Raw genomic sequence first — 124284 nt, forward strand, 5'->3', positions numbered from 1 at the left:
TATCTATTTCAGATGCACCAGCAGAAGAACGAAGAAGACATGTACGTGAAGAGAAATAATTGATGATTATCATACACTTTTGTTGTTAATAAATATATTGTTATTTGGTATATGCATGTTTTGTAGAATATTATTTGGCCTATAATAAATAATTCATGAAAATCGGTTTTAGGGCACAAAATGGTTCCGGATATATATGTATATGAAATCTTATTAATTGCCATCTTATTACCCAAAACTGTTTATCATCTTCTTGTGAAAACTAATATTTCGTCAAAAAAAGTGACCGGCCTACCGACCAGAAAACGAGTCCAATGGCCATCCTCTTTCCAACATATTTTCATGTACAGCGTATACATATAGTTGTGAATATAAATTGCATTTTTTTCATTTGACGTTTAAATGCCTAAAAAGTGTGTTGAGAGAAAACCATTGAAAATTATCTGCTATTCGATGTTTCACCATACTTTGATAATTAGATATGCAGATCAACTGGAATCCAAAGGAAAGAAGACTGAGTTTAGCTATGGTACAACATATTAATTTTCATGTTATTCCATGGTATTGGTAACACCACTATTCATCTATATATATATAGTTAAGTTGGTAAAGGAGTTGAAATATCAATTTCAAATACTAGTAGTCTTACTAACATGTTTAACCCCGCCACATTATTTAAGTATGTGCCTGTCCCAAGTCAAGAGCCTGTAATTCAGTGGTTGTCGTTTGTTTATGTGTTACATATTTGTGTTTTTTCTTTTATTTTTTTTACATGAATAAGGCCGTTAGTTTTCTCCTTTGAATTGTTTTACATTGTCTTATCGGGGCCTTTTATAGCTGACTATGCGGTATGGGCTTTGCTCATTATTGAAGGCCGTACGGTGACCTAGAGTTGTTAATGTCTGTGTCATTTTGGTATTTTGTGGATAGTTGTCTCATTGACAATCATACCACATCTTCTTTTTTATATTACAACCAGATGCTCCGCAGGGCGTAGCTTTATACGTCCGCAGAGGTTGAACCCTGAACGGTTGGGGCAAGTATGGACATAACATTCAAGCTGGATTCAGCTCTAAATTTGGATTGTGATGAAATAGTTGACACAGCATAGGTTTCTGACACAGAATGAATGTGTTCTAATGAAATTAAAATTTTTGTTTTCTCTTAGAGCAATTCACTATGCTGTTGAATTTTATTCCTTTCAAAAAAATGTTTGAAGAAATTTTCTTTTTATTTATGAAATTTCAAATGAGAAAATTGAACCCAATTTTTTTAATCACATCCCCCTTTCCCTTATTCCAAAACTAATCTCAATTAAAATTTCTAATGGAGTTTGCAACAATTACTACTCATTTAAATACATCATAAAATATTAAGATGTAAAAAAAACTGCTTGTTATCACTGAATGGTAAAGATTATTTTAATTTATCAGTTGGTAGTAAAAAGTGAATATACATTGTATATTGTATATATAACAAAGATTTAAGTTGATTCTGGACAAAGAAAGATAACTCCAAATAAAAAAAATCTTACAATTAGATATTTCTTGCTTACTATTCTGGGCAAAGAAAGATAACTCTAATTAAAAACAAAATTGCTATTTCACAATATTTTGCAATAAGATATTTCTTGACATTGCGCAATACTGTGCAATTGAAAAGACTTGCTATTGCACAAAACTTAATATAATAATTTTAGATCCTGATTTGGACCAACTTGAAAACTGAGCCCATAATCAAAAATCTAAGTACATGTTTGGATTCAGCATATCAAAGAACCTTAAGATTTCAATTTTTGTTAAAATCAAACTAAGTTTAATTTCGGACCCTTTGGACTTTAATGTAGACCAATTTGAAAACAAGACCAAAAATGAGGAATCTACATACACAGTTAGATTTGGCATATCAAAGAACCCCATTTATTCAATTTTTGATGAAATCAAACAAAGTTTAATTTTGGACCCCGATTTGGACCAACTTGAAAACTGGGCTGATAATCAAGAATCTAAGTACATTTTTAGATTCAGCATATCAAAGAACCCAACCGATTAATTTTTTGTCAAAATCAAACGAAGTTTAATTTTGGACCCTTTGGACCTTAATGTAGACCAATTTGAAAACGGGACCAAAAGTTAAAAATCTACATACACAGTTAGATTCGGCATATCAAAGAACCCCAATTATTCAATTTTGATGAAATCAAACAAAGTTTAATTTTGGACCCTTTGGGCCCCTTATTCCTAAACTGTTGGGACCAAAACTCCCAAAATCATTACCAACCTTCCTTTTATGGTCATAAACCTTGTGTTTAAATTTCATAGATTTCTATTTACTTATACTAAAGTTATGGTGCGAAAACCAAGAAAAATGCTTATTTGGGTCCCTTTTTGGCCCCTAATTCCTAAACTGTTGGGACCTAAATCCCCCAAAATCAATACCAACCTTCCTTTTGTGGTCATAAACATTGTGATTAAATTTCATTATTTTCTATTTACTTAAACTAAAGTTATTGTGTGAAAACCAAGAATAATGCTTATTTGGGCCCTTTTTTGGCCCCTAATTCCTACACTGTTGAAACCAAAACTCCCAAAATCAATCCCAACCTTTCTTTTGTGGTCATAAACCTTGTGTCAAAATTTCATAGATTTCTATTAACTTAAACTAAAGTTATAGTGCGAAAACCAAGAAAATGCTTATTTGGGCCCTTTTTGGCCCCTAATTCCTAAAATGTTGGGACCAAAACTCCCAAAATCAATACCAACCTTCCTTTTGTGGTCATAAACCTTGTTATAAAATTTTATAGATTTATATTCATTTTTACTAAAGTTAGAGTGCGAAAACTAAAAGTATTCGGACGACGACGACGACGACGACGACGACGACGACGACAACGACGACGACGACGACGCAGACGACGACGCCAACGTGATAGCAATATACGACGAAAATTTTGAAAAAATTTGCGGTCGTATAAAAAGTAATAACTTAACCCACAGATTCTTTAATCATGGAATTGAGTTGTGTAAACTCTTTCCCATATGCTAAAAAGATTGCATTATGTTTTATTTAACAATGATTTGGGTTTGAATAATCTATAATATATGATTTATTACATCATACACAGTGGCAAATATTACACTTTAAAATATATTCCACAAAAACTTCATGATGACTGGATAATTTTAAACATCGTTATGGTCAAATCTGATGTAAGTTTGTTTCTTTTAATATACTAAGATGCGATCTGGAAAAAAGTCCTCTCATTCAAGCTGTAGAATGATGGGAATCAACTGTTGAACCAACTTATGTTTTATACTTGCATACCCTCACATACCAAGAATGAAATATGTCAAAATTATAAAAATATGTCCGTTAATAATTAGAGTCGTACAACTACTGTCGCTAAATAGATCGAGTTAACCTTCAATCAACGAGTTGCATAGTTGATGTATTTTTATGTGGTTGTGTCCAATGCATAATGGAATGTCAATTGTCACAGAACCTTTGAGAACGTTTCCGCATTCAACTTACAATCATTATGTACTTAAACGTCAATCCGTGTATAAAAAAACTGAAGCTATCAGTTGTTTTCTTTATAGTTTTAAACATGGGATGTATATGTAAATGACACTCAAAATATACTAAGTCGTAAGTGGGACATGTGGAGCTGAATCGTACATATCCTTGTTTTGGGGGACAACACTGTTCACTCATTTTCTCAGTCCCTGCGACACAATGGTAACATGTCAATCCAAATGTTCGTCTCGAAAGTTATTATTTTTATTTTTTTTTCGTTTCTACACGAATTAGTAAAATAATGACTGGTTATGAAATACCTATTAAGATTTTTTTGCATTATTTTACAGCACCTTTATTCATGCAAATAACGCATATTTCCAACATGCGATTGTTAAGTGGGTAAACGAGTTAAACTTTTAATAGTTGTTCAAATAAAGAATACCAAAAAATGTCTCACAAAAAAACCTAAAAGAGTAATGCCGTTTATCCTTCTCGCTTCCTTTAGAATTTAACATCCATTTATAAAGATGGGATTCATATGCAAATACCACACAAGTTTAACAATGTATTCATTTGGAACCGCGGAGCTGAATCGTACATTTCCTTGTTTGAGGAGACAACGCTTTCTACGCATTTATACTTAGCAAAATCAGTCATTGTAACACATTGGCAAATAAACGCATCATATATAGATACCAGGATTGAAATTTTGTAATTACACCAGACGGCGGCGTTTCGTTTATATATATACAAAAGACTCATCAGTGACGCTCGAATTCAAAAAAGTTAAAAGGGCCAAATGAAGTACGAAGTTGAATAGCATTGAAGACCAAAAAATCTTAAAAGTGTTGCCAAATATACAGCTAAGGTAATCTATTCCTGACGTAGAAAAGTCTATAGTATTTCAAAAATTAAAAGTCTTGTAAACAGTTTATTCATATTGATCACCATATCAACGATTATAAACTCATGTCAACACAGAAATGTTGACTACTTGGCTGATGATACTCTCAGGGAATAAACACTCCACCAGCAGTATCGACCCAGTGGTTGTAAATAAACTCATCATATATACTAGGATAGAAATTTTGTAATTGCGCCAGCCCGCGTTTCCAAACGACTCATCACGGTGACGCTCGAATCCAAATAAGTTAAAAGGGCCAAATAAAATACGTCTACGAAGATGAAGAGGACCAAAAAAGTCCCAAAAGTGTTGCCAAATACAGATAAGGTAATCTATTGCTGAGTTAGAAAAGCCTTAGTATTTCAAAAATCACACATCAATCCTAAATCATTTAATGTTCCTTCCCAAAATGCTTAAAACAAGATTGTATTTGGTTATACTTAACATTGAACTAGCTTTGCAGAATCTGAAAAATAAATGATTGATTGTATTATGCACAGTGGCAAATGTTACACGTTAAAATATATTTCACGGCTACATCGGAAAACATCGTAATGGTCATATCTTGCGTAAGTCTGTTTCAGTTAATAAACAAAGAAAGATGCGATATGAAAATAAAACCTCTCATATTGAAGTAGAATAATGATGAGAATCAACTGTAAGTAAACTTATATATTTATACTTGCATACACTCACATACCAAGAATAAAATATCTAAATATTATAAAAATGTTGTCTGTTTAGAATAAGAATCCGACGAGAGAAAAGGGCTCCTTGAAACCACTAATTAAGAAGAACATAGTCGAACATTTTAGTCATTCTCATTATATTTTCATGGAAATATGAACGAATTTTTGGATGTTAACTTAAGTTTACAGCTTTCACCTACCTATTAGCATATCTGTCATTTGTAGGCGACACAAAATGTAAAATTCTGGGGAAAACAAGTCATTTCTTGACTTTTGTTGTTGAATACTATCAGAATTCGGATGGTGAGGAACCGGTCGTTTATTTGCATGCTTAGATATTTATTTTTATTGTTCATCTTTTCCCGCATATTATTAGGGCGTTACAAAAAACTACTTTTTTTGTGAATTGAAATTTCTTTTAAAACCATCACGTGACGGTGGTGACATCTTAAAAGTTTAAATTTAAATGTAAGTACGCTTTAGTTCAAAGTGGAAAATTTAAATGCCATCCTTAATAAGAGAATTACGAAGAAATCATATCTGTACTTCACAATTTCAGTCAAGGGGAACATCCAATATTTGGTAATATAGATTGTTCATATATGATCCCGAACATACCTGTATAACAGGTTTAAAACCTGCATTTTAAAAAGAATGCGGGTAGTTTAAAATAGAAGGTATGTATTGTATAAATATGAATATACACGACAAAACCGATAATGTAATTTTTAAATCTAATAATTGGCAATACACAACTTTTTTTACGCAGTAATACGTATGGTGACCATACAATCAATTTAAACGAATTATTATGTTTATCAACTGTGAAATAATAATGGACACGAGAGTAACCGTAAGTGTTTATTTTATTTACTTTATTTAGGTTTCACTAAATTTAAACATTGTATTCTGAAATTTGGATCAATTAAAACGTTTTACTATCCAGTCAAATTAGAACCGAAACATCCAATTGAATAAAACTGTATTGTGTCTAATCAGCCAAACCAGCCAATCCTGCATCCCGTGTACAATAGAGTCCATGATAATCATTTGATATAAATAAATAATACAACTGCCTAACTTTCAATACCCTTATATGATATAAGTTAACCCCCCCCCCCCCCCCAAACCAAAACATCATATCCGATGATAAAGATCACTTGACTCAAAGTATTCAATTGATATCGTTAGGCATCACAAGTCCAATAGCCAGTATTGGCATCAGAGACATATGTCTCTTCTGGCATAAACATACGGATATTATTTTGTTTGAAATTTGCTGTTATAATATTATGGTAATTTTTTAAAACTAAGGACTAAGGAAATTGTCTCCCTCATATTAAGTTCTGATTCCTCGTCCGGATATAAAATATATTAGGTCCAGCGTTTTAACGTTTGTATAAGGCTATGGTTTTTTAAGTAGTGAACCTCAAGTTTAACTTGAGAGACATTAATTGTAAAAATACGAATCTTGTGCAGGAAAATAAAATATAGTCATCAGGAAAGAATTGGTTAATTTGTTTTTTGAGTGTTTATTTTACTATGTTTTTTTCTTAATTTTCCAGGAATAATAAACATGGCGTCAGTATCAAGATCTTGGTCGTTTTGCGAAAAACATGAGTCAGAGGAAGTAAGATTCTATTGTAATGACTGCAAGAGTTTGATCTGTGATGATTGTATAGTTGGTGTGCATAAAACTCACAAATTTATGAAATCTAAAGAATATGGTAGTTCACGACGCGAACAAATTCTAAAATATCCGTCGGTTGCAGGAAACACAACGATTCCAAAAATTCAGAAAATAATAACCGAGGCTTCAGAGAGTAAAAGCAAATATAGTGACACCATAATGGACGAAACTGAATCTATCAAATCAAAACGGAAGTTGATTGATACGACACTGGACGTTTTACAAAAAGAACTAGTTGATAACCTTAATAAGACCGACCAAGAGACAAGGCAGCTATATGATATATTTATCAAGAACCAAGAATTTAAAGTAGAAAGAATACAAAAACTCGTTGAAGAAATCAAATCAAAAGGAAGTGACATACCAGACACAGATATTGCTAAATATGACGTAGCTCTTGAGAATCTCATCAAACTTGATCCTCATAAAGACACAATGCCAAGCCCAAAACCACCTCAATACATTTTTACCGACGAAAATGTCAAGAAGGAAAAACTTCAAAAACTTATCGGCTATATCGAACATGTCGAAAGTAGTCAATATGAGGAACTTCCACATGATTTACCACTAAGACCTCCCGAAAAACCAAAGCCAAAAATACCTGAAGATTACAGGGGATATTTAAAGCCAAAGACTTTGCCCGTAACAGAGTCATACGATGAAGTGAAACTAAAACAAGAGTTCAAAGTGCTAAGGTCATTTGAAACGAAAAACAAAATATCGTATATTGTTCCTAAAGGACAGGGACTTGAAGCTTGGGTGATTTTGGGAGACAGTGTCACAGAGGTTGATTGCACTGAACAAAATACAGAGATTATTCCAACACCAGTAAAAACGTTAGATCAAAACCCGATTTTACCGTGTATAAACAAAAATAACGAGCTATTGATTGGATTTCAGAACAAATCGTCTATAAAACAATTACAGATCACACAGAAGTCAAAACGAAAATCTTACAGCTTTAATACTGGAATTAACATTAGTTCTAGCAAAAGTGTGCTTGCTTGCTTTTGTACGTCAGCAATAGCTGACGAAGAACAAATCGCATGCTTCCAAGACAAAGCTGCTACCGAAAATCATATACTTCGCTGGTACTTGAAGGGAAAGCAAAAGAAACAAGAAATATATCTTACATCTGACATTGAACTGGAAAATCCGATACAAATGTGCCAGAACACAGATGGCGAAATTTTCATTTTATGTCGACCTGAAGGAAAACAATCATGGATAATAATTCTAAATAAAAGTTATGAAAAGAAACTCAAATATCCATCGAAGACATCAGCTAAAAACATTGACTTTGTTGGATTTGGGTTAATAAAGACCCATGTGACTATTTCAGATCGGGGTAACTCTGAACAACTTTTGATAGACATGCATGGACTGGTCATTCAAAGAGACAAACACGACGTACTTCCAGTATGTTGTGTTGTAGATCGGTCATCAAATGTGTGGGTTGGCTTTGATGACGGAAGGGTTAAAGTGATTAACTATCAGACAGAAAACGAGTATGCCGTGGCACATAGTGCTACGAAATTCTGATATTTAAGCAATACATCATTTTATTACCAGTAACATCCTTTGGCATAGAGCTTAAAATCCGGTAGCAAATGATTTTGAGGAAAGATGTCATTACCATTAACATTTATGCAATTTTCACCATACATAAGATGTTTATCGCCTGTCATAATTTTGGACGATTCTCTCATATGTTTAATTCAAGATATTCATAAATAAAATATATCCATAGTTATCAACGGTACCAGGATTATAATTTAGTACGCCAGACGCACGTTTCGTCTACATAAGACTCATCAGTGATGCTCAAATCGAAATTTTTATAAAGTCAAACAGGTACAAAGTTAAAGAGCATTGAGGATCCAAAATTCCAAAAAGTAGTGCCAAATACGGTTATAGAATTTAATATACTTACAATCAGATGTGGTTCGGGAGTGTGGTACTGTAGTATAATATATTAAAAATTAGACTTTGTTGTGGCTAAATACTGCTTAAGGGGGCTTGCGGGTATAAATCATTTTTTTTTTCTAATATAGGATTTCCCTATATTTTTCTATAAATGAACTTTATTTTATACTTAATAGAAAAATAATATAAAAAAAATGGGGTCACCGTTCATTTAAGCTCACTATCAGCCATCAAAAGAAGTATACATTTTGTTAAATTCTCTTTTTTTTCTTCTGTTGAACTAATAGGAGAAATAAAGGTAATATCGAAATATAAAAAAACTAAATTACAGAAGTAACCCAAATATTGAAAATATTTTCCCAGTTGCATATTCCCCCTTATGAAATAAACTCATCAAAGATACCAGGATTTAAATTTTATATTTACGCCAGACCAAAGGGCCTATTTTTCTTTGTAAAATCTCACATCTAAAACAACTTAACAGTCATTTGAACAATGCATGTGTTTTAAAACTTGAACATAAAACGAAGTCTTTTCCAATTTTTACTCAAATGTTCATCTTTATACTGGGTTAGCAAGTGAGACACTTGGTCACAACATTCTGAATTAAGACTTTTAAAAGTAATATCAGTGAAAAATGGAGAAAAAAAAATCGCAAAAATACCAAACTCCAAGGAAAATTCAAAAACAGAAAGTTATTTATCAAATGGCAAAATCAAAAGTTCAAAAACAATAAAGAAAGGAAAACAAACAAAAGGGTCAGAAACATATTTTGTTTTAGAGGTTGTTATCGGTATACACAAAAATCGTTTTGTTCAAACACAAGGCCAATGTAATGGTAATTATGTCCATTGAGACGATGAAGGTATCTGTTGATTTCAAGGTCACTTGGTCAAAGTTAAAACTATAGCAGCTATTGACGAACCTACACTCCACTATGTAGCAAATGTAGTATAACAAAGTCAAAGCAAGACTTTCTTTGAGATATTATTGTCTGGGAGACACAGACGATGCTTACACAGATTTATTTTAAAATGCACAAAATATAACATGGTAGCACATAGGTTAATGGTTCACTGTAGGAGGAATTATCAGGAATGCAATGCACACCTTCTGCAAGTATACACTCCAAAAATTACTAAGTTGAACTATCTCCCAAAATAGCAAATATCAATAAATATCAAAACCCTGACCTCATGCACATCTTTCATACATGTACAGAGCCAGCAAATAGAAAACTTTCTAGCATCCAAAACTATAGGTGCAGTTATCCAGAAAGTCTGTGTACCTTTTTTGCCATTAAATACTCCAAAAAATTACAAAATTCAAATATCCCACAAAAGAGCAAATATTGATCAAAATCAATCCCTGACCAAACACACAACTTAAATATATTTACAAACAGCCAGCAAAATGAAAACTTTCTAACATGCAAACTGTAGGACGAGTTATCTGGAATAACTATATACCCATAATGGACAGACAGAGGAACTGATACAGGTAAAACAATATGCCCCCAACTTTTAGTTGCAGAGGCATAGAAAGTCTAATAACAACAAGTTTTCTCAAAATTTCTCAAGCATATGATCATATATTAAAAATTGCAATGTCAATGGACCATAATAGTATGAGTTGGTGCAGGTAGATCCATCTTTATTGCATGATAAGGGACAAGTGAAAAAAATGGCACTACATAACAAATACCACGGAACTTTCACAAGTCATCCTGTCAATCAAAAACTTTAAAACAAAACTCCAGCTTCCAAAGTCAGTAAAGTAAGTGCTTACTATAAATTAGGAATTTATAATTTATTTTTTATATAAATTACTCCATCAGAAACTGGAAAAATACCTTTCCTATAAACATAACCAAGATAGCATTTGCTGTGCAATTGATTGCTGAATCAAAACGAGGCTTTGTAGTCCACTGAAGATGCCAGATAATCTAACAAAACTATTCATGGTTTTCATTTATTTTTATTTTCTGCTAGAGTTGCCATACATATTTGAAAGAAAGATAATGTACATGATGAATAATAGAATGATTGCATTGCAGAATAAATTATGCAGAATAAATAAATAAAGTAGGTCATGTAGTTACATAACATTTAAAAAATTCTCAAACAAATGTTTCAAAGTTTAAATGTTAACTCAGATAATCATTACAAATATAAAACGTTTAAGAAAAATTCACAATAGATGATATTGATCAAGGATAATAATTTAAACTTCCTGGTTCAGCCAACCTTGATATTATTACACAATGTAATTTGAGTCAATGAGTAGGTTATATATAGCTTTAATATTATCTTGGAGATGGAATAAAAAAGATAGAATAATATGTAAATTAACATATTGTCTCAGACATGTAATAAATATTAGATATACAAACAAAATATTGCTCAAGCATAAGATAATTTATTGACTTAGCACAACAAAATGATAACACAATATTACTTGTACAGCAAAATTATATGAGAAATAAATATCAGAAGATAAATACATAGTGTATTGTAAAACCAATAAAGATAATAATGCTATACAACAAAAATAAATTACAGAAATGAACCTATATGGCAAGAACATTCTACATTAAGGTATTTCCATATAAAAAAAAAACATTTCAAGATAATGTTCATTTTATGTATTCTTCAATGCTAACAATGATAAAGCCATGTTAAACAACTCTTTCATCAATGAAAACATGGAGTATGATTTGGTCCCTTATGCATATGTATTATGCTTGTGTTTCTCATGAAAAAGATGAAATTGGCACAATGAGTTCTGATTGTTATACATGTATAACAAAAGTCTGTTTTAACAAAATACTGAAATTACTTGAGCTTTTGAAATACTTATATTACCTCACATTTTTAATTTCTGTTAAAAATTAAGTGCATTTAGAAAATAACCAAATGTTTTATATGGAAACATTAGACATGCTTTTCTTGTTTGTTCAAGTTTTTTTTCTTTAAACAATTCTTTTTTTGTGTGCTCATTCCCTTTAAATCTGTTAAAATTTCTTCTTCATCCACTTTGCTGTCTTTCTAATGTCAGCAAATTAGAAAAAGTAATATTCATTTTCAAAATTGGATTTTGTGGACTGTTGTTTAGGCATACGAAATATACATACAGTACTCATAAAAAATGTGTATACATTTTCTAAATAAGGTTTTATGTCTGTGATGTAGCCTTTATATTTGTCACACTTGCCTAAAAATTTCAGAATTACCCCAGCTGAAATCGACTTGAGATCATTTGAGCCAACTGTCATTTTAAAGATATCATTTGCACCAAATTTTCTTTTTCAAAGGTATAATTTGCGCCATTATTCAATATTCATTTGTGCAAGCTAGTGGCACAAAGTTACCTTTTTGAAAATGACACATTTTTGGTATAACAGATTTCTTCCCTGAATTCATTCTTGTTAAGGGGAGATAATTCATTATTTCTTCACAGTCTCACAATCTGTATGTTACGAAATAATTAGAAGAAAAATAAAAGGGATGGAACAAAACTGTAGGAATAAATCAAGGACAAAACAAGCAAAATATAAACCAGAACATACGGTTGATTGAGATCTCATTGTCTCCCACTGATTTTTAAACATATACAACTTCAAACAAAAAGTCAAATATGTAGAACATGTTCTGCAACTGACCCAATAGTTAATATTTCAACATTAACTAAATTACTAGTGAAAACATGAGGTAATATAAGAAAACTTTTTTAAGTAATTGGACAATTTATGGCTTATTTACCAATGAAAAAACTGTTTATTACAAAATATGATGAGTTTCAATACTGTGTATACAAAAACAATATACAAAAATATTTTGATTTGAATAGCTTATTTTGTTTTCATTTGGCACAATATTAATTGATGTAACAACATTACGTGAAGGAAGACAGGATATATGTACAGAAATGACAATGTTTGTCAATCATATATATTGCAAAAATATCGTCCATCAGTACCTATACAACTATACAATGTCATCAGCACTGGGGAACAATGTAGCACACTAATAAGACATGCGAACAAATAACTTACAAATATAATATCAAATCATAACAAAGTATAATACCAGTGAAAGAAGACATATCTTTTCTTATACAGTTCAATTCCTAAAACTATTTTTTAACAACTACTGCTAATTCAGAAATTGTTGCAGGTTTTTATTAATGTGAATAATGAGACTTGGTGAGTATTGTAACAGTAAGAACTCACATGATGAAATCTGATACATATATCTTTAAGCAGTTTTTTCAGAAGTGGCAAAAATAAGTCTCATATATTTGTCTATTCCTTAAAAAAACCCAGCAATTATAAATGCACACAATAATTTCTGAATTAACAGTATATAACATATTAACGTTCAGTAAGTAAAGTTATGTTTCTTCTCGTAAATTATTATTAGTCTTATCAATTCAAGGGAGACAACTTCAAGCAATGATGAAATATAGAGATTACATGGAGATCATAAACATGCTTGTCATGAAATTCTCGCAGTCTGTAACAATTTGATGTCAATTAGAGTCCCACACTTCAACTTGCTAGTACTTTTTACATAACAATATTTATTGGAACATCCTCTTGTCATTTTATGTTAGGTAATATCAATAATATCACTGTAATAATAAGTAGTTTGTTTGATCAATTAATAGTCAAAACTAGTATCTCTATATTGTGTGTATAGGTGTCACCGGGAGGAGAAGTTGTCAATGCTCGATTCTATATCGTCAACATCTATATTCACATTTTTTAGTAGGTTTTCTTTCTCCTGTTGAAACTCTGGAACTTTTTCAAAATTTGTTCTTGCTTTTGCCATCACCTTCGTTGTCCTTTTCACTACAATAAAAAAGAAAATTATAAAAAGGCACCAATGACTTCTCAACGTTATCCTTATTCAATCTGAGGAATACTTGAGATTCCAGTTTCCATTCTTTGTTGACCTATGATCACTTTAGAAATATATGACATTGTGAACTATAAATATTGACTTTTCTTACCTCAATTTTTTTCTGGTAAAAAGTATCAAACGGAAAATTATGTAAAAAGATAGATTTGCAATTTACTAAATCTTTGTTAATTTGATTAAAACATAACTTTCTTGATACTTTTTCATAAATAAACACACAAAGCAGTAAATTTTTTGTACATAAAAAAATTGAGTATAAATTCTAAATTATGGTAGATTTTTCTTGGATCAATTTCCTTAATACATCTTTTTTTAAATTATTAAATCTATCTAAAGTATTGTTTATTCAAGCAAATGGAAAAACAGTTAAATATTAGAAAGAAGACACACAGAAGAGTAAATCAGATTCATATTAATGTTAAAATCACGCTTTTTCATTACAGCAAAGCCAGTCATAAAGTTTCCAAAATGTATTTCAGGTGAAGTCTATAAAAAATCAAAAAAATAAACAACTTTGGCCTTTGATTAAAAGGGGACACAAGGGTACACAGTTTTAAATCTCAGCTGTTATAAATGAATAAATGTAAAAATACACTTTATTAAGAAAAACAGAAGCTTTAAGCATGACTATTTGATTCTCTTATTTAACTTTGACATGATCTTGTTCAAATTAGAAATAATAGCATTAAAAAAAATAATAACTTATGATTGAAAAAAGAGAACATTATAGATTTTTGTTTTCTTTTGAACTGCTTGGTAAGAGTTAATTCTTTAATTTAATTTCCAAATTTAATTTTGAACTCAAAGTCATTAAACTTTACCAATATCTATTCTAAAACTATAATATTTAAAAAAAAATTATCATAAGCACTTCCTTTATTTGGATAAAGCTTAAGGTTTTGAATTAGCATTAACTATCTATCTCATAGGAAACTATAGATAACTTTTGTAATCTAAGTATATAAATATATATGAGAGTAAGACTGAAAATCTATCAAGCAACTTCATGTTTCAATTTATGTGTATGAGCAAACTAAAAATTCTCACATCAATGTTAGAAATAATAGATTTCAGCAAGTGAAAACAACTTACACTGTGTGATAAACTGAAATAAAGTGTTTATGTTATAGATTTTTCAGAGAAGAGATAGAAAAGGTAAGTGTACATTTAGAAAAAGATTTCTTGGAGAGTGATTTTTCAAGTTTTTATTGTGGATCAACCAACCATGCAAACATATTGTTGTACTGTCCACTAACAATCAGACCATTTAGTATTTTGTCATCTGGAAAGGAACATTCCATCAATAAAATTTTTCATTGATACATTCAACAGACAGAACATGCATAATTATTCAAATTACAGAAAAAAATGTTTTAAATACAATGCATAATATACCAACTTTAAAAAATGCAATATTTCAAAATGAATGTTGCAAAATTTTAATTATAACTATTCCTGACATCTAAAGTTGAAAGGAAAATCTATCTTCTTTTTAATTTTTTTCTTTCTTTCTAAAAGTAAGGTTTCTATAAATGTGTCTTGGTTTTTCTTACATTGTTTATATATTATATCCTCCATCGTCTGTTTCTGTCTATTGGAGGTAAGGTTTCTATAAATGTGACTTTGTTTTACTTACATTGTTTATATATTATATCCTCCATTGTCTGTTTCTGTCTATTGGAGGCATGAAGTCTTTCTTCAGCATCATGGACAAGCTTGGACATCAGCTCATATTTGGTCCTTGTAGCATACAATTCATTTCTTAAGGCATCATTCTATAAAGATAAAATAAAGATAAAAAAATGTTTCTCAAACAATAGTTGACTTACTGACATAATTCAAGTACTGAAATGTAAAGGTTGAACAAATAATCCCTATTTCTAATGTTTTACTTTTAAAAACAACCAGAACTTTGCAAAATCTGATACCTCAATTCATCCAAAGCTAGGATTAAGTTCAAAATTATGAGGTTTACTTGATAACTATCTATCTTGAAAGTGACGTTAAATTCGTCATCAAATATCTCCTATATATAATGCATGTACTGAGCAATTTTGTGAACTGGCACAATGTATATAAACTCATAGATACCAGGGATAAATTTAGTATTAATACGTCAGAAGCGCATTTCGTCTACAAAAGGCTCATCAGTAACGCTCGAATCCAAAAAAGTTAAAAAGACTAAATAAAGTACAAAGTTGAAAAGCATTGAGGATCAAAATTCCTAAAAGTTTTGCCAAATACAGCTAAGGTAATCTATGCAACCTGAGAAAACCGTCTTACTCAAGTAAAAAACTAGATAAACATTGCGACTTATACTTTGTGTTACAATCTGATAAAAATCATTAGCAAATACTGTTATTAGAACTAACTTTGGTGGACCCTAGGCATGTGAAAAATTTAGAGATTGCAAGTACCTCAGTCATGAGCTTCTGTCCTGATGTATCCCCTTTTGGTAATGTAGTGGTCCAGAAACATGTTATCAATGACTTCTCCTCATTCAAACAAATCTTCATGTTCTCTACACTTAGTGACAATTCCTTAAGGGTACTGTATTCTATACTCTGAAAAAATTAAAATAACAGTTAAGTTTTGTACAAGATATACTATTTTTATAACAACCTTCCCTGAATACTATACAGTATACATGTATTATTATTAGCAAAATATCTAAGCAAAGATCAAGGTGGTATTTTAAGGTCATTGTTTACCTCAAATAAGGCAAAATTCTATATGAATCAATTTACAAGATGATAGTGGTATTATAAGATATAGGTAGGTTTTCTTGTGCAGTTCATCATTTATGAAGATGAGGACACTCCAACAGTTTCCATACTCGTAGCCAGGGGGGTTCGGAACGACCCCCCCTTGAAACCAAATAAGCACTGTTAAAGTCAACGTTCTGTTCAAATTATGACTGTTAAAGTCGAGTTCATGAGTCTAAAAATCCCGCCCTTGGAAATTCCTGGCTACGGGCCTGGTTTCAGTATGTTTGGAAACATTTAATCTTTATCTTTTGTCAAATATGAAACCTTCATTTTGTGTTTGTTCAAATTTAGTATTACATTGCTATTTTTTATTTCAGAACTTAATAGCAGTATCCTAACACTAATATAGACAATATATTTTTCCTTACCGGTAGAAAGACAACTGCATTTATTCATGTCATTTTAAAATTCTTATAAAATATTTCTTTACACTGATAGGTTATATTCATTTCAATATTCCACCAAAAAGAGTACAAAATGAAAAAATATATGTCAGAGCATAAACTAGCACTTCTATTGATCCAGCAGTAAAATCATGTATAATACTTAATGCACCATGTATATATATAGTTTAACATGTACATCCACCAATCATGCTACATAGGTACATGTTAATAACATTATATAATACCATTATATTCATATCATGCATTTACAGTTACTACTATCAGTTCATAATTTTACAGGCCATTCTAAAGTAGTTATGTACTAAAGGATTTTTATCCAACTTAAAATCCAAACATTCTTGTTTTTTTAGTTTCTTAGGAAATTTAATTTAGAGTTTTCTCAGGAGGCAAATCTCATCCAACATGCAAACTTTCATTCAAGGTCTCACAAATAAGGTTGAAATAGATTTCCTTTAATATAGCCATGTGAGCATGATACTGTTTTATATATCATTTTAAAATCACTTGCTAAAATCTTTTTAAATTTTTTGTAAAAAAAACCAATTTACTTTGTATCATTTCATAATCCATTAAAAAAAAGAAAAAAAATCAGCTATAAAATTATTTCATTTTTACAGTTTTTATAGAAATATGATGGGCTATTCCAGCAAAAAAACTATTGGGGGTTTTGAGTAGCCTTTAGAAGATAATTATTTTTCTTAACTTTGATCTTTCATACATGTATTCTTATTACAGATATCAAACAAAAATTTAAAATCTAAATTTTTATAAATAAAAAAAATGTGTTTAGAACAATTTGAAATTAGAAATACATTGTACTTAAATTTGGGGTGATAGATTGAAATATTATTTTTTCTTATTCTTCAGTTAAGAATAAAGGAATCTGATGTACAGTAGTTGTCATTTGTTTATGTAATATATACGTGTTTCTCGTTTCTTGTTTTGTTTATATAGATTAGACTGTTGGTTTTCCCGTTTGAATGGTTTTACACTAGTAATTTTGGGGCCCTTTATAGCTTGTTGTTCGGTGTAAGCCAAGGCTCCGTGTTGAAGGCCGTACTTTAACCTATAATGGTTTACTTTTTAAATTGTTACTTGGATGGAGAGTTGTCTCACTGGCACTCACACCACATCTTCCTATATCTATTATTTTGAAATTAAGAAGACAGGCCATTGCCAGAACACACGAGGTATCCCGTTCCCAAATCTACAGAAGATCTCAATCCTAATACCTAGTGTGAAGAATATTTTCTGGTCTTCCCCAAAGTGGATATAATGCCTACCGGTACGAACAACTAAGTTATTCTGACAAGTCCTTTCATTAAATTTCACTTTAATGAAATGTACAGACTTACAGGAGGAACCAAAATATACCATACATGACCGTTTACCAAAATATAAGACTCTTACAACATCATGCAAGGAAGCAAGTACCATACTGACAATTATTATCTTAATGTAAAGACATTAACATGCAAATATATACATAATTCTACCTTTATAATCTGCAAATTAAACATAGTAATATTTTATAATGATTAGAAGTTTTCTATGATGCACTATTTTATTGAAAAAGCATGATTATGTCATGAATCGTAATTTGACTCATTATTGTCATGTTTTCTATAATATATTACGAGAACAATTTTTAATGATGTCATAATATACTTTTTCAAAATTCAAAATATGATTTCCAGTGAAACTGGAAAAATATTAATTACTTATTTTTTTTCTATGCCACTTTGAAATAATAAACTGTTTTCACAGAGATATGTGTAAGAATTAAGATTTTTTGAATTTCTTGGCATCTGCTTTTTTTAAATATCAATTAAACTGTCATAATACGGTCTCAAGAATATGCTATACCTCTGATACAGGAGCAGTTTTAAACATCTTTAATCTTTCTTGAATTCTTGCTTCAACACCATTGAGCACTATTAAACTCTCATAATTTTCTTTCTTCAGTTTTTCATAATCATCAAGCTTGCCTACGGCAAACAGATTTCTCAAATCAGAGTCGACTGTTTGCTGGAAAGTGAAATCTGAAAGTAAAGATAAACGGTTGGAATATTACAAAATGACAATTTGTTTTCGATGATGTAAAAATGTTGTTATTTATGTTAGTTCACAAAAAAAAATCCATTTTTCTTATCTACTTAAAAAAAATTGACATAAAATCAAACACATGAAATACATCTTTCATAAATGTGTTCTAAACGTTAGCTTGGAAAAATCCAGTTAATAAAAAAACTCCTACAATAGTAAGACTACACCTTTAGCACATCTCCCTCAAAAATTATTAATGTGAAAAAGAGATTAGAAAAACAACTACTCTATCCGGTTTTTGAATTACTAATGAATAACGAAAAATAACCCTGTCAATGTGACTTTGATTCAACTGCACTACTTTACCTGCTAATTTACTAGGAGGGTCATCAACATAATATGACAGGTTCCCTTCTGGTTTCCTATCCTTGTGTATTATTTCAGTGAGTGACCTATGTAAAGGACCTACAGGCAGGGAATGAGTTGATGTGATGGTATCATGTTTTCTGTCAAATGATGTACCTGGCCATGTGTGGATGTCAATACTTTGTGCAGCTGTTGGTTAAATCACACAATTATACAAAACTATTAAAGCAAAATGTTTGTTAGGTTGATCTCTTTTTGCCTTAATATCAAGATACTCTTACTACATTTTTTTCTCATGAAATTTGCATTAATTAAATTCCAATACATCCAATCACTATTTTTACGCCATTACTGGACATTAGGTTCCTGTAACATTTTGACATCACTTTGGTAAATGTCTGATGCAACAATGGAAAAGTTATTGTTGTATATTGTCAAAAGTTCGAGAGCCACAGATTCTCCGCTCAAGTAGGACAGATTCTCCGCTCAAGTGGCACAAATTCTCTGCTCAAGTGGCACAGATTCTCCGCTCAAGTGGCACAAATTCTCCACTCAAGAGGCACAGATTCTCGGCTCAAGTGGCACAGATTTCCAAATAGTGATTAGGTCTATAGGACATTTACCATTTCATATTTGATGTCAAAGCCAACAAAGATCAACCATACAATATAATCAGCTTGGTCATAGAGCACACACTTTTATAAATTACAAGATTAAGTTTTTTAAAGTTAGATTTAGAGAAGAAACCACCATTATGTGCAATATTATCAGTGCATTTTTCTTATGGTTCACACTTATGAAGTTATAAATAAAAAAAACTGAAGCAAATGTTAAAATAAAGCAATGATTTTACAAAGAAAAATGTTATATTATACAAAATGTTATATAAAAAAATGTTCCTCCTTACCAAAATGATCGTCACTAACACTAGAGCTCTGTGAGAGACTGGCAACACTACTTAGTTGACTGCTCTGAGAGTTTTCATGGTGAACTCTTGGTTTCTCAGGACTGGGCTGACCATCAGTTGCATCAGTTCCAGTGGTAGTACCTATTAAATATCAATCAGAATTGCATTCAAAAACTTTATAAATATATATAGTAATTGGAGAGAAAAAGTTTTATACATTTTAATATCACAGCACCATCTTTAAAATTCATTATTCAAACAGTACAACCTGTTTTGTAGAGTATATAAATGGTGTTTATTTAAAGTCTAGCCATTGCTATATAATAAAGTCATAATACATAAGAGTCAGTTAGGAACATCTACAATTCAGTCTGCACAGTTAGCCACTAGTCCGATGCCCCAGACTAGTAAAATTTCATTCGGACTATTAAGTTTTTGTAAAACTTTTGTTTGGACCAATAATAAAAATTTCAGAATATTGGTCTTCGGACTAGTAGTTGAAAAAGTTGTTGGTGCAGACTGCTACATGAATGAAATACCACTTATTTCCAGACAGACCCCAACCTCTACAACCATTTTTTAAATTTTCGTTTGAAAGAAAAATCCTCATTTTCAATAGAAGTTTTATGTGGCAGATGGATATAATCTATACATTTAGACAAACCTACCTGATCTTGCAGGACTCTGACTTTTATCTTTATTTGGATGTGACCTTGGACTATGTTGATGTAATAAGTGTTCCTCCAGTTTCTGTCTGAGAGCATTGTTGGTCTCGATACATCTCTCTAATTGTACTCTCAAATGTCTTATTTCTGTCAACAAATCTCTAATGTCAAATCCACCCATAGTATCATAATCACCTTCTAGAAATCAAAGAAAAACTTTGTTACAACAAGAATGTGTCCCCAGTACACAAATGCCCCACTTGAACTTTCAATTTCTATGTTCAATGGACCGTGAAATTGGGGAAAAACTCTAATTTGGTTTAAAATTAGAAAGATCATATCATAGGGAATATGTGTGCAAAGTTTGAAGTTGATTGGACTTACTTCATCAAAAACTACCTTGACCAAAAACTTTAACCTGAAGCGGGACAGACGGAGGGATGGACGAACAAACGGACACACAGACTAGAAAACATAATGCCCTTCTACTATCTTAGATGGGGCATGAAAAGTAAAATCACAAAAATACTGAACTCTGAAGAAAATTCAAAATGGAAAGTCCCTAATCAAATGTCAAAATCAAAAGCTCAAACGAATGGTTAACAACAGTGAACTGTCATATTTCTGACTTGGTACAGGCATTTTCTAATTAAAAAAATGGCGGTTTAAACCTGGTTTTATAGCTAGCAAAACCTCTCACTTGTAAGACAGTCGAGTCAATAGGTAAATATATCTTCAAACTTGGATTCTTATAATAATTGGTCAAATGAAATTTAGATTTACCAATATTCTTTATAAATGAGGAACTTTTTAAGTTGTTAGGTGTTCTTTTTTATCTCTTTGTAGCATTGGCCTATTGTACTGAACATGCATACAACATTCACCACTGGAAGTTAGGTACTCAATGAAGAATTATCAATCAACTATTCCCTTCATCTCCATTAATTTTGATGCAGTACATAAAATCTGGTCAGGTGACTACATAACAAGAATGTGTCCATAGTACACGGATGCCCCACTCGAACTATCATTTTCCATGTTTAGTGGACTGTGAAATTCGAATAAATTCTCTAATTTGGCATTAAAAGTAGAATGATCTTATCAAAGGGAACATGTATACTAAGTTACAAGTTGATTGGACTTTTACTTTATCAAAAACTACCTTGACCAAAAACTTTAACCTGAAATTTGCACTATCATTTTCTATGTTCAGTGAACCGTAAAATTGGGGTCAAAACTCTAATTTGGCATCAAAATTAGAAAAATCATATCATAGGGCACATGTATACTAAGTTTTAAGTTGATTGAACTTCAACTTCATCAAAAACTACCTTGACCAAAAACTTTAACCTGAAGCGGGACAGACAGACGAACGAACGGACAAACGAACAGACGAACGGACGAACAGACCAGAAAACATAATGCCCCTCTACTATCGTAGGTGGGGCATAAAAATGAATTCCAGTTTACCTTGTTTTTCTAATTTTTCATACACACTCAGCTCTAATTTCATTGTTTGATTCAGGTCTTTATTTTCCTGGACTTGTTCCTGTAGAGTCTTTACTTCTGTGTTCAGTCTACAAAAAGAAAATCAGTGTTCAGAATATTGATACATTCATAATTTAATTATAACATGGAAGTATTATATTGACAGGAACTACAACGATTAATTAGCATTTATTTATAACCCGAGTAGCCCTGTAGAAAAGATATGGAAACTGTCTAATTAGTACGCTGTCGTTAATTTCTTTTGTGACTATCTGCCATGCCGCGGTCATAAATTGGCCAGAGATACTTCTTATCAATCACGTGGTTTTATCGAGACAGCTTAACAATATTACCTGTCGGAAAACAACTTTACTTATTTCAATCGCGTCGGTAGACCTTTATTCGTGAACAACTTATTTAAACAAATCGACTGATGCATAAAAAATGAAAATCGGCCCAGAATTAATTATTCTACAACGATTTGAAATAGTGAGTGACATTATTTTATTAGTTTGTGGATGAAGTTAAAATCGCGATTAAGGTGTGTTCCCGTTTTACAATTAATATATTTGATAAATATTAAAACTGTAAAGTTTAGAGTAATATATATGGTTAAGTTACTGGATAATCCTGGAAAGTAGAAATTTCCAGTTTACAATACGAAAATTAATCGAGCAAGTACTAATCAACAAAATACAGCAGAAGAAAACAGAGATCTAACTACGTTATATAGATATTTATATAACACATTTCTGTCCCCTAAAATATGTTATCACTATCCGACCAAATGATACTGGTAAATATTATTGAACAGTCGCAGAAGCATTTGTATAATGTCACTATACAAATCCTTGAGTCGCAGTACTAAAAAAAAATCAACACATCGGGGTTCAGCTGAACATTCGTATATACCAACCAATGATCTTACCCTGGATTAAGAGCGAAGCTTAATAATTCCTACATTTATTTAAAATCTCTTTGATCTTTTGTTTTTATCAGAACGATCATTTACAATCGTCTTAAATATGCAGGAAATGTGTGCCACTCAATGGAGTAATATAATCACTCCTTGCGATATGTATAAAATATAGTGCAATTTCTACCGAAAAAAAAATCAATAAAAATGGGGCATTTATTCAAATTGGTACAAATTTCCATAGTCATTTTTTTTCAATAGAATTAATTATGACTCGTATTAATCCATCAATCACACAATCGGCACAGTTAGGTTACGGAATCTGCCGAGGTTTGCCGATTGCTGTTTCCTAAGAATTTATCACAACTTTCGATTTCTTCGTTTATTTCCGTAATCCCGACAGCAACCGAGAATGACAATATCATAGGGCACCACACGCTGGTTTGTAAATAATGTGCCATGTTTCAAACTAATTAACATGTCATTAAATTGGGCGCGGCATCGCAGATGAAACTTTTGAAGTCGGGTCGTAGTAGTTCCTGTCAATATAATACTTCCATGATTATACTGTATATTGAAAATGTTCATAAAACAATTGTATTCCCTTTAAGTCATGTTAATTTTTCCTTTATAATGTTTTTGATGTAAATCTGATTGAAATACTTTAAATGGACATTTTTATAACAATTGTATTGCAAAAGTTAAATCCTATTTTTTTTTTGTATTCTTTCATAGTAGTATTATCTTAAATCTGTATAGAAAGGGGCCAGGACATTTTTTTTGGTCACAGGCTCCTGTGTTTTTCAGCTCCGGATTTCAGGATTGACCCTTTCGGGACCCGGGATTTCCCTTTTTTTGAATTTCGTGATGTCAGGATTTAATTTGTTTTAAATTCCGGACCTCAGGATTTTATATTTTTAAGCCCAGGATTTCAGGATCAGAATCCATTGGACCCCACCTCTGTATAGGATGTGTGGACTACTGTTGTTATCATTAAATACCACAAAAACTTCTAATACCTTTTTATTTCTCTAGCAGCTTTCCTAAGATTCAATTCATTTTTCTTGGATTTTTCTATTTCAGTTTTTCTTTGTTCTTCATGAATTTTCAGTTTATCCTCTCTCTGTTGACAAATTTCCTCTCGTTTGCGACTTGAAGTTTCTAGAGACTGCCTTTCATCTTCTACAGACCTTATTGTATGTTCCAGCTGTTTAATCTTTTCTTCTCTCCTTTATTAAAAATAAAATAAAATATGTGTCATTCTTTAACCTTCAGTAAATTAAGAATTTTTTGCAATGGTTCATAATTACCATAGGACAGGTTTTGCAAACATAAAAACATGCATTTGTAAAAAACTTTTTTTATGTCACCGACTTTCGACTCCAGAGATTATATTTTTTAGACTTATAACCTTCCCTCTGGTTGGACATCCTGTTACTGTCAACCAAGAGCAATGTAAAGAAGAACAAGAATATGTCCAAAGAACACAGATGCCCCACTCGCACTAAAATTTTCCATGTTCAATGGACCATAAAATTGGGTAAAAAATCTAATTTGCCATTAAATTTAGAAAGATCCTATCATAAGGAACATGTGTACTAAGTTTCAAGATGATAGGACTTCAGCTTCATCAAAAACTACCTTGATCAAAAACTTTAACCTGAAGCGGGACAGACAGATGAACGGACGCACAGACAGGAAAACATAATGTCCCTCTGCTATCATAGGTGGGGCATAAAAATAAATCTTTTAATCATTTTTGGGAGGAAAAGTTTTCAATATACAACAAAATAATAAGAAAACAGTAAACTTTCCCCCCAAAGTGCAGAGATTTTGTGTTTGATTTACTTTTTTGGTTGCTCTTACTTGTCCAAGTACCAGGATGTATAACCATATATTAGGTAACCTGTCCAAATACAATCTGGAGTAAAAAAATCTATTTGATAGCATTGTTTCCTATAATCATCTTAATTTTAATCCTTCGTTCAACAATTACCATAAAAATGCACACAACAATTTTTAAAATTACAGTATAAAATTTTCAAAATGTTTTTTTCTTTTTATTTATTCTTTGTTCTTTAATATTTGTTTCCCTCTCCCTCTCTCTCTCTCTATTTTTGACTAAAATCTCAAGGGCGTTTTAAAAATTCATTATGAAATCAATTAAAATAAGTTTCTCAATCTGGATGTCTTTAAAGTAAAACATGGAGGATTTCTATTCAAAATACATACAGTAAACTAACTGTTCCAAATGTGATTCTTCCGATTGGAAAAAAAAAAGGATTTTAAAAGCAATTTTATAAAAAAGTTTCTTTATATCTACATCTGTATCTATAATAACAGTACCTGGTGATAGCAATCTCATACTGTTTGATTTGCTCATCTCTCTGTTGTAAAGCATCAATATACTGTCTGTTCTGATCATCCTGTTGTTTGATGATATCATATTGCTCCTTTAACTTCTGTTCTTGTTGATGCAGACTTTGTTCCTGGAGGTCAAGTTTCTTCTTAATTTGATTCATCGACTTATCAAAGTCATCAATTTTCCTTTGCTGAAGTACCAATGTTTTTTTATTTTCAACAGATTGTTCATCTTTCTCACGAATAGTCACAACTTTCTCCTCGATAATTCTTTCTGTTTCTTTTATAACTGTCAACTTTTCTTTAATCACTTTCTCCTTTTCGAGGATACATTTTTCTAAGGTTTGAACCAGCATATGATGATCTTTTGACTTTTTATCAGCTGCTGTTTCAGCCTGAGAAAGTCTTTGTTCTAATTTGTGAATCACAGATTCTTTTTCCTTATTACAATGACACATTTGTTGCATGTCATTTTCATGTTTGTTTACTGATTTATTTAATTCAGTAACTTTTTCTTCTCTTTCCCTTAACAACTGTTTCAATTTTTCTACAGTTTGTGTCATGTCATGAGAATGTGCTGATTCAGCAAAATTTGACCTGTTATGAGATCCCATATTTTCTCTCTCAGCTCGGAGATGCACACTGTTGATCAGGTCATCTTTGTCTGCTAGTTCTTGTTCCAATCTCTGTATAGTAAACTGTAACTCTCTGACAACTGACTGATGCTGACTATATAGATACACATCTGAAGAAAACCCTGTTTCAGCATCATCTTTCTTCATGTCCCTCTCAAGTGCCTCTCTAAGTCTGTCACTATCTTCTAATGACCTTTCTAGTTTTGTACGCAGGGCCCGTATTTCTTGTAAATGTTCAAGTAGAAGGTCTTTATCAAGATCCCCTGAAGCCTTACTAGGTGATTTCCTTGGTGATATTTGTGTCCCCATAGATGTGCACATCTTTTCATACAGATTTACCTCATCTTTTAAAGTCCTATTCAGATCTTCCAATGCATTAAGACGGGTGGTCAAAACACTGACATTGTTTACAGGGCTTTCCCGTCCTGTCACATCAGAAAACGTGACATGTCGTGAATTTTCATTTTCTCTGTGAGAGTTTTCAAAATGAAGACTAGGAAAAGTGACATCATTCCCATTGTGTAGATAAGAAGGTGTATGAGATGCATCATAAAAGTCATGACGATTGTCCATCATCCGTTCCTCAGAACCCAGCATACTTGTACATGTGTAATCAGAAACACCATTATGATGACTTTTTAGGAATGACCTTGAAGTACTATCTTGGGTCCCAGCAGATCTCATACTCGAGTCCATAGTTTCTGCTGTAAGATTCACATCATTAACTGAATGCCCAAATGGTGCAGTACTTCCATCAGATGTTCCCGTTGCATGACGTAGCCTTTCTGTGGATTTTTCATTTTGATTAAAATTTGACATGTCGCTGAATCTTCTTGTGTCAGATATCGTTGATGTTGGTGATCTTATTGGTGAGACAGTGCTCTTTGAATGACTGGTCCCCATATAATCTGAAGTTCTACTATGTCCATTTGTAGTTACTGAACCCTGACTACCTTGTACCAGTAACAGTTTATTTTGGGTAACCAGTAAACTTTGATCTAATTGACTTATTCTGGAGTTTTTTCTGATGACCTCTTCAGTCAATTTTTCAACTTCCAAATTCTTTTTGCTTAATTCCTCTGTTAAACTGCAAAAACATAAGCATAACTGTCATGATTACAGAATAATTAATTCTACACATTTGTTCAACAAAACATATTGAACATAATTCTGTGCCCATGGGAAAAGTGCTACACCACCAAATTTAGCCTACTATTTAAAAGATAAAACATTTATCATACTAGAGGGGATCCCTGTATCAAAATTATTGTTTGTATCATATGTATATAAGCTTAATCTTGATTATACAACTTCCTTCCCTGTACCTTTAATTCAAATAATTCTTGATGAGTTCAGAAGAGAAAATAATTTTGAGATTTTAACTGCTTCACATCAAAATACCTTACATTGAAAATACACTGTCATCAATGAACCATGAAATTTAGGTCATACCATCTATGAGACATATATTCTCATCTGATATCCTCTAAACAATTATAAGCTTGCTTTACATCAAGATTATTCTTTGTCTAATAGACATCATCAGTTGGCAACATTTTACTTGTTGAAATGTAGAAAAGTGTCATAAATACAAAATTCAAAACTGCACAACACTCATCTTATATAGTAATACTAATTTCAATGGAATAATTGAAGATTGAAATTAAAGAACAAATAACATTGTTGAAGGCTGTACGGTGACCTATAGTTGTTAATGGTTGTGTCATTTTGGTCTTTTGTGGATAGTTGTCTCATTGGCAATCATACCACATCTTCTGTTTATAACATCTTGATCAATTAGTACAGAAGTGTCTTGTTATCTATTTATTAATTTTGTGTTTTTAACGTCACTTTTAATAAAATTGAGAATGGAAATGGGGAATGTGCCAAAGAGACAACAACCCGATCATAGAACAGACAACAGCAGAAGGTCACCAACAGGTCTTCAATGCAGCAAGAAATTTCCGAAACCCTGAGGCGTCATTCAGCTGGCCCCTAAACAAGTATACTAGTTCAGTGATAATGAACGCCACATTTGAAACTCCAAATTGTACACAAGAAACTAAAATTAAAAATAGTACAAGACTAACAAAGGCCAGAGGCTCCTGACTTGGGACAGGTGCAAAAAAAAGCGGTGGGGTTAAACATGTTTGTGAGATCTCAACCCTCCCCCTATACCTCTAGCCAATGCAGAAAAGTAAATGCATAACAATACACACATTAAAATTCAGTTCAAAAGAAGTCCAAGTCTGATGTCCGAAGATGTAACTAAAGAAAACAAACAAATGACAATAATACATAAATAACAACAGACTCCTAGCAGTTAACTGACATGCCAGCTCCAGACTTCAATTAAACTGATTGAAAGATTATGATTTCATCATATGAATATCAGGCACAATCCTTCCTGTTAAGCAGGTTTCGAACTCACAACCTCACTGATGACTGGTTAGTGATTATAGTAGTAACTACTTAGACCACTCGGCCACCAAGGCCCCCATAAGTATATTGTAATTTTCAAATGGTGAAATGATTTTTTTACCTCTAACCATTACTAACTGTAGATATACTTACGTTTGAATGTTTTGTCTGATGCTATCATTGCCATTAAAAAAAGTGCTGTCCTCATTCACTGAAAATGAAGCCTCTGTGAAATCTTGTTCTGGAAAAGTTTAAAATATTGTACATCAGTAAATCAGTTAATGAAAACTTTGATAAAATAAAAATATTCATTATATACATGTACATTCATTGACATTTGTATTTGTAAGGTTAGGTTTACCTTGTATTGCTGTTGACAATATAACTTCTGTTTTTTTCTATCACTTAGGATGTCAAGTTTTAAAATATTAAAGACCTGAGGTTAAAATGGTAATCAAATCCTGTTTTCATCTTTTTTTTTATATCAGTAAAAAAAAAATCAAGCAAGACTGAAAATCTGTTTTTCTATAAATACATCACACAGAACATGTTTTGCTCTTTCAAAAGTTGCTAACTCTAACAATACTTTAAGTCTCTAAAACACATTTTAAAACAAACTATGGTCAATCCCTATCTGTATGTGTAAACAAACAAAAAGTTATATTTACTTTTGATAAGGAAGTTAAAAAAAGACATACCTAACAAAGTTGATGACATAGACTGAATCATATGACGTGATTTGTCTACTTTCTGTTTAATTCCTCTCATGTTACCATGGCTACCATCTTCATCAATGTACATTAATTCACTTAAAAATTCACTTAACTCATTCAGCCATCCTTCTAATTGAACACATGAATTCTGAGTTTCGGCTAATTTTTTGCGTAGGAAAACAATTTCAGTTTTGTGTGTTTCAATGATCTGTTTTGTGGGTGATCCCTGTGAAATATTATGACCATCTAATTGATCTTGATTTTGATATCTCTTCAATTCTAATTTCAAATCAGATATGTTTTTTTCAAATCCTGATATTTTCTGTCTTAGGTAGAGGTTATTTTCTTCTGAGGCAGACAGTTTACACTGTAAGTCTCGCAAAGACTGACGAGGGATAAATGTGTCATCCATATCATGATGTGTTTGTGTTGACATTCCACCCATACTTGTGTCTCTCTGACCCATACTTGCGTCTCTCTGAAATAATATATTTCATATAGATTTGGTCAACACTTTTGCTATTGTTTTTTTTCTGAAGTAATAGTCCAGTCAAACTAAGATTTAACCTCAAAATAATTGCAACAGAAAATGTGTTAGTTCCAATCTAAAGCACTATACCCTTTGAATACACAGAAAAAAGTCCCGTAAAATCTAACTTGAGGAAAACTCAAGTTCAGCATTCTTTTATACCCTATGGAAATTAACATTGGAAGGGGAGATAATCCTTGCAAAAACGAGACTTTTTTGGTCAGTTTTTGGTTGTTTTTCTTGAAATTTATGTAAAGTATGATACTTTGATGGAGTTATAAGTTTGTATTTGACTGAATTATATAATCTTCTGCTCATGAAATGTTCAAAATCGAAGTGTAATGGGTAGTTTTATTTTTTCGTGCATTTTTCATTAAAGAAATTGCAAATTTGAAGCTTTGTAACCATTTTGAAATTTGGTATTGTTTACATCTGTATATTATATTTTTTTCAGCAACTTTCTTATCTAAAGAAACTTCAAACCACAAAAAGAAGAATACATGCTTAATTATTTTTTTAAAATTGAAGATTCTTTACCTTGACATGTTGAAAAATTCAATAAATGGTCAACTAATGAATTACGAAATCAAGATTATAGCTGGATAAAATATATGAAAACACCTTTAGAATTGTTTGTTATACTCTAAAGACCGCTACAAAATCAAGAATCAATACATTCTGATGAATAGAAGCGGTAAAGTTATAATTTTGTATAATTTTTTTTTGGATATTTCTGTCTTTTTGCAAGAATTATCTCCCTTTTCAATGCAAATCTCCACAAGAATGTTAAATGGTGATTTTTTTCAGACTTTTTTCAGTGTATATTTGGGGTATAATGCTTAAGATTAAAACTTACAAATCTTCTGTTGCAATTACTTTCAGGTTAGGGTCAAATTTGTGCTAGATTGACTGGACTATAAGTATACCTGACATCAAATCGGATAATTGTTGGTGAAGATCTTTTATTAACAATGTCTTTTAGTTTGAATATCTAATTTAATTCAATGCATCATTCTCATACTTTAAAAGTATTAAGACTGAAAATATAATCAAAACAGTTTTGTTCCTCTTGCAAGCAAACCGGTAAATATGCACAATGATAATTAAGATACTAAAAACAATGTTGAAAATTTACAGCTACAAATATCTTGACATTGTTTTAACCATTTACCACTTTGTCTCTCAACCACTCAAAAGTATCTTCAGAATCCTGTTTTCTTTACAATTTATGTAAGATTCAAAAGTATTTATGAAGTCATTTTTACCAAAACCTAAATAAAAAAGTAACCCAGTTCAAGGCATATTACTCTTTTAAATTTTTTTATCTGAATCTACTTTTTTTTCTAGAAACGTAAATCTTTTAAACATATGGTCCGAGAACACAATTAATTCGTAGTGCATTTCTTTTAGAACATAAATGAAAATTAAAAAATCCCACCTGCGCTTTCTCAATGAAATTTTTACAGTGTCTTGAACTACTTTTGGGACAAATTATATCAAAATTATAGAAAACTTCATCGCCTCTAACTTAAAATATGGACAATTTTGTGTTTAGGGTGTCTTGAAATCTTTTGACAGCTTCCGAAGTGCTAATTTTTAACCTTTTTCAGCTGGACCAAATCACTACTTTCTTGTAAAATTCTGGACCCAAACTTTCTTACAATGTAATTTCACCCCCCTTCTTACAATTTGAGGCATTAAACATGGAGAAATAAATTTGGAAGGGGTATAAAAATTATTGGCAAGTAACCCACTGTTAACACTAGGGACTATATTCGTGAACAACGAAAATCAAGGGACGACAATTGTGGTCTCGGACCATATACAACTAGAAATTGAAAAAACTCTTGGCACAGTGCCATTGACATATCTTTTTTTTAAATACAAGGACTTTATAAATAGTTGTACCTGTGACATATGTGATTTTATTACAGCTTTATATTTTTCCATGGCTATCTTCAATTGTCTGACCTGGTCCTTCAACTCAGAAACATTATTTGTATTTCCGTAACTTTTGTATTTTTCTGAGAAATCGGACTCTGAAGATTCTGTCTGTGAGTCCACCAGTAATTCAGGAATGTTATCGTAAGAAAGAGTCCGGTTATTCTTACACAAGTTTCTACCTCCAAGAGCCATGACAATGTTTGATTCACTGTTTGAGCGACTTCCTAGAGGACTCTTAAAAACAAGTCCATTTTCTTCTAATAAGTTACGATAATATTTCATCTTTTTGGTCTGAAGTCTAACAGTGCCCTCAGTAGCTTCTAGTTTGCCCTCTAAGGCTTGCAATCTGCCTCTAGCTTCCATCAAAAGACTTTTGAGAATATCTGGACTATCTCTATCAGAAGAGTTAGTTCTCATTGGTGCAGGCTTTTGTATTTGCGGAATTTTAGAATTCCTCTTCTGACTTTTGTTTTCAATCTGACCATTTGTTATAATTGCATCACTCCAGGGTGCAGTTTGGCACGAAACATTGGATTTGTCATGTCTTGCACCTACATTGTCCAACTGTGTCTTAAGATTTCTAATTTCATTTGCCATTTGCACTATAAGCTCAGGATTAAAACCTTCAGAGTTAGCACTTTGTGAATTTAAAGCAATCTGCTTTTTAAGAAGCATATTTAATTCTTCAAGATTACCAAGTTGTACTTTCAATTTTAAGTTTTCATTTTGTAAATCTGTTAAATTTGGTACATCACTCAAGTCCATAGTATCTACAGCAAAGCCTATGCTTGATTTAAGTTTCCTGATCTCTTCATTCTTAACACTTAATTCCTGTGTCAGTCTTTCTATTTCCAAATGCATTATGGGTAAACTACTTACATCACTATCATTTCTACCTGGAATCTCTCGACTATCAAAACCATCTACTTTACGGCGTAATTCATCATTTTCTTTCCCAGCTTTGTCAAACTGATTTTTCATTTGACGAATAAACTTTCTCAACATAGGTGCAGACATTTCTGACAAGCTCTGACGATTCAAAGGAATATCAGAATCTGTTGATGAAGGCGACCAGGTTTTCAGAAGCTGTGGCTTTTTATTTTGGACCAATGGCCAAGAGTAGGAATGTTGTGGAACTTCAATATCTTGATTACGTGGAGTGGTGTCACTTGACCGTCTGGAGTCAGAAGTATTAGCAGTATCACTGGACTGGTCACTGAATCTTCTTTCCATGTCAAAATGGTCATCCTGTGAACTATCCTTGGATCCTGAAATCATTGAAACAGAGAATAATCTTATTTTTCCATAAAATAAATTAAAAAAAAAAAAAATCTGTTCTACTTATGTATTCATAAAAAATTTCACAGAAGAACGAACATCATTAATTTGGTCTACTGTTTCCATAATGCAAACTAGAAAAAAACAAACAATTATATTCCTCTGAAGTCTTCATAAAAATTTCATAGAAGAATATAATAGCAAGCAAAAATATAGTAATATGAACCGTAACCATATCAACGGTGACATCCTGTTTCTTCCACTTTTTTAACCAACATCAAATGCAATTAAATTTCAGTCCTCAATATAATAAATCAACTCGACAATAACAAAAAAAATAATATCTGTATAACTTGTCAATGAAAATATCTCAAAACCACATATTTTACAATCCAGAAACGTATGAGAAGGGAAGAGTTACCTTTCCTTGGTGACCTGGATTTCTGTTGTTCCAATTGCTGCTGTAGTTTATTATTCCTCTGAATTCCAGCTTCTAATTCTCTTTTCAGTGTCTGTATTGCAGCTAATTCAGCCTCTAGATTGTGGGATTTCTCACTGAAAAATAATACATTTCTCTAAAAATGTATAACAGCTGTTGAAAACATTTGTCAATAAGAAATGTTTGGATTATCAAAATATTTATTTCCTAGTTTTCAAGATTTTATTCATAACCTCAGACACAATCAGGTGGACATGCATGAGAAAAATTGGAACAAATCTATTGACCAATGGACAGTTAACCACATATTTGGCTTAATATCATATTTAGATTTCCCTTATTTATAAATCATTATGGGTTTCAGAAGGGTTCTAAGAATTATTCACTATAGAATATAAAATTGCTGCTTTAAAATCTACACAAGTTTTCATTTTTGATTCTTTTTAATGAATAATTTTCCTGCATTGATGCATTTAAAAACTATTTTAGCATAATAATTTATTTTCCTAAATAGACAAATTATCTTTCCCTTTAAGTTTGTCAGGTCTACCCCCTCTATAACAGTTAAATTATTGTGATACAGTTTTTATTTTGATTGTAAAATTTAATTAAACCAGTTAATTAATTTCTCACACTAGTGAATTGACTACTACAAAGCTGAATTCATTTTTAATTAAAATATTTTATATTTGAATTCAAATTATGATTTAAATGAAAATATTCCATTAAATATCAACATTATTAATCCCCTTTAAATGTACTGTGTGTGGAATATTTGTTCCTTTAGACAAACAGTAATCTTGTTTTACTTTTTTATTGACATTGAGAATTAAGAATTATAATATTAAATATTGTCAAAAACATATTATTTTCTATTTGAAAGTTAATTAACTTTTAGGAATAAAATCAGTTTTTTATCAGTTGTTTGTCTTGGGAATATGGAATTCAAAATTTTCTCCTTCAAAAAGAATACGTTTGACTTACATGGGCTCTATATGTAACAATTACATTATAGAGGGGTCTGAAAGCAATAAAAATAATAAAGTACTCACAACATTGATTTTTCCTTTAGATCCAACAGAATTTGTTTCTCAGCTTCCTGAATCCTGTGCAACTCATTCAATTCTCTTTGTATGAAGTCCTGGTACTGTGAAAAGAAAACACATATCAACCTTGATCAACCTAATTTTTTTTTATAATTTAGTTCAACCATACTTAATATTTCAAGGAGAGTTGATTAAGAATTTCATTATTTTTTTATATAAAAACACATTGAATATTTTGACATCCTGGATAATTTCTTTAATCTTCTACCAAATTTAAACTTAATACATAAATGTTTATTATAAAGATCTATTCAGTGAATAAATAAATACATATTCCAAGGGAGATAATTCTAACCTGGTCAGAATGTCCATTTCCATCAGAGTTGTCTCTCATGTAGTACACTTGTTTTTCAGTTGTGTGTACTTCTTTCATACTCTGGTGAGCCGATTCAAGTTGCTTTCGTAAAGAATTCTATAAAATTGGAAACAAAATGAAAGATAACATACTTTTTGCTAATAAAATTAAAAGTGATCTTGATACTGTTATAAAGACATACATTTGTGACTTGAGAACTGTAAAAGTCCCTACATCCAAATTTGAACTGTGTTTTATAAAATTTATGGGAATTAGCATTGTGTATAATTTCCTAGCATTTGGTAAAGGCAAACTTAAGTAAGTGAACAAAAACTTATTTTGGGACGTCCTGACATAAATACAACAGACAATGGTTACACTAAATGCCCCATCTGTCAAAAATTAAAGCTTCACATAGGTTTAACAAAGTTTTTCACTCCAACTTACAATTTGTTCCCTGAAGTCTTCTTCTGTTTGTTTAGCAGCTTTAAGAGCCTCTGTTTTAACTGCCAATTGAAGTTTCAGTTCCTCTAAGGCTACATGAAATCCTGCTTTGGGACTCCTTGATCCATCTCTGTCTAACTGAAGCTTTAATTCGCTAATTTCATCTGTGAAATGATAGTATTTGATTAAGTTACTTCCAATGATAACATTTAATGGCAAGTCTTTCAACTGTTAAACATTCTATTTCATTTTTATGGTAAAAATTATCAATGATCTCCATAAAATAAATCTAACTTTAAAATGTGATATGATTATATATATATAACAATGAGACAGCAATCAAAATGATGAAGATAAAAAAAATTATAAGTCTCTGTTCAACCTTCAACAATGAGGAAAACCCATACCTTATAGGCAGTTATGAAAGTCCTATAATAGGACATTTTTAATTTAGTTTTTCTTTTAAACCCCCACTAAGACTAAAATTATATTGTGAATACCTTTTTTCTTAGCTAACTGATTCCTAAGTTCATCAGCCTCATCTCTAAGCCTGTTATTATCCATTATAGTTCCACGTGAAGCTGCATGTACCTGTTGTAATCTTTGGATTAGTTTGTCTTTTTCCTGTCCACTTTCTACCAAGGTCTACATAAAACATATAAGATCTAGTTATTTTTTTTTCATTTTATACGATTGCCTGTGAAATTACTATCATCTTTCCTTATCTTTTTTGGCATAAATTGACATGCAACACATATTAAAATCATACACTCTCTATGTTAATAGTCACATAGATTTTTTTTCCTTAGCCAACACTGAAATATTAACATATCCAGGACATGTTCAAGAATTTAGATATAGCCATTATTGAAATACACAACCCCTATATTTTCAGCAATTTTCAAAAAAATAAACTGGTATGGTATACTATCGATGCATATTGAAACTTTTAATCATCAAGCCAATTCAGTTCAAATCAGTGTTTCAGAAAACTTGTTTGTGACTCAGATCAAAATGAGACAACTATGGGTATCAACAAATAACAGAAATGAAAATGACTTATGAACTTCCAATTGTTTAAACAATTTTAAAAAGCTTGGTTACATTCTCCCTCTTACCTCAATAGTTTTGTCCTTATCCTTTAGTGCTCCAGCAAGTCTGTCTATGCCCTGTCTGTGATCCTGTTCAATATCAATAAGTTGGTCTTCTGAACTCTAAATAAAACAAAATCAGTGTTAAGTTTTCGATAAATTTGATATTTTATTAGTACAAGACTTATTAGCTAATATTTCTATATAATCATTAGATATAAATCTGAGTTGCTATAATAGTTTTTTTTTTTTACAATTCAGTCATCCTTTAAAAGTATCTATATCATATGCCTGGCTCAAAATCAACCAGACTCCATAATATGTGAATAAATTTAGAAGATTTTGACAATTCTGCCATTTGACGATAACAAATTCTTTAAAAAAAGAATTTTCTCAGACCTAAACAAAACTATGAAATGCCTTTGGACTGTTATATATTGACAAACAGTTGAAAAAACTTATTAATAATTCATGAAAACTTGACCTACCTTTGAACTTAGTTGTTTTCTATTAAGTTCTGCTTGTAACTGTTGAAGTTTGTTATGGAGATCTGACATTTCTTTATTAGATCTCTCCATCAACTCTCGTATGTCCTCGTCCTTAGACTTCAGTTTCTTCAGTAGATTATTCAGAGCCTCTGCATTGGCTGCTGTTGCCTTAGACTGCTCAGACATCACATCCTGTAGGTGAAAATAAGGACCCTTTCAACTAACTTTCTGGGTAACACTTCAGGAAACTTACAAAACATTCACCACAATATTCTATCCAGGAATAAATATTTTTAATAGCACAATTTTGGAAAACTTTATCTGCTTGTTCTCATACCCTAAGATTTTTTTAGTTAAAAATTAATTTTATTGTGGCCATCTTGACAGTTGAATTGTGTGTGGTTAAATTTCTACTGAAAAACAAAGCTTTTGGTAGTCCTGAGGTAACATGCACTCAAGAGCATGACTGCTGTTGGGCAAATATCATTGAAGAGCTTTATCTATTCGGTATTAGATAATTTACCTTTAAGAATGCAAAATTAATGAGGAAGAGTAAAGACTGTAGTCAATTTGAAGTCAAAATAGTCAGTTTTCCTGATAACTTGACATGTGTCAATGCTGACTGTATCCTTAGATCTCGCTTTAATATTAAGACTCAGGGAGTAGATCTTGTAGGAAATAGAACGAAATAAATGGCAAGTAGAACTAGTACAATGGAGGAAATAGAATGAAATAAATAGCAAGTAGAACTAGTACAATGGAGGAAATAGAACGAAATAAATGGCAAGTAGAACTAGTACAATGGAGGAAATAGAATGAAATAAATAGCAAGTAGAACTAGTACAATGGAGGAAATAGAATGAAATAAATAGCAAGTAGAACTAGTACAATGGAGGAAATAGAATGAAATAAATAGCAAGTAGAACTAGTACAATGGAGGAAATAGAATGAAATAAATAGCAAGTAGAACTAGTACAATGGAGGAAATAGAATGAAATAAATAGCAAGTAGAACTAGTACAATGGAGGAAATAGAATGAAATAAATGATTTTTCAGTAAAAAATAAATATAGTCCAATCTGATTGATCTAACAACTTTACACCATAATGGCAATAATTTGAGTATAACTACTGTACCTGCAATAAATCATCTTTCTCCTTCAACTGTTTCTTTAATCTATTTAACTCTTCATTACTGGAATTGCCACTCCACTGTGAAGTCTAGTTAAAAAACAAGTTACACTGTGTATGTTAATATTTTATTCAATGGTCTGCAAGATTTGTAATAAATTGAATAACAATAAATTACAGACATGATTGTTTATAAATGATGAAATACTTGGTAAACATAATATTGAAATTAATAAATAACTTAACCCTCTCCTCCATAATGACGCCTTTTGACGCCACCCCCTTTACTCCATAATGACGCCTTTTGACGCCTGTGTAGTACCTCAGTTGAAACACTTCCACTACAAAGTGTCTGCAGTTGACTTAATAAAGTTTGTATCCAATATGAAAAGGAATATCATAGGAATATCTGACTTAAATTTATTTGATGAAATAGTTGTTTTTCACAATGCTTTAATACTTCAAATCATAAGTTCAGCATCTTATCAAAAAAATCCTATGTGAATCAAGTATGCAAAAAAAAAAAAATTCAATGGAGGAAAGGGTTAAATGAGTGAATTTGAATATATGAAAAAAAAACTTACAGGGAATATTAAATCAATTTTGAACTTGTTTTTAGCCAAATCATTTTTTCTTACTATTCATGGCATGGCATATAAACAATTACCTCAAGATTTCTCTCTTTCTCTGCCAAACTAGTTTGAAGTCTTTTAATCATGCTGTCTTTCTCCCTCAGAACCCTGGCATGGTTGTCTAAAGCATCCTGCATATGAAACAATATTAATTCACATTTTTGTTCAAATATGAAATTTATCAGTATTCACATTTTGCTCAAATATAGAAATGTACCACTATTCACATTTTTGCTCAAATATTGGAATATATTATTAATTTTTATATTTAAACAAATTTGATTCGTTTAGGGAAAGTCAGATGTTAAACAATATTTTCGAAGGTACAGAGAAAACGGGGGATAGCAAAAAGCATATTGCACAGCAAAAAGCATATTGCACGGTTATTTTTAGAATATCTAAAAACCGATATACTTTGTGACATCATGTCATGAATTTCAGGATATTGTTGAAACAAATGATATCTGTGATTGATCATTTGACAAAAAAAAAATCTTCAAATGCATTAGATGTCAAACAAACAAAACAAGTTAATGAAATAACAACTAATATTTTGTTATTGTCAAGGAGACAATATGATATCTATAAAATTCCAATAAAATCAAATTACGATTTTGATCCAAATATGGTCGGAAATTAATAATATAACAATTATAGCCTTTGTATGAGGTCAATACAGGATATATCGACCCAAAGAAGTATATCGACCCCGGACTTCATCCTCAGTCAATATACTTCTTTGAGGTCAATATATCCTTGAATCCACCTCATACAAAGGCTATATTTGTATAGTAACAGTATTCACATTTTAGCTAAAATATTGCAATGTACAGATTCTTTTATTTTAAATATAAAAGGCGCATGTATAAAATTTCGCATGAACTGCAAAAATCGCTCTAATATTAAACTGACAATAAGGACACTAACTGGTGTAATCTGACACTGAATGTAAACTATCAATGATCAACAATTACCAAATCAATGAATCTGTTTGTCCTTTGGACAACACTAAATAAATTTACTCATTTTTATTAAAAAAAAAGCAAAACAGATAATTGAGTAGTGAAATAAATACCTCAAATGACCTCTGAGCTGATTTCAGGGAGGTTACAAGCTGTTTCATGTTGAGTTCTTTATCACTACATTCTTGTTCTAGACCCTTTAATATAGAAAAATAAATAAATAAGTTAACAATATGCATAAGTTGTTTAATGTTTCATTGCTAAAGTTTTCTTACTATGAGTATGAGATTTCAATTATGGAGTCATTAGGATTTGAGATAAACTATCTCTTTTCTTGCTTATATTCTGAAATATTACTTGGTAGTTTTGACAATAACAATAAAGAAAACTCAAATGTTTTGCAGAATAAGCTGATTAACTTTCCATTGCTTTTTACAAAATATGGAATCGTTATTTTCATTGTTATTTATTTTAAAGATAAGAGTGGAAAATTTCTAAGATACTAAGATTCATCATTTGCTCCTATAATATATATTAACTAAAGATATTTGTTCTATAAAATAATCCTTTAACATACATCAATTGTCTCTTCTGTACTTATCAATGTCTGGTTTGCCTTCTCCAAATCACGCTCCTTCTCTCTGATCTGTTGTTTAAGCTTTCTAATCTCTCCATCTTTTTCGTCCAAAATTCTATACTTTTCTCCAGTAGCATCCTTAAAAGAAAACAAAATTGAATATTATCATTTTTTTGTTTTTACCCCTATACTACGATCAGATGTTAAACCCTTTGACAGGTATAATTTAAGAAATGTGCAACTGGCAAAACAAAATTTAATCATGGTATCTATGATGAGTTTATTTAAACTAAAAATCAAATTAAACTTCTTTGATGTTAGCTATTTACAATTGTTATAAGTTTGATTTTTTGTATCATAAAGTTGTTTCATTGTCTAAAACATGCAACTTATGTTGTTGGCCAAAGAAAAAATAAAATCCCTATCAAGACATGGGAAGGCAACATTGAACAATTAATAGAAACAAGCAATCTGTGAGTACTGCATAGTAATACATAGTCCCCTACTGGTTGAAAATTCATTTCTTTTGAAACAAAATTCTGACTTGATCTATAAATTGTCATGGTGTAAACTATATATACAAATATCAAGTCAATATCTTCAATCATGACGAAAAAAAATAATTGAAAAATGATTATTTAAATAAGTTTTTTCAGTCCAAGTACCATTACTCTGCACAAAAAAATCAGACCAAATCAAATTCAAAATTGATCTAAAAGTTGTCACGATAAAACTATATACCAAGTTTCAAATCAATACCTTTAAGCATTTCCAAATTAAGTGCGGAAAACAGATTGTAAGATTTAATTTTCCTAGTTCAAGGACCATAACTCTGCACATAATCATCAGATCATCATGAACAAAATTCAAACTTGAACTGTAACTTAGCTTGATAAAACTTTATTCCAATTATCAAATCTTTATCTTTAGGCATAAAGGAATTAAGAGTGGAAAACTGATTTGCCAGACTGACGGACAAACAAACAGACAGAGTGCAAACCTAAAGTGACCTTCCACTTCTTTGGTTTGGGAAATAAAAAAATAACTTTTTTGGCCTTAATCAAAGATCTTTTGAACATGTTCCATTCATATTAAATTGGTAATAAGTACCAATCAGGAAACAGTGGTGTTTTAGAACAAAAAAAATATATTTTACATGGCCTGAGTAACACTGATATTCATTTGAGTATATACATTTTTAAAATGGACTTGACAATTCTTTATATATATCAATATGAAGTAGATAAAGTTGACACAATAGTTATCAAAGGTACCAGAATTATAATTTAATATGTCAGATGCGCCTTTAGTCTACATAATACTCATCAGTGACACTCGGATCAAAATAGTTATAAAGCCAAACAAGTACAAAGTTGAAGAGCATTGAGGTCCCAAAATTCCAAAAAGTTGTGCTAAATACGGCCAAGGTAATCTATTCCTGGGATAAGAAATCAAAATCATTAGTTTTTCAAAAAATTCAAAGTTTTGTAACAGGAAATTTGTTAAAATTACCATAAAATTGATATTTATGTTAACACCAAAGTGCTGACTTCTGCGAGGGTGACACCAGTTTGTCAACTTGAACTTGAATACTAGTATTATTCAGAGTGTGAAATATTGTCAAATATATACAAGCATTACATAAACTTCTAAATAGGATAATCAATTGACGTCATAATTTGTGTTAATTCAATTATAAAAGCTTAATATATCTTGTAAGTAGCAGACATTATTAAATACAGGTCATATATAATCAGTTGCAAGCATATACATTTAAAAAATAGAATTATGAAAATAGTCCACTTTGAGCTTTGAACTTTAAAAATAGTAAATCTGGATTAAAGAAATGTTTTTTAATAGAGTATAAGTGTACTTAGAACCTTTAATATAGTAAATCTGGATTAAAGAAAGAACAACAACAGCATAAAGAATAGACTAGGAAATGGGCTATAAATTAGGCCATTAGTTTTCTCTTTTGAATTGTTTTACATTTGTCATTTTGGGGCCTATTATAGCTGATTATAAGGTGTGGGCTTTGATCATTGTTGAAGGCTGTATAGTGACCTATAGTTGTTTATTTCTGTGTCATTTGGTCTCTTGTGGAGAGTTGTCTGATTGGTAATTATACCACATCCTTTTCTTATATATGTGATATATGCAAGAGATTATGGTAAAATTTGAATATAATTTTGGCCTGTTTATAAATAACCTAAAAAAATCATGGATTAATCGCTTTTATTTTCTGAAATATTTCTCGTTAATTAAAAACAGGTGACTATTTGTAAAAAGAGGAAATAAAATCGGTGAAAACTTAGCTAAATTTGTCTGAATGTTATCAAATTTCAAGTTAGAAGGGAACCATTTAATATAATAATCCCTTGTAGGACATACAAATACCCTTGCAATAATACATTATACATGTAAAAGATTTACAAAAAGAAAAATAGGAGTCACCAGGCAAATTTTTTCAAGGCGTTCAAATAGATAAAACCAGAGGATTCTGAAAATCTGACAAAAAATCTAAAACATGACAAGCCAGCTTCCTTAAGGTGTCTCTACATTGTAGATTAAAGATTAAGCTCCAACACAAACATTATAATTCATATTATTTTCCATGGCAATTTGGATTTCCCACCCTTTGTCGCATTTTACAGAGCTTACCCAAGAGATACATTGTTTAATTTGTTTCGCCCTGAATATTTTTGAAAATTTGCAAATAACCTTTGAGAATACAACAAACACTCAATCTAGAAAGTTCGGTTAAAACTGACCCTACCAAAGATTTCTAAGAAATACGATAGCAATAGACAGATTTAGGGAAATATTTGTATCAAATAAAACGCATGACATGAGCACATACAAGACATACCTCCAATGCTTTATTCTTCTCCCTTAATTTGTCTTGTAAGTCTTTCATCCAACCATCCATTGATTTCTTGGAATTCTCTTCTTCCTAAAACAAGAGTGCACACACTGAAATGTCTTGCCTTCTATACTAATCATTGATATTATGTTGATATTCCTAAGTATAAAGCTTTATTACAAATGCCCCATAAACTTAACATTGACCAAGATAACTAAACAAAGACCAATAAACCATGAAAATGAGGTCAAGGTCAGATGAACCATGCCAGACAGACATGTACAGCTAACAATGCTTTCATACAACCAATATAGTTGACCTATTACTTATAGTTTAAGAAAAACAGACCAAAACACAGACTTAACACTGTGCAATGAACCGTGAAATTGAGGTCATGGTCAAATAAAACCTGAAAAAAAAATTTGTAAGTAAATAGGCTTTGGGAATAGATTTTTTTGAAAGGTCTCAAATTTTGCTATAGTAGGCATTGTATAAAGTTTAAGTGAATTATGAAACAAATACATCACTGCTAAAATGTCCATCAATACCTTTATGTAATTTGTTTTAATCATAAGTCAGAAACAACCACTCTAATATCAAAAGGATATAAATGAGAAAATTCTTAAGTGGCATACATTACTATGATATCTGTGCACCTCGTACCTTAGTTGGTCTGAATATTTCCATACAATACTGGATCTGTCTATCTTTATCCTGTAAACTTTCAGTCAGATTTTTCACCAACTGATCTTTTCCTTCAACTTGTTTTTGAGCATCTTCAAAAAGGGTCTACAAAACAAAAGTAACAAATACACATGTTTGTGTGCCAGAACATAGTTGTAGTGTGCAAAACAATTAATGCAAGGGTTTTTGAAATAATGAAAATCGATTTCTGTGGAGAGATTTATTTTTCATAGCTACCAATTTTAGTGGACTAACGAAAATTATATCTACATGAATATTAGATTTTCATTTTTTTTAAGTCGGCTTACAATCTTTTGAAATAATTGCACTTTGTTGAAGATATAAATTTCTTGTTTACCTAGCTGTACCAAGGAAATTAAAGATAATTGGTATCCAAAAAAATAATAAAAATAAATCCACTGTAATAATAGATTTTTTTATTTTTTTTTATTAGTATTGAAAGGTCCTCTCTCCACAAAATTAAAATGATAATTAAGAACATTTTACATGATTTGATTAAAAAAATCCAGTGTTTGATATAATGCACAAAAAATTATACTAATCATGATTATAATGCTATGCAAGTATTTTAAACACCTTCAGGTTGGTATCTTAAAATTTTAAAACTTTGGCAGTCATCTCAATAAATGTGTATTAAATAACATTGTATATGCATAAACACTTAGGGTCAACTTGCAATTTAAATTAAAAAAAAATATGTTAAAAAAGGTAACTGGGGTTAATTTCAGTCCATCAAAGAGTCTTTACTAACCTCAGTTCATGTATATAAATTTCCTTCCAAACACTCTCCAAATTTTGAAACAGTATAAATGCTTAATCACTGACCAAATATATTAAAAATATTAACTGACCAAATTTCTGTATGACATGATTATAACTACCTATTGTTCTTGATGTACTTTAAAATATTAGGCCAAGAAAAATAATTTAAACCCCAAAACCATAAAATTCAACATTCCTCTCAACTAGAGAAATAAATATTAAAAACATACTTTTAAACAATTAAATTAAAAATCCTAAAAAATATTTTCCAATAAATTGAATGTTATCACAAATATGTAAATTTTTGGATTAAGAATATTAAAATAGTTTATCATCTGTATTTGTCACAAGTATCATGCTTTACTAATATGACAATAGAAAATTTAAAACAAAAAAGACTTTATCTCGGCCTAAATGACAATAGTTAGCCATCATTTAATAGTGACGGCAATAATTAAATACCAAGATAACAATCTTCAGGTATCAAGTTGTCAATTCAAGGGTGACTTGCATATAAGTACCAAAATTTGATCTTTGTATAAACCTAGGTCCTACTTATAAAGCTATCGGAAACATCATTAAGATGTGTAAAAACCATACTCAAGCCAAGAACAAATTGTCAATGGACCAATCAACCATGTATTATTGATAGAGGTGTATCTTATATCTAATACAAATATTCTAACAGGATTTACTCTGCAAATATTAGATGAACCAATTGGGCTAGATATTTTTCAAGCTTGATATTACAGAACAGTTTCCTTAAATATTTTCAAGTTCTTCATATCTTTTAAACAATATGCTTATTTGATCAGATGTTGATACTGTCATGACTGTAAATTCAGAAATTATTGACTGCATTTATTATGGAGAATTTGTCAGTTCAGATTAAATTGTGATTTAAATTTTTGGGATATTGAAGAAAAATCTTTTCATTTATATAACAAATTTCAAAATGTGAGTTTAAATTATTGCAATTATAACCATTGCATTTTTTCGCAATACATTCTGAATTTACAGTACTAATACAATTCTTTTTTCCAGAGGCTTTAGTTTATCCAAACTTTTTATTACCTGATAGTGTCTAGTATGACTATCCAGTCCAGATTCTTTTCTTAACTGTTTCTGTAATCCCTGAAAAATAAATTTATCTTTCAGTGACTGTTATCCTGTTGAAAGTCAATAACAGAAAGATATAATGCACTCTTAGTCTCAAACAACTTACAATTTTCAGATTCATAATTGAATGAATGCTTGTTGAAACCTAAACAAAAAGCTAAAACAAAACAAATATGTTATTTACTTTTCGATTCCCGCCCACTCCTAATTTTCAAATTATTATGCATTTTAAGTTAAAGTTAAATGCTTGACATGTTAATCATTAATCCTTCTTCATAACGTTAAAACTAATATAAAAAAAAGCTACAGTGATATTACTCCTAAAATAGAGGCTTAAATTGGAGATAATAAGGTGTGGTATGATTGCCAAAACAGACCAAATGACACAGAAATCAACAATTATAGGTTACTGTACAGCCTTCAACAATGAGCAATGCCCAAAACCGCCTAGTCAGCTATAAAAGGCTGCATTGCTGACCTAGTAGTAACCGTCAATTTAATTATGTTTTTCTTTCAGAGCCAGGACACGCAGGATTAATAACGCTATTTCAACTGAAAATATCAGGAAGAAAGAAATCTTTTAAAAATCTTTCAGACCCCACCACCTTAATTAAATGAGTAATTGTCTCAAGATAAAGTTTTCTGAATACAGAATTTTCATGCTGAAGCAAATTTTTCTTTTCATTAACTCATTGCACTTGTTTAATCTATGATCTTTTTGTCATGTTGGTCTAATTTTTTATATTAAAAAAAACACATTTAGGTATGTTATCTTTCATTTGAAATATTAATAAGTATTTATATCATGATTATCCTTTATAGAATATCTTTTGGTCAAGAAGGAGAACCATGAGCGCAATGTCTATTGTAAGCCCCTTATGTTTTATGATAGATAAGCAGTTTACACCTTGTGTTATGAGATAAGGAATTGTTTGTGTTATGAGATAAGTAGTTGTTTACAAACAGGTTTTGTTTTCAGATTAACTATATCAAAAGGTGTAAACCGAGTCAGAGGTTTTAAATAAAATTAATTGAATTAATAAGTAATAAACAGACTGTTCTTTTTTTTTTTTAACATTTACAATGAAATTCAAGCAGTTCCAATGTCCTCGGATCACTCTATCACAAAACAAGAAATAATTATAAAGAATTTATAAGATCTCAGGCAAAATGGAGGTAGTTGACAGAAAGGGAACTTAAATTTGATCCTCTAGATTTAAGAATTTATATGCTCAGTTCTTCAGTGAAAATGATCTGGTATTAAGCCCTGGTTACAAAACACAATAAAAAGCATATTTATTTAGGGATAAAAGCACACTCCATAAAAATGAAGCTCTTGAATTAGTAATTGCAAGGCATACATGGAAGGCAATACTTGTCATACTTAATGTTTGGAATTAAATACAATATGACATGTGCATACTCGTGCACACATATGGCAAAAAAACATATTTAACACACAAATAGCCAAAAACATTGCTTTCAGCTCTGAAATGACCTTGTTCTTAACTTCTGTTTTACTTAATCTAAGTCTTTGTTTACTCCTTGGTTTTGATTGTTAATGTCTTCTTAGATTGAAAAAAAAATGCATTTTCATAGATAGTTACCAAAGGTACCAGTATTATAATTTAATATGCCAGACCAACATTTCTTCTACATTAGACTCATTAGTGACACTCAGATCAAATAGTTATAAAGCCAAACAAGTACAACGTTGAAGAGCATTGAGGGCCAAAATGTCCAAAAAAGTTGTGCCAAACATGGCTAAGGTAATCTATTCCTTGGATAAGAAAATCCTTAGATATTTTATTTGTTTGTTTTTGCGAATGTCTGCTTACCATTCTAAAGAATATTTGAACTTCGTTGAACATCGAAATTTATGGTTAACTTATACCCACAAATTTTGGTACTGTGGATTCATTATTTTCAATTGGATACTAATTTTCATGGATTTGGTAAAGGTGAACCACAAATTTAAATGTCTATTAAAATTACAAATTTTCCACAGACATAAGCATAGCCATAAAAATAAATATCCACAAAAGTCTAAGCTATCCTCAACCTACGAAAATTGGTACCCACTAAAATAAATGAACCCACAGAATCCCATTAACTATAGTGAATCTAAAGTATGTATAAATACAATAACTCACATCTACAGCATCTTCGCTCTGTATAAGGGCATTCTCTGCTTTCGTCAGAAGATCTTTAAAGCTTTCTAATTCTCCTTCCTTCTTCCCGAGAGTTCTCATCAGTTTCTGTGGATACATATCATAACAGTTAAAATCATTTCTATATGATACAGAAGAAGATGTACCATTGCAGCTGTAACTGTTTATATTGGAATGCAAATTAAATGTATCACTGTCAAAGCTTCGTAAAACTTTAGCTTCTTCTTCCAACGAATTATTCCAAAAAGATTCCATGAAGTCAATAATTTTTCAGCTAAATTTTTTTTTTTTTTTATTTGGTGCAAAATGTGTACTATATCAAGTACATGAATCTAAAAAGACTTTTGACAGAATGCACAGCTGATAATCATATATAACCTTGTTGTTTCAAACTTGACAAATATGAGTAATAGTAAGTTTTGAACCTGCTTTCATACAAAATTTCAAGGCTACAGTTCTCACAATTAATTATGCACAAGGACAGAAATACGTTATGTATCAGCACATTTGACTGCCTGGTCTACTATTGAACTAATAATCCATTTAAGAACTCTTGAGCTGTAATCCCTGCTTTTAATACAACCTTAATTGCAATTTGTAACTACTTGATTCGATTAAAATCATTTAAGTCCAGTTTTTGTGACTCCTGTCCATTTATTTAACTACCATAAAATAAACTACCAACAACAGATTTCACAAAAAGCCAGTCAACATGCAATATTTTCATAAAACTATGAGAAATGTTAATATTTGTCCATTCCAAACTTTTCCATCTTTACAATTAAAACTGAAAGCTTGCCTAAAGACTACTTCATTAAAAAAAATTAAATTAAAAAAAGTAAACATAGATGAAAATAAAATTATAGGGGGATTAGTAATTTGTATAGACACCTAAAACAAAGTAATCCCCCTGGATTAAACGGGATCAGTCTTCTTTGTTAATTTACAAACAAAACTCGTCAAAATTTAATGATAAAACTCTTTAACAAACATATCATAGTGAATTATTTCTCAGTACTTCATGCTTATTCTGTAGATATTGTAATAATTTATCTTCCATTTGTTGATCTAGATTAAGCTTAAGTAAATTATAAATGGACACCTGTACAAATTATTTTACACAAGAAAGACTGTCTATAAACAGGTTTTCAGATCTTATATTTTCACTGACATACACCAAAAGGAAATGAATGTTTGGGGGGATATTTATTTAATATTTGTACATATTTGGAAACAAATTTTCTATTTATGATTGGCAAATGATTGAAAGCTAGACGTTCCCTTTTCTTGGAGCCTGTGTGTTCCAACCAACGACATCTGTGAATGATTGTCAAATGTTTAAATCATAGTTAAAAGGACCAATGAGAAGTTGAAATGTCATTAAAATACAGAAAAATAACTCTGAAACTAAATAATGTAAAAAAATAGACACGGGCATCGAAACACTCATACTATTCCATCTGCTCTGAAAACAAGATCTTTAAACCAATTAAAAGAGTTTAGATTAAAAGTATCTTTGGTTTAGGGAAGAAGAAACAAGTTCAGAATTATTTTTTTCTTCATAAAAAAATAATTAATACATACCTCCAATTCAGTTTCTTGTTGTTGCAAATATGCTTGTGTAGATAATTCTTTCTCTTCTAAATAATTAAGTTCTTCATGCTTTTGTTCTAACGCCTAAATAAACACAATCAAAACAACACACACATAAGAACTGAGAGCTGTTTAAAGGCATGCACTTCTGTGTAATCTAACAAAACTATAATCATTCATTGCACAAATCATGCTGCCAGCCCAGCGGTCAAATAAATTTGTTTTTGAAAAGAGATACAAACCCCGGTATGAAAAAGTAATTGGTTCAAGTCTGTAAAACTTAACTTAAGACAAACATTATAGAACCTTAATATACTAGAGCAAGCCTATAATACAAACAATTTCTAGAAACTGTTATCTTGACCTGTTGACATTAGATGCATAAAGTTAATAATCACTTATACTTATAATATATATCAATTTACAATGTTTAGTTTTATTCAATTGCAGTTTCTATGACCGATAAATTGGCAAAAATATATATACTGTTGCTGTCGAAGCATGGGGAATACAAAAAATCCTAATGATTTTCTGCATTAACCATTTAGAGAAAATTTGGCATTAATAATCAGTCAGTACAAAAGCACTGAGACATAATTTGTAAATATTTACTGAAAGAATTTAAGATGTTTCAATTAATCAGTAGATATCTCTTAAAAAAATCAAAATAAATCAAACTGGGAAAAAAGTTAAAATAATTGTCAGAAATCTAAAGCAAAGAATTTTTATGTTACCTTTTACATAAAATAAATGAGTGCATCCGTTCTTTATTCCAAAGTTATCAAAACCATTTAACCCACTTATTACCTATACATTTTATAAGATAATTCTTTTTAAATTTATTAAAAATTTGTAATTGTAGTGTCTCTAATCAAATTCCTAAGATAAACATTTGTTTATCTACTATAAGGACAGCTCTCTATTCTTATAAAACTCATGCATTAATATTTATTAGAATTCATGAAGTTTAAAATGATATTTCATAAAGTATTAGTAACATTAAAGAACAAACAAAATATAATCAAACTATTCTATTCTAAAACAAATTTTAATGTGTCGTTTTATTTAACTTTAAAATTTGTCAACACAAATTCATTATGAATAAGTAACAAGTGTTTTGTAAACAAATAAAAAGACTAGAAGGTTTCATAATCCTATAGAATACATAAATATTTAGTTTGACAGCCACTAAGTATATTTGTTTATTAATAGTTAATGGTCATTCTAACTAATCTAAAATAATCCATCAAAATGATTATATCTTCTTTTAGATTAGATTGACTATTTTTTTCCCCCAATGTTATAAACTAATGAATTGCAATAAAGATCTTTCTTAACCTTAACATATTTTTCATTTCAAATTATGATTAACAGGTTGGGAAGGTTCCTTGGTAAATAGGTGCTAAATCCATTTATGGGTATTATTCTCAAAACAGGCATTAGTTTACAGTGATAAAATATCAATTTTTGGATTCCTATATATTTCTCACTGACTAAATCAAGCGGAAGTATATAAAGGTAACATCAGTAAAATGGGGACAATAAACAATTATTGGCAATTGCTCATTTGAATGAGATGAAAATAATAAATGCAAAACAGATTGACCCAAAGCAGAAAATTCCATGTTTTACAAAAGAGGAACTATAAAAAAAAGTGCTGTTTAAATACTACAAAAGTTTTCTGTATATTTTTAAGCTTAATGCAAAATTGACATTTAAATAAAACAAAATAATGCACTGCTCTTTGGCTCAAGTAAAATCAAATCTATAAAAGGCAATTTGATGTAAAAAAAAATTGGGACCGTGCGAGGGCTGTATAGCCAGTCAAGGTCGTTAAACACTTCCTTTTGTTGTAGAAATGGGGACAGCAACATGGCAACATGTACTTGAGAACTCGCTAGGATTGCCACGTACATGAGTACAAGTTTAGTACTCCCATACTCATTTACTTTTTATAAATCTTGAGATTTTTCTTCTTACAGTGTCCCTCAATTTACCTTACTTTGAAACATCTTTCAAATATTAACAAATTGGTATCTATTCCGAATGTTTAGCCTTAAACTACAATGTTTAATAATTTGAAAGTCTCAGGATTATCTAAGACTATTATAATAGAGCCAGTATCATGACCAATTACTCCAGTATTAAATTTCTAATCTTTTGACATCCCTTAATTGAGACCAGTCTGACTTTAAACTTGTTTTAACCTTTTAATTAGATGATGCAGTTAAAAGTTGATTTTATTAACCTCATTAAAACAGTTTAAGACTTAAGTTTGTTTAAACCCATTTAATGAAAGAATAAAACAATTGGTTAACTATCTTATTTACAGTAGTCTGCCTATAAAAATAAGGTCAAGGTCAGATAAATCACGTAAGAACTTGTAGTAAATACTTTTCCTGAAAACCTGGTAGTAAATTATAAATATTTGAATAAATGTAAGGTAAATTATTATTTCATATTTTTATACAAAAAATGTTCTGATCTTATATCTACAATATATTACAGAAAATTACCAGTTGACTCTGATTACAGGGAAATGATATTTCGGATTTTGGAAAAAAGGCTGACACATTTCTTTGTTTTGGCTTACCGGGACTTGCCAACCAATAAGATCATGAAGATTGAAGAAAGCTTTGATAAACTAATAGCAGATGATTCATCTGACAATAAATGCATGAAATTTGCAGATTGCATACTGGAATTTTATATAGATGGCAATTCAAGATTTCCACCAACCCATGGTACTGAGTCTTCCATGCCCACTTTAGCAAGCAGTTTTAAGCTAGCCATCAGTAACTATTTTGTCTTATTTGATGTAATATTCAAACTGCAAACAACATCATTGTTAAGATGGAAGCACCCTTTCAAAATTATGAAAAGGATAAGATGGACTTCCTTGTTAAACAAAACACAAAACTTGTAAACGGTGAATGTACTATGGTTGCATTTGTACGACATGTTGGCTACAAATTTTGAAAATAACTTTGCTTTTAATTAACAGGTATTCTTTAATTATTTTCCTGGATTTTTTTATTTCTTCTTTTTTTAGGAATCGTAACTATTTCCCAGCAAAAGTAAGTTATTTCTTTCCAGAAACATGAAGTAATGCAAATTTCTGGAAATGTAAAACACTGATAGTAAGGCCAAGGAAAATTAATTGTGTCAGTTTCCCCTAACATGGTAAAAATTTTAAGACCCGGCATACATAATTTTATATCTTTATGTTTTATTTCTACAGTGGAACTTTAATCTTGCATATTTCCAACACTTTTTGTTGTCTCTGCATGAATGCAAAAAAAACACCATTTTCCTCAGAAAAATTAAATGACTCGGCGGTAAAACAATGACCCATTCGGGTTAGGGGAAACCATGAATTATTTTTCCATGGCTTAAGTTGACCTTTTACTAAAAGAAACAGATTTAATAACAAACAAGAATGTGTCCCCAGTACATGGATGCCCCACTCGCACCATCATTTTCCATGTTCAGTGGATCGTGGAATTGGGGTCAAAACTTTAGAAAGATCATATCATAAGGAACATGTGTACTAAGTTTCAAGTTGATTGGACTTCAATTTCATCAAAAACTTTAAACTGAAGCAGGATGAACAGTCAACTACTATCGTAGGTGGGGCATAATGGGGGAGTTAGCTGAAATAACTGCAGCCATTAAACAAAAGTGAGTTATGTGCTATGTATTTCAACCAAATTCACTTTTGTCCTATGACTGTATATACCCATAATATAAGGAAAGATGGAGTTAAAGGGGTAAAACAATAAATATGCCCCCACACTTCAAGTTATAAGGGCATACAATTTCTATTGGATATGTACATGTACATATTATGTCCTTATTCTATATAAAATTTCACAAAATTCTGTCGAGTGGTTTAAGAGGAGCTCAGCTGCAATAACAAACTGTTGCAGTGGTATATTTTTGTTTTATTTTTAAAGTGGCTTTACAACTCCTAAATATACAAAATCTGAGTAAAATTTCAGGTACATAGTATGTTCTCATTACCTAGACAGTTTCATGAAAATCTGTTCTGTTTTTTCAGAGAGGTCGTGGTGACAAACTGTTGCAATAGTATATTTATGCCCAAATTCTTAGTTCAAAGGAGCCTAACTTGTAGAAAAAAATTGAATCATAATTTCCATTTGTGTAAACCTAAATATTTAGATTTTAGAGTTTAAAAAGCATTCCTATTAAAAAAGTTTTTCAAGGGTAACAAATTTAAATCATTGGGGTGTATGAATGTTAATTTCAGAATGACTTGAGATAAATATTAGCCAATCAAAACAATGCATTTTAAAGAAACATACATCTAATGAGCTGCGTCTGACAGAAATCAACCTTATGCAATACTTCTGTTCACCTATTTTGGGTTGAAACAATTTCTACAGAAGGTCTGTTATTGTTCCAAAGGTAGGTTTTCATAAGAAGACAACCCTTTAAAATGGACCAAAATGCATCTTTTATATCTGAATTATTCCAAAATTGATCAAAGTCTTATATACACGTATCTGTGTATATGCACTTGCATAAGGTCGATCTATATCCGACGCAGCTCTAATGTAATTATTAAATGAACCATACATGTAGGTGTTGCTAAACTATTGACACTTTTATTATTGACGCAAAATGGAATGAAACATCACAACACACAATATATTACATTTAAAACTTAAATTGAGTCAAAAATGAAGTTAAATGAATAAAAATCATTAAAACTCACTGCAAATCATAATACTACAAAAATCGTGCAATTTGACAGTAAAAAAACTTACTTTGCTCTTTCCTAACTTCATATCTTGATATTCCTTCTGTAATGCTTTCAGTTCTCCCTCTTTATCCTCCAGCTTTTTAGTGAAGTCTTCTGCCTGTAAAATATAATTCATAAGTCAATATTAGTCTTCTCAAATTTGGCCTGAACAGAAGGCCAGTGAACAACAAGTGAAATAGTAAGGCCAAACTTTTTTTATTATCTGTTTAACGAGAAAATTTGTAAAAAAATAGGGTCGAGGGGACGAAAAAAATAAAATAAATAAAAGTGCAAAATTGGTCCAGTCGACACTAAAAATAAAAATAAAACCAATCTAAGTGACCCTTTTTTTTTTTTTTTTGAAATCGGGCAATGTGGAGTCGGTGGATCTCGTTAAACAGATAATAAAACTAGAGGCTCTAAAGAGCCTGTGTCGCTCACCTTGGTCTATGTGCATATTAAACAAAGGACACAAATGGATTCATGACAAAATTGTATTTTGGTGATGGTGATGTGTTTGAAGTTCTTACTTTACTGAACGATTTTGCTTCTTACAATTATATCTATCATGAACTTTGCCCATTAGTAACAGAGAACTATATTTGGTAAAAATTTACATAAATTTACCAAATTAATGAAAATTGTTAAAAATTGACTATAAAGGGCAATAACTCCTTAAGGGGTCAATTGACCATTTAGGTCATGTTGACTTATTTGTAGATCTTACTTTGCTGAACAATATTGCTGTTTACAGTTTATCGCTATCTATAATAGTATTCAAGATAACCAAAAACGGCAAAATTTCTTTAAAAATTACCAATTGGAGGGCAGCAACCCAACAACCAGTTGTCCAATTCATCTGAAAAATTCAGGGCAGATAGATATTGACTTGATTAACAATTTAACTTCTTGTCAGATTTGCTCTAGATGCTTTGGTTTCATAGTTATAAGCAAAAAACTGCATTTTACCCCTATGTTCTATTTTTAGCTGTGGCGGCCATCTTGGTTGAATGGCCAGGTCATCGGACACATTTTTCAAACTAGATACCCCAAAGATGATTGTGGCCTAGTAGTTTCAGTGGAGATTTTGTAAAAGATTACTTAGATTTATGAAAAATGGTTAAAGATTGACTATAAAGGGCAATAACTCCTAAAGGGGTCAACTGACCATTTTGGTCATGTTGACTTATTTGTAGATCTTACTTTGCTGAACATTATTGCTGTTTACAATTTATCTCTATCCATAATAATATTCAAGATAATAACCAAAAACAGCAAAATTTCCTCAAAATTACCAATTCAGGGGCAGCAACCCAACAACCGATTGACCAATTCATCTGAAAATTTCAGGGCAGATAGTTCTTGACCTGATAAACATTTTTATCCCATGTCAGATTTCCTCAAAATGCTTTGGTTTTTGAGTTATAAGCCAAAAACTGCATTTTACCCCTATGTTCTATTTTTAGCGGTGGCGGCCATCTTGGTTGGTTGACCAGGTCACGCCACACATTTTTTAAACTAGATACCCCAAAGATGATTGTGGCCAAGTTTGGATTAATTTGGCCCAGTAGTTTCAGAGGAGAAGATTTTTGTAAAAGATTACTTTAATTTACGAAAAATGGTTAAAAATTGACTATAAAGGGCAATAACTCCTAAACGGGTCAACTGACCATTTTGATCATGTTGACTTATTTGTAGATCTTACTTTGCTGAACATTATTGCTGTTTACAGTTTATCTCTATCTATAATAATATTCAAGATAATAACCAAAAACAGCAAAATTTCCTCAAAATTACCAATTCAGGGGCAGCAACCCAACAACCGATAGACCGATTCATCTGAAAATTTCAGGGCAGATAGATCTTGACCTGATAAACATTTTTATCCCATATCAGATTTCCTCAAAATGCTTTGGTTTTTGAGTTATAAGCCAAAAACTGCATTTTACCCCTTTGTTCTATTTTTAGCTGTGGCGGCCATCTTGGTTGGTTGACCAGGTCACGCCACACATTTTTTAAACTAGATACCCCAAAGATGATTGTGGCCAAGTTTGGATTAATTTGGCCAAGTAGTTTCAGAGGAGAAGATTTTTGTAAAAGATTACTCTAATTAACGAAAAATGGTTAAAAATTGACTATAAAGGGCAATAACTCCTAAACGGGTCAACTGACCATTTTGGTCATGTTGACTTATTTGTAGATCTTACTTTGCTGAACATTATTGCTGTTTACAGTTTATCTCTAACTATAATAATATTCAAGATAATAACCAAAAACAGCAAAATTTCTTCAAAATTACCAATTCAGGGGCAGCAACCCAACAACCAATTGACCGATTCATCTGAAAATTTTAGGGCAGATAGATCTTGACCTGATAAACATTTTTACCCCATGTCAGATTTGCTCTAAATGCTTTGGTTTTTGAGTTATAAGCCAAAAACTGCATTTTACCCCTATGTTCTATTTTTAGCCGTGGCGGCCATCTTGGTTGGTTGACCGGGTCACGCCACACATTTTTTAAACTAGATACCCCAATGATGATTGTGGCCAAGTTTGGTTTGATTTGGCCGAGTAGTTTCAGAGGAGAAGATTTTTGTAAAAGTTAACGACGACGGACGACGACGACGACGGACGACGGACGACGACGGACGACGACGGACGACGGACGACGGACGCCAAGTGATGAGAAAAGCTCACTTGGCCCTTCGGGCCAGGTGAGCTAAAAAGTCTGGCCTTAGCTACTGCTCACTGATGATACCTCTGCCCAAATACTTGAAGGTAAACAGGAAATTGTTGAGGGGGAATCTTGAAACACATCAAATGGCTAGGATAAAAAGTTTTGTCTTGGATTTCTTTTTAGTTGCAATATCTGTTACTGCCTTTAATTTTTCACTCTATTATTTTAGGTCCTGTCTTATTTTAAATTAGTTTATTCTGACTTTTTTTTTAACATAAATTGTCATCCTGCCTTTATTTTACTCAAAACTTCTGTCCTGCCCCCTCTTATAAAAATCTATCCCTCCAACCTCCACCATAAAAGTCAAATGGTAGCTCCCTTACAGGTTTTCATCAAGCCTAAAGTAGGTGAGTAACAAAACAGAACTAATATTTACCTCCTTGGTTTTCTCCACTATCAGAGTTCTCATTCCCATTACAGCTTTATCTCTTTTCTGGATGCTTTTCTGCTTTTCATCCAGGACAGACTCAAGTTCTTTCACTTTGTTTTCTAAGTCCTTAAATTACAAAGATACAACATATAAAACAAATCCAGAATTTAATAGAGATGGCATAACAGGACAATTTTCTTGCTAAACAGTCACATGAAAAGACAGGTATAGGAGTCGTACTTACTAATTACTCTAAATATCTGTCATCAATAATGAACGATTTTCACCTCAAATTTTATCATTATTTATCACTTCTTAGTTTAAACATTATATATATATTCATCCTTTCTAAGTTTTGAAAACATTTTGTTTAATTTCATCTTATTTAAAAGTTTTAACATTTTGCTTAAGTTCATCCTTTCTAGTTCATGCATTTAATAACTAGATGCCCCGCAGGGCGCAGCTTTATATGACCACAGTGGTCAAACCCTGAACAGTTGGGGCAAGTATGGACACAACATTCAAGCTTGATACAGCTTTAAATTTGGATTGTGATCAAGTAGTTGACACATCATAGGTTTCTGACACAGAATGAATGTGGTCTACATAGATGCCAACCTCCTTTTGACACAATCAGTAACAATCTTTCAAATTTTCCGTAATTTTGAAAAGTTTTCAGTAATCATTCAAAAAAAGTGCATTTACCAAAAAATTACTGACGAGTTGTTGCAAAGTGATGTACCCTAACATGTTTTGTTAAACATGTTATCTGTAGTATGTATTCCATTCATTAATTGATCAGACGTTCTCGACTCGTACATTTTCATTTTATCAAGGAGAAATAGAGAAAGGGGGAAAGCTACTTCATAATGCAAGTTTGCCTCTTCAAAGGCAGTTAGTTACCAAAGGATTGGTCCAGAACTCCTGAGAAACTGAAAGCATTACATTGGTGTTTTCTAAATACCAGACCATCTCGGAAAAGCAATGATAAAAATCTGTTTTTTACAAATTTGAACAGCAATGACTGGGAATCCGTAACTATATGTCTTTGACCGTAATAGCGTTGTTTTGATCGGAAAAATTGTAATGGTTTGCATCTATGGGTCTAATGAACTTAAAAATTATTTGTTTTTGCAATTGAGCAATACATTATGCAATACAATACAATACAAAGTTTTTTATTGTCAATTATGACGCCCAATAATTTGAGCAGTACAATTAAGTTCAATTTCATACAAGTGATTACATATTGATTACATTGATTATTTAACAATTAAACAAAGTCAAGTTTTTTTCACCTAAATAATATCTGCAAAATAGATGAATATATATATATATATATAGTTTTACAATATAATATAGATGGACAAACTACCGGTGACTAAACTGTATCTAGAATTGATTTTCTCTCTTTGAATAAAGTACACAATAATAAACTTACTTTTTTAATTATAACATTATCCTCAGATGACATTAACCATATTAATTTTGATTTATTTGGGAGGCTTTTAAAGTTTTTGTTAACCTTATTTAAGTAATCTATATATTCAGATCTTTTATTTTCTAAAACAGGACACTGAAGAAGAAAATGAATTTCATCTTCAACTTCAGTGTTACATAATTTACATATTCTATCCTCCACTCGAAGCCCCACATATCTGCCTCTTTCAATTTCTAATTTATGTGCACTGACTCTAAACTTAGTGAGCAGTCGCCTTTCATCCTCATTTAAAATTAATAAGTATTTTTCCATATAAATATTTTCTTTAAATAATCTGTAAGTTCTTAGTTTATTTCCATGCTGTTTATTTTGTCTATCATTATAAAGTTCAGATTTCCAAATACAAGAATATTTCTGTTTTAATTTCCGGTAAATTAGTGATTTTAAATCCATCTTTGAATTTTTAATAAGTTTAAGATCTATATCAAGAATAGCAATACAACTATACCAACTATTTTTGTTTAAACTATTTAGTGATCTAGAGACATTCAGGGCTTCAGAGAGAAGGATATCATCAGACTTTAATATATATTTATAATATCTAAACATATTTAAAATTACCTCAAGAAATAAGGGAAATCTTCCATATGCTGTTGAATATTAAGGTGGCACCTAACACTACAGGGAAATAACTCTATAAAATCAACTTAACGTTTTCATTACATTGTGTATCCCCTAAAAAAAATATTTGTAGAAAAATTCTTTTTAATTTCTGAAATCTGAAATGAGAAAAATTTTACACCCCTACCCCAACATTTTCCCCCCTTTTCCTTATTAAAAAAAATCTCAATCAAAATTTCTAAAGGAGTTTGCAAAAATAACTACTCATTTAACTACATCATAAAATATTATAATATAAAATGACAGTCATGGTTAAAATTAATATTTATAAACAGTAACTACTAAAAATAAATTGACAGCTACAGGTCTCAAGCATCATTTCTTAATACATAATTTTCAAGCAGTGTAAGGGAGGTAACCAAGTTATCAAACATATATATAACAGTGTTCTTCAAATTTTAATTGGATTACCTCCCCTTCACTGCTTTATTTTCTTAATTGTCCTTTAACCCGAAAAAACCCGTTTTCCACCTTTTTTGTGTCTAGTTGCTGGATGATTTGAACCATACCCCCCTCCCAAAACACTAAATTAAACACAAGTTATTGACTGAAACTAATGATGCATAATTTGGCCCATTTTTTAGTCCCAAATTCCTACACATTTCGGACCATAACCCCCAAAATCAATCAAAACCTTCTACCTCTGGTATTAAACATTGATGGTACAATTTCAGAGCAATTGAAATGCTTATACACAAGTTGATTAATGCTTGTTTTGGGTCCCTTTTGGGCCCCTAATTCCAAAATGATGGGGACCATCATCCCCAAAATCAATCCCAACCTTCCTTTAGAGGTTTAAAACCTTTTTATAAAATTTCAGAGAGATCCATTCACTTAAAACTAAAGTTATTTTCCTGACACTAAATGTGTCTTTGGATGACGACGCATACCATTAAATAAACGCAAAAAAATTTGCGGTCATATAGAAATTGTTTGTATAATTTCAAATGTGGTTTTCCCTGCTTGCATATATAAATGGACATCTTTTACATTCTTACAGAATTGCTATTTTTAAAAAAATAAACTTTTAAGAAGTATACTTGCGTAGAAAACACATGATATTACATATATCACAAATCTGAAAATCTAAACACAGGGGTATTCCTGGCCTGTTGACAGCAATATACAGTCTGTTTTAAAATCAATACCTCAGTAACCCCAGAAACAAGTGCATAAATTCAATTCACTTCAATGTGCCTCTTTATTCTATTCTAAAAACTGAACTACTTTCAATAATGTAAAGTTTTGGGATTCATGTATCAAAAGTGAAAATCAAAACTCACCGCCTGATATGTAATGAGAAAAATCTATGATGAAAAAGGATAAATTAAACATTGGTAAGACACCTTCTTAGAACTGCTTTTAGGAAAGTTATATTCATTTTAGGGGAAATTTATCAAATTTATGCTTTATAATGTGATTTAAAACAGCTGCACCAAGAGCACTCTTATTATGCACTCTTATTATGCATATTGAAAGTGCTACGAGAATAAAATGGGATATTTAGAAGGCATTTAATCAAAAGATGGTAAAATGGCTTTGTAAAAATATGTGTCAGGATATTTTTTTTCCAAATGTACCAAAAGCACTTGTATTTCAAATATAACAATTACTTATATATCACAGATACAATGAATGTAATGTTCAAGAATTAATAGGAAAATAATAGATATAGGGTATCCATCCGTGACACAAAATCAGTCCATTCATTTCTTATTGTAAGGAATTTTACCTTTTTGTCCTGTGCTGCTGTTTTCATTAAATCCTCTAATTTCTGAAATTAAAATGATGAAAGATGTATTTGTTTCATTTTAATGTTTTTATAATACTTGACAAAAGAGAAAAGTGGCTTTGATATAAAGTATGGACATTATTTAAAAATTATGTGAAGTTGTAACTAGACTTCTGACAAGTATACAGATGCGATGCATTCTTCACAACTTTTTCTAAAAATTCACTAGCAAAAGTACAATAATACAAAAATTTACTTATATTCTATTGGCCTGCATAGATGATTTTTACATGCCTGGGGCTTTCTTAATAAAACAATCATATACTGATATGTTCATTACTTAAGGTAGATAACTGTGTACCACCCTCTTGGACATGTAAAATAGCAGTACACAAACAGTCTAGTACAGTATACAAATCTGGAAACTTAGAGACATGTTGACAATTTTAAGTGTGAGACAGTTTATTTGAATAAAGAAAAATAAGTGTTTATTTGCATTGTATATGTAGATAAACTCATCATAGATACCAGGACTAAATTTTGTATATACGCCAGACATGCATTTCGTCTACAAAAGACTCATCAGTGACGCTCGAATCCAAAAAAGTTTAAAAGGCGAAATAAAGTACAAAGTTGAAGACCATTGAGGACCAAAATTCATAAAATTTATACTGTTTTAAAAAAAAAAAATCTCTATTTAGCATATTTGAACTGTTATAATTCATGTATATATGTAATATTGAATATGTACATGTAAGAATATATACCCCAATCATTCTGTTCTTTTGTGTGAGCTCTTGTTTATATCTGTCATTCTCTAGTTTCACTTTCTTTAAAGTCTCAGTCTGATCGTCTACAACATCCTATAAATAGATACTGAACTGATGAAATAAATGTTTATAATCAATAAATACAAATCTTCTCCTGCTGATACAGAAATCATGTTGCTTCCACAATATATTAATTATTAAATATGAATTTGACCTTTCCTGGTAAAAAAACGTGTTTATATATAATATTTTTGATATGATTCCTCAGACTGCAAAAGAAATTCTGCAAACATAAAATATGAGCTATAAAACTTATATTAAAGTAAACTTTTAAAAATCTTTAAGATTGCAAATTTCTTGAAACATTTCAGCTTAACCTGCTAGACATTATAAAATTATGATTATACTAAAACCATCACCAATTTAAAATTGTAATAGGAAATAAAAGGTTTAATAGAATGGTATATATAACTAATGATGAAACAGTGGTTAATAAATATACTGTAATGAGGCTAGTTTTCACTTATTTCCCTCATTAAGATGAAATTTTGAAAATAAGCCCTTTTATAAATTTGATATTAAGGAAGATCAAAATTTAGAACACGATAAACATGAGGAAAAAACTACACATAAAAGTTTGCTTATCAAAATCATCAACTTAAATTTACCTCTCGACTGAATAAATTGTAATGAAGATGAAATCTATTGCAAATTCAGAAATTAATCTTCATTTGACCAATACTAATTATTAAGATTGGGCAACTTGTAAACATGTTTCAATTTTTAAACACTATTATTGCAATATCTATGCTGGTGCATTTAATTAAAATATTAAAGGCTTCACATCAATTTTCTTAATTTACACTTGTATTATTATATAAAAGAAAGTTAATTATACCATCAATAGAAGTATAAAGGACTAAGTAGTTTAGACATTAAGGCATATTCTTGGTCCATGAGAATTATCTTTTTAAGAACTACTTCAAATTTGCAGATATCACAGTAAAATCATTAAATAAAGAAATATGTATATATTATGAGGCTATTCACAAAAACTATGTGTATTTCCATTGTGGAAACATTGTAGACAGATAAGAAACATAAATGGTGAATGTGTCCATGGGACAGATGATGCCCCTGCTTGCATATAACATTTATATAAAGGGGCATTATTCAAGAACAGTAAAGTGAAACTACCCAAATTTGTACTTGATCTGAGTTTTGTGATAATAATCATTGTATATACATTCCATTTGGTTAAGACAAACTTCAGTTAGGGAACAGGTACAAAAATTCAGCAAATTTTATATTTGTAAAGGGGCATACTCTAGAAAGAAAGGAAAAAGTGACACTACCCATTATCTATGTTTTGTGGAAGTAAACATTGTGCGTAAGTTTCATAACCTTTGGTTGGGACAAACTAAAGTTAGCTATTAACAGAATCCAATTTGGGACTTACAGACATACCATGTAGACAGATAATGGTACATTTGTAAAACATGCCATATTAGAGAATTTATTCCAATTTCACGGTCCAGTAAACATAGAAAATGATAGTGGGAGTGGGGCATCCGTGTACTGTGGACACATTCTTGTTACCTTTTGTGTATATTTTGGATGGTAAAAGTATGTTCAGGTCCAAGAAACATCTTGTATTTAGTTTAAGGGAAGGTAAAAAGATATTTAGAAAGTCTAATAAAATTATTTTGTTTTACCCCCCTCTGTAGGGACTATCATTTTCTATGTTTACTGGACAGTGAAATTGGAATAAATTCTCTAATATGGCATTAAAATTAGAATGATCTTATCAAAGGGAACATGTATACAAATTTTCAAGTTGATTGGACTTCAACTTCATCGAAAACTACCTTGACCAAAAACTTTAACCTGAAGTGTAACAGACGGACGAACGAACAGATGGACAGAAGGACGGACGAACGAACAGAAGGTCGGACTAACAAACAGACGACAGACCAAAAAACATAATGCCCCTCTACTATCGTAGGTTGGGCAAAAAAACAATAAAGGAAAATCAAGACATTTCAACATCCAAAATATACACAAATGGTAAAAATAATAAAGGAAAATCAAGACATTTTAACATCATAAGTTTGGTCATGATTTGTATATCTTTAATAGATGAGGTGAAAATTAAGTTCATGCATGGTATTTTTTATATTTTAACTAAATTTATAACCAAATAAAAGCCCCTGCTACTTCCAAATTACTTTATCTTGCCAATTTTTTTTTCTCTGGATAAGCTTTCATGGCAGTTTGCTCAAAAGGTAATGCTTGACTGATTTTATAAGTCCTACCATCCAAATTGTTGTTTAATTATATAATTTATGCAAAGCTATGTTATTGACCTAAACATCCATAGAAATGTATATGCTAGTCCCTATTTTTTTTTTTGGAACAAGCCGAAATAATTGAATATTGTATGCAACCAATAAAATCAAGTGCCAGACTGAATAAAAATAAACCACCTATTACGAGTGAAAAATATCAATAGGATAAATAAATTTGAAATACCAGAATACTCCTAAATTTAGTTAAGTTGTTAAAAAGACACACAGAGGTGCATAACACTAAAGGCAGATAACTCTGTTTAAAACAAGAGTGCACACACTGAAATGTCTCGCCTTCTTTACTAATCATTGATATTATGTTGATAGTCGTAAGTATAAAGCTTTATTACAACTGTCACATAAACTTAACATTAACCAAGATAGCTAAACAAAGACCAATGAAACATGAAAATGAGGTCAAGGTCAGATGAACCATGCCAGGCAGACATGCACAGCTAAAAATGCTTTCACACATTAAATATAGGTGACCTATTACTTATAGTTTAAGAAAAATAGACCAAAACACAATAAACTTAACACTGTGCAATGAACTGTGAAATTAAGGTCATGGTCAAATAAAACGTTAGGGACTGACATATAGATCATAAAATATTTCCATACACCAAATATGGTTGACCTTTGGCATATAATATTAGATAAAAAGACCAAAACTCAAAAACTTAACTATAACCACTGAACCATGAAAATGAGGTCAAGGTCAAATGACAGCTGCCCCCTAGACATATATACCTTACAATCATTCCATACAACAAATATAGTAGACCTATTGCACAAAGTATAATAAAAACAGACCAAAACACAAAAACTTAACTATAACCACTGAACCATGAAAATGAGGTCAAGGTCAAATTACATCTGCCCACTAGACATGAACACCTTACAAGCATTCCATGCAACAAATATAGTAGACCTATTGCATAAAGTATAAGAGAAACAGACCAAAACACAAAAACTTAACTATAACCACTGAACCATGAAAATGAGGTCAAGGTCAGATGACACCTGCCACTTGGACATGTACACCTTACAGTCCTTTCATACACCGAATATACTAGCCCTTTTGCTTATAGTATCTGAGATATGGACTTGACCACCAAAACTTAACCTTGTTCACTGATCCATGAAATGAGGTCGAGGTCAAGTGAAAACTGTCTGACGGGTATGAGGACCTTGCAAGGTACGCACATACCAAATATAATAATCCTATTACTTATAATAAGAGAGAATTCAACATTACAAAAAATCTGAACTTTTTTTTCAAGTAGTTACTGAACCATGAAAATGAGGTCAAGGACATTGGACATGTGACTGACGGAAACTTCGTAACATGAGGCATCTATATACAAAGTATGAAGCATCCAGGTCTTCCAGCTTCTAAAATATATAGCTTTCAAGAAGTGAGCTAACGCCGCCGCCGTAGATGCCGCCGCCGGATCACTATCCCTATGTCGAGCTTTCTGCAACAAAAGTTGCAGGCTCGACAAAAACCATTTAAACTGCAGTGTAAATTTCTTAATCTTAGTGACATAAAATCGAAGTATTCAAAGCCAATACTATCTATCGGTAAAGTAATCAGATGTTATATGGAAACAGTTAAATCAAATCTTTTTCCTTGAAAGTTCCTTTGTTACAAATGCATGTCTCCTACCTGGTTAAACTAAAAAACTTTTAAAATAGTGAAAATTCTTTTAATTGTTGGTTACCACCCATAAATGTCCAAACTATGTTATAGAATATTAAAAGCTGTCACCAAGATAAAGGGAGACAAACCTGTAGATGATTATTGACTAAAATAGACTCTCCGTCAACAAAAGTCTTTTCATGGACAACTGATGTTAATTGCTGATGAAATAAACAATAAAATAAAAAGCATTTTAAATACATAACATGCAAAACATAGTCACATAGTTAAGACAGACATTTAACAAGTGAACACATATAGGTTGAGAAGAAGGAAGTAGAATGAATAAATTTGTTATAACAATAAATTCTTTATAAATTGAAGATGCAAGAAAAAGCAGACAAACTAAAGTCAATCTTTCCATAATGACGTTTTTTGACGCCACCCCCCTTTACTCCATAATGACGCCTGTGTAGTACCTAACTTGATACACTTTGATTAGAAAATGTCTGCATCAAACTTTAAAAAATTTGTATCTCATATGAAAAGGATATTCATGAGAATATCTGACTTGAATTTCATTGATGAAATATTTGTTTTCAGAATGCATTAATACTTTAAACCTGATGATTATTTTTGCATTGAAAATATCCTATGCAAATCAAGTATGCGAAAGAAAAAAAATCCATGGAGGAAAGGGTTAAAGACAAAACCGAAAATGCATACATGCTATCATTCTACATTCTATGAACTCTGAACAATGCTAAGTAAACATAAGAAAAATAAACATTGCATCCAATTTTCTGGTAGCATACATACCTCAATATCTCTGTCTTTTCTGTTGACTTCTTTTTCAAACTTTTCTATTTTGTCACTCAATTCATCCTTAGCCTGTTGAAGTCTCTGCATGTTTCCATTATAATTGTTTGTTTCCTTTTGAAGTTCTCCGATCAAACTGAAATCATTATAATAATCAAAATTCACAATTCATTATTCACTTCAAATACTTCAGCTGAGATGTGATTTAAAGCATTATGGAAATTAAATAGTGGTAAAAATTAATATAAATTTTCAAATTTAAAACATGTGGCTCTGTGTGCTTTAAAATATATTCAGAACTTAACTATTTAGAGTGGAGAAATATCTTATTGCACAAGATTTGGTAGTTGTAATTTTTTTTCTCATGACTTCTAGATTATATGCAGAAAAAGTTTAATAACTCTCCTTTTATTATGATCTGCCATTTTTTTTATCAGCAAAAAATGTTGCCTTCATGTGATGTCAGGAATGTTTGCCTTTTTTCATGAGGTCAAACAGAAATTTCAGAGGAAAGCAAGAAAATTTAACATCATTATCAAATTTTGGCCAATAAAGAACTGAGATCAAATGAACTTAAAGTTGATTAAACAAAATCAATCAACAGATCAAGAAAACGATAAGAACTCGAGAAGTTGTTATAGATTACATCCACCATTTTTGTCATGAGAACTAAAGCAAACAGCCTTTAAAGGATATAAACTCATAAATAATAGTATAAAGAATTACCTTTCTTTAGCTGCAAGTGCATCTCTTAGATCCTACAGAATAAAAATAAAGTTGATTTCCAGGCCAATTTCTTAAGAAACTATGAAAAATTGCATCAAAACATATAAGTGTATATGAAAATTTACTTACATATAAATATAACATATAAGGTTACAATCATTCTATTTGCAAACAATATATGAATGGCAAGTCTTTCTTATTGTCTGAAGTAATTTGAACTCTTGAGAAAAGGTTAAGACATACCTATTGTTAAAAATTTGTTGGGCATTAGTGCCATTTTTTCTGTATTTAACTGACCAGTCAGTTCTGTTGGTGATAGTGGAGCTATCAAATACATCGACATAATAAATTTTGCCCATGAAAAAGAGATCTAATTGTTTTTTTAAAATCAGTAGAAGTATTCAGCACTTTTAAAAAAAATTCTAACCTGAATTTGTATCTGTGTCTTATGACCAAATTCAGCATATTGAGTCTGTGATTGAGCAATCTGTTCCTGTAAATATTTAACTTCCATGTCTGTCTCTTCAAGTCTCTTGTTTGCTTTACCCAATTCCTGTAAAAGAAATGCTAGAAATGGAGCAAATATAATACTAGTAGTATTTTCTATTTGCCCCCAATTGCCATGATTGGTTATATTCAAGAACAGACCTGAAATTTAATTAATGAATAATCTAAGCGTAGAATTCCCTCAATAAAAAGAAAAATTAAAAATTGTCCTTTTCCATTAAAAGAAATAATTCATGAACAACAAAATTATAAACAGTCAAACTTTATCAAATAAGGGTTTATTGATTTTGACACCATTTCCAAATTTCAAATCACTTTATAGAGACCTAACAAGTTATACTCCAGAGAGCTTCTAATTAACTAGGAACTGAATTGTTTCTATTTAAAATATCTCTGTGTTGTAGTAAAGATAAAATTTCTGTATTCAAAGTTCATATAATCCAAGGCAAGGAAGGTTTATAAACTGTGGTACAGGGATCAGTCATTTTTAGGGTTTGGACTATGCAGATGATCCTAAATTAAAAATGTCCCTGCTAAATTTAGCGACTTCAGTTAGATAGCATTACCTGATGTTTTTGATTGATTTCATCAAGCAATTGTTTGGTATTTTTCTGATGTTCCTTTTCAATCTGGTCCCTGATTCCATTGAGCTCTACCTCATGCTGCTTTGACATTGCTTCCATGGCATTTCTGAAATGGTAAAGTATATGTTACAGTCAACGATGTACTAAGCAGTCACTCTTTGGAAGTGTCAAGAAGTGACCTTTTAAACAAGGTTCTTAAATATTCCTATTGTGAGTTCAACAACTGCTGGAATCAGTGCCAAGTGTAATTAGTGTCTCCAATCCATAGAAAAATACATGAATTCATTTCCCACCACCTTCTTGCTAGACTTTTGGAAAGTAAACATTACACTAAAGGAATGCTTCTTTAAGAGAAAGAGATATCGACTGTTTAATATCTTTGTTATTTGAACTCTAGATAGTTGTCTCATTGGCAAGCATACCATATCTCCTTATTCTTATATAGGCTGCTTTATATGTGTTCCAGACCATATGAGTATTTGGACCGTATGCGTACAGTCTGGACCGTAAACGTATACTCGTGCAGTTGGACCGTATGAGTATACGCGTATGGTCCAGTACGAGCTAACCATGCATGTTATTGGATCATATGGGTTAAATTTAAACAAACATTTATCACATTCTTTATTTTTAGTTTTACAAATTGTTAATATTACAATTAGATGGATAAAATGAACAATTGAACAATTGAAATTGAATATTTGTTTAATTGTATATCTAAATCCTATTTTGGTACTCTCGCCCAAGGTGACACTTGCTACCACAAGTAATGTAATATATTTTACATTTACATTTTTGCAGTTCATTCATGTTCCTTTGCATTTGCATTTTTTTGTAAAGTTTCTTAAATTCTAAAATTGTCTTCCCACATCATGTTTACTTCCGATATCGTAAATTTTTGTGATCATTATTCCATTAATGTATTACTGATCGACATGCTAAATTCGAGATATTAACAGATTTAATAAGCGTGAAATTTTTTATAAGTTTAAAAATAAAGTTTTTATTCCCATTACAATTGAACTTTTCCATATTAATTTGATCTGTACATGAACTTTACATGCATTTGTAACTTATAAACTTAAGCAACTTCTTAATGATATTAACCAGACCATACACGTACAGTCCGACCGTATGAGTATTTTGAAAAAGTATGTATATGGTCCAGACGGTATGCATACGGTCCAAATACTCGTACGGTCCGGAACATATGTTTCAAATAGTTTATATACCATAATTGTACAAACTTACGAAGCTTTCTTTAACAACTCCTGTTTGTCTGAATATTCGTTTTTAACACTCTCTAATTCAACCTTCAGTTCTATATTCTGTAATGAAAAACAAGTGATTTATATTCAATACAATTTTTCTTCACAGTAAAATAGGAAGATATATAATTTATACTATCACAGATTAAACCAGTATCAAGTTGTCTCACTGTCCATCATAAATCATAAAAAAATTGTTTGTACTGTCCATGAAAAGACAGGGGATTTGCAATGAAGTTTCTAGAGGAGCTGTGGATCTCACAAAGAAGTCATTTATAGATTATCAAAATATTTTGAACAGTTGGCATATAAATTGTTTCCTACTGGCATGATATGCCAATTGGTTAGGAGCAACATGTCAGGTCAACAATATGTCGTGGCTTTGTTAAGTGAAATAAAATAATGTGTTTTTTTTGTTTTTTTTCTCAGTAACAAGTATTTGTCTGTCTTCCCCTTGCTACTACAAAAAAACTTTTAACTTTGTTGAAACATACCATGTTTCAATACATATAAAATTATACATACTGTTTTAAAGACATCGCTGTCACCAAATTTCTGTTGCATTCTCTCTTCAAGGAAGTATATCCTCAACTTTAAACTAAAGTTTTCTTTTTTCAGCTCTGTCAATTGCTACAGAAAATGGAAATTATAATTGAAATTATATCATGGTGCACACTGTATAACACTTATCTTTATTCTGATAGTATAATGTTCTCATGGGATAGAAAGACTCTACGTTGGATGTGCATTTGCAGACTTACAACCACAAATGAAATATAATTATTCATTATGTATGTGATGAACTACAATTTCAACAACAACAAAAAAGTAGCAAATTTATATTTAAAATGAAAATTACAATTATGTTGATATATTATAATCTAAAATTATAATATGAAGCAAGATTGTCAATAGAAGAACCAAATTTGCAGCAATTAAACTCAATATAGTGTCAATAAAAAGAAGTTTTAAATCCATGTAGATTCATTAATATTATTTGATTTATATGAATATAGAAATTATTCATGATTATTCGTTGAAGTATCTGACTGCAAGGGGATAAAATCTGATTTAAAATTAGAATGCCTTTGACTTGTACATCAAAGCAATAATTACAAATATATATCTATCATGACTATGTATCTATTTATGGCTCTTATCACATACTGTCTTTAAAAGCGTCTGGCTACCTATGAGCAAAACCTAGAACTTTAGTCTATACTTTATTATTTGAAACCCCAAAACTCATTTCAACTCAAAATAATGTTTGTAGAATAACAATGCAACATTCATATATTATAAAAGTATGTAGATGTATTCTATCATGTTTTTGAAAAAATAAATAAGTTATAATAACTTATCCAATCACTTACAATCTATGTCAATTTTCAATTGAGATAATTATTGACATTATTAGTTACTCAGTGTGCAGTTGTACTGGTACGAGAATTTTTCGGGTCAATAAAATTCATATTGGTGAGGCGTATTAGGACAGTATCAACCAAATATATTTTAGATATTTAATATAAAACTGTGAAAAATTAAAAATATTAGAACTAAAAAGCAACCTAATTTTGTTTTGTCTTGTTAGGTCAAATGGTATAAGGGAGATAACTCCAATTGACGTTTAAAAATATGGGAAATAATTCCAATTGATGTAATGAAAAATTGTATTGAAATTTATTATGACAATATCATCCAATCAAATTGTGAGAAATTACTCTAAATCAGGATAATTTTTTTAAAAAGGCATTTATAAGCTATCAAGGGAGCAATGTTATCCTGAAATGTAGATTACAAAATCCATGTTTAGCTATTACATTGACCCTAATTACCTGATCGTACTCCTTCATTGTTCTGCCTCTCACAGGGGACATCCTCCCACTGTTGTTCTTGGCAACCACTGCAAATAAAATATATATATTAGGTGTTACATTAAGTGTAAATGTAGAAAAATGAAATTTTTAATTTTTTTTCCATATCTTAATTTACAATCTGTGTTGGTTTTTTTTGTAAAGAAGATACAGCAACACTTGATTGAAATAGGCAATAATTTTACACTTGTAAGTAAGACAAAATAAATTGCATCTAGTTTCTGTAAAAATATACATGTCCCCATTAAAATGCATTGATCGTCCAAAAAAAAGGGTTGTTCCAACCCCCCCCCCCCCAACCCATCCCCTGGTTTCCGTCACTGTATGTATACATCATGAAGATCCCCATACTTGTACAGTATGTTGAGGGTCAGCACTTCATAAATAATATATATTATATGCATAAGTCATCTTACAATGAAATTTCCATGACCTGTCTATTGCCAAGTATCCTTCTCCATTGGTTTATATTATACCTGTACAGCGGAAGATAGTTGAAATATATGACAAGTATTAATAAAATTGCTCAAGTGCAAAATGTTGGTTGTAGTCATTTAACAACCAAATTCATATTGATGCAGAGCTCTATATTGTACTGGGAATCTATATATTCAATATTTCTAGTAAATAGGCATGACTAAATTTGACTTACTTGGAACAGAGCCGTCTGGGTACTCCATGTGTGTCCCAAAGGTTACCTCATGTAATACATTGGCATTAGTGCTGAAATGAAAAACATAAACATTATGAACAAAATATTCAATCATATCACAATATTACTTCACATTTGAAAAAATTTAAAGGTTAAATTGGGCTCACAATAATCCACAAATATTAGGGAGATTTTCTTGAGATTTTCTGGCTCTTCATATATATCTGAGAATCTTCGAAGTTCAAGAATATGTGTACTAAATGTATGTCATCTTTTTTTCAGTTCTCATAAAACAATTCTGCAAGTACTTAAGGAAACAGCAGCTGCTAGATTGACATCTCTACATGTTTTACATGTACAGCAAAACAGAACTTTATAACATTTTAGGTTTTTTTTACTTTCATATGACCAATTATATAAAACTTAATTAAGTGTTAAATGATTATAATTATTCTGGATTACAATTGTAACATAATGCTGGTTGTGATTTATTTAACAGAATATCAGTTCCACAGTAATCATATCTTCTAATAGAAGAAAATTATATAGAAGCTATTATTTTTTTCAGATGCAGTATTGATTATTTGCAAGTGCCTTAATTATCTAAAAATAAATGCTCAATATATGGAAGTAACTTCTGGGGAATATAAATCTCTATTTGCTGTTTAGAATGTGTATAAAAAAAATTTATACAGTGCATTTTGCATCAGGGTCATAATTCAGGAAATTGATGAAGATGAAGATTATTTCGGGTTTGATGCCCAGTGGCAAATATTACATGCTTATCAGCCAATATCAGGACAAGGACATACTGATGTGATATGAATATAATGCCCTATACATGTATGCTTAGCAGACAAGCAGTAAATACAAATAATCAAATCTGGTTTGTCCTGATGGAGGATCAAACCCAGACTTTCTGCTCTCTAGGTGATTATTAGAAACAGTGAAGTAATTTATCAAAAAAAAAATTTAATTGTGAGACATGAATATGGCTGGAGGCTGATAAAATCTTACAATTTCAACATTTGATAACCATAACTGTATTAATGTCCTTTCCATATAAAATTACAACAGTTCAATGAAATTTTAATGATAAATCTATCTGACTGAAATGTCAAGACGAACATCTGTAATTTACATGTACATGTTATATTTATATTTTAAGATCAGTTCCTCATTTACAATGTCAGAAACAATTGAACATAACTCAGGGACAGATCCAGCCATTTTTAAAAGGAGGCAACCCAGAATAAGAGGGGGGGGGGTTCCAACTATACATATGCTGTATGTCCCCATTCAAATGCATTGATCGTAAGAAAAAAAGGGGGGTTCCAACATCAAGACTCCTACTCCCCTTTGTGCCACCACTGTAACTTGATTAATTTCAATGTCAAAATGACTGATCTATTCAAACAAAAGTATCAGTACAACTTAATATTTTTTTGTGATTTTCATGTTAATACAAATTATCTAACATACTAATATAACAACTGTCAAAGGTCACAAACTCAACTGGAATATTCACAGTTTGTGAAATCAATACACAGATCCATAAAACATTCAGATTTATTCAAAGACCAGTATATAACACCATCTGCTCACTAACAATTATGTAATGAAATTATACATTGTCTAATCAGTTTAAAAAAGGCAACTATGTCAATACTGAACAAGCAGATGGTATGTAACCAATAAACATACATCTCTTCAAAGTCAGTGATTAACATGCAGGATGCATATAATATCAAAACACAAACCATCAGAAATGGGTTATACATGTAAAAAAACATTTAAGCAATTAAAGTTTTAACACATTCATCAAGGCACCATTTCTGATATGATGCAGTTAACCTATGATCATGACAATGTATGATTATATATAACCAAATCTACCTTTTTATAAAATCTTCGAATTCACATAAAGTTCGATAAAGTTTCAAAATCTCAAAATTTAAAATATCAAACTGACCTAGTAAATGACTTAAAACTAAAAGATTAAAATCATTATAATCTAAAAATCAAATTTTCTTACCCGTGCCCTGATCAGTTAATCATGATGCGAAAATCCTCTATTGACAATATTTTTGGAAAAGGTACAAACTTACAAACAATAAGTCAATCGGTCAGGACAAAGTATTGCTGATCCATTTAATTCCTGGTCGTGTGCAATCAAAAGATGACAATCTGATATAATTATTAGGTATTGATCCGGGCTTAATCGTGTGTGTAAGACATACCTACTATTAAATTACCAATACACATGGTCGAAACAATGGGCACAGACAATGGCTTTAAATTAAACAAAGTCCACACACGACACTTTCACTGTCTTTAAAAGGAACAGTGTAACCTTACAAAGAATGTACTTATAACAATATAGTAGTCAGTTTTTTAAAGTTTCTTGCAACTTTTTCTCAAAAATCCTTTTTTCAAAGATATCATTAAATCTCTGAGTACATGGAGTAGGAAGAAATGAGAATTTATAAATCATTTTTGGAACATGGATCCAAAAACTTCAGATTTTACTGTACATAGAATTGCAAAGTCAAGAATTTTAACTGGTCTATTTAAAGATATTTTAGTAATAAGATATATACCCCCTTTATTAACATTACTATCTTGTCAGTCAAACTGTACTACTAAACCAGAGTGAATAAATACATGCTTACATGAACCTTAAAAAGTGTGTCATGTATTTGCAATAAGATTTATTTTCAGATTTGATTTTTTTTTTAATTGTCCTACTCCTAGTCCTTTGGCTCGTACACAAAACTTTTAAAAACATAAATTAGTACAGTACAGTGTACATGGTACTGTACATGTACCAATAGTACTTACAACGACTTATATGACTAGCAATAATTAATTTATATGTGTACCATGATCTATGAAATGTTATCTTTGTTAAATATATACATCTGTACTAATCATTTTTTAGTTGCATATATATACCTTTACTTATAGCATAAAACGTTATCTGTCTAAAAAGATTAACATACATTTGTATCAATTTTTTTTTTTTAAATTTGACACAAACATATGAAATTATCACCCATATATAAAGTACATGATGGAAATGTTTAACATTTTGATGGAAAATACTTCTTTTGAGTTCACATTACAAGTGCAATTTCTAACCTGAATGAAACAATATTTTCAATGTTTACTTTTCATAAAAACAATATAATCCTACTTATTTTTGAAGAAATTGCGATGCAGCCAATATAATTCTACTTACTGATGATACATATTGGTCTGAATTTGTTCAAACTATACTATCTTGTAATATTTCCCAAAATTAATGACTCATGATTATCCTTGTGTGTACATTATAATTTTAATTTAAGAACACTATTTTCCTGGACAGTGGTAGATCATCAACACAAAAGCCTTTGTCAGATTCCTATATTTATAAAATCACAAATGAATTTACAATTGAAATGTAATCCTGTAAATTGGAAAAGAATCCTCCCTGGTCCAATGTTTTATATGCCATTACAATGGCAATAATTATTCAAAACATAATTTGATCATCTTTTTTCCTTTTGTATTCAATGCACATGCATAGAAGCTATAGACATAGTAGAATTTGATATTTTGGAACAATTCAAGACACACATATTTCGTTCTCAAAGCCTGTTCTAAAATTTTATTTGTTTACATGTTTTTGCAGACACATATACAATGTACATTTGTACTATCCATAAGCATAAGATTGTACTGTGCTTATACTGACCACATACATGTCTAATTAATCAATTAGTCCAATGATTAGAGAAGTATTAGTGTATTGATACACAAGGGAGATAAAAGTGGGAGGTCAGCTATAAACAGAGCTGTCAAAAGTTTTTATGGCACTTTATCATATTACAAGATTTTGTCTATATAATTGTACTAAAATCAATAATCCTTAAGATGATTATTTATCCTTCCAAAAGTTTATAACATATATATAGATGAAAGATATTTCTACTTCAGTAGAATATTTTGGATCAAACATACTTTATTTACAATTTGTGAGGATATATTTCTCATAAAAAGAGATGACTTATAAATCATGTAAATATTGAAGCAAAAGGCTGAAATTTAAAATTGTATATGGAATCTTAAAGATGAGTAGCATTTTCATTATTGAATGACAGGTTTATATTTTGGTCAAATTGTTAAAAAATATTTAGAAAAGAAGTGTGCAATGTACATGATGTATCTGCACGTTAATTTGTGTGGAAGCATGCCAACAAAATTCCATGTAACATGTACCTCAATTCTTACTTAGAAGATATTTATAAAAATCTTAAGATAGTTTCATACAACTATTTCTCTACAAATTTAATCAAGTTAATATTTCGCCATGTTAATTATTTTTCATCCCTCAATCACATCATTTTCAGTTCCTGCCAAAAAACCAACAACAATTATCTAAATATAATCACCTGATAATAACATAATTATATCATTCACAGTTGGAACTAGTAAATAACAAAATTGATATTGATTTATATTTACTTGTTTTGACCCCAAACAAATGGTTTCCAATCCATTGGTAATTTGGTTGTGTATTTACATCACTGTTCAAAATCCTTCCATTGTCTTAAATAACAGGAAGTCAAAATGTTGATGATGGGGTGTAAGGGAACATCTCATAACATATAAATGTGCTTGCTGGTATTTCCTGTATTTTGGAGGAAGTTACCACTTTGTTAAAATGTTATCAAACCAAAGTACAATTATTTTAATATTGTAAATAAAAGTATTTTATCAATAGCTTTTTAACATATCTATCAAATCAAACCTTTGTCAAGAAAAAAATATTCAAAATCTATATCAATGGCACCATTATCAATATTGTGTAATGTCTGGCATAGCCATATATTTCGAAGCAAATTCTGTCAAGTGCATTTTATGTACTACAAGTAACATGACTACTAGTAGTTTTTCTTTGGTCTCATTTAAATACTTTCATGAATATTTTATTCTAATTTTAAAAGATTCTTATTCTTACATGAAACATTTTGGCCATTTTTAAAGTCTAAAACTTTTTATAATTGCAAATAATAAAATTAATTATCTGTTCTTCAGTTTTTTAAAAGCAGTTAATATAATGTAAATCAAATCAAATACCATTTCTGTAATTTTATATAAATTCTGCATTATCATGATTATTTTCATTCATCATATTTATTCTTTGACTGTATATCTTAGGAGTAACACCACCAGTGTTTTTCCCTATTAGTCTTTGTTAAATATGCACTATTCAATTAATTGTGCAGAATTTATCTTTGTTTCAAGTAAAGAAATACTAGGCATGAGAAAAGTTTTCTCCTGTCCAGTACTTCAGATAAAATTTAACATTACATTGCATTTCATATAAGATAATAATTATCACTTGAAGTTAACCCATAAACATTTCACCCTTTTTTTCCTGTGTACAATCTTCAGGAACCATTGAATTTTAAAAGTTACCAAAATATTCTTAAATATATAGAAAGTATTCAAACACCAAACAAAAGGTTCTAATAACTGATTACAATCAATTATCTCTTAGGTATATAATTTCAACTTGGCTGAGCAGATTCAGAGCAAAGGTATTTTGTAAAATTTACAAAACCTTGTGAAAAAAATGCTCCACTGATCATGAGTGCAGCTTGATACAACTGCAGATGTTGAGCCTTGAACAGTTGTGGCAGATTTGAACAAAATATTCAAGCTTGATTCTGTCTGAATTTGGATTGTGATGAAATTTTTGACATAGTATAGGTGTCTGACACAAAAATAAATGTCAAGATCTTACAAATCTATTGCACATACTGACTGTGCAATTACACATTCTTCTTGAAAATTTGAAAAATTTTGCAAAAAATAATCTGAACACCCCAAACTTTTTGAATCCCTCCTTGGAGCAATTACCACCCACACTCAAACCTAGCCTTTTCTTTGTAGTATGGAAGTTCCGAACCTTATAGTACAATTTCAGAGAGATCCATACACTTACACACAAGTTTATATTGTCAAGAAACCACAAAAATGCTAGTTTTTAGCCCCTTTATACCTTAACTTTTGGCACCATATATCCCCAAAATGAATCCAAACCTTCTACAATGTACTTGTGGTATTAAACATTGTGGTACAATTTTAGAGCAATTGAAATACCTTAGCTTTGCCTTAGGCCATGGAAAAATAATTGATGGTTTCCCCTAACCTGACCAGGTCATTGTTTTACTGCCGGGTCATTTAATTTTTCTGTCAAAAAAAAAAAGATATTTTTTTTTGCAGAGACAACTTAAAGTGTTGGAAATATGCAATTTTATAGTTCCCCTATAGAAACAAAACATATTTATACAAATTACACATGGTTACCAAAAAAAAAAAGAATAGCCTGCCTGCCGGGTCTTTAAAATTTTCCCATGTTAATTGTTAGGGGAAACCAACAATTAATTTTCCCATGTTAGGGGAAACCAACAACTAATTTTCCCATGTTAGGGGAAACCAACAATTAATTTTCCATGGCCTTATACACAAGTTAATATCCGGAAAGTAGAAAAATGCTTGTTTTGGGCCCATTTTTGGCCCCAATTCCAAAACTATTGGGACAATCATCCCCAAAATCTATCCCAACCTTCCTTTTGTTGTATTAACCTTCTTATAAAATTTCATAGAGATCCATTCACTTAAACTTCAGTAATTGTCCAGACGGCAGACAGCATAGATGCCAACCCCTTTTGACCCATTCAGTAACAAACTATCAAATTTTCCGTATTTTTGAAATGTTTTCAGTAATTATTTATAAACGTGCATTTACCAATAAAAAATACTGACGAGTGATTGCAAAGTGATATCTGTAGTATGTATTCTATTCATTAATTGTTCAGATGTTTTCGACTAGTACATTTTCATTTGGTCAAGGAGAAGAAGAGGAAGGGGGAAAGCTACTCATAAAATGCAAGTTTGCCTCTTTGGAAGTCAGTTATTTACCTTACAATAGGTCGATAAATCTCGAGAAACCGGAAGCATTACATTGGCATTTATTTAAAACCAGACCAAGACGGAAAAGCAATGATAAAAATCTGCATTTTACACAATTGAACAGCAGTGATTGGAAATCCGTAACTTTTCGACTTTGACCGTAATAGCGTAGTTTTGATCGCAAAATTGGAAAAATTACGGTAAAATCGTAATGGTTGGCATCTGTGCAGACACCAAACGTGTTTTCAGACAACGCAGATGATTTTTATTTTTTATCAATTTAATTATTACATGTATCATGTTTGTTGTTTTAATTGCACAGGTGGTTATGGATGTTTTTTACTTCAAAATCTTTAAAAGCCCAACAACAACAATGAAGCTATTTCCCAAGCTGTTGTTAAAATAAGAAGCAATATGTGAAGTACAATGTACATTTAGTATTTCAGAAAAGTTTAAACAGCATTCATGGCATTAAATATTTTAAACCAACAATCATACAAAATGCTCAACTGGTTTAAACATGCAACACAAATACCAAATTTATACATTTGTACCTTGCATACATTGTACACAGTTAACCCGTTCACAAATATATAGCTGCCCTGACAGAAGCTACTCTGGCTTCCGTGGGGCCACACTTAAAAAATATTTTGGTTTGCCCAAACCCTACCAAACATCTAGATAGTGGGTAGGTAGGTAGGCCTTTTCTTTTCTATTTTGGCAAAGAGAAATTTAAGTATCAGATGTTTATTAGCCATGTTAGTCTTCATGCCTATTTGAATAAAAAAAAATAATATTTTAACATCAGGTCAATAAACATGATAAAAGACTTTGAGTAAGCAGCTATTTTCTGGGTAGGTAGGGTTAGCGAAAACAAACCTATTTTTTTTTGGCCTGGCTTTTGTGACACAAGTGAGAGATCTTCATGTTAAGGTAGATCACCAGTATTTATTTTTTCAGACAGATTTTTTTTATAATTTGCCAAAATGAAGATTTTACTATGCTTTTTTCAAAAATATAATAAAAAGTATGGGTCACTGTGCTCTTTTTCAAGCAATGAGTCGTTGAAAATTGCCAAAATTTGGTTAGTTTGTTCATGAAAAAACACATTAGTGTGCATAAAAAAAATTCTATGAGATAGAATTTTGAAATAAACTGTTAGAAGAAAGGTTTCATAATATGTTTTAAGAAAATAAAAAGAAAACATGGTGTCACAGAACTTGTTTTCTTGCTACAAGTCAAAATAAAAAAAATCCCTATTAGACCAGTATAAATTTTGTACTAAAAGAGTTATCTCCCCTTAAATGGCTCATTTGAAAAAATAATTTGAAAACCAGAAAAAATTATATTTGTTAAAATATTTTGTATAATACTATTAATTAATAAGTTTTCTTTAAATAGAAAAAACAGTCTAGCTATTGAATTGCAAATGTTTCTTAATTTGCAGATTTAGGCAAATAACTAGACCGATTTTGTACTGTGATTGTACAATCCAAGATGGCGGTATACCATCAATCTACCTTAATTAAATACAATGTACATGTATCAATAACAAGTTGTCTCTAGTTATGTTTTTCTTTAATTTATTTTGTTCACTTACAACAGACACATTCATGGTTTGATAAAAAAAATAAATCATAAAAAATTAATTCAAAATTTCCTAATTTTTGGCAAACTTAAGAAAATCCTGAAATTCAACTTTTATTTGTAATTTTCTGACCCAAAACAGCAAAAGTTTGAATTTTTTTACAAAATGATGTCCATTCCAGGTGTTCACATTGTACATGTACATATATGCCTGAAAAGTATATTAGTCTGGCTTCAATTCTTCCCAAAAAATTGTTCCTTCATTTCAAATTTCGAGTAAAATCTGTAAATTTCTTCTGATTTTGATACGGTTTTCAACAAACTGAAGCGCCATGTTTACACTTTCACCAGGTTTTCAACAAAAGTAGATTACTTTAGTTTCCAATGTTTACTGTAGCTGTGTACTGTAGGAAATATAAAAGAGGTATTTTGACCCCAGTATACAGGACTCATTGTCAGCTGTCTGAAGCGTGAATCCTGCCTGGTAAACCAGACCAGGACTGGCTGCAAAACGAACATAATACATACAGAAACCCCTAAAAATGTAAATAAGTCAATATTTGCGGACAACCCTTACTTTATTTTATTTTTTTGCTTTAAATACTGAAAAATATATATCCATCATGGGTGCCTAAATGACTTCATAGGGTTCTGATTTGAACAGGTGCCGAATTGACTTTACTGGATGCCGATCTCGGGGGGGCCACTTCAAACTTTTTTTGGTAGGGGTGAGCAGCTGAGACATCAAGTACCCCACCCTTTTCATATATTTTGTTTATCAAAAATATATACCTTATCATATATTAATGAACAAAAAACAGACCTATACACATATTTGGATATTTTTCATCTTCTTGTACATTAGTATATGCATAAATTTTTAGGTCCCGCTCATTTTACGTTCTTGTTTAGAAGCAACGCAGTCACAATAATCACACCTTGCTTTCCAATGAATTCGTTACATCTTAAACACTTTCCTCTATTTGCCCCTTTTTTATCTTTTATTATGAAGAATTTTCAATTTCAAAAGACAATAAAATATGTTTTGTCAGATAAATGTAGTAGCACTTCACATAGTATCACTTTTACTGAGATTAACATTACTTAAACACTGATAAAAAGTCACATTTGCCGTTCCCTCTCGAAGGACGCTGACACTATATTATGGAATTTCTTTAAATGTTTCATGTATACAAACTTTTCAATGTTAATTAGGTGGAAATGTCAAAATGATTGGATTTATTGCATCTATAACTAACCTCAGTGGAAATACCACATTGTATAAATAGAGTTTAATTGGGTTGACAAATAGCTGATGCATTTACGACTGTGGTTTAACCGCATCAAAAATAAATACGAACATTTGATTAGTTTCAGATACTTATGATATAATCCAGCAAGTGATAATATCAACCTATTGATATATTTAATCTGATTTTCTCACCCTTTTCATATATCATGAAGCATAAAATAGTGACCTATTCCAGCGGCTCATCCCTACCAGTCATTACATAGGAAGTGGCCACCCCGAGATGCCGATTTGACTAGGATTCTTATAAATAATGACCATGAACTAAAGTTGTTTAAATCATGTTAACTGTTATTGTTTTTTAATGGCATAATGCCATGATGGGTGATTATGGTCATATATTTAACTTAATGTCATTGCTTCACATCCTCAGCTGTCATGTCTGAGGGGGGATCTCCATCTTTGCAGGTTACAAAGCCAAGGGTATGTAAATCAAAAGTTTTATTAAATTATATAATTCCTTAATCTGTTAATTAGGGTAACACCAATGGCTCTTAACTATTCTACCAAAAATAAACTTTAAAGACTATCTGCAAATCATCATTATAGACTTTCATATGTACCAAAAAACAGATCAACATCTGTCAGTGGCAGTGTCTCATATGATATTATTCAAAAAATTATGTCATCAACAATTACAGAACGTTCAAGATGTAAGGAATTTAGATCTTTTTACCTTCCTTCTAGATCCACTGGCAAGGTAGGATCATAAGCACATGTTGAATCCATAATTTGTCAATCTATATATGACAATTGTTTGTGTTTTCATTAGTCAAAACTCAAATTTTTGTAAAGTCCGCCATCTTAAACCCATTCATACGCGCATGCGCTGCAATGTGAAAGCGAAAATAGCGAGTAAAAGGAAGACTTCTTTTTGCAATAATTAGAAGGTTCATTTTCAAAATTTCAAAATCCGTCAAAATTTTTGTACGGTTGACCTGTGAGAAAATATAGACTGGCTTTATCATAATTTGAATGTATGTTTCATGTTTAGAGCAATATAAGTTCTACTATTTGAAGATGCAAAATGATGAAAAGGTACATGGATTATCTTGGCGGAAATCGCGTTCAATACTCTAAAATTATCTCTAACTTCATGTCCACATTCAAAATACCAAACATCGTATCAATGTAGCCGTCTTTATAATTCACAAAGTTTCAATTTTCTGTTTTAAGATAGAAAATACAATGTTGATTGACATTATAAAGGCTTTAAAAATTAGCTCAGAGGCTATGGATTCAGATCTCAGTGATGATCTTGTCCCAAGATTTCCTCTTTATTTTTCTGTCATTAAATCGTGTATGAATTGTGTGCTTTTATAAAACAAAATGAAAATACTCATGATCCATACCATTGTTTGTGGGTTTTTTTTTTGGTGTGTATTCTCTTTTTTTTTTCTCTCTTAGAGCATTGGGACAGTTTGTACTAGAGGCTGCATCCAAATCCAAATATTTTTACAACGTTGCAAATTTTACACAATATATTACTATGTCCTTTAAGGAGGGGGCAATATCTTTTTATGTTAACCTGTTTTGACCCTTTTTAAGGTGCTGTTAACTGTTATCTGAGATCATTTAAAGCTGTTAACTGTTTTCATCCCACTTTGTTAACTGTTATCAGCATTTTTGCATTTTTGTTAACTGTTTTTTTTCCTCCAAAATCGAGGTGTTGTTAACATGTTAACGGACCCCTATTGCCCCCCCCCCCTCTTTAAGCACCTGCCCTTGGTGGCTCCTGCATTTGGATAACTACATATTAATCTTATTTATGTACTTCAGCATACAAGGAGGACTATAGTAATTCTTTTTTAAGTATTAGTTTAAGCTTGAGTTGTGTTGTAAAATGATTACATTTTCAGATTTCTGTGAAGAGGCTTGAGTGTCCTTAAAGCACCTGCCCTTGGTGACTCCTGCATATGAGTAACACTACTATAAGCTCATCAGCCACGAGGAAGAACTTAACTCGATTTTTTTTCTATCATGGATGTGATGCTGCTTCTGGTGCATGGCAAATAATCACCTAACATACAGGTTTTGATATGTGACTACATGTATTATTAACTCAATTTATATTTCGTGTTTTTTGTCATACGTATTTCTATTTTTATTTTTGTTTATTGTCTATTGCAATTGTGTGTTAAAAAAATCAATGTACTGATTATGCCTGTATTAATGAGTCCACTATTGGAAATAAAATATATCTGATCTTATCTATGGTAAAATATGTACACAGGCTTAACAAATTGAACGAAGGGTTACATTATGATGCTTATGTTTGTAAAAACAATTTTAGATGCAGGAAACATCAATTGTATTCATCTATGGGAATATGTACTTCAATCACTTGATATACAAAATTTAAATACAAAGCTCAATAAATTAATTAAATTTGTGGAATGTAAACTTTGTAACAGTTTTAAAACATTTTGGTTGGTCAAAAGATTTGAAACCTGATCACAAGGTAATAGTAAATTAGAAAGCTATATATATAGGCATTCTTTCTGTTTAGTAATTGTGTAAAAATATTGCTGTTTTTTCAATTGATATTTTTGGCTTGATAGACAAAAACTATGCACGTATATTCCAGGCACTGTATATAGATCTAACCATGCTTGATGCTGCTTTTAATGGTTTAGTGCAATCTTTTGGGTTCCATTGTGTTTTTATCATTAAAAAGTTAACACATGTTTAAATTTTATGTATATGGGCGGCGTGATTTGTCAATATAACAGATCTATATGGTTAATATTTTTTCTAGAGAGAGGTCATTTATTTTTCAACCAAATACACGGTGGCTTATATATGAACTCTAATGTGTGCCATTTATGGATGTATTCTTTTAGTGATAAATAACCCAGTGTATAGTTAGCTTTGTGTACCTGAGTCCTCAGCCTCAGTTATTTTGATAAACAAATCCTGATTCGCACGTGGTACCCCTCGTGTTGCTTATATATATGTACGATTCTATAAGTCTTCATCGGTGATGTCACATTCGAAATTTTAAATAGTTTAATTGATGAATTGATGAACGTCATATATGTAAATTTTAAGTCTTTGAAAGGAAAATACTGCAGTCAATTGCATTTTGAGGCGTCTCCACAAAAATTCTCTCTTTATAACGTCTCCACAAAAATTCTCTCTTTGTAACTAACTTCTTTACTCTACTGAATCCATGGCATTTTAGTTGTTGAAATTTTAGTCTTATAGTGGATACGTGGTTTAATTGGCTTTGAACAAGCTCACAGTATCTTTGAGTACTCTCGGATCTGAACTTTACGGGTAATGTTCTGTTGATCTTTATACAAACAGAAAAAGAGTATTCAATGTGGAGAATTATAACTCGATGATACGGGGCGCCGAATGGGACTCTCGTGGTTTTGTACGGACAAAAGTGACTTTTGTTCAACAAAAATGAGTTCAGTTTAACAAAATTTGTATCATACTACAAATTTAAAATTTTGTCATACAAAATTATCTATCAGCGGACAAAAGTCACTTTTGTCATGACAAAATTCATTTTTGTTACACAGACTTGACTTTTGTTACCTAATTTGAAAATTGGGCGACAAAAGTCAATTTTGTATTCAAATTAGTTTAGTTTGGTTTCTGTGAACTAATTTGCATACAAAATCGACTTTTGTTACACAAAGTTGACTTTTGTGAGACAAAATTGACAAAATTGACTATTGTCTCACAAAAATTGACAAAATTGACTTTTGTGAGACAAAATTGACCAATGTGAGACAAAATTGACTTTTGTCTCAACAAAATTGACAAAATTGAATTTTGTCTGAACAAAATTGACAAAATTGGATTTTGTCTCAACAAAATTGGATTTTGTCTCAACAAAATTGAATTTTGTCTCACGAAAGTCAATTTTGTCTCACGAAAGTCAATTTTGTCCCATAAAAGGCAATTTTGTTGACAAAATTGAATTTTGTCGTTACAAAAATGAATTTTGTCATCACAAAATTGAATTTTGTCTCAACAAAATTGACTTTTGTCTCAACAAAATTGACTTTTGTCTCAACAAAATTGACTTTTGTCTCAACAAAATTGACAAAATTGAATTTTGTCTCAACAAAATTAACAAAATTGACTTTTGTCTCAACAAAATTGACTTTTGTCTCAACAAACTTGACTTTTGTCTCAACAAAATTGACTTTTGTCTCAACAAAATTGACAAAATTGATTTTTGTCTCAACAAAATTAACAAAATTGACTTTTGTCTCAACAAAATTAACAAAATTGACTTTTGTCTCAACAAAATTGACTTTTGTCTCAACAAACTTGACTTTTGTCTCAACAAAATTGACAAAATTGATTTTTGTCTCAACAAAATTAACAAAATTGACTTTTGTCTCAACAAAATTAACAAAATTGACTTTTGTCTCAACAAAATTAACAAAATTGATTTTTGTCTCAACAAAATTGACTTTTGTCTCAACAAAATTGACAAAATTGAATTTTGTCTCACATAAGTCAATTTTGTCTAACAAAAGTTAATTTTGTCTCACAAAAGTTAATTTTGTCTCTCAAAGTTAATTTTGTCTCACAAAAGTTAATTTTGTCTCACAAAATTGAATCTTATCTCACACAATTGACTTTTGTGATTTAATTTCCATATCAGGTTTCAAAAGTCAATTTTGTATGCAAATATGTTTATATTTGCATATGTACCTTTTAGACAAAATTGACTTTTGTCATGACAAATATGAATTTTGTCTACAAAAATGAATTTTGTCATGACAAAAATGAATTTTGTCTACACAAATGAATTTTGTCATCACAAAATTAAAGTTCTCACAAAACAAGTCTGTAGCACATAGTTTTGTAAGACAAAAATGATTTTGTTATGACAGAATTTAATTTTGTACAAAACCACAAGAGTCCCATTCGGCGCCCCGTAGATGATGCATGCAGATCTTTTAACCTTGTATGCCTCTTATGTGACTTTTGTGTGCCTCTTTTGTGCCTTTTGTGCAATAGATAGATTACAAGTACGAACGATATATATGATTTTGTAGCAACTCTGATCTCAGTCGGTGTTTAAACGTAAACGTATGCGACAGTCAGTTCACAGAGGAATATTGCGGTGACCTTCGCAAAAAAAAGTTGAACATGCACGATGACGTATCACCGAAAGACCTCAACACCTTGGTTTTACCAGAGACATATGCTATATGTAATATGAGGAAGGCTAGATACCTGAAATGTCAGCTTTATACCAAGACAATGTCCTGTATATTGATTGGTTGTTAGTTGAAACGTCCAGTGGAAAATATTTCATGTATATTCAGGACGAATGTACTAGGCTGCATTTACATATAGTTTTTGTCTAAAATAAAATAGTAAGTTCAGATGGGAAATGTTCAGGGAATGATCATTGAACTTCAAAAGGCAGGAGGGGGTATGGTATTTTTCTGTTTTATAAAACAAATATTCAATTTCCAAACTGATAAAATAAAAAATCTACTGATTCAAGCAGATCAAGAGGACAAAAAAAATATTTTGAAACCTGATCTTCACCAAAAAGGATTTTATCTTTCAGATATGCAAAATAAATTTAACTTTTATATATATCTAAAAACATTTTAAACGTCAGTATCATGATAAAAGAAAATAGATTTGGTAAGTATATTCACAATTGACATGTTCTCATGCGCCGCAAAAGGATATTCTTTCCCTTTATTACCAAAATTGCACATGTGTTTTTCTTACAGAAACACATGAGTTATTTGGTATATAAAACACTTGTCATTGTTTTAAACTTTCAGTACTAAAAAAATAAGTTTAGCCATTTTGAATGCCAGTTTCACTGCATGATAGTGTGAACATTTTAACAGAAAACGTACAAAACACTTGATAAAATTGCATTATCTACAGAATTATTGATAACTTTCCTCACTTTATATTCACAAGGACATATACATGTAACTAACATATCGTCAATGCTATTCTCTGATCTGAGTTTTTATTCATACATATACTGGCATGGCTGGTGCTGCTGCAAGTTGTCTCCTTTTCTGTTTTTTGTATTTGTTTAACCTGTTCAGTCACTATAAAGTGTTACAACTCTTATTTAGACGCAACCGTGACATAAATAGTAACCAAAAAAGGTACCGCTTTCACATGAGAGAAGCTAGGGGGGGAAATGCACACATTTTAAATATTGATAGGACTATCATATAAAATTAAGGAGATATGTAGTGAGAAACTGCTGCTGAATAGAAATGTTTGGGTTCACCTGATACCTGTTTTCAAATTAGTTCATATTGAAGTTTGAAGGATACATAATAAAAATATCGACTCAAATTATTTCCACTGGACCTTCAATCTATTAAATTTGCGTCTGTATGCGGGCCAGTATGATTATCACTGAATTGACTTCTAGAGGAATATCCATGCCCAATGCTTTAATTTAAGTGTTGGAATACATGTTTTGGATATAAGATTTCTCTTTCGGTTTCATATTTATCACGTCGGGTCAGTCATTGGTCCACATCCATGCAAAATTTATGATAACCGCTTATAATATGTTGATTTATGAATTTAATTTTAAGATAGATGAACCAATGCTGTATAGTGCCACCTTCAACAGGATTGTAAAAAACCAGTAAGCAATCGGGTTAGTTCTGTGCTTAAATCTGCACATTTTGAAAGCGTGAATAGCAATATATGTGCACAGACATATATACAGTTACACATATGTGTATATATATTTCTGAGTGGTATGTGTAAGACTGATTATAGAAATAAGTATGCTTTTGATTTATTTAATTTTTCTAACTAAGATACCTGTCTTGTAAATAATATGTTCCTTGATCACTCAGTGACAGGGTTATGGCCCTTTTTGGGGGGGTTATGGTTATGTAAAAGGTTCTTCTAGGTTATGGTTAAGTTTTAAGGTAAGGGCTAGTGTTGGTTATAGTAAAGTTTGAAAAAAAGGATAGTTTAGTATACCGCTATATGCTGATATGGCCGGTTGCCGCGGGACCCCTAAAGTAATTTTACTGATAAGCCAAGGACACACGTTTTATGATGGAATAATTACATTAGATGTATCAAGGATTTGTATAGTAAGACAACTATACAAATCCTTGGATGTATGTTTCATTATAATACTTTATTTTGATAGGCTAACTGCACATCACTTGTCATTCCGAAGGCAATTGCATCACTCAATAACACTTTTCATTTATGATAGCACGTGGTCCCACAAAAAAGTGCACAGGTGAATAAAATACAAAATTTATAAAATTCGTGTTTTCATGATCATAGCTAAAAAAAAATTAATTATAAGTATTGAATGCTTCTTTTTGTAACTTTATAGGGTTGTAAAAGCGTTGACCATGCGCACATTTTTAGTATGAAGCGCTTCCGCGCTTCATACAAAATGTACTTCGGTCAACGCTTTTACACCCCAATAAAGTTACAAAAAGAAGCATTCAATTCTGAAATGTTTATCCGATAATATCTGTTGTCACTTGTAGCAAGAAAATAAGTTCGACGGCAGCATTCTATCTGGGTTTTTTTCTAAAAGCAAATTATACCATATTTTTTTTTTTTTTTTTTATCTCAACGTTGTTTTCTTTGTATTCATTGGTCTCCTTTTCAAGTTATGAATAATCTTTGCAAAATTTCAATTCTAGATTTTCTACACCGTCTGGTCTTCAACAGTCAAATATATTATAGCATGGCATTGTATCATATACTTTTTATTACTACTATATTAACATGTGTGTTAACTTAATTATATTTATAAAAAAAAATCTCAGTCTATGATTCAGAGTCACGATTTAAAAAATAAAGCATGGAAAATCTTCATTTTGGCAGAAATAAACCTAAATTCTATGTGAGGTGAAAACTTAAAATGACAATCTACCTTAAATGTCCATAGATATCAAAACTGGTTTATAAAGTCCTATTTTGGGACTACTATGTTTTAAAAATTACTAACAGGAAAATGAGATTGATATAATCTATCCTTTATTCAAGATTGATTCAGATGGCGCTTTTTAATCATTTCCTGTTTATCGAGTTAGAATATCCCCCGATTCTACCACGAAGAACCACGATAAGCACCACGGACTTTATCAATAGAATAAATACATTTGGGCATCTATGAGTTATATAATGTATACGTAGAGATTAAGATACATCAAATAATCATGAAATAAAAAAAAAAAAAAAAAAAAAAAAAAAAAAAAATGAGTTTTTTTTTAAATGGACTAATCAAGGATTTGTAGACTATACAAATCCTTACAGAAATTAAGCACCACCAAAAAACAAACTTAACACCACGGGACGTAATTTCCCTCCCAATGGTCCAACAGACGACTTTAGGGGTCTAAAACTCTCTCTTGGAGTCTTAGTTAGTTTGAAAGGCCTATTGGTTCACAAGCACATGTGGTCAAATTAAAGATCAATGGGTCTTTTAGGATATATTTAATTAAATACAGATTTAAGCACCACCAAAAACAAACTAAACACCACGGAAGGTAGCCTCCCTGCTTTCGGTCCAATAGACAGATAAAAGGGTTTAAAGCAGCTCTTTGGATTCTAAGTTAGTTTGTAAGGCTCTTTTGTCCATAGGAACCTTTGGTTCAGCTCCAAAGTCCATATGATATGGCGCTTTAGGGTATATTATATCAAATACATTTAAATACATATAAAAACCATCAAAAATGAACTAAGCACCACGGGAGGTGGCTTCCCTCCCATCACTCCAACAAACGGACAAAAGAGTCTAAAATACCCTTTAAGGGTCTAACATAGTTTGTAAGGTCCATTGGTCAATATGCACCTGCGGTTCAATCTATAAGCTCATTGGGTCTTTTATGGTATATTTCTTTAAAGAAAAATATAAGCACCACCGAAAACGGACTTAGCACCACGGGAGGTGGCTTCCCTCCCATTAGTCCAACAGACAAGAACATTAGTGTATAACACTCTTTGTGAGTCTTAGTTGGCTTGTAAGGCTCATTGGTCCAGATGCACCTTGGGTCCAATCTACAAGTCCATGGGGTCCTTTAGCGTATATATAATTAAGAAAAATATAAGCACCACCGAAAAAAAACTTAGCACCACGGGAGGTAGCTTTCCTACAATTGCTTCAACTGACATGTATATGAGTCTTAAGAACTCAATTGGGGTCTAATATGGTTTGTTATGCTCATTAGTCCACATGCACATATGGTCCAATCTGCAAAAGAACTGGGATCTTTTGGTGTATTTATCATTTAAGAAAAATATTAGCACCACAGAAAAAAAACTTAGCACCACGGGGGTTAGCTTCCCTTACATTGGTCCAACCGATTTGTATAGAGGTCTAACGTACTCTATTGGGGTCTTAATCGATTTGTTATGCTCATTAGTCCACAGGCACATATGGTCCAATCTATATCAGTCCTGGTGTCTGTTGGTGTATATATCATTTAAGAAAAATACAAGCACCACAGAAAAAAAACTTAGCACCACGAGAGGTACCTTCCCTCCTATTGGTTCAACCGACGTGTATAGGGGTTTAAATCACTCTATTGGGGTCTACGTTGGTTTGTTATTCTCATAAGTCCACATGCACATATGGTCCAATCTACACAAGTACTGGGGTCTTTTGGTGTATATGTCATTTAAGAAAATATAAGCACCACAGAAAAAAACATTAGCACCACGGGGGTTAGCTTCCCTTCCATTGTTCCAACCGACGTGTATAGGGGTCTAAAACACTCTATAAGGGTCTAAGCTGATTTGTTATGCTCATTAGTCCACAGGCACATATGGTCCAATCTACACAAGTACTGGGGACTTTTGGTTTATATGTCATTAAGAATATTTAAGCACCACAGAAAAAAAACCTTAGCACCACGGTAGGTAGCTTGACTCCAATTGGTCCAACTGACGTGTTTCGGGGTCTAACGCATTCTATTGGGGTCTAAGATGGTTTGTTAAGCTCATTAGTCCACAGGTACATATGGTCCAATCTACACAAGTCCTAGAGTCTTTTGGTGTATATTTCATTTAAGAAAAATATAAGCACCACGGAAAAAAAACTTAGCACCACGGGGATTAGCTTCCCTTCCATTGGTCCAACCGACGTGTTTAGGGGTCTAACGCGCTCTCTTGGGGTCTAAGCTGATTTGTTATGCTCCTCAGTCCACAGGCACATATGGTCCAATCTACACAAGTCCTAGAGTCTTTTGGTGTATATGTCATTAAAGAAAAATATAAGCACCACAGAAAAAAAACTTAGCACCACGGGGGTTAGCTTCCCTTCCATTGGTCCAACCGACGTGTTTAGGGGTCTAACGCACTCTATTGGGGTCTAAGCTGATTTGTTATGCTCATCAGTCCACAGGCACATATGGTCAAATCTACACAAGTACTGGGGACTTTTGGTTTATATGTCATTAAGAATATTTAAGCACCACAGAAAAAAAAACTTAGCACCACGGTAGGTAGCTTGACTCCAATTGGTCCAACTGACGTGTTTCGGGGTCTAACGCATTCTATTGGGGTCTAAGATGGTTTGTTAAGCTCATTAGTCCACAGGTACATATGGTCCAATCTACACAAGTCCTAGAGTCTTTTGGTGTATATTTCATTTAAGAAAAATATAAGCACCACGGAAAAAAAAACTTAGCACCACGGGGGTTAGCTTCCCTTCCATTGGTCCAACCGACGTGTTTAGGGGTCTAACGCACTCTATAAGGGTCTAAGCTGATTTGTTATGCTCATCAGTCCACAGGCACATATGGTCCAATCTACACAAGTCCTAGAGTCTTTTGATGTATATGTCATTAAAGAAAAATATAAGCACCACGGAAAAAAAACTTAGCACCACGGGGGTTAGCTTCCCTTCCATTGGTCCAACCGACGTGTTTAGGGGTCTAACGCGCTTTCTTGGGGTCTAAGCTGATTTGTTATGCTCCTCAGTCCACAGGCACATATGGTCCAATCTACACAAGTCCTAGAGTCTTTTGGTGTATATGTCATTAAAGAAAAATATAAGCACCACAGAAAAAAAACTTAGCACCACGGGGGTTAGCTTCCCTTCCATTGGTCCAACCGACGTGTTTAGGGGTCTAACGCACTCTATTGGGGTCTAAGCTGATTTGTTATGCTCATCAGTCCACAGGCACATATGGTCAAATCTACACAAGTACTGGGGACTTTTGGTTTATATGTCATTAAGAATATTTAAGCACCACAGAAAAAAAAACTTAGCACCACGGTAGGTAGCTTGACTCCAATTGGTCCAACTGACGTGTTTCGGGGTCTAACGCACTCTATTGGGGTCTAAGATGGTTTGTTAAGCTCATTAGTCCATAGGCACATATGGTCCAATCTACACAAGTCCTAGAGTCTTTTGGTGTTTATATCATTTATGAAAAATATAAGCACCACAGAAAAAAAACTTAGCACCACGGGGGTTAGCTTTCCTTCCATTGGTCCAACTGACGTGGTTAGGGGTCTAACGCACTCTATTGGGGTCTAAGATGGGTTTTTAACCTCATTAGTACACAGGCACATATGTTCCACTCTACATATCCATGGGTTCCTTAAGGTTATATTTCATTAAAGAAAAATATTAGCACCACCGAAAATGGACTTAGCACCACGGGAGGTGGCTTCCCTTCCATTTTTCCAACAAACTATTATATGGGTTTATAACACTTTTTGTGAGTCCTAGCTGGTTTGTAGGGCTCATTGGTCCACATGTACTTGTGGTTCAACTTTCAACTCCAGATGGTGCTTTAGGATATATTACATCAAATACAGATATAAGCACCATCAAAAACGAAATAAGCACCGCGGGAGTTGGCTGCCCTCCTGTTGGTCCAACAAACGGGTAAAAGGGTCTCAAAGGGTTAGGGTTAGGGTAAGAGTTAGGGTTAGGGTTAGGGTTAGGGTTAGGGTTAGGGTTATAGTCAGGGTTAGGGTAAGGGTTAGGTCTAGGGTTAAAGTTAGGGTTAGGGTTATAGTAAGGGTTAGGGTAAGGGTTAGGGTTAGGGTTAAAGTTAGGGTTAGGGTTAGGGTTAGGGTTAGGGTTAGGGTTAGGGTTAGGGTTAGGATTAGGGTTAGGGTTATAGTAAGGGTTAGGGTAAGGGTTAGGGTTAGGGTTAAAGTTAGGGTTAGGGTTATGGTTAGGGTTAGGGTTAGGGTTAGGGTTATGGTTAGGGTTAGGGTTAGGGTTAGGGTTAGGGTTAGGGTTAAAGTTATGGTTATGGTTAGGGTTAGGGTTAGGGTTAGGGTAAGGGTTAGCGTTAGGGTAAGGGTTAGAGTTAGGGTAATGTCATGTAACCGTAACCCTAAACCTGTTACTTTAATACATTATTCGTAGAGTATAGATCTGCATCGTATAATTTTACTTCTCTAGCACTTCATCATAACTGAACATTAGTATGAGGCGTTAGGGTTAGGGTTAGCGTTAGGGTTAGGGTTAGCACTAGGATTAGCGTTAGGGTTAGCGTTAGGGTTGAGTTAGGGTTAGGGTTAGGGTTAGAGTAAGGGTAAGGGTAAGGGTTAGGGTGAGCGTTAGGGTTATCGTTAGGATTAGGGTTAGGGTGAGGGTTAGGGTTAGGGTTAGGGTTAGGGTTAGGGTTAGAGTTAGGGTTAGGGTTAGGGTTAGAGTAAGGGTAAGGGTAAGGGTTAGGGTTAGCGTTAGGGTTATCGTTAGGATTAGCATTAGGGTTAGGGTTAGGGTTAGGGTTAGGGTTAGAGTTAGGGTTAGGGTTACATGACAATACCCTAACCCTAAACCTGTTACTTTAATACATTATTCGTAGATTATAGATCTGCATTGTTTAATTTTACTTCTCTAGCACTTCATCATAACTCAACATTAGTATGAGGCTGAAATAACTTCGTGAAAATTATATATAAATAGCCATAGTCTGCTAGGCGCTGATCTCACTGCATAAATCCTTTACTGGATGTGTAAAAACCTGTAGTATCAAAGTGTAGCGCAATATATTTCAAGTCTTAAGATGACTGATATGTAAATTTGTGCGCTAGAAATTTGAAGTCGTACATCTTTACGTATAGTCATGTTTCAATTCGGATGTTAAGCAAAACCAGATTGAATTAAACGATTAGCCAAATTTATCTTAATCTTGCAGTGCAACTGCATAGTTGTCTTTTGAAGAAGTACTGTCTTTGGGCTTGAGATGTAAAGAATAAAACCTAATGATACAAAGAAATACATAACCTCTGACTGTGACTGGATATTCAATGCAAGACATATTTTCCTTTTATATTAACTTTTCTATTATTAAAAGTTGTCTTTCTCGGATGTAAGATGTAACATATCTGCTCTTTTGCATTGTTTTTAATTCTGTCGATAATATTCACATCTACAGTGCTGAATTCGCAAGACATTATAAACTAGAACTTTACTTTTTGTTCTCTTTGTCTGAGACAAACCACCGGTGTCCTAAGCATTAGGCTTAAATGCTATGTGAATGGTATTATAGGCGGATCCAGGGGTCGGGGGGGGGGGGGGGGGGCGCTTTCGTGTGAAAAAAATGGTTGATTATATATTGAGTCACTGAAGCATGACTGGAGCCTTCCTTTAATCAATCACTGTCCCTCCTCATGACATGATCATATCTTAAGATACAAAATCCAGAATTAAAGCCGAATATGCCAAGTCTACCGCTAAAAATAAAAGGTCTAGTGTGGTAGATCTGAATATGTAGCTTCTTTTACTGGACTTAATATACTAAGCGCTATAGACATTACACTTCGTGTGTTGATCTTTATATGTACAGCGCATAACTTTATGTCTACAGAGCTAAACTATACATTTTCAGTTACAGATTTTTTTCTCATTTATCTCGTCTGTACCACCATCGCTTGATTTTTATATCGCTAGTTTTAATATCTTCAATGCTTGAATTTCCATCTATGGCGCACAGATTAAGACTTTATTACTCCCTTATATGTCTTGAAATTGAAAGCTTTTCGCAAAAGTTTTATTAACTTCCATTAAGGTTTTGAACTAAGTTATTGATCTCTACACTGTATTTAAATGCAAAAATCAAAAGCCCTTTTAGCAGTAAATACCAAATGCGTTTTAAGAAACCTTTGTAAATTTTGAAGAAGAATGTGTCCAAGTCATGAACAAAATGCCATGCAGGTTAGAGTTACTGAATCTTAAAGAATACAAATAAAAACATGGTTCATCTTAATATTAGTTGCGAAACATACCATTCATCATATGAAAACGGGGAACAGTTTGGCATCCAACGAAAATAGATAAAAGACTACCTATTCAGCAATACTTTACAAAACACCAAAATCACAAAAACGACAGACCAACCAAATACTGTTGGTTATATCAGTAGCTCTCAAAAGGTAGTCATATCTTGGTCCACTAGTGGTATCCATCGTGACGCTCATGGCGATTACAAATCTGGTGATAAGTCAATGTTTCAGTCAAGGAAAATAAAAAAGGAATATGGCTTTCCCAATTTGGAATTCAGCCGTGGTCATCTGTCTGGCAGATATTCTAAAACGGCAACCCAAATAATATCAGCTTCCGTAAACCTTTTATCAGGGGCTTACTTTAAATTTACCAATTGAAATATCTGATCTCTGATTCCAAATATTCCTTGTAAGCAACAGCATCTTGCAAAGTAATCATGTTCGTGTATGGAAACTATGAAATATCTTATCAACTGGAATAAGTCCATTTGATGGTCATGTCAATTACGTTATCACATAGAAATGGAAAGCTCAAGATAAGAAAGCTGGAATCATTTTTTTTTTGTCTTTATGTTTAGTGCAAAACCACCCTTATTGGTAACTGCTAGATGAAAGTCATTTTTTTTACATAAATAATGCCGTTAGTTTTCTCGTTTGAAATGTTTTACATTGTCATTTCGGGGCCTTTTATAGCCGACTATGTGGTATGGGTGTTGCTCATTGTTGAAGGCTGTACGGTGACCTATAGTTGTTAATGTTTGTGTCATTTTGGTCTTTTGTGGACAGTTGTCTCATTGGCGATCATACCACATCTTCTTTTTTATATTGGCTGTACTGATGGTATCCTTTATTTCAAAATCGGAAGGGAGGACTGGTATCAACATTGTCACCAAACGTTTATTATCAAATAGAACATCCTTTCCATTTGGAAAGGGGAAGTACAAGGGTTAGTCTAGCTTTTAAGATATCTTCTTAACAAGCTCCAATATCATGAAGGTCTTATTTCAACGAAGAAACGATGGACTAAAAGAGGCTTTTAAAAGGATATTAATTGTCTGTTGAAAAACATAGTCCTTCAAACCTAAAAAGTGGGTAAAAAAATCCTCATTTAAGGACAATCACTCCTTAAAGGGCAACAGTCTACTAAGTATGTACTCAAAATTTGAGTTTGTTAGTAGATCTCAGATATAGGAAGATGTGGTATGAGTGCCAATGAGTCAACTCTCCCTCCAATTAACAATTTATAAAAGTAAACCATTAAGATTTTAATTTTCTATTTATTACAATGCTTATCATTTGAAAGCAAACATATATGCAAACAAGAAAGAAGTTAAAAATCGTCATTTAAGGGCAATTACTCCAACAAGGAGTCTTTGGTTATTTTTTTCCATTTTGTCTTAATTGTAGATGGTTGCATTGTTGATCATTTTTAGAGTTTCTATCTATCTAATATAGTTTTCAAGATAATAGCTACAATGTAAAAAAAAATTGGGAAGTGTCCATATGACACAGTTAAAGCCCCTGCTTGCATAAAATGTTATAAACGAACATACATCCACAAGAACAGTAAAAGTAATGTTTATGTTTGAAATCATAAAATTCAAATAAAAGTATGAGTTCTGCCAAACCGACACATATTAGTAGATCTTATAATCATTTCATACTCATACCCATAATAACTATAGTATCTTACTAATCAATAATTAAAAAGAAGATGAACTCCTTCTTACAGAAATGTTTCCCTCTTGTGCAGACTTAATACCAAATATAATTGTCCTTTTACTCATGATAATTGACAAAATCATGTGATAAAAACGCTGAGATCAATGACACCAGACACAAGACAGACATCTAAATATAATTTATCAAACTCTTCTACCATCTGAAATGAAAAAAGTTGAGATCAGCATCCCTATGTCTTGCATTCTGGAACATATGATTTATATTCTATTGATTTGATCATTCAGTAAGCAAGAAAATGTTTATGCTTAGTTTAACAGGTTTAATTATTTAATGGACATACAGAGAAACTTCAAACAGAAGACAAATGTTTTATTTGTGATTTAAATTGTGGTAGTTCTGAATTAATTCATAAAAAATACAAAGACAGGTATTGCATTATAATCTTATTTAGTTTATTAATCAATGAATATTCAAAACAGAAGTTTCATCTATACAGATTAACTTCATTTAACATTCAGCACAATGTACAATCAAATAAAAGTTTACAATTTGTTACAATTTCAAATTAAACATAAACTATGCACAGCAATCCAAGTTTCTTTTCAAGTTTGACTTTCTATAAATCTAATATCTATGCATACAAAATTCTTAGAAGTATCAGTAGGTAGGAGGTACATTAATTTTAACTGTAATAAGTTTTTCATATTATTATCTTTTCAAATAAAAAAACAATTGTGTTCATTTGTAAATGTTTGAAAAACTAACATGTCAACTTAAATGATGTTTCAAATTCAAATAAATCATTTATTACCACAGATCTAAAATGCAGAATTTCAGAATTCGTCAATTCTGAATTCTTTCACCATTAAGGTTGATATAAAAAAATAAGCCATTACTATGTAATTGAGGGGCGTGCAAAAGAAACAATTAATTTTAATACATATTGATACAGATCATCTCTTAATTCAAAAAACTACAACTACAGGATTGTTTGACAACCTTGAATATAAATAAAGATAATGTAATCAGCATAAAATTACACCTTGATTACATATACACCAAACATATTCTGATAAATAAAAAAATATTAAAGGGACACAACTCCTGAAAATAACATATATTTAATTTAAAAGTAATACATTTTGTACTTTTAAAAGTAAGGGACAATTTGCATCAGCAGATATAAGTTATCATCAATTGTTAGGAACATTAATCTTTATTAAGGGACAAATCTATCTGTCAGTGATAATACTAAAATGAGCCACTTTAATTTACAATTTCAGATAAATAATTTAGAAGTAGAGTTATCTCCCTTAGTCATTTGATTTTGAAATAAGAACTAATTTAAGTAAAAAAGTCATATTGTGTGTTTTTACAAAGTATCTTGAATTTCTGCAACATAAATTTCTCTAATACAGTGTTAAATTGTCTGTCTTAAAAAATCTTTAAAATTCATTAAAAAAGAGAGAGGAAGACTCTTAAATCTGTGCACAGTAGATTTCCTTTATGTCTTGAGATAAAAGGTTGAACTCCAATCATAAAGCTGTAAACAAAGAAGAAACAAATATTGACACATGTTTTCAACTTTAAAAATTTAGAATTCTATGAGTTGGAAAACAAATAGTCTTGCATAAAGTTAGGTTAATAAGGGGAGATAATTCAAGCCTTGAAAAACTTTAATCTAACAAATTTACTTTTACAATACATCTTCAAGTATATAATAATAGTAAGACTGATATTTTATGAAACTTTCTTGAACCATATTTTTTAAGTGTAGTTTTTGTTATGTGTGTTTTAGATTGAAAAAATAACATTTTCACATCTATTGTTTTTTAACAATAAAATCTTTTCTTTTAATTTCCTTCAGATGGAGTTGCCTTGTCTTCTCTTTCTTGACAGTTGGTCAGCTTGGGTATAAATAAGTTGATTTCTCTTCATTCTTTGATTCACTGAAAAAGTAAAGCCTTAATCTATTAAAATAATAACTTGAAATTCAAATACATGTTTGCTACTGACAATTGTTTAATGCTACATAATCAAGCAAGATAGAACGAAATAAATTGTCTGAATCAGTAAAATCAGCTCCCTAACAGATTGTACATGTATTTGCCTATGAGACAAATCTTTACAGGAGACCAAATGATACAGAAATTAACAACTACAGGTCATCAGCCACCTTTGTAATATCATAGAATAATTGTCTACTTGAAACTTATATTTATCCAATTGCATATACTTATTGTTTACTTTAATGTGTGATAATTTATTTAGATTATGTGCAATGTAATTTATCAAAATATGTGAAAATGAATGAACAAATTATTAATTGATAAAAAGTGTGTATACATTGATTTATTTTACATGTTTACATTTGTATACACTATTAATACTAAGACGTGCATATTATCCTACCATAAAAAGTTGACTGTAGGCAAAAGCTGAGAAATGACCAAAAATAAATTCATTCTTTAGCTGTAATACATCTGATATCTGAACACTTTTGATGTCAATTTGGATAATCTGCGGAAAGAAAAACAAGACTTAGATATCTAGTTAGACACACAATTTCATAAAAATGATGTACAATTAAGAATCAATAATTTAGCATATGATTTTAAATATCACACCATAATGTTCATGTCATGTTATTTATGATTTTCTATATGTGACTGTTCCAAGTCAGCAGCCTGTTATCATTACTGAATATCATATTTGTTTTTTTTTTCTTCTTTTCTTTATGTTTAAGGTGCTTATTTCATACTATTCCATGTGCTCCTGTAGAGGGTTTTTGCCTTGAGGACAGGAAGAGCAATGGAGAATTATCATAAGAAATACAATTTTTCTGACTTTTAAATCTCCTCACAACATTTGTTTGCATTTACACAGCTTTAAGGATACAGACCTGTCAGTAACATTTTGTGCATACATGCAGACCAAATGGCCCTATAAAGCAAAATCAAGTTTTTCTTTAATGAAATATATCATAAAACTCCTGGACTCGTAGATTGGACACATACAGTGGGCCATATAAATCATGATAGACCTCTCAAAGTGCTTTTTCCATCCCTATACCTGTTTATTGGATCAAGGGGGTGGAAGCAATCATCTGTGGTGCTAAGTTCATTTTTGGTGGTGCTAATTATATTTCTTAAATGAAATATACCACAACAGACCTCTGGACAAGAAGATCGCCCCACATGTGCTTTTCAAACCATCTTAGACCCAAAGAATGTGTTAGACCCCTAAATCTGTCTGTTGGGCCAACGAGAGGAAAGCTACCTCCCATGGTGCTTAGTTTGTTTTTCTTGGTGCTTATATTTTTCTTTAATGAAATATACCCTATGAGAACCCTTAACTTAAAGATTAGACCACAGTTTCCTGTTGACCAATGAGCCTTACAAACCAACTTAGTACCCCTAACAGTATTTAGACCCCTATACCCATCTGTTGGACCAAATGGAGGAAAGTAACCTCCTGTGGTGCTACATTTCTTTTTGGTGGTGCTTATATTTTTCTTCAGTGAAATATAACCAGAGACCCCTAGACTAATGTAGATTGGACCACAGTTGATTTTGGACCAACAGGCCTTACAAAGCAAATAAGAACCCCATAGACTATTTTAGACCCACTACCAATCCTTTGGACTATTTGGAGGGAAGCTACCTCTCCAGATGCAAAGTTTTTTTTTGGTGGTGTTTATATTTTCATCAAATAAAATATAATATAAAAGACCTCTTGACTTGAAGAGTGGATCAAAGTTGTCTGTGGACCAATGAGCCTTACAAACCAACTTAGAACACCAAACAGCATTAAAAATTATTTTACCCGTTTGTTAAACCAATGGATGGCAAACCACCTCCTGTGGTGCTAAGTCAATTTTCTGTGGTGCTAAGTCAATTTTCTGTGGTGCTTATATTTTTCTAAAATGATATGTACATCAAAAGACCCCAGGACTTGTGTAGTTTGGATCGTATGTGCCTGTGGACAAATGAGCTAAACAAACCATCTAAGACCCCAATAGAGTGCTTTGGACCCCTATACACGTCAGTTGGACCAATTGCAGGAAAGCTACCTCCCATGGTGCTAAGTCCATTTTCCGTGGTGCTTATATTTTTCTTAAATGATATATACACTAACAGACACTAGTACTTGTGTAGATTAGACCATTTGTGCCTGTGGATTAATGAGCATAACAAACCAACTTAGACCCCAATCTAATGCTTTAGACCCCTATACACATCAGTTGGACCAATTGGAGGGAAGCTACCTCCAGTGGTGCTAAGTTTTTTTTCTGTGGTGCTTATATTCTTCTTAATGATATATACACCAACAGAACCTATGACTTTTGTAGATTTTATCATATGTGCCTGTGGACTATTGAGCATAACAAACCATCTAAGACCCCAATAGAGTGCTTTAGACCCCTATGCATGTCAGTTTGACCAATTGGAGGGAAGCTACCTCCCGTGGTGCTTAGTTTTTTTTTCTGTGGTGCTTATATTTTTCTTAAATGATATATACATTTGTACACCAACAGACCTTAGGACTTTTGTAGATTTTACGATATGTGCCTGTGGACTAATGAGCATAACAAACCATCTAAGACCCGAATAGAGTGCTTTAGACCCCTATGCATGTCAGTTGGCCCAATTGGAGGGAAGCTACCTCCAGTGGTGCTAAGTTTTTTTTTCTGTGGTGCTTATATTTTTCTTAAATGATATATACATTTGTACACCAACAGACCCTAGGACTTTTGTAGATTTTATCATATGTGCCTGTGGTTTAATGAGCATAACAAACCATCTAAGACCCCAATAGAGTGCTTTAGACCCCTATGCATGTCAGTTGGACCAATTGGAGGGAAGCTACCTCCCGTGGTGCTAAGTTTTTTTTCTGTGGTGCTTATATTTTTCTTAAATGATATATACATTTGTACACCAACAGACCCTAGGACTTTTGTAGATTTTATCATATGTGCCTGTGGTTTAATGAGCATAACAAACCATCTAAGACCCCAATAGAGTGCTTTAGACCCCTATGCATGTCAGTTGGACCAATTGGAGGGAAGCTACCTCCCGTGGTGCTAAGTTTTTTTTCTGTGGTGCTTATATTTTTCTTAAATGATATATACATTTGTACACCAACAGACCCTAGGACTTTTGTAGATTTTATCATATGTGCCTGTGGTTTAATGAGCATAACAAACCATCTAAGACCCCAATAGAGTGCTTTAGACCCCTATGCATGTCAGTTGGACCAATTGGAGGGAAGCTACCTCCCGTGGTGCTAAGTTTTTTTTCTGTGGTGCTTATATTTTTCTTAAATGATATATACACCAACAGACCCTAGGACTTGTGTAGATTTTACCATATGTGCCTGTGGACTTATAAGGATAACAAACCAATTTAGACCCCAATAGAGTGCTTTAGACCCTATACATGTCAGTTGGACCAATTGGAGGGAAGTTACCTCCAGTGGTGCTAAGTTTTTTTTTTCTGTGGTGCTTATATTCTTCTTAATGATATACACACCAACAGACCTTAGGACTTGTGTAGATTTTATCATATGTGCCTGTGAACTAATGAGCATAACAAACAATCTAAGACCCTAATAGAGTGCTTTAGACCCCTATGCATGTCAGATGGACCAATTGGAGGGAAGCTACCTCCCGTGGTGCTAAGTTTTTTTTCCGTGGTGCTTATATTTTTCTTAAATGATACATGTATATACATTTGTACACCAACAGACCCTAGGACTTTTGTAGATTTTACCATACAATGTATGTGCCTGTGGACTAATGAGCATAACAAACCAACTTACCCCAATAGAGTGCTTTAGACCCCTATACATGTCAGTTGGACCAATTGGAGGAAAGCTACCTCCCGTGGTGCTTAGTTTTTTTTCTGTGGTGCTTATATTTTTCTTAAATGATATATACACCAACAGACCCCAGGACTTGTGTAGATTTTACCATATGTGCTTGCGGACTGATGAGCATAAAAAAATCAACTGCGACCCCAATAGAGTGCTTTGGACCCCTATGCACTTCAGTTGGACCAATTGGAGGGAAGCTACCTCCCGTGGTGCTAAGTTTTTTTTCTGTGGTGCTTATATTTTTCTTAATGATATATACACCAACAGACCCCAGTACTTGTGTAGATTGGACCATTTGTGGCTGTGGACTTATGAGCGTAACAAACCATCTTAGACCCCAAAAGAGTTTTGTAGACCCCATCTTCCTGTTTATTGGACATTGTGGTGGAATTTAAGCTATCATCTGTAGTGGTAAGGGTTTTTTTTTGGTGCTGATATGATTTTTTTTTATGATATACCAGAATTGGCCTCTGGAATGGACAACACAAGTTTGGTCCGCAAGCTCTGGATGTAAGACCTTAAGACAGACAGAAGCTTCCTGAGTTCCTCCTCCGGTGCTTACATCATTTTTTGGTGGTGCTTTAAATTCAACACTATTTTCAATGAAAAAACATTCCGGTAGATTTTTAAATTGGACAAGATATCCCGTCGGGGACTTTGTAATAATTATCTGAACCTAAACAGTTAATTAGACAACCATACATGCCTATAAAATGTGAAGTTCAATGTGGACTAAACAAACCGGATGTTTTGATTTAATTGACCATGCGCAGCTATTACTACGAGTTTTCGATCCGAAACAATCTAAAAGCTAGAAATAAATCGAACAAAAAATGACTGAGACCTTGTCTCAACCATAAGACGGGTTACCAGAAAAACGATAATCCAATCAAACGGTGGTGCTTATAGTGGTTTTCATCACGTTTTGATATATATATTATCACTCGTTTATCCTCAGAATACGACGAACAAGCGTGAAATAACTGACTTGATACTTTGTTGAGAGTTTATATCCCATACATCCTACAGGTATGGCTCAGCCACAAAATCTTTTGTATATTTTATGATTTTGAAGCAAAACAATATGCTGAAAGACTCCTCGGCATGACGTACACTTTCATGTTTTAACCAAAGGCAAGCTGCAGTGTCAAAATTGACAAAAACAATCAAATTTAAATGATGAAATATACATGTGTGCGCAATTTTCAAATGCTGAAATTACCTTAATTATCGCCTATGTAAGACGATAAGATCGATGCTGCCGTATATATTTAAATCTGACAAATTTATCTTGCCATAAATATCTGCCCTTGGGTTCATGTTTATAACTGTAGTACGATATTACTCTGACGTCCAAGGGCTGATTTGCCAGACAAACTGGGGCCCTGATACCTCAGAGCTTGTCCCATATAAAAAAAGTGGATATTTGCCTGTTCAAAAAAGATGCCCTGCTTCGTCATGTTCGTTGCTTCTGGAGCTGACTGACGGCCTTGGAATTATATAATTCAGGAATCAAATTGTTCATCTTTCATTTACCTCTTCATTTATGCAAGTTTCACCAACCTGCCATAAAGTGGAGTTCCTCTACCCATAGAAGTTATGTAAAAAGGTCAATTGAACAAAATTGAATATGTTGTATGAAAGAATTACTTATTTTTTTTTAGATTTATAATTTAGTTCATGACTTCATGTGCATTTTTGTTTTATCTTTTTAGATGACCTGATTTACAGAAATAACAATCAGTGATAATGGCACCTAACAACCCATTACCAATATGGGGTAATGAAAAGACAATGAATTTAAATCCGTTAATTTTAACTAACATACAATCATCACCTTATTTTAAAGTCAACTTATATGATCTGAAGACCTACCATGAAGTTATAGACGAAATATATTATAGAGTAAGTATTTGCTATTGTTTATATTGCACTTCAATGTCCCTCAATATTGACCTGCATGAATATTCTTGTAACATTTATTGGGTAAAGTTTGCATGCAATGCAGTCAGAACCTTTATGATACTGGCTTAAGCTTGATACATGTACATGTAGCTATATCAAATGTAGTGCAGTTGGGTAAACATTCATAAGATCATAGCCATGATTGATCATGATCATGTCAAGCAATCTACTAATGATCTATACTCAAGTTATAAAATACATGTAATGTGTATGTTTTGAGATTTACTTGTCAAGAAAATTATAAACTACATAAGTTGTGCATTGCATTCATAAACAGAGGGAAGATATTTCCAATTCAAAATATAAATTTCCTAAATTCCTATATATGTGTTCCATTAATTCAATGTTTATACAAAGTTCACATTGAATGAAAGCAATCACACCTTTGTACTTTCATAATCTGTTAATTTAAAAATAATTAATACTTGTTCTTGTGCCATTTAATGAACTGATACACTGTGTTTGTCTCTATTTGTTTCTCTTTAACAAGCTACTTTACCAGTGGAAAGAAGCAGTTAAATTGCAAGAAGAGATTTTTTTTGTTACATAGACTTTACAAGACCTCATATTAATTTATGATTGAAGTGTTTTAACATCATCTATAAATCCGGCTATATATTTGGGTACATGTACATTGTATCTTGATTAAAGGTGACTTTGTCAGAAAGGATGATGCAATAGTTCTTGAAATCTATCTCTCCAGTCAAGTTTCCGTTTAGTGAGACGTGCAACTACTGTAAACCAACTTATTTTTGAGAGCGATTTATTTTCCTGACTTTTGCGAGTAGAAAAATAACGCAAATTTAAATCGTCGCAAATATGTATCACTTGGATCTTTTCTTATTTAACCACCTCAAGTAAGATAGAAAATCGCGAAATTAAATAGCCACGAAGTGGCCTATATAGGACCAAACAAGAAATTAAGTATCCGCGAAAATAAGTTGGTTTACAGTATACAAATATTTATTAGTTTAATAAGCAGTAGGTTATTTAAACCAGATATGTGTATGTGTGATTTGAGAGGATAACAGACACTGTCTTTGTAATTTTTTATATGTCTATTAGTTTAGGATTTTATAATTTACATATACATTTACATGTATGTGTAATTAAGATTATTTACATTTGAATTTGTCGTGATAGAATTCATTTCATTTATATATGCATACAATTTATGAAATTTATTAATTTCAGGTTGATCATTTAGAACCTTGGGAAAAAGGCAGCAGGAAAACAGCGGGACAAACAGGCATGTGTGGCGGGGTATGTGTTAAGAAAATTTAATAAGGGAGGTCAAATTGCTGAATAAACAAATTTGAAATAGCCAGAAATTTGTTCACATTATTTCAGTCAGTTTTTGAAGGATTTAATAGTCCATGTTAACTTGTTCAGACTGTTTAATTAATATATATCAGACATACAAAAATATCTAATTGATTTGTTGTATTTAGTGGTTAACTGTTTAAATTGCAAATTCTTCATGAATTGACTGTTTTAGTTTAGATTTTGAGAAAAAGTATATATCTTACTAAATTTATTTTATAGACGTCATATTTTCTCTTGTATGTTTAGGTAAGGGGAGTTGGAGCAGGAGGAATTGTTTCTAGTGCCTATTGTTTATTATACAAATTGTTCACCCTGAGACTCACCAGAAAACAAGTCAATGGATTGATAGCACACTCAGATTCACCTTACATTAGAGGTCTTGGATTTATGTACATAAGGTAAGTAAGATTGACTAAACACTATATCTTAAATTGATACATGGCCATGGGTCTCCAAGGAAATAAGAATACTGGTGAGAAATTATTTTTAAATAAAAAGAGATCAGAATATGTTCCTTTATTGGAGTTAGTGTCAATAGTGGAGATCACCACACCACGCTGGGTCAAGATAGCCAGATTCTTGCTCTAGGATTCCAGATATCGCTTAAAATATTTTTCCCAGCATGGATTTTATTGTTATAGATTTTCACAAAATTAAAAGCTACTTGAAGGTTTTAGATAGGTGTTTTATTGTAGTTAGCATTATAACGAGTTTTAACTCTGGTGGAAAAAAGTATCTATTGGCTAAAAGCATAACTTTTGACTGACAATAAGCCACTAAAGACTGGAATTTTTATAAATGTATTGAATAGATATAGGAAGATGTGGTGTGAGTGCCAATGAGACAACTCTCCATCCAAATAACAATTTAAAAAAGTAAACTATTATACATTTGTAGGTCAAAGTATGGCCTTCAACATGGAGCCTTGGCTCACACCGAACAACAAGCTATAAAGGGCCCCAAAATTGATAGTGTAAAACCATTCAAACGGAAAACCCATCAGTCTAATCTATATAATAAAACGAGAAACATGAATTATTACAATATCCATTAGCTGTTTTTGCATGTCTTTCTTTATTAACTTAACTTGAGTGTCTCTGACCTATGAAAGATGAGTAGTTTATTTACCATTTATAGATAAAATTGAGAAAGGAAATATGGGGAAATTTATATGATTCAGTCATGTCAGTACTGTACAGAAAGAGAAATTAAATTTATTAAACAGAAGTTAGTAAGATTTGAATCAAAAATTTAATCTTGAGATTTTAAGGATAAAACAGTTTTATTAATTATTAGTATATAAATCTATTTTCAGGTATACACAAGATCCTAAAGAACTATGGGATTGGTTTGAGGCTTATTTGGATGACGAAGAGGTGAGTCAAAACAAACCCCCAAAAATGTCAGACATTGAAAAAAACAAATCCTGCAGTTCTATGAAATTAAATCTGTTAAAAATATATTAAGAATTTGTTAAAGAACTTGATCATGTTGATGCTATATTATTTAAAAGGTGATTCACTAAAATGAATTACTAAATGACATGCATTCTCAAAAAAATAATGTGTTTGAGAATTATATTTTAATACCAAAGTGGTATACTAAAAATGAAAAACGAAAGTGAAATCATGATCTTTTGATTTTTTTAAAACAAATAAACCAGGCAATTTATTGCAGTGCACTTCATTCAAGAACAAATATTTGTGAAATTTAGTATTATATAAGTTAAAAAATGAACTGCAGGTTAACATCCATACACTAAAATTACACACAAACATAAATATGGATTGTCAGAGAGCAGCACTATTTAGTGGTGAGTATACTGTAACTTAAGTTTTTTTCTTTCTTAGGTAAAGGTGGGAGGGGGAGTGGAGGGAGGGAGTTACTTATTTGGCAAGGTTATTTTGTGAATAGTTTATTTATTTATTTATTTAGAATTTTATTCCAATATAATTGACATCCTAAGTTGGGGGGGAAAAAGATGATAAAGAATATCCCTAAAAACAAAGAACAGCGATTTTGTTATGCATTATGTATGTGTAATGTTTCACATCTTAATAGTCACCTATATGTAAAAACATTTCCATGAAATACTTGTAACTACCCTACTTATTTTAATCTATGCCAATCCATACCATAATTTTAGATATTTAAAAATAAAGTTATATGAAAACAATCTTATATTAAGCAGCTTGTTAAAACTAGTAACTGATGAAAAGGTCTTCAAACACAATTGTCTAAAACTTTCTCTTTATAAGTTATGAAGTGGGTTTAATAATTATCTTGATAATAAAAGAACTTATTTTCTTTTGTAGAATGTATTATAGTGTGTTTTCAGGGGAGTTGCTCTAGTTGCCAACAAGTGGTTAGCTCTGACAGAGAAAGGCTGATGGACCTCAACTAGAGGTTATAATATGAGCCCCAAAAGAGTTATTTTTATATTTATCTTTTTAGAACTTGTACAGAATACTGTAATAGTTTATGGTTAATTTATTTGAAAGTTTTTTGTAAAAAGTTTACATATAGGAGCATTTATGATGCATTAAATGACCAATCTCATTAAAATCAGCTGTTAGTGTTTTTAGCTACGATATTCTCCAACCTAAGAGGAAGCGTAGCATATCACAATATTTGATTTTAATCTGACTGCTTTCACAAATACAAAGTGTGATGTAAACAACTATATAAAGCCAACAAACATGACAGAATGTAATTTATTGAAAGACAAATAGTATTATATTTTAACAACACATGTCACATTCCAGAAATGAATATCAGTAAAAGCCGGAAACTAACAACATAACAGTGAAATCTGTAGGAGTTTGTTTGTGAAAATACCAACATACATTTGTATGTCATTCGACCATAGTCAGTTGTAAAAAATAAACATTTGCAACAGACTGAAATTATTGGAAAACCAATTTCCTCTATATAAGGAGAATGATATTTTGCTAGATACATGCATTTCCATTAAACAAGTATTATAAAAAAATGTTTGTTTTGCTTTGTTTAGTCAAATTTGGAGCAGATATTAACATTAGTTAACTAAAGATCACAATACATTTTACTTCCCCAGAGACCATAAAGAATAAAATTTATCAAAGTTGGTTTTCAATAATTTCACAGAAGTATAAGTGTTGAATAAATTGGATGCTGCAGAAAATATACAGGACTTGGCTTACTTTCAATTCTCACCACCGGTAGCTAGAGCAAAACCCAAGGTACTTGTGATGTTATCCTGGTTTTAACCTTACCAATGTCTATTACAGGAAATTGATGTTAAGGCTGGAGGAGGACATAAGATAACCATTGGTCACATGGTACGACAATGTCTAGTTAAACTAGAATGGTACAGTACTCTATTTCCCAGAATTCCTGTACCCGTTCAGAAAAGTATAATGGAGAAAATAAAGGAAAACCCACCCAAACAGGAGGAAGAGGAGCATAGTTCAAGGAAAGGATCTCCCAAACATATACCTGATGGGGAATTATCATTTGGAGAAGCTGAAAAACATGCTCAGAGACGACCCAGGTAACTCAATATTCCTCAAAAGTGTTGTTGAAGAATGTGTTTTATATGTATTGAAAATTATATACTGTAAATTCAGAAACTATTGCTTGCAGTTATTGTGATTTTGTCAATGCATTTAAGTTATTTCGATATTGAGAAAAATCATGTTTCATTCGTAAAAACTTAAAAGGCGAGTTTAAATTATTGCGATATAACCCTGCCTAATTTTTCCCAATAATAAAGAAATCACAATTATTTCTGAATTTACAGTAACTAAATAAAGAGATCTTTTTAAACAATAAAATTATTTTAATAGGACCTGCGTTTATTAAAATAGAAGCGATATTTGTTGAACGTAAACAAGACAATGTAAGAAATGTGGACATTCTGTAGGTTACTGTATCTTAAATAGTAAATTAATAAGTACAGGTGTATTTAAAACAAAATATTCAATTCAGACAGAGAAAGACCATAAAAAGGTTGTTAATAAACATTTGGTATATGACTAAGAAAAGTCATATTCAGAAGTCCTTTTGCAAAAAATTGAATTATAGACATTTAAAATACTATATATATAACAACTTCAAAAATGTACAAAGAAGTTCTCACTATCTCTAAGTGCTTTGCTTCAGATTATTTTCAAATTAATTCTGTGTTCTTACAACATTTACTTTATAAATCCAGAGGTCAGACGTTTTTAATATTCCTTTGGACAGTTAATTGCTCATTCATAATCAGTTTACCATTGGTAAAAAAGAGTCAAAAGATACCAGAGAGAGTCAAACTTATAGATTAAAAATAAACAAATGCCATTGCTAAAAAAGAAAAAGAAAAACAGACAAATAATAGTACACAAGACACAACATAGAAAACTTAAGACTAAGCAAGATATGTAAATGTTAACTGACCCGCTGGGTTGAGCATCAGTTTTATTTTCTTGACTTTATATATTTTTTTTCCAGTCCAACACCTCAGAGGAGAGGATCACCACCTGTTAAACGTCCATCAAAAGCCAGGTCTAGATCTAGATCACCACATATAAAAAAGCGTCCATCAAAAGCCAGGTCTAGATCAAGGTCTCCTCGACGTAGATCACCCAAAAGATCACCTCCCAGAAGATCACCTCCCAGAAGATCACCTCCTAGAAGACCTAGGTCTCCGCCATTCCGCCGTCGTTCACCACACAGAATATATCGTCCCAGGTCTCCTCCAAGACACGTACAAGTTGATGACTTTGCAAGAGAACTTGAAAGGGAAAAAGCTAGACAGAGACGAGAGAAAGAGCGTGGGATTAGCAGGTCAAGATCTCCTGTCCCTCGTCGAAGGTCTAGATCTAAGTCACCAATTAGAGAGAGGAGAAGAAAATCAAGATCGCCTGATAGAAAACATCACCATAAAAGTTCACATGATAAACATTCAAGACATTCATCAGAAAGGAAACATGATAGATGAAACTTTATTTAGGCATCATTCTCATCATTTGTCATGTTTAATTATTTAGGAAAAGTCATGTAGAATTCCTGGATCATGATATGTAAAACCTTTCCAAAATATGTATGGGAATATGATCCATGATTAAATATTTGAAGATTTAGCCTAACACTGACAGTTTTTTTTAACTGTCAGATTCTTTTTAGGTGAAATTGGTGCAAAAAAACCAAACCCAAACCAGAGGATTTACTTGTCTAAGGGTCATTAATTTGTTAGTCAAGGAACATCATTTTAAAGGAAACTTGTATGATATTTAAAATATATTTGTTAAAATAAATGTAAGAGTTAAGGGAATGTGATAATATGAACATACTGTCTTATAGATTAGGAAGAGTCAATGTTAAACTGTTAATGGGAATTTGAATTGCATCCTAGGCCTAAATAGGTGCTTTGGGCTTTTAAGCTCATTACAGTAATATTTTCAGACTGGCACATGTCATTGAGATAAGACTAAATTTTAATAGAAAACACTCTTTAATGTTTATGAATATTTAAGGAGGAATTAGATTGAGAAAAACTGCAATTAAACATCTCCATACAGCCTTATTTCAAGCTCTTTAAATTGCAAAGATTTGTCTATTTTGAAAACTGCATTATAATTAAACATGTCCTTGTTGAACATATATAATCTTGATTTGGTTGTGCATCCTTATATTTTTAGATAACTTGCTAAATTATTTCCAATCAATCAGTTCTTTATATTGCAGATGGACAAGAGAACTTAATATACCCCTGCCTTAGCACAAAAAAAAACAACATTGAAAAGCCTACTACATTGTACAAATTTTGCTTTATAGAAAGTTCAGCAAACACACCAATTCAGGATTTATTTTTTACCATATTTCATCCACTTATAGTTAATTGGGTCATAAAACAAATATTTTATTGTTTTAGCTAATGTATCATCCAATATTGTTCATTGTATTTTAATGTTTTTAGAAAACTGAAAATGTGGGAAAATTTCATTTTTATTTTTAACCAGTCATAATGATATGTACACAGTGAAGAAAACTTGTTTTAAAATGTCAGAATAAATGATTTTTATATATGTATATCTTTACATTCTTTGGCTGAGACCATGTCAGTATCTGCTACTGTGGATTCATTAATATTCGTTGGATACCAATTTTCATGGCTTTCTTGGGTACGGGGGAACCACGAATTTAAATATTCAACGAATAACAAATTTTCTAAAGGAATATATGTATACTTTGCCAAAAACCACGAAATTAAATATCCACGAATATGCAAGTTTTCCTCAAACCACGAAAATTGGTACCCACGAAAATAAATGAATCAACAGTATTTCTTGAATGATGTTTGTCACTTTGAATCAAGTTTAAGTAATGAATTTAAAAAGAGATTTACCTGACAAACGTTTTAGCTGTATGACATTTTGTATGATATCATCTTGGGGCACGTTTTTTTATTTTGTTGGTTTACGGATCCGCCGACCCGATTTTGCCGACTTTCAGAATAAAAATAAAATTGACTTTTCATGCTTTTTTTATTCCCGCCGACCCTTATCAATGCATTATCCCTGAAAAATAATTAAAATTTTCTTTTTTTATAAAATGAAATGCATTAATCATTTTGCCGACTTTCAGAATATTCTTGTTTCATAAATATCAATCATTGGGATAAAAACCGGATTGCATGACAACTGATTAACCCGATATTGTTGTTTTTCCAGTGGACGAGTCTATTATGTTTTTCGACACGTGTGTTTAAACTTATTTTTGTACGACGTTTTTACATTTTTTTTCTTTATTAGTTTTTGTGATTGAAGGTCATTATTTACCAAGTTTTCTGGAATTGATTGAGAGCTACGCGAATCTGTTTTTCTTGTTTGTTAAATGACGATTTAATTTCGTCTTTGTCCGTGCAACACCCCTTTTTTACAGGAAGTTATTAAACGATGTCATGCGATGTTCATGATCACTGATTAATAATATTTCATTGAATTAAATGTTAAGAAATGATGACAAAACAGCAAATAAGACAAACATTTGTTAGTAAGGTGAAATATATATTTATTTTGCATATTTTTCCGTTTTGAAAGATATTTTTTTTTCTTTTTTTTTCTGACCGACCGACCCGACTTTTTTAAGGGAAAAATCCGTAAACCAACAAATTAAAAAAACGTGGCCTTGTGTGGAATATCATTAGATTCTGTGTTCATGAAAATAGCTGAATATGCAATGAATGAAGTAACCAGTGTCGGATCCTTAGAAGACAACTACTAATAATCCTATTGAAGGTAAAAACAGTGCAATCTATAATAAAAAACAGTGTGTCTCCATAAACTTAGGAATCTTGATGTGAGAAGACTATTTTGAATTTCAATACCCCATCAGAATATAATGTTGACCAATCAAATCAATTGCATTAAAATTAAGTCTTAAATAATACTTAAACTGCTCAAATACAACAATACTAGAATAAAGAATGGAAACGGGGAATGTGTCAAAGAGACAACAACTGGATCAAATAGACGAAAACAGCCAAAGGCCAGCATCCAGGGAAAAGCTTCAGCTGGCATCTAAACACTTATGCATAGATCATTTAGAAACAAGAATTTCTTTTATTGTTGAAATTCATGAACCATTAGTGGCAAATATCAAAGAAAAATGAACATTGCATGTCTACTTGATTCTATAAAAGAGGGGCGAAAAATACCAGAGGAACAGTCAAACTCACAGATCGAAATAAACTGACAATGCCATGGCTAAAAAAGAAAAAGACAAATAGACAAATAATAGATATAGGAAGATGTGGTGTGAGTGCCAATGAGACATTTAAATAATAGTCCACAAGACACAATGTATAAAAACTAAAGACTAAGCAACACTAAGCCACCAAAAACTGGGGATGATCTGAGGTGCTCAGAATTGTAAACAGATCCTACTCCACATATAACACCTGCCTATTCCCTCTGAATGAAGTTTGGGACATGAAATAGTAATATATTGCTGATAGTCCGTAAGTCTGCAACACTAGTAGACATCACAGACTTCTTCTTAAAACGTCTTCCATTGTTAGATCATGTATTGTGCTTGAATCTTATATTAGGTCTGTTTATAACATTCATTACTTAAATAATTAATTTCAAGGTCATGGTCACCATATGAACATGAGACCAAATTTTATAGAAACAGTGCAGATCTATACAGCGATGCACATAATCATCATCCATTGTCAATTTATCATGACAAGAGGTTGAGGTTAAATTTCAAGATTTGCATATCATTAAAAATGGATTGACTAGTTTTTAGCACCACTTTATTACTGTTGCCTCTAGATCAACACAACAAAATTGTCACTATCTCTTAAAGGAGTTACTGCACTCAAAAATAATGATTTTTGGCCATTGTAAGTGTTTATACCATATAGCATATAGGGGGGGGGGGGGGGGGGGGGCTATGTTTTTTTTTGGAAAAAAAAGTTTGTTTCCAGTTTTTTGAGAGAAAAATAATTTGTTTTTGATTCTGAGAAAAAAAAATGTTTGTTTCACCCTCAGCTGCCACTATATGATATGCTAAAATTGAAAGAAAAAAATTGTTTTAGACTTGTCGCAAAAAAAAATAGATTGTTTTTTGGCCGCAGGCGAAACAAAAAGTTTTTCCAAGAAAAAAAACCATAGCCCCCCCCCCCCCCGAAAATCAAATGGTTGCTGCCTAAGGTAATCTACTCATGGGGTAAGAAAATCCTTAGTTTTTCGAAAAATTCAAAGTTTTATAAACAGAAAATTTACAAAAATGACCATATAATTGATATTCATGTCAACACCGAAGTGCTGACTACTGGGCTGGTGATACCCTCGGGGACGAAACGTCCACCAGCAGTGGCATCGACCCAGTGGTGTAAATAGTTATAAAAAAAAATCGAAAATAAACTGACAACGCCAAGGCTAAAAAGACAAAGAAATCAACAAACAAACAAAACACAACACGAAAAACTAATGATCGAGCAACAAGCTTAAGAGCCATTCTCTGTAAGCATAAACATTTCTGATATAGGGTGGGAAAGTGAGGACCTCAAATTTCAATGAAAATTGGTAGTTAATACTCATATGTCACTCTTGTTTGCTAAATTGATTGAAATTACATGTTTCATAAAAAAAAATGCCTGTGATTTCGTGTTTATTAAACATTTATAATATTTTTTAAAATCTGTTCAAAATAAAAAATTATTTAATTTAATCATAAAAAGTGTTTAAAAAAAAGAAAAAGTATTGTTCGTATGGAAATTTGCACCTTTCAGTTTTTGTTGAGTCATATAAATTTTTTATTAATGGTGTTTACATTCAACAGATTGAAAATATAATACATTCAAACTCATATACATTTTTTTTAATACGTAGTAAACATGTAATTTCTATCAATTTAGCAGATAACATTTTTACTCAGGTAGATTAATCAATGAGTGATAGATTTCTCTTAGAAGAAATTAAAAGGTCTGAGTGAATAAACTTTAGATAACAATACCTGTTGTATTTGTTCAATGGGACAATATAATTGCCAAAAGTTTAAATGGACAGGTAACTATTAGGTGAATCTATGGAAAGGTTCAATTGGGTTCGCAATGATTAGGTGCAAATGTAAAATAGATTTATTGCATCTATCACTGGCATCAGTGGAAATACCACATCAGAATAAATAGAGTTTAATTGGTTTGACTAATAACTGATGTATTTACGACTGTGGTTTAACCGCATCAAGAATACATATGGACATCTGAATAGCTTCAGCATGGAGGTAATATTTATTCTCTTATGGTTGGGGCCTGTTATCTATTTCTCGCATGAATAGATAATTCTCGTATCACACTGTCCGGAGTGTGATACGAAAAAGTGATACGAAAAATGCGTTAATTTGATTGGCCAACGAAACCTCCTGAAACGATATTGCGGCATTTTCATTGGCTATTCTTTAGGTCATTGTTGACAGTTAAAGGTCACAATTATGTACATTTCCTCCATTGCAACGGAGATAAGCGATTTCTTCAATAATATAGAAAATACGCACACTTTTCACCTTAATATATATTCTTATTCAAATATTATTACATTCTGAAGCGTACAAAATGTTTAAAAAAGTCTTATGTTGAAGATTGACGACGAACAGGACATATGACGTCACAATGCAGTTATGTTCAAGCGACTGGGTCGACGTTTCGCGGATTTTTTTTATTAAGCACAAAAAGCATGTTTACCATAAGAGAAATAGGTTTCACAACTCGGGAGAATTAGATATCGTTTGATATCAACTCTCTTTATTTAATTTAAATAGTAATAACAAACTCGCCACAGGCTCGTTTATTATTATATTGAAATTAAATAACTCGAGTTGATATCAAGCGATATCTAATTCTCACTCGTTATGAAACCTATAAATTCCATGGTTTTAGATACTTATGATATAATAAAAAAAAGTGGTACATGTGTAATATCAAACTATAGATATATTTAATCTGAATTTCTCACCCTTTTCGGATATCATAGAGCATGAAAAATGACGAAGTCCAGCGGCTCATCCCTATCACTAATTATATAGCAAGTGCCCCGCTCCGAGAGTCACCTCCCCCTTAAAACCTTTTCACATTGCTATCATTGAGACACTGGGTGATATGACTGGCACGCCACTGTCAGATTTTATGTGGTTGAAGATGGAAGTTTTTAACGACCTTGACTGGCTATACAGGATAGACTGAACACTCTTATACAATAAGGTCGTGTAATTGATTGATGTTTACTTAAGAAATCTTCAATGGCAATAAGTTGACGTTTATTAAGGTAGAAACAAATGAATAAAATACTTCAAAATAAGGGACTACATACGGATGAACTGGAATTAGTTGCACAAGTAAACTTATCATAGATACCAGGATGAAATTTTATATTTGCGGCAGGCCAAATAAAGTACTAAGTTGAAGAGCATTAAGGACGAAAAATGCCGAAACAAAGACTGAAATTGACTCTTTTTAAAAAGTAAGACATAGCAGTACAGTGCTATCTACATGTTTGCCTATGATTGCATTGTTTGAAACAATAAGTTTTCAGGATTTCAGGGAATTCAGAGATGAATAAAAGATAAATATATTTTCTTTTATTTTTTTAATCGACCCTAAAAAATATATGACTGAATGTGGTAGATTCTCCGAATGACACCGAATATGTGATTTTATAGATAGTACCTCATGTGTGTAAACATTTAGGCTAAATCGGATTAAATTACTTTCGATTATGTTGTTCATATTTTGAAGAAAAAAATCAAAATAAAAGTAAAACAATACTTTTTAAAACAACAAACTGCATTGTTTTACTCATGACAACACGTAATCAAATCACTTCCTGACGACAATGAACCGTAATTTTTAAGTCAAGAAGTAAAAATTGATTTCGATCCACGAAACATTTGTGTTCAATATATTCTTCAATAAGGTGTCAATGCTTTCACGTAAAAAAGTAATATTGTCGTAGATATGACAGCACACGAACAATTGGCAATGCTATGTCAGTTATGTGAAGTAGATTCGAAAGTAAAATGGAAATGTTTAGAATGCAATATATTGATGTGCTTAAATTGTAAAGACAAAATGCACTCTAAAATCAAGGCCGCAATGGAACACCAAGTGCTTGACATTATGGATGTGCAATTAGAAAGAAATGAAGAATATCTTGCTTTTTACCTGGACGATGACACAGAGGCAACATCAAGATTAGAAATTAAATTGACAAATATAAAAAAGTTCCCAACAACAATAAAAAATATCAAAATTCTTGCAATTTCATTGGATGATTCGCTCTGGATTGGTGATGGAAAAAAATATAAAGGATTCCATCCATTCTCTAAAGCAACAGCACTACAAAAGGTAAAAGTTGATGAACACAAACTGAAGATCATATCTACGTTTGACATTGATATATGGGACATATCTATAAACCATAACAATGACCTTCTAATGGCTACACGGGAACTTAAACTGAAGCAAATCATTTCTAATAAAGTGTCAGAATCAAACTATAATGGGCATGCGGATTCATTTCTAATCTCGTGTGTACACGTCACAAGAGACGGAAACGTAATTATAGCTGGAAATAAAAAAGTTCCAGTACACAGAGAAATTATTGTTGTCATGGATACAGACGGTAGTCGTCTGTCGTGGCATGAAAAAGACAAAAACAAAAAATCATTATTTGAACGTCCGATGTCTATAACCAGTACAAATAACAGGAATATTTTTATTGCGGATATACACAGAGTGGTTGTGTTAGGAAAGGTAAATGTTATTCGCGTTTACAATCCCATTATCAAGCACTGTTCTTTTAGACCAACATCAGTTGTAACCACACCATTAGACAATGTTATAGTGGCCGACTGTCAAAATCAAACACTACATATACTGAACAATACTGGTTACAGATTGATGACCTACACAACCACTGACATTGGAGTTTCACTGCCGTACTCTCTTGCCATCGCTTCGGTAGGACAATTCACTGTGTTATTCATTGGATGCTGCACGCAAGAAGGAAGTTCTGAAGATGCAAAACTGTATAAAATGAACATCACAGGTTGCTAATTCTGCATATCAGCTTGGATCATTATTTTTTAGTTCAAATATCCATTTTTTTTTTATTGAATTGGTAAAGCCAATTTAGATCAATTATGCTACATCTCTAAATCAAAACACTCGTTTTTTTTATGGCCCCGCAACGAAGTTGTCGGTGCTATATAGTTTATCCTTGTCCGAAATTCCGTCATTCCGTCATTCCTCAACAAACCATTATACGGAGTTTATTTCTAAACGCCTTCAGATATTGGGCTAATTTGTGGTATTTGAATTAACCATGATGAAAGACAAATCAAGTTTAAAAAAAGTTTTGTTCCGCTCTGCTAGTTTTTGCCGAAGTTACGGGCTTTGAACTTTGATAAATTGTTGAAAATCACAGTTATACGGGCTTTTTTCTAAACGCCTTCAGCTTTCTGGCTGATTTTTGGTATGTCATGAGTATAGACGAAGCGCGTGTCTTTCGTAGTAAATTATAATCCTGGTACCTTTGATTACTAAATACCATGATGAGTTACAGATCAAGTTTAAGTTTCGTACCGCTCCGTTAATTTTTGCCGAAATTACGGGATTTGGACTTTGATAAATTGTTGAAAATAACAGTCTTCTTTTCTAAACGCCTTGAGATATTGGGCTGCTTTTTGTTATGTGAGTGTATTATATTTAAAACTCGACACCTTGTGTTGTGTTACTTTTATGCCCAAAATCTATATCGAAGGCGCCCATACAAAGGCAAAATTTTATCAGCAATCAAAGACGGGCTTCAAAGTTATTGTGAAACTGCCTATTCTAGAGGTGGCGTGAATCAGATGTGAATACTTAAAAATTCCAAAGATCTTTTAGAGTACATACAATCTAACTCTCTTTCATCTTGTAACAGTATCAAAACATTTGACTTTTCTACTCTTTACACAAGTATTCCACATTCCAAACTAAAAGACAAATTAAAAGAGTTGGTATTACTTTGCTTCATAAAAAAGAATGGCCAACGTAGATACAAGTATCTTGTCTTAGGGAGGGATAAACCATGCTTTGTAAAGAATCATTCTGATTCAAACAAAAAATTCTCTGAAACCGATATTATCAAGATGCTTGATTTCTTGATTGACAACATATTTATTACGTTCGGAGGACGTGTTTTTCAACAGACTGTCGGCATCCCATTGGGAACAAACTGTGCCACTCTACTTGCTGACTTGTTTCTTTATTATTATGAGGCTGACTTCATGCAGGAACTTCTTAGGAAGAAAGATAAGAAGTTAGCAATATCCTTTAACTCTACTTTCCGCTATATAGATGACGTTCTGTCACTAAACAATTCAAAATTTGGTGACTATGTGGATCGCATCTATCCCATTGAATTGGAGATAAAGGATACTACAGATACAGTTAAGTCGGCTTCATATCTTGACTAACATCTCGAAATTGACAATGAGGGTCGGTTGAAGACAAAACTTTACGACAAAAGAGATGATTTCAGCTTTCCAATTGTGAACTTTCCATTTCTAAGTAGCAACATTCCAGCAGCACCTGCATACGGGGTATATATCTCCAATTGATACGATATTCCCGTGCTTGCATTTCCTATCATGATTTTCTTGATAGAGGGTTACTGCTCACAAGGAAGCTATTAAACCAAGAGTCCCAAATGGTGAAGTTGAAATCATCCCTTCGTAAATTTTACGGACGCCATCACGAGTTGGTTGACCGTTATGGAATAACCGTTTCACAAATGATATCGGATATGATCTTTACGTCGCAACTACAATCCCCTTCCCTTTCATGAATTTGACCTACCGAATTAGACTATTTACCGGATTTGTAATCACATAAGCAACACGACGGGTGCCGCATGTGGAGCAGGATCTGCTTACCCTTCCGGAGCACCTGAGATCACCCTAGTTTTTGGTGGGGTTCGTGTAGTTTATTCTTTAGTTTTCTATGTTGTGTCATGTGTACTATTGTTTTTCTGTTTGTCTTTTTCATTTTTAGCCATGGCGTTGTCAGATTTACGAGTTTGACTGTCCCTTTGGTATCTTTCGTCCCTCTTTCAAAGTAACGTCATAAACATAAGACGCAAATACGGGAAACAAAGCGTTAAAATTTGCATTATATTCTCAACATACCAAGGAGGGGGGGGCCAAAAGTATATCTTTGCATAAAATTAAAATATTTCTTTAACTGTCCATATATGAAACGAAAAAATATGATGGGCAATTATTGTCTCTAGAAATCACTATGATAAAGTTAAAAACTAACAGTCTCTATAACGATTTTCAAATTGGACACAAAATTAATGTCTTATTAAGATGCATTTCGCATAGGCACTGTTCTGCTGGTATCAACGCCATTCGGTTTACCTGCTTTATTTGGTAGTTCCTCTTTGTTGATATCAAACGGATAAAGTTTGACGACCAGGGCGTGGCGTACGACTGCTGTTAGTCCTGATAATTTCAGATCTAATTAACTCATCATTCCCAACAAATAATTCTTTATCAATTGCTTTTTTCCATCGAGTTCGTGTTTTTTCGTCATAAATATGTACAATATCTCCGAAGCGGATGTTGATTGTGTTGTCCCTTCTCTTTTTATGAAACTCTCAAACGGTATCAGTTCTCTGTTTTGAAATAACATTTATTGGTAAGTTCTCGTGATCATGTTTCAATGGCAACTTCGGTACGCATTCATTTTCATAAAATTCTACTGATGTATTTTGGTACATATCTTCTATAAAATCCCAGTAAAAATCAGCTCCTATCAGTAAAGAGATATTAAAATTGTTGTCGTTCGTGATCGGATGTGCTAATCTTAATCCTTTTAAATGTATGTAATCTCGGGTACTAATTGCACTATAATTTGTGATCGGACTTGCTCAGGTAGGAACTACTAAAACGTCAATGGGTATTTCCTCTCGTTCTGTAGGCTCAACGTATATAATTGCTTTCGGTAAGTATTGAACTTTAGTGCCTGTATTTAAAAATGTAGAAAGATTAATCACTTCGGTACCTTTTACCTTCATGTCTAGTTTTGAAGCTAATTCCTCGATAACGAAAGAACGCTATGCTCCTCCATTGAACAATATATTCGTATTCATTCCTTGATGTTCACTCTTAACGGGTGCTACGACGGTTTTCAGTAAGATGATAAAACGGGATTGCACCGTGGACGAATAAAAACTTGTGTCGGTGGCAATACTTTCATTGTTGACTACGGCGGTAACTGACGTATGATATCTACTTACATTAGCGGTTTAATCAAAGTACAATCTGTCTGTATTTTGGGTACATATACTAATAGAGTGATTCTTGTTACAGAATCTACAACGAAATTAAAATCTACATTCATTTGCGCGGTGCGTTCCCATGCAATTGAAGCATAATCTCTTGTGTTTGATTATTAATATCCGGTGTTCATAATCTGGAAGTTTAAAGCATTTTGCGGGGTCGTGTATATGGTTGCAATAAATACAAGGTTTCTAAAGAATATTTATGCTTTGGCGGTATCTAAGGTAGCTCTCCACAGTTAGAAAATAAAATTAAAAATGAGCCACAAAATGTTTTATCATCTCATATTCCTAGATTTCTAATACATTAACCTAACTATTTGTGTTGTACATGTGCATATGTATGTAATCAGTATCTTCCATAGATTTGATTTTCAAAAGTTAAAAGGGTGAAAATTAATTCCTTTTATGTGTATCCATGGCAACATTCTGCATTTATTTCTCATACAATATTGCAAAGAGGGGGGTGAACATGTCACATTTCCCCCCAAAATTTGAATCAAACTAGAACTTCAATGCCTTTGAGTGATACCTTTTTAGAAACTGTTTTCCTAAATCTTCCTAATGATCAAATAAAAAATATGTGTCTTTCGCCTCATTTTTTCGTAAAATCCAATCACAAAGTTCGTGCGATAAAAAAACATTACAATGATTGCCGGACCAATGTATGGTAGGGACATGCAAATACGGACAGTCATACAGAAAACAGTCTATATTACATACATTGAATAACCTTGATGTTCATATAAACCCAATACAAATACTATTTTAATAATCAGCTATCCAAAAATGAATTTTATTGCTCACTAGCTCTTATATTTGAAAAATCCACAGGGGCCAAAATGCGAAACTACACACCTAACTGTGGAGTGCTACCTAATCTATTTTGTGTTCGCAGGTAATCTCTCGTATCGGCGCTTGTCAAAAATATATGAAGATAAATTTTCATAAACTACATCGGTGCATTTTCCTGCTTCCAAAATTGTTATTTCTTTCGTGATTTTGTGTTCCTGACCAAAACGTTCTTTTAACAATTTTATAGCTTCCGTATAATTATTATATTGTGAGATGTAGTCCATCAAAACATCGAACGGCTTCATTACTTTTTTGCGATTTCAAATA

At 31.7% G+C, this 124284-nt stretch overlaps 4 protein-coding genes and 1 long non-coding RNA gene across 12 annotated transcripts in view; 3 read left to right on the forward strand and 2 right to left on the reverse strand.

Annotated features, from left to right (window-relative positions):
* Positions 1 to 109, forward strand: part of LOC134705331 (uncharacterized) — a 5857-nt gene extending 5748 nt beyond the window's left edge. The window contains exon 7 of the mRNA XM_063564076.1: positions 13 to 109. The gene's annotated coding sequence lies outside the window, so the exon portion shown is untranslated. The remainder of the gene's footprint in view (positions 1 to 12) is intronic.
* A 5568-nt stretch (positions 110 to 5677) lies between these two features.
* Positions 5678 to 8555, forward strand: LOC134707813 (uncharacterized). Of its 2 annotated transcripts, none has more exons than XM_063567863.1 (2): positions 5678 to 5789; positions 6678 to 8555. In XM_063567863.1, exon 2 carries the CDS (start codon positions 6689 to 6691, stop codon positions 8342 to 8344), a length of 1656 nt encoding a protein of 551 aa, XP_063423933.1. In that variant the 5' UTR covers positions 5678 to 5789; positions 6678 to 6688; the 3' UTR covers positions 8345 to 8555. The 2 variants fall into 2 exon arrangements, with proteins under 2 accessions (XP_063423933.1, XP_063423934.1); XM_063567864.1 differs by lacking the exon at positions 5678 to 5789 and adding an exon at positions 5907 to 5965.
* Positions 8556 to 10689: 2134 nt separating this feature from the next.
* LOC134707814 (myomegalin-like) lies at positions 10690 to 83072 on the reverse strand. Of its 6 annotated transcripts, XM_063567868.1 has the most exons (44): positions 82926 to 83072; positions 72388 to 72458; positions 71697 to 71764; positions 70387 to 70491; positions 69845 to 69921; positions 68576 to 68699; positions 67930 to 68055; positions 67503 to 67534; positions 66777 to 66912; positions 66107 to 66178; positions 61965 to 62060; positions 61198 to 61239; positions 57350 to 57469; positions 54262 to 54354; positions 49463 to 49555; positions 47861 to 47965; positions 45663 to 45722; positions 43785 to 43910; positions 43128 to 43211; positions 40259 to 40396; positions 39795 to 39878; positions 38755 to 38850; positions 38094 to 38177; positions 36958 to 37149; positions 36497 to 36592; positions 35879 to 36023; positions 35382 to 35542; positions 34935 to 35051; positions 34586 to 34680; positions 33516 to 33649; positions 31781 to 33084; positions 29329 to 29821; positions 28784 to 28871; positions 25560 to 27296; positions 24233 to 24442; positions 22280 to 22386; positions 20813 to 21007; positions 20145 to 20285; positions 19238 to 19426; positions 18692 to 18867; positions 16068 to 16214; positions 15287 to 15425; positions 14875 to 14932; positions 10690 to 13580 (listed from the first exon to the last, which is right to left on the reverse strand). In XM_063567868.1, the coding sequence occupies exons 1-44, from the start codon at positions 82976 to 82978 to the stop codon at positions 13535 to 13537; spliced, it is 8055 nt and encodes a 2684-aa protein (XP_063423938.1). In that variant the 5' UTR covers positions 82979 to 83072; the 3' UTR covers positions 10690 to 13534. The 6 variants fall into 6 exon arrangements, with proteins under 6 accessions (XP_063423938.1, XP_063423937.1, XP_063423935.1 ...); XM_063567867.1 differs by lacking the exon at positions 14875 to 14932 and having other exon boundaries at positions 29329 to 29800; XM_063567865.1 differs by lacking the exon at positions 14875 to 14932.
* Positions 83073 to 90261: 7189 nt separating this feature from the next.
* On the forward strand, positions 90262 to 113355 carry LOC134707816 (pre-mRNA-splicing factor 38B-like). Its single transcript, XM_063567871.1, has 8 exons — positions 90262 to 90280; positions 104961 to 105043; positions 105730 to 105919; positions 107174 to 107242; positions 107552 to 107703; positions 108621 to 108681; positions 110575 to 110837; positions 111779 to 113355. Exons 3-8 carry the CDS (start codon positions 105764 to 105766, stop codon positions 112266 to 112268), a joined length of 1191 nt encoding a protein of 396 aa, XP_063423941.1. The 5' UTR covers positions 90262 to 90280; positions 104961 to 105043; positions 105730 to 105763; the 3' UTR covers positions 112269 to 113355.
* Positions 98571 to 104954, reverse strand: LOC134707817 (uncharacterized). 2 transcript variants are annotated; one of them, XR_010105773.1, is made up of 3 exons: positions 104577 to 104954; positions 100553 to 100660; positions 98571 to 100089 (listed from the first exon to the last, which is right to left on the reverse strand). It is a non-coding gene; the product is annotated as an uncharacterized LOC134707817 (long non-coding RNA). The 2 variants fall into 2 exon arrangements; XR_010105772.1 differs by having other exon boundaries at positions 104473 to 104954.
* Positions 113356 to 124284: the final 10929 nt, after the last annotated feature.

Source organism: Mytilus trossulus, chromosome 2 (genome assembly GCF_036588685.1).
Source record: "Mytilus trossulus isolate FHL-02 chromosome 2, PNRI_Mtr1.1.1.hap1, whole genome shotgun sequence".
Taxonomy (NCBI): Eukaryota; Metazoa; Mollusca; class Bivalvia; order Mytilida; family Mytilidae; genus Mytilus; species Mytilus trossulus.

Excerpts from the sequence above, each read along its gene's own strand:
- LOC134707813 (XM_063567863.1), top strand. The coding sequence starts at position 6,689 with ATGGCGTCAGTATCAAGATCTTGGTCGTTTTGCGAAAAACATGAGTCA.
- LOC134707814 (XM_063567865.1), bottom strand. The coding sequence starts at position 82,978 with ATGGATTCAACATGTGCTTATGATCCTACCTTGCCAGTGGATCTAGAA. Across the intron at positions 57,470-61,197 it reads CAGCAGCACAGGACAAAAAG|GACTTAGAAAACAAAGTGAA; the intron begins GTAAAATTCCTT and ends TTGTAATTTAAG. Across the intron at positions 27,297-28,783 it reads ATCAGACAAAACATTCAAAC|TTTAACAGAGGAATTAAGCA; the intron begins GTAAGTATATCT and ends ATGTTTTTGCAG.
- LOC134707816 (XM_063567871.1), top strand. The coding sequence starts at position 105,764 with ATGGCACCTAACAACCCATTACCAATATGGGGTAATGAAAAGACAATG. Across the intron at positions 108,682-110,574 it reads CTTATTTGGATGACGAAGAG|GAAATTGATGTTAAGGCTGG; the intron begins GTGAGTCAAAAC and ends TGTCTATTACAG. Across the intron at positions 110,838-111,778 it reads CATGCTCAGAGACGACCCAG|TCCAACACCTCAGAGGAGAG; the intron begins GTAACTCAATAT and ends TTTTTTTTCCAG.